At 41.5% G+C, this 144,179-nt stretch overlaps 1 protein-coding gene and 1 pseudogene across 2 annotated transcripts; both read left to right on the top strand.

The window, feature by feature from the left end:
- Positions 1-44,526: 44,526 nt before the first annotated feature.
- Positions 44,527-46,287, top strand: LOC100972047 (large ribosomal subunit protein eL6-like; annotated as a pseudogene).
- Positions 46,288-52,607: 6,320 nt separating this feature from the next.
- CDH17 (cadherin 17) lies at positions 52,608-120,285 on the top strand. 2 transcript variants are annotated; one of them, XM_034966347.2, is made up of 17 exons: positions 52,608-52,888; positions 58,239-58,337; positions 69,770-69,904; positions 70,812-70,950; positions 73,221-73,379; positions 73,485-73,684; positions 76,485-76,616; positions 76,920-77,070; positions 81,454-81,669; positions 85,235-85,311; positions 87,234-87,425; positions 95,371-95,615; positions 98,620-98,750; positions 101,311-101,550; positions 116,468-116,584; positions 116,721-116,834; positions 119,120-120,285. In XM_034966347.2, exons 1-17 carry the CDS (start codon positions 52,838-52,840, stop codon positions 119,218-119,220), a joined length of 2,499 nt encoding a protein of 832 aa, XP_034822238.1. In that variant the 5' UTR covers positions 52,608-52,837; the 3' UTR covers positions 119,221-120,285. The 2 variants fall into 2 exon arrangements, with proteins under 2 accessions (XP_034822238.1, XP_054972712.1); XM_055116737.2 differs by lacking the exons at positions 52,608-52,888; positions 58,239-58,337; positions 69,770-69,904; positions 70,812-70,950; positions 73,485-73,684 and having other exon boundaries at positions 73,323-73,379.
- The last annotated feature ends 23,894 nt before the right edge of the window (positions 120,286-144,179 follow it).

The following is a 144,179-nucleotide window of genomic DNA, read 5'->3' as shown; positions in this document are numbered from 1 at the left end:
TGAGCTAGGACTGAGGTCCACCTGTGACTCCTGGTCATTTGTATATTCTTATCTCCAAAACTTTCCTATAAACACAGCCTGTTTCATCCCCAGGTGTCATCCTATACACAGAATACACAGACACACACACACACACACACAAAATGCATATATATTCTTTACACTATTTTTTCTCACAATCTCAAGCTTCCTCATCACTTCTTTTAGACCTTCCCAACCAAATGGCCAATAGATCCCAAGGCTCCAGGTTTAAGGGTATGTTCAAGGTTGTCATGATCACATTCCCTTGGCTTGAAGCAGGGCAGGATAATGCCGGCTGCAATCCAATCCAAGAGGATTTTTGGTTAAGAGCTTTAGCTCCAGGGTTAGACAAACCTGGGTTTCCATCTGGTTTCATCACTTACTGGATGTGTGGCCAAGAGTCAAGTTCTTTACTATCTCATAGCCTCAGTTTTCCCATCTGTAACATGGGAAGAATGCCCACCTCATAGGGTTGTGGTAAGGATTATGTGAGACCTGCAAAAGTTATGTTATCATCTCAGGGACAGCACTGACTCTGCCTGCTCTAGTGCAGCATCCACACCTTCACACACTCATGCATTCTTCAAATATTATTGGACACCCAGGTGCTAACAGCTGCTGGGAATATAATGATGGCTAAGATATTATCCTCATCCTCAGAGATCTCAAGAGTAATAAATTTGTCCTGAAAAGCCAAAGGAGGTAGCACTGGTGATAGGAAGAAAATAAAGAAATTGTGAGAGGATTATACCAGGAAGGGACTCAATTTTTATCCATTAGATAAAATTCAAATGATGAAAACGTTTGTTAAGATGATTGGGTTAGATGTGGAAAAGAAAATTGGGCCATTTAAAAAATTCCAGTTGGGAAAAGTGGGAGTTTTTTCATTGGGGAAAGGTGAGTTTTTAAGCATCCTACATTTTTGCTTACAAATACATGAACTATTCAATGCAGAGAAAGATGCAGATGATTCTAAATTCACTTGGGCAAATTTGTGGAGCTCTGGCTTATGAAAAGTACTGTGGAGAACACATGGTGGGAGGAGGCAGTTTTGCCTTTAAGGTGCTTGTAATATAGTTAACAGTGGCAGGAAGCAGATGTAGTAGGGAATGGAGACAACTGCACAGAAACCTAGAACGTGAGGTTGAAGATAATATGGGCCATCGGAGACATGTGCAGTAAGGCAGTTTAGCTTTGGTGGAAGAAAAATCCTTTGCTTGGCATTGCAGTAATGAATGTCTTCTTTTTTCTTTTTTTTTTTTGAGACAGAATCATGCTCTGTTGCCCAGGCTGGAGTGCAGTGGCATGATCTCAGCTCACTGCAACCTCCACCTCATGGGTTCAAGCAATTCTCCTGCCTCAGCCTCTGAGTGGTTGGGATTACAGGTAGGTGCCAACACGCCCGGCTAATTTTTGTATTTTTTGGTAGAGACGGGGTTTCACTGTGTTGGCCAGGCTGATCTCGAACTCTTGGCCTCAAATGATCTGCCTGCCTTGGCCTCCCAAAGTGCAGGAATTACAGGCGTGAGCCACTGCACTGGCCCATGGATGTCTTCTTAGAGGAAGTGATGTTGAGCTTCATCTTGAAGACTACACAAGATTTCCACAGGTAGGATTGGTTGAAAGGAAGAAAAAGGGAAAAACTGGCCTATGTAAAGAAAATAGCATGAGCAATGACAGAGAGGCAGGAAAGGGAAAAATCTATATAGAAAAATGAGAGAAGTCCAATTTGGCCGGGAGCTTTCTGGGAGGCGTTAAGTGAAGGTGTTAATGTATGACGCTTGATAGCCTGAGAGATTTAGTTTCAAATTCTTACTTGTTGGGTGTAGTGGGTTAAACAGTCTTCCCCCAGAATTTGTGTCCACTTGAACCTCAGAATGTGACTTTATTGGGAAATAGGGTCTGTGCAGATGTACTAGTTAAGGATCTCAGAACAAAATCATCCTGGATTAAGGGTGAACCTTAATTCCAATATGTGGTGCCTTTATAAGAGAAAGAAGAGAGATTTTGACACAGAGGGGACACAGAAAGAAGAAGGCCGTGCAGAGATTGGGGTTGCAATGCCAAGGAATGTTTACAAGCACCAGAGCTGAAGAGACAAGGAAGGATCTTCCTCTAACTCCTTCAGAGGATGCATGGCCCCGCCAACATCAAGATTTTTGGATTTCTATACTCTAGAACTGGAAGAGGATACATTTCTGTTATTTTAAGTCATCGAGTTTATGGTAATATCAGCAGCCCCAAGAAACTAAATACATTGGGTTACTTAGGGCAAGTTAATCTTAATATGCCTCAATTTCTTCGTCTGAAAAACAAGCATAATAACACACATCTTATAGGAATATCATTAGGATGAAATGTAAAGCACTTGACTTATCAATTTATTGTTTGCCCAAGAGGTGGAGAGCGAGTGAACTGTAAGGGTAAGTTGGGAAGCAATTGTAGAATACATTGAGCTCCAAACTGAGAAATTTGGACTTGGCTCGGAAGGTAATGCAGCTACTTGAATATTTCTAAACAGGGGTGTGACAGATTAGAGTGGTGCTGCTTCAGGACATCGCCCAGAAGGGCTGAGCCTGGCAGGAACCGAGTCATGAGACCCACCCAGGGAGACCAATGAGGAAGCCACCGCAACGCTGGGACTCTCGTCCCAAGCAGGAGAATTGCTTGAACCCAGGAGGTGGAGGTTGCAGTGAGCTGAGATTGTGCCACTGCACTCCAGCGTGGGCAACAGAGCATGATTCTGTCTCAAAAAAAGAAAGAAAGAAAAAGAAAAAAGAAGACATTCATTACTGCAACAGCCAAGCAAAGGAGTAGTCAGTAAGGCATTTCAGGCAAAAGGAAGGAAGTCCTTCGTCAGGGGCAGCCTCAGCCCAGCATGTGCATTTGCTGTGCTTATTGGACTTAGCACACGTGTCCAGCAGCATTCAAGGTTTTCTGTGAGAAGTACACATAAAGTGGTGAGGCCTGATGCCCACAATAGCCAGAGAGCAACACAAAATGACAGCAGGAGAGAAAGGGAGCCGTTCTGGCCAGACACAAGCCCTGGCCAAGGCCCTGGTGACAAGATTGCGCTGGAGTAAGATATGGAGTCCAGTCGTGTGACCGGATAGGAGACAGCCACAAAACGACAAGAGACTCTACCTAAACCATCAGTAAATCATCCAGTCCAACCCTGGGGAAATGAGGAAGTAAATATTATCCACCTGTTTTTCTTGTCATGCAGCTAGGGAAAAAATAACATGCAAACCAAGGACATGAGGTTTTTAGCAAAGGAACATACAGATGATCCTGTGTATGCATGCACGTATGCGTGTGTGTGTGTGTGCATGCATGTATGCGTGTGTGTGTGTGCATGCACATATGCGTGTGTGTGTGTGTGTGCATGCGCGTGCGCGTGTTGGGGAATAGGGTAGAGGTGGGAGAGAGGGGGCTCACAGCTAAAGGAAAAGTAGAGTACTACAATTCGTAAAACAAATATCAACGAGACTCTTGTCTTGCTCCACTTTTCAATACATATATTCCAAAAATGGGTATGCTGTCAGTCTTATTTATTTATTCCAGCATCTAGCAAGGAAGGTGAGTATCCTAGAGCACGCCCTTTCTGGAACTCAGGACAAGTAATTGTTATTTCAGTTTTACTGGGATCATGCTCAAATAAAACAAAAATGTTCTTGTATCTTCTGTTGTATTAACGTTTTAAACCACTTCATTGGAAGTAGAGAAACTACCCCCTTACTGTCAGGCTTCTGGAAAAGTAAAAATGCAGGAGGACTGAGAAATACTCCTGCTAGTATCACTCAGAGGCCCCAAGGCAGTTGCTTGACTTGGAGAAATTACCGTGTGGATAATTTGAGATAGCTTTGGAGAACACTTTCTTGAAAGGTATTTGCAATTTTATTTGCATATACATACATACCTATTATGCATATACATGTGTGTATGCACTCAGATATATAGACACACACATTACATACACAATTTTTTTTTTTGAGACAGAGTCTCTGTCGCCTAGGCTGGAGGGCAGTGACGCCATCTTGGCTCACTGCAAGCTGCTCCTCCCGGGTTCATGCCATTCTCCTGCCTCAGCCTCCCGAGTAGCTGGGACTACAGGCGCCCACCACCACGCCCTGCTAATTTTCTTTTTTTTGTATTTTTAGTAGAGACGGGGTTTCACCGTGTTAGCCAGGATGGTCTCGATGTCCTGACCTTGTGATCCGCCTGCCTCGGCCTCCCAAAGTGCTGGGATTACAGGCATGAGCCACTGCACCCAGCCGACATACACATTTAAGCCAGTCTTGATTAAAGGTAGGGAATAATTGCAGTGCAGATGGCAGCTATTTTATTGATTAATTTTTATTTGTATAAGTTTATGAAGTACAAGTGTAATTTTGTGACATGAATATATTGCAGAGTGCTATGAAGTCAGGGTTTTTAGGGTATCCCTCACCCAAATCAAGTACATTGTATCCACTAAGTAATTTCTCATCCCTCACCCCCCTCCCACTTCCCCATCCTTCCAGGTCTCCATGGTCTATAATTCCACTCTCTACGTCCATGTGTACGCATTATTTAGCTCCCATTTATAAGTGAGACTGTGCAGTATTTGTCTCTGTTTCTGAGTTGCTTCACTTCAAACAATGGCTACTAGTTCTACCCATCTTGCTTCTAAATACACGATTTTGTTCTCTTTGATGGCTGAATAGTATTCCATTGTGGCAATACGCCACATTGTCTTCATCCCATCCAGATGGCAGATATTCTAAAATAAGTATCTAATGGGGGAACTCCTACTTCTCTGGCATACCCACAGACACAGAGGAAGGGCAAATGCGTGACATCAGGAAATGGGCAAGGAACAGTGTTGGAGGTGTGCAGCTCAAGCAGTTAGGATTTATTTGACTAAAAATCACATGTATTTGAAAGTAGCAACCTCTCTCTTTGTAAACATCAGGCCAGACAAGACAATGAGGTAGAAGTGGAAATCTTACTTAAAAATCCAAAGGAAATGGCCCTGTGACTCATCTATTTGCTAATAAAATGGAACTGGTGGCCTGCCATAATGTGTTTCAAAACTTGGAAACAGCAGTGTGAGGAGCTTGGATTATTTGAGGAGTGACTGGGCAAAAGTACCTCTGAGCTGGGTAGGAGAAAAATAGGTAGAGCCAGGCCCTCCAGATGTCTTTTCGACAAGGACTGCCATGCCATAAATCTGCAACCCAGGGAGGCAGGCAGGCAGCCTCGACTGTGACCACCGCCCCCACGCTCGGCTTCATGCAGCACAGTGCAAAGGGCACTGTTTACTCATCATGTGTGGATGATCTGAGTCACAGCCAAGATGATGATGTTGATGAGGCTGGAAGGAGCTGACGTTTATTTAGCTCTCATTGTCACATGGAAGCACACGCAGACCTACTGACCCCCAAAGATGACTCAAGCTTGTTAGAGCCCGAGAGGACCTTAGATGTCAGATCCCCCAAATCCTTTTCATACAGAGAGAAAATGATGCCCTGACAAGCGTGATGTGCTCTAGGCGACTCAGTAGCCCAGTTGACCTGAAACCTGGGGCTCCAGATCCCAGCTCAAGGTCTTTCCCACAAGCGTGTAGTGCGGTCTCTTGGCTCCACATCAGGATCAGGCAGCTGCCCCCCTTCCCAGCTCTGCAGAGACAGGCTCTTTGGTCTTCTTGCTTGGCCCTTCCTTCTTGTCCTTATGCCACACTCCAGATGTGGCTCTTCTTAGGGCACCAACCAAAATTTACTTGTCCCAGCTTCAGACTTCTGCCAGGTGAAAGAATTGTGTAAGAGATGAGTGCTAAATTCTACATCCAGAAAACATTGGGCTTGGGTGAAAGCCTTAGATGCTAGTCCTGTCTGTGCTAACTATGAGTGAGCTTTAACATCCTCCTATATAAAGTAAGAATAATGATACCTGCCTTGGAGGGTTTTTAAGACTGAGATAAGTAAAAATGATTCGTAATCTCTAAAGGGCATTCGAATCTCTGCAGGGTTATTAAAGTGCTATGCACATATGAGGTGGCATAAGGATTTGTTTGCACTTCAATTCATTCACCAGTGTTTGAGGGAGAATGACAGGCATGTATTTGGCTGGCACAGGAAAGAGATCTTCGGGAGCAGTGGGTACCTCAGTGCCCACCCCCATGTTAGGCCCTGTTTCCAGCATGCAGGTAGACACTCACCTAGTTTGCTGACCTATTGGACTGGGCTTGATTATTGTCCCTGGGAACATATAAAGCCAGTTTAGAAACATTAGCAGTTGGGAAAATGCCAACTCTATCTCTTCTGGCAGCAAGAGAAGGAAACTCTTCATTTGATTTCCTTTACTACGTCTTTGAGACTCTCTGCAGACTGGGCAATAAGAAATGCCATTTTACATGCTGAAGAGGAAGATGTTTGACTCATAAAAAACTCTGGTTGAAGATGACACGGTCCATTCCCCAGCTTAAAAGGAGAACATTGCCAACAGATAAATGGGCCTCTAGGGTTTCACAGGTGCTCCAAGTTAAAATTCTCAGTATAGGAAAAAAGACAGAAGTGGACAGGAAGAATCCACCTGCTTTGCTACTAAGAAGGAAGAAGCAGACTGTAGAGGTGTGTGGGAGGGTGGCTGAAAAGATGGGATAAAGTGGCAATGAACAGGGGGGGTTCTGGAATCCAGTTGCCAGGATTTGAATCCTGGCTCCACTGGCTCCAATCTGGGTAACTTGGGCAAGTAATTTTATCTTTCTAAAGCTCAGCTTTTTCATCTGAATGGAGAATTTGAATAAATGAATTAAAAAGTAATCCACTTCTTAGGTTTTTTTCAGGGGAATAAATGGAAAATGCGTACTAAGTGCTTGGCGCTTTCCCCGGCACATAATGAAAACTCAAAAACTTTTAGCTATATTTTATTATTTTCTTTATTCAGATGAAAACCAAGAGCCTTCAGAGATTTGTCCTGGGAGGAATTCTGGAAGTAGGGACCAGCTATCTAATCAGAGACTCTTCTACTATATTATCCTAAATTTTTGTCCTCCCATTGGGCAGCCTTAGTAATGTTCTCATGGGTAATCCAGCCGTAATGACCTGGCCAAAGGATGAACCAAACTCCCTGGCCAAAGGAGTTCCCCTTCGCAGCTGAGAACAGGCTAAAATTTTCAAAAAGCCTTTATTCAGTTCTGAGGTTGCTAAGCAACATGTATTCGGCATGTAAACAATACAGTCTACAGTATCAGAGGTACTTAGCCCCCTACCTCTTGGGCCATATGTTGAGAGGCATGTCATCTCAGGCCTCCTGCCTGGATTTGTTTGCAAGCTTCCAATTCTGCCTCCAATAGGGGATTCCCCTTAAGAACTCCCACTCAGAAGCTACCTCATAGATATCATAATGTCAAAACGCAGAGAAGAAGATGTCTTCCCCGCCCTCTGCAATTCTAGGCTCTCCCCCTGAATGCTAATTTACTGAATGAGATACAGGTATCTTCCTTCCCTAATGACCGGTCCAATGTGTTTCTCCTCCACCTGCAGTGAGTGCCTCACCCTGTGCCACCATGGGGTTTCTATCCTTGAAGTTCCCGTCACAATGCCACAGGCCAGCCTTTCCCAAGTGTGTTCTCTGGGACCCTTGCTCTCTGTTGTATTATATTAATGTGAATTCTGGTGAAAAGGGGGATTTCCATGGTCAAATAATTCAGGGAAAGTTAGGTTAAAGAAAGCAAAATGGTTTTCTTATTTTTATTGTGGTAAAATACACAGAACACAAAATTTACCATTGTAATCACTTAAAAAATTTTTTTGAGAGACAGGTTTTCACTCTGTCACCCAGGCTGGATTGCAGTGGCACAATCATAGCTCACTGCAGCTTTGAACTTGTGGGGTCCCACCTCAGCCTCCTCTGTAGCTGAGACTTCAGGTACACACTGCCGTGCCTGGCTAATTTTAAATTTTTTTGTAGAGACGGGGTCTCACTGTGTTGCACAGGCCGGTCTTCAACTCCTGACTTTAAACGATCCTCTGCCTTGGCCTCGCAAAGCATGGGGATTACCAGCATAAGCCACTGTGCCCAGCACATCTTAACAATTTTTAAGTGTACAGTTTTGTGCATTAAAGTATATTCACATTGTTGTGTAATCATCACCACCTTCCATACTCAGAAATTTTTCATCATCTCAAACTGAAACTCTCTACCCATTATAAAATAACACCCCATTTTGCCCTCTCCCCAGCCCCTGGCAACCATCATTCTGCTTTCTGTTTGTATGAATCTGACTACTCCACGTACCTAAACAATATTTGTCTTTTTGTGACCGGCTTCTTTCATTTAGCATAATGCATCCAACACAAGTTGGAGCGTGTGTCAGAATGTCCTTTATTTTAAAAGCTAAATATTATTCCAGCTGGGAGCAGTGGCACAAGCCTGTACTTTCAGCTACTGGGGAGGCTGAGGTGGGAGGATTGCTTGAGCTCTGGAGTTAGAGACCAGCCTGGACAACATAGCGAGACTCCTTCTCAATCTTAAAAAAACTTATTCCATTGTATTTGCCACATTTTGCTTATCCCATTGGTGACAGATAATTGGATTACTTCCGTCTTTTGGCTATTGTGAGTAATGTTGCTATGAACATTGTACAAATATCTGTTTGAGTTCCTGCTTTCAATTCTTTTGGGCCCAGAAGTGGAATTACCAGATCCTACGATAATTCCAATTTTATTTTTTTTTTAGGAACTGTCATACTGTTTTCCGCAGAGGCTGCAGCATTTTCTGTTCCTACCAGCGATGTACGCATGTTCCAATTATTTTCTGTGTTTTTGTTTAAAAATACATAATAATCACTCCCATTGGATGTGAAGTTGTATCTCATTGTAGTTTTGATTTGCATTTCCCTAATGATTAGCGATGTCGAACGCCTCTTCATGTGCATACTGGCCATTTGCAGCTCTCCTTTGGAGAAATGTCTATTCAAATCGTTTGCCTATTTTTAAATTGGGTCATTTGTTTTTTGTTGCTATTGTTGAGTTGTAGGAGTTCATTATATGTTCTGAATATTAATTATTTATTAGACATGATTTGCAAACATTTTCTCCCATTCTGTGGATTTCCTTTTCAATTTGTTGATAATGTCCTTTGAGCCACAAAAGTTTAATTTCAATGAAGTCCAATTGATCTATTTTTTCTTTTGTTGCTTGTGCCTCTGGTGTCATATTCAAGAAACCACTGCCAAAGGCTTTCTCTGTGTTTTCTTCTAAGATTTTATGGTGTTAGCTCTTATGTTTAGGTCTTTGATCCATTTTGAGTTAATTCTTGCATATAGAATAAGAAAGGGTCCAATTTCATTATCTTTTGCTTGTGAAAAATTGGTTTCTTTCATCAACTAGAGTTCATTGTTGCAAGCAACAGCAACTGAGAGAGACAAACTTAAGGAAAAAAAGAAAATGATTGGAATAATTTTAGATAGTTCATAGGAATTAAAGGAAAAGGTGAACGATCAAATCACTGGATGTACAGGATCTGGGAAAGATTTAGGAGTCTTAGTAACAGGAACTTACGGACAGCTTCTAAGAGTGCTATGATCTGAGAGATTCAGTTCCAGTAATCTTTTTTGAGCATGTAATTCTGCACTGGTTACCACATTTGGCTAGGGGCCTGCAGGTGGGAGTGTGTGTGTGTGTGTGTGTGTGTGTGTGTATGTGTATGTGTTGAGGATGAGGCAGCATTGTTGCTGAATGGTCTCAACAAATTGGACCACATGAAATGCAGGGTCATGGTGGGTGGGAGAGAGGGAGTTGTTCCCCAAAGGAAAACCTGAATGCTGTTACCAAAGGAGGGAGAAAGGACTGCTGGGCAGGCCAAGCAATAGACACCCACTACTTTTCTTCACTGAACGTTCTTAGAGCTATTGATATTGCTTTGTGAATTTCGGGCCGGGAGGAATAGTGTGCAGCATTTCTCATACCTGTTTGTCCATAAAACCCTCAGCTGCATCTCACAGGATTCATGTTCCATACACCATGTTTTGGGAAATGCTCCTCTATGCTAATAAAAAGAACAATGTTCTTGTACAGACTTCATGGGAGATTTTGACAGAGCAGGTCTTTAATGAGCACTGTCCTAAACCTTGGGACAAAGGCTGATAAGGCTCCTGGAGGTAGAAAGAACTCTGTTTTTCAAAATGCAAGCCACATACCGTGGCTCATGCCTGTAATCCCAACATTTGGGGAGGCTGATGCAGGAGGATCGCTTGAGCCCAGGAGTTCAAGACCAGTCTGGGCAACATAGTGAGACCTATCTCTACTGAAAATAAAAAGAATTAAAAAAACAAAAACAACAACAGCAACGACAAAAAACAAAACAAAACAAAACAAAACAAAAAAAACAAAATGCAATAGCTGGTCTTCCAAAAATGAATAATGAACTTCTTCTGAAGGAGCATACATACAACCAACACGGTTCAGTTTCCTCATCCTGATACACTAAATTTGCCATGACTACCCCCTTAGAGCTGTGCTTTGGAAGTCCCTGTAGACACCCAGGAGAGGGTCTGGCTATGTGGCCAGGCAGGTATCGGCATGACTTTGGCCAGGTGCTTTGCTAACTCTTGAGTATCTGACAGCTGCTGGCCTGAGGAGACTGGGGATGGAAAGATATGGGGGCTGGGCCTTTCGAGCTTTGAAGTGGCTTCCTAATCCTCTGATCTCAAAGGCTAGCCTTGCTTCGCGGAAGACCAGGTTTGGGGATTAATAATCTGAAAACTGAGTGCAAAAAAAGCTGGGACTGATGAGATGGGAAGTGGGAGGGCTCCTGGTACCGAGGGAAGTATTTTCTAGAATGTGAACCAGGAAGCCGGAAACTGGGGATCTGGGGTGCAGCCTCAGCTCTTCCATAAATATTTTGGTCTCCTCTATCCTTCAGAATTTAGTTTTCCTCTATAAAGTGAAAAGAGTTGGGCTAAATCAACTAATTCAAAAACGAACATTTACCAAGCTTTGATTATGCACGGGGCTCTGTGCTAGAGGGACGTGATATTATTATTATTATCATTATTGTTATTTTTTGAGACAGGGTCTTGCTCTGTTGGCCCAGGCTAGAGTGCAGTGACGTGATCTCGGCTCACGACAACCTCTGCCTCCGGGGTTCAAGGGATTCAGGGACGTGACATTAAATCAGGCATGCTACATGCTCTTGTGAAGATGTGTGCAAGGCCTCCTGCCGCTGTCACATTCTGAGTCTGTGAAACAATGCCTGACTTTGGCAGCCCTTGGACACCGTGTGCTTTCACAGGCATTGTCACAACTGTGCTGAGAGACGCGTTGTTCTTCCCATTGGTTGGAGGTCAAGGGACTTGTCTCACGACACACGGCTATTAAGTAGCAGAACTGGGCTTGAATTCAGATCTGCTTCTCAGTCCAGTGTTCTCTGCTCTGTAACTGGCTGTGACTTTTCTCGCTCCTCCCAGATGTCCCCACGCAATGAAATAACAGCTATCATTTGCCAATCACTTACTTTGGGTCCTGACACAGGTATCATCTCATGGAAATCTCACGGCGCCTATGATTGTCATTTTATAGGGGAGGAAACAGACTCAGAGAGGTTGAGTACTTTGCCCAGAATCCCACAGCTTGTCAGCAGCCTTTGATCCTGGGTCTGCCTGCCTCTGGAATCACCAGAGGGGATGGAGAGGACAATGGGCTCTGTTCCTGCCCAGAGAGCAGGAGCCTGTCCCTTTGGCAGATTCCCTCCTGGAGGAAGGGGGCAACCCAGAGGAGCCCAGGGAGCTGCTGCAAAGAGACCTTGGTGGATTCTCGGCTTGAAGGCCCGAGGCTGGGGCCTTGATTGGGAAACATCACAGACATTCAAGGCCCCAAAGCCATCCCAGGTCCCACGGACTCAGAAGCCCCTAATAAGTGCCAGCGGAGAGGCAGGAGCACCGGGCCACTTTCCAAAAGGGATCTGGAAACTGGTGGGAAAGGCACTGCTAAGGGTTGAGGCCCTCCCCTACCCCAGTGCCTGCCATCTGGGATCCTGCAACCTTCAGGCCCAAAAGGCCTTTCTTCTTCCTGAAGCCTGCCTTGGTCCCCTCTATCTAGCGCTTGGCGGGTACAGCGAGTACCATATTCACCTGGGCCACGCAGTGTCCTCACCTCAGGGCTGCTGCGTGACCTCCCGCCATTGTGGGAAGGCTGAAAAATCACGGGGTGCACCCCCAACCCACAGATGGGGAGTGGAGGCTTAAAGGGGATAGAAATAGCTCACCTCACTCTCCACCAACAGAAAGGGGTTGGGCTGAAGCCCTGACCTCAGTTTCTAGAGACATAGGTGGAGTTGACCTGCCACATGGGTGGATGGAGCTCACACCTACTCTCTGTGGCCCCTTTATCTCATCACAACCCCGCGAGGCAAGCAGTAGAGTCTCCCTTCTACCAAGAGGCTAGGAGAGGTTCAATAACTTAGCCCAGGACACTCAGTGAAAGGACAGGATTCTAACTCCAGCCCTTCTGGATTCCAAGCCAGGGATTCCCAACTACACCCTCTGGGCCCCTCTCCCTCCCCTCCTGTGATTTTCCAGACTCGGAGGGCTGGAAGTAGGGCTGGCAGTTCACTGGATGTAAGGGAACCCAGGCGGTCCCTTAAGGTAGGTGTGTGGCTGTAAGTGGGGTCCTCATTGCCTGCTGAAAGCTGGCCCCGCAGGCCCTGGTCTTTATCCTGCAAGCAGCCGTGCTAAGCTCAGCCTCAGCTATTAGCAATAGGAAGTGCGTGGGAAGCGCAGAAGCTCCGAGGGGACCTTTTAAGGTAGCCGGCAGCTCAGGCACAGGCCTGGGAGGAGTAAACAGAGCGCCCCGAGATGAAGCTGGAAGCGCCGCGTTGCGGGGGTGACCCCAGTCCTGAGCCCCAGGAGAGGTGGCTCTGACAACTGCGAGGTCACCCCCCAGTGACAGACAGCAGTGAATGAAGGTCACGGCCTCCACAGAGATGGTGCGAGATGGTGTGAGGCAGGGCAGCATCTCTGAGTCACCGCGGGAGACGCCCACAGTCATGCCCCGGAACCCACGGACTCGGCCCGCGCTGTCTCCACACTGCCCTGCCATAAAACACAGGATTCATTGTCATAAAAGCTCCTCACCCACGGGCGGCTGCACACTGGCTTTGCCCTCAGCGCGAGGAAAAGGCGCTTCACTTTCTACCAATTCTCATCTGACCTGCCCAAGTCCTCAGGGATGGGCTCCCCCGCGCTGGGAGGGGAAATTCTCTGCCAGGGATGCAGGGAGAGGGAGGCGCAGCTCGGGATTCCTCCAGACTCTGAAGCGCCAGAGGGCGGATGGGGGAGCTGTGCGAAATACTCAAGACAAAACCCGAGCAGATGGGGAAGAAATGGGCTTAACTGTCCGCTTTCCCACCTGCGGGCGACCTGGGGAGGTATAATGAAGCCTATTCTCTTGGAATTTGAAAGAGAAATCAAGCGGCAGTTGTTTTCGTCTTTTCTCCTCAAGAAACACAATTTTTTATTTTATTTTATTTTTATTTTTTTGGACACAGAGTCTTGCTCTGTCGCCCAGGCTGGAGTGCAATGGCGCGATCTCGGCTCACTATATCCTTCGCCTCCCGGGTTCAAGCAATTCTCCTGCCTCAGCCTCCCAAATAGCCATCCCAAATAGGGATGACAGACATGTGCCATCACGCCTGTCCAATTTTTTAAAAATTATTTATTTATTTATTTATTTATTTATTTATTTGTTTATTTTAGTAGAGACGGGGTTTCACCATGTTGGTCAGGCTGGTCTCGAACTCCTGACCTCAGGTGATCCACCTGCCTCAGCCTCCCAAAGTGTTGGGATTACAGGCGTGAGCCACCTTGCCCGGCCACAGTTTTTTTAGGGGGGAAATTCCCAGGATACACACATGACTTTGACTCTGTGTCCGCAGAGAGAGAGGGGTGGAAACAGGAGCTGTGGGGCGGGCTCTTCTCGGTTCAGATGCTCCCTGTGACCCCGAGCGTGTCGTGGTTTTCCCTACTGTACCACGTGAGGGGCAGCAAACACTTGTGTGTGTTTGTATGTGTGTATGAGTGTGTGTGTGTATGAGTGTATGAGTGTGTGTGTGTATGAGTGTGTGTGTGTATGAGTGTTTGTATGTATGTGTGTGTGTGAGTGTGTGGTGTGTGTGGAAGTGTGTGGTGAGTGTATGTGTGTGGTGTGTGTATGTTAGGGTTGTGTGTGTACGTGTGTGTGAGCGTGTGTGTATGTGTGTGTGTGTGGCTTCTCTGTGCTTTGGAGCAGAGCACAAACTCTGGGGAGGAGGAATTGGGTGACTGCAGTAAGTCATGGGACCCCAGGCTGCTTCTCAGCTCCCGATGGAGGACCAGTGCCGCCAGGTGGGGGAAGGACGTTGTGAGCACAGGAGCTGACACACTGGCTTCTGTTGAAAACAGTGGAGGGGAAATTAAGGAAGCCAATAGAAGTGCTCATTGGAGTGAAAAGTCTCAGGCAGCTGATTGGGATGGGAGAATCTGGATCTGAGGATTTGGGATCACTTTATTCACGCTTCAAATAAGAATTTGGAAGTCTCCACATTCATGTGCAACATTTATTTTTCTTTGTTGACAATTTCTTCCTTTATTTTTCCTGTTATTCCCTCCCCCGCCCCTCCGCGCTATTCACTAGTGCAGTGAGGGCCTGGGAGTTTGGAGTTCCGGGAAAAAAACATTGAGAACTCTGACCAGCTAATTAGATCTACTCAGAGAGCTTGAGTCAGGCACACCTGGTTCCACCACTTCCCGGGTAAGTTATCCTGGGGAGGTTACTTAACCTCTCCAATCCTTGGATTTCTCACTTATAAAATGGGGGTGATAAATCTCTCCCTGTCAGGGTGGGCATGAGGATTGGATGCAAGGGTCTGCTGCAGGTGTGTTTCTAGCCCTCCAGCCTGACAGTGTCACCCTTTTCTTCAATATCCCAACAGACTCACCCAAGGCCCATTCCACATGCTCTGGCTTGTCCAATCTCCCCTCCCTCACTGCTCTAGGAATTCTGTGGGGGATTTGCTTTCCTTCCTGATAACCTCCCACCCTGGTTTCCTGCCTCTTTGGAGCTGTGAAGCCCCCTCTGCATCTTTCCTGCCACGACTTCCCTTCTGTATTCCCTCTTCTTCCCCTCCCACTATGTACTAGGAAAGGCATCATTCACCAGGGTTGTGTGTTTATGGAAGATTTGGGCCTATTTGGGGTGGTTTAAGGGGGTTTACAGCCCAGATCAGATAACAACTTAAAACTGAGTGCTAGACATTACCCTCTTATGTCTCTCCACCTTCTCACTGGCCGTTTAGCTAATTCGACATAACCATCCTCAAATCATCCCCAAACTCAGTTATCACAATCCTGTGTATTAGCAATTTAGGATCAGCTGGGTGGCTCTTCCAGCTTCTGCTGGATTTTCATATGGGTCTTCAATGAACTGTGGGTCCATTTGCTAATCTTGCTGGGACCCTTTCACATGTCCGGAGGCTTGGCTGGGACACTTGGGCTCTGGTTCATGTGGTCTGTCAACTTGAAGCAGATGAGCCTTAGGCTTGTTTGTGGACATGGTGAGTGAGTGTGATGCAAGATTTCCGAGACCTGGGCTTGAACTGAGACTCCACTGCATTCTGCTGGTCAAAGCAAGTCACAGGGTCAGCCCATATTCAAGGAGAGGGGAAATAGACACCATGTTTGAATGGGAGAAGCTCCAAAGCCGTATTGCAAAGGACACGGCCACAGAAGGAGTGAAGTATTGTATCGACTTTTTGCAACCTTCCGTGCCGTCTTCCCCCTCAGGGTCTCACCTATTGTCCTGTTGTTGGATCTTCAGTGTCTCCACCTGGACTAGAGCTCTTTCCCAATATTATCTTCTCCCTATTCTATGGGCCCCGACTCTTCTTTCTTTTTGAAGAAGTCTCCAAATTATTGTATAATATTTATTTTTCTTTGTTGACAATTTTTTTTCTTTCCAATCATGTTCACAACTGAAAAATATCCTAAGTGTGTTTGAATGAAGTAAACCAGTGGTTCTCAACACGCTGGGCACAAGAGTGATCTGCAAAGTTTAAAAAATTTACTGATATCTGGGTTCCACACCCAGGTCTGGGGTAGGTTTTAGATATTGCTATTGCTTAGAAAGTCCCCAGGTTGTTCTAAAGTGTAGCTAGGGTTGAAAACTACTGGAATACATTAAAACACCATGCACCTCTGAGATGAATTTCTCACCTAAAATATGGACATCTACAAGCTGTTTTTATTTTTTGTTTTTCTTTACACGAACAGTTTCCTTTTTCCTATTCCATTGATAAAGCATCCAGTGCATTTCAGGTGCTCACTACATATAAGCTATCATCATTGTTACTCCTGCTATCATAGGCAGTATAATGTTGTGGTGAGGAAGGATTCTGAAGATGGGTCACCTCCCCTCTCTCTGCCTCAGTTCCCTCATCTGAAAATGAGGATAATTAAAATTCCTTCTTCATAAATAGCTACCTACATCATAGGATTGTTGTGAGGATGAAATGTCTACATGGTTACACTGAGATGCACTGTAAGTGTTCGGTAAGCAGTGGCTAGCGTGTCATTACTGTTTTATTCATTCAGCATCCCATGGTTTACTAAGCTTATCCTCAGTTTGCTTTACTCTTTGGTCCAGTTTCCAAGCAAATATGATGACAATGGGTAGAGAGGTGGTGCTGCCATTATTCTGGGCTGGGGCATGCTAGTGTTGGAAGAATGCAAAAGAGACACTTCCACTGCTTGGGGGAACACTTAGCTCTGCCAACTGTAGATTATTAAGAACATTAAGAAAATTCTGTGGCAAACTTGTGTCTCCCCTTTCTTTTCCAAGTTGAGTTTTCTTCAGCCCAACATTCGTTTTGTGTGCCTTACACTTGTGCAAGTGCTTGAGTAGTGTGTGACGGGCATACTTAGCTCAGTGCAGATGTCTTGGAAATAGTAGATGTGGGCAAAGATGTGAAAATCTGCTAACAGGAGCCTGGGCCAGGTCTGAGTGCCAGCCCGGGGGGGCAGTCAGCAGCACACTGGGTAGGGGCAGGGGGACAGAGGACATCTTGGAATTACAGGGAGTCTGAGTCAGCAGGACCCTTTGACATTTAAATACACATACAAGGAAACTGAATCTAGAAGAGTTAAGCACATTCAAAGTCAGGGAGCTGGTGATTGGTAGAGCTCTGACTAGGGAAATCGTGGAAATTGCAGCCGTTATTCTTTGCATCCTGTGTCAGGAGTTGTGTTAGGTCTTTTTTGTTTGTGATAAGGTCTCACTCTGGCACCCACGCTGGAGTGCAATGGCTTGATCATGGCTCACTGCAGCCTCAGCCTCCTGGGCTCAGGTGATCCTCCCACCTCAGCCTCCCAAGTAGCCAGGACTGCAGGTGCATGCCACCACGCCTGTCTTACATTTTTTTGTATTTTTTATAGAGATGGAGTTTGACCATGTTGCCCAGGCTGGTCTTGAACTCCTGGACTCAAGTGATCTACCTGACTTGGCCTCCCAGCGTGCTGGTATTACAGGCATGAGCCACCGTGCCTGGCCGTCTTTAGTATTTTAGTAACATCTTACTAAACTCAAGAAGTAGATATTACTGGCTCCATTTTGTAGTTGAGAAAACTGAGGCTTAAAGATGTTATGACAGGCCGGGCGCAGTGGCTCATGCCTGTAATCCGAGCACTTTGGGAGGCTGAGGCAGGTGGTTCACCTGAGGTCAGGAGTTCGAGACCAGCCTGGCCAACATGGTGAAATCCTGTCTCTACTAAAAATACAAAAATTATTCGGGTGTGGTGGCAGGTGCCTGTAATCCCAGCTACTCGGGAGGCTGAGGCAGGAGAATCTCCTGAACCCAGGAGGCGGAGGTTTCAGTGAGCCGAGATTGTGCCGTTGCACTCCAGCCTGGGGGACACGAGTGAGACTTCATCTCAAAAAAAAAAAAAGTTATGATGTCACAGCAACCATGTGAAGAGTCAGGTCACAGTATTGCCTATAACACTATGAGGACTGTTTAAGGCATTGGAATGACATCTTTTAAAACCCTGTACAATTTCTTTTCATCTTGAAACAGATTGCTCACCTACGTACAGACCCTGAATGAGATTACCTCCATGGTATGACTTCAGGAAGACCCCATGTTAAAAAAAAATCTCTCCCCAAAAGTGAAAACCAGAAAACCCAAATCTCACTTCAGTTTCCTTTCATCTCATTCACTGAGATGTGAAAATGAATTAGTACTTAATTTAAGGTCTTAATTTCTGATAAAATAGTAACAGTCTTGAAAGAAACTAAACCTTATGTGACCTAAAAGAAGCAACACGGTGTCAGGGAAGGAGTACCCACATCCCTTGTGAGTATGTGATCTCATATTTTCAGCAGCCTCCTTGGCCCAGTAAAAGCCATGTATGTGGAAAATTATGGAGAAATGGCACAGATAAGATCTTATTTAGTGGGAAAATATTTAAATTATAAAAATATTTGGAAAACATTCATTTTTTAAAAAATAAATGGGGTCTTTCTCTGTTGCCCAGGCTGGAGTACAGTGGCACAATCCTAGCTTACTGCAGCCTCAAACTCCTGGGCTCCAGCAATCTTCCCACCTCAGCCTCCCAAGTAGCTGGGACTACAGGCATGCACCACCGTGCCCAGCTTTTAAAAAAAATTTTTAGTAGAGATGGGGTCTTGCTTTGTTGCCCAGGCTGGACTACAGGTGCACACCACTGTGCCCAGCTATTTTTTTTTTTTTTTAATTTTTAGTAGAGACGGGTCTTGCCTTGTTGCCCAGGCTGGACTTGAACTCCTTGCTTCAAGCAATTCTCCTACCTTGGCCTCCCAAAGCGCTGAGATTACAGGCGTGAGCCACTATGCCTGGCCAGAAGACAAACAATTTTATTATAGTCTTTATTATAAACCAATGGATGTGATACTATTACGCAAAATAAGATGGAGGAATTAAAAAAATGATAACTCTCAACAGACAGCAGGCCTGACAATGCCTCATAAGCACAAAAACATACAATCAGAATGCAGTATAATAGAGTGGTTACGTTTTTAGACTTCGGAATCAGACTTCCTGGCTTCAAATCCTGGTGGTACCAATTCACTAGCTGAGTTACTTTGTGGAAGTTTACTTAAGCTCCCTAGGTCAGAGTTTCCTCACTAGAAAATAGTGATAATAATAGTAAGTACATCATAGCTAATGCTTTCAGATCGGAATGAGTTAATGTTATCTTTTTCCTGGTGCAGGACCCTCTGTACAGGAATCTTGTCATGATTATCACCTTATTGCTAGCAATGTGGTTTTTGAATTAAAGCAACCATTTTCCTGGTTTCTGATCATTATCTTTGTACTAAACAGCCTGGGATTACCCCTCTGCAACTATAATTTAGGACATGCACATAGCTGCCTTGACTTAGATGGACTGATCTTGCACTGGTTTTCAGCTTGGCTCTGACATTCAGAACTTTGGCAAATGTGCACTAGTCAAGTGTTTGCAGCGAGAGGCACTGCAGAGGGGAAGGCAGGCCCTCCTGTGTCGCTTTCACTAGGAGGTGGCCGTGGCAGAACTAGCTTCCTCTGAAGTCCCAGGTGGGTGACATGCCATGGACTGGGGTGTGATTCTCAATCATGTCTGCATCTAGAATGCCTGTGGTTCTACCACACACTCGGCCTCGCCCCCATTTCCCAGGCCTCTGGTCCTACTGAAGGTCAGATAATGAACTAAGGCAGGAATAGGATTCTTTTTGCCATTTGATATACAAAGTTGTGGGGTGGGTCGAAAGAGGGCACAGGAGGAAGAAAGAAGGTAGGCCACGTTCCCAGAACTAATCCCAACCCAAACTTTAAAAGCACACAGCTCAAGTGCTTCTATAACAACCACCTTTTCCATTTTTCCACCCTCTGAACATCCAGCCATGAACAAGGGCAGTTCTTTTTTATCCTTTTTTTTGAGATGGAGTTTTGCTCTGTCACCCAGGCTGGAGTGCAGTGGTGCAATCTCAGCTCACTGCAACCTCCGCCTCCCGGTTTCAAGCAATTCTCCTGCCTCAGCCTCCTGAGTAGCTGGAATTACGGTCACGCACCACCACGCACGGCTAGAACAAGGGCAGTGCTAAGCATGATCCAAGGACATGGTTTCCCAAGGGGAGCCCTGGAGTGGGTCGCTTAGGGTACTGTGCGGGGCCAGCTAGAGAGACAAAAGAGCAGCCCTGTCATCAGTTGCCTGCATCTCAGTAGTTCTTTGGAATAGCTCTGCCACCAACTACAAGCAACCGTTAGCCTAAGCTTGGCAGTTGGCCGACATCAGAGGCCTGGCAGATGGCCCATGTGGGAGCCCTTCCAGGACCTCAGTCGGAATCTCCAACAGATGACATTTGCCTAGAGAGTGTGGTAGGTTGGGCAATTCTTGCTCCCATAAGCATCTACAAATCTCTTTAGCAGGAGAGGTTCTGGTTTGCAGGCCATGGGCTTGGATGCATATCTGTCTGTGAATGCTCCTTCCCACACATCCCCTAACCAGAGATAGAATCCTGGAACAAAGTGTACTACTCCACGCTCAACATCGCAGGTTTCTTCTGTTAGAGACATTTGCTGACATTCTTGTTTTCCTTACCTGTGGGGCAGCATGGAGAGAAATCACAACAGATATTTGAGGACTTGTGTTGAAATTTAGATTCTTCCATCTTTTAGCAATGGATGCTGGGGCGAGTCACTTAATCGAAAAGAGTTTCTTTATCCGTGAGATGGGGATAGAACAATATTTACCTGAGACATTTTAAAAATGGCATCGTAGGTAGATAATGAACACTGTTTTTCAGAATCGATGAATTATTTTTCTCATGAAAGAAGAGATGAAGTCCTACTTGGAATGACGCAATAATGCTCAGTGCTCCTCTCCTCAGGTATGGACTTCTCCGAGGGTCTCAAGATAGCCTTGATGGTTGGCATCACACCTTGATGCTTCCTTCCTCACTTTGTTTGTTTTTTGAGATGGAATCTCACACTGTTGCCCAGGCTGGAGTGCAATGGCGCGATCTCAGCTCACTGCAACCTCCGCCTCCTGGGTTCAAGCGATTCTCCTGCCTCAGCTCCTGAGTAGCTGAGACTACAGGCATGTGCCACCATGCCTGGCTAATTTTTGTATTTTTAGTAGAGACGGGGTTTTGCCATGTTGGCCAGGTTGCTCTCGAATTCCTGACCTTAGGTGATCCGCCCACCTTGGCCTCCTACAGTGCTGGGATTACAGGCGTGAGCCACTGCACCCTGCATTTCTTCCTTACTTTGTGATAAACTTTGCTTGTGTGTGTGTGTGTGTGTGTCTGTGTGTGTGTGTGAGAGAGAGAGAGAAAGATGGAGACAGAGACAGAGGGAAAGAGGGAGAGATTGGAGATTATGATGGTTAATTTTCTGTATCAACTTGGCTGGGTCATGGTGTCCAGGTATGCAGTCAAACACAATTCTGGATATTTCTGTGAGGGTGTTTTGGATGAAATTACCATTTTAATCTGTGCACCGTGAGTAAAGCAGGTTGCCCTCCCTAGTACCGGTGGGCCTCATCTGATCTGTCAAAGGCCTGAAAAGAACAAAAGACTGACTTCCTCCAACAAGATGGAATTCTGCAGCAGACAGCTGGCCTTCAGACTCCAGCCAAAACGCTGGCTTTTCCTGGGTCTTCAGCCAACCGGTCCACCCTGCGGATTTTAGATTTGCCAGCCTGTAATTGCATGGGCCAATTTCTTAAAAGAACTCTTTCTGTATAGAGATACATATCCTATTGGCTCTGTTTCTCTGGAGAGCACTGACTCAGAGAGAGACGAGAGACAATGAGAACATTGGCATTCTCTCTCTCTCTTTTTTTCCCTGAGACAGGGTCTCACTCTGTCACCCAGGCTGGCATGCAGTGGCACGATCTTGACTCCGCTTCCCAGGCTCAAACGATTCTCCAATCTCGGCCTCCTGAGTAGCTAGGACTACAGGCACATGGTGGCCACACCCCGCTAATTTTTGTATTTTTTTTAGAGATGCAGTTTTGCCATGTTGCCCAAACTGGTCTCGAACTCCTGAGCTCAAAGCAATTTGCCTGCCTTGGCCTCCCAAGCTGGAATGACAGGCCTGAGCCACTGCACCCCGCCAATATTGGCATTCTCTGCTGCCTTCTCTGGACTGAGGAACTTCACTCAACAACTGGGCTCACAGCCCTTTTTCCACAGAGATTTTGTGGAATAGCCTTTTTGTCTCATGCCTGCTTTTCATTTATTTGCTTGTTTGAGATAAATTAAAAGCAGAAAATGAAGGAATCGTTTGGTGATTATTAGATTGCACTACGTTTAAGTGAATCTTAACTCAAAGTAAGACCAAAGACACACACCTATTCCTCTTTTGAAGATAAAAGACAACACAAGCCAGTTTCTACCAACCTAGTTCTATTATAAGTACCTATAAGATAAGCATCATGATTTAATCATTATAATATGATAATAATAACAATAGATGCCACTTTGGAGCCCTTCACAGTTTGGGCATACACAGGCCCTTTACATATGTTATTGCTTAAACATAATTGATGCCAGAGACCTCACTCAATACATTGAGGCATCACTGCAGGCTCGCAAATTATAGTGCTTACTTTCTTCTTAGAAATGATATATTAAGAAATATCTGTCTCCAGACATTTTTCTGTCATATACTTTCCTGTTCAGCTCTAAGTCTATCTTCTCCACAATCTTCAAGTGATGCAGTAAATATGTATGCTGCAGGGGGTCATGTTTGTCTAGATCCAATGGTAGAAAAGCCAGCATGATCTGAGAATGTGTTATTCTGGCTAATCGGGTATTCTGGTTCTATGGATTTCACGTGACCATTTGTGGCTGAACAGTGTCAGATAAACTTAACTCAATAAAATACATTTAATGCTTGGCCTCTTTGGAATATAATTGTGTTTTGATGATGAGTCATAAACTTCTTTAGGATATCTGGCTGTGTTTGAGTCATGTTTGTGGTCATCAGTTCTCATTGTATTGTATCCCTGCTTTCTAATCAATAGGATGCTAAATAAATTAGCTTTTATTGCATTACTTGCCACAGGGGAAAAGGGGCTGCATTTGTCTAAAATATCCTTCATGAGCTATTTAAAAGTGATATAAGGTAATGGGAAAAAGGAGCTGGGAAATACACATTCTTATTTTTTTGTTTTTCACCAGCACCTGCCAGGCTCTCTGAACACTTTTACATTTGCTGCCTAGATAAATGACCGTGGCATGATCTGTCTTCAGAACTCACTGGATTTCCTGAATATGCTATTGTCTTTCTTGCAAGGATTAGAATTTTGACCCAGGAAATGCTCTGTGTATGACCGCTGCAGCGACACCAACCACTGGTGTCCATAAAGTGCTGCTCCATGGCAAGTGAAACGCAGACAGTGGGGAAAGAGTTTTGCAGGCAGGCTGCCCTACGTTAGAGGACAAGCTACGTCACTCACCAGCTGTGTGACCTTGAATAAGTTACTCAATTTCCCTGGACCTTCTTCTTTTCTGTCAAAATGTGATGATAATATCTGTGTCATGGTGGTTGGGGCAAGAGAGTTATAAAGGTTCAACGAGGCAATTAATGTAAACTGCTTAGTACATCGTCTGGAATGATAATTTACAAATGGCACATAGTATAATTGTTTGTAACCTTGTCATCAGCTCAGATTTCCCTGACCAATGGAGATTCAGACAAAACTCTCTAGAACTTTAAATTATGCTGCAATGATCCCCACAATTAGTGCCAATTCTGGAGGCTTAGTCTCAAGTGGACAATCTTCCCATTTTCACTCCATCCCCCCTCACTCCCAGGCCACTGGCTTTGTGCCTGCATGTGCTATTTCTGTTTCACTTTGCACCCACCTGGACGTGAATCCCAGCTCAGGGGAGCGATTTTACACTATTCAGATGCTGACAAGGTAGAACAGTTCTCATGCTTCAATACTCATTTTAGTACTTCGACTTCCAAATTTTTCCTTCTAATTCAGAAATGTTCACTCAAATTTTCTGTAAGGCCAGATCAAGAATGTGAAATAAAGAAAATTCAGCACATGGTACTATGGTTGAGTAGTCTCTTCTTGGGCAGCTTTCCAGTGAGAACATGTTCATTTTTATCCTTAAGGAGGTAAATTACTTTGTTATTTTATAAAAATCACCATTCACCCAATTATTGACCCAGACCCTCTGTTCAAAAACAAGAGCAGAATGTGTGTTTGTGTGTGTGTGTGATTTTTCACACTTGGTATTTTTAATAGAAAATTTAAAGCATAAGCAAAAGTAGAGAGAATAATGTAATGAGTTAATGAACCCCCGTATGCCATCACCCAGCGTAGGGAAGAATCAGCTCATGCCCAGTCTTATTTTATCTCTGCTTCCCCACACCACACTAGCCACCCCGTTCAACCCAAATGGATTCTTTTGAGGCAGATCCAAGGCAGCAAACCATTTTGTCCATAACGATGTCCATATGTATTGGTAAATGATAAGAACTCTTTTTAAAAATTAAAACCACATAACCATTATCATACTTAAAAATAGATGACATTCAAGTTTCTCTAATTGTATTATTTTTTTCCTTTTTTATTTTTTGAGAGTTGGTTTGTTTCAACATTCTTTTGAATTTTTTTTTAATGTACAGGTTTCTTCTCTCCTTTGTTTTTCAGTTTATATATGGAAGAAGCAGAGGCATTGTCCTGCAGTTTCTCACATTTGGTATTTTGCTGATTGCAACCCTGAAGTGCATTTCATCTGCAACCGTTTTTTTCTGACCAGCGTTTCTTATAAATGCTAGACTCTAGAATTGGAAGTTTGATCTGATTCAAGTCCAACTTATTTGCCAAGAATCCTCCATTAGAAGTATCGCATACTTCTCTTAGGAGACGCATATGGACCAGTTGTCTCTGTGATGCAGCAGCTGCTGATGATCTTTGTTTACATCCATTATTTCAGTAGGGGTTGCAAAATGGCAATATTTTAATCCTATCATTCCTTCATTTATTATTTGAAAGACTTACATAAAGAGAAACTTTACCTTGAAAAATTACCCTGATATACTGTTTATACAGCAAGGACAGGCAAAACCCTTGATTCCTGCCCTGTATTTTCATGTTTATAATGTGGTTCCCTGGCATCCACTAAAGGTGGTCAGTGAGTATTTGCTGTCAAGTGTAATTATGATCTCATGGATTTTAACACATTTGATTTGTTTAAATTCATCAAAGTCATTGTTCTTACTTGTTCTCAAAATTTTCCATACTTTCCTAGTGATAGCCACTTCATTTTGGCTTCTAAATGCTTCGAAACAATCACAGTTTTTAGTAAATTCCTTGGTGTCTGGTATGTCAAATGTGCTAGGCACATGTACTTTTCCTGCCCCAGAATTATGGTCAGCAATTTCTCCAAGGAGGCTTGATTCCTTTAAATATCATTTTCCAATGATTTTTCAAAATTATAGGGCCAGGCCCAGCATTTTGGAAGGCTAAGGCAGGCGGATCACGAGGTCAGGAGTGTGAGACTAGCCTGACCAACATGGTGAAACCCCGTCTTTACTAAAAATACAAAAATTAGCTGGGTGTGGTGGCACATGCCTGTAATCCCAGCTACTTGGGAGGCTGAGGCAGGAGAATCACTTGAACCTGGGAGGCGGAGGTTGTGGTGAGCTGAGATTGTGTCACTGCACCCCAGCCTGGGCAACAAGAGTGAAACTCTGTCTCAAAAAAAAAAAAAAAAAATTATAAGCTGGCTTTAGGGCTGCCCATTGCTTAAGAATTGGTCATTGTTCCCAGCTTTTTTCAGTGGACAGAATTGAAAACACTACTTTAAAGAAAATGCATCGTGAGTTCATACTAATATTTTGAACCTGAATTTAGTATCACAGCGTTTTTTAAAATTTAGCTCCTTTGATTTTATATTTATCTATCTTCTCTCTTCTACCTAAAATCTTGGTTGCAGACAATATTAACATAATTACTTACTTGCCTTACTATATATATTTTAGAATAATTAATATTGATATCATTGCTAAAAGTATGATTTCTGAAAACAGTGTAAGATTTCTTTTTGTTTTTGTTTTTGTTTTTTGAGACAAAGTCTCGCTCTGTGGTCAGGCTGGAGTGCAGTGGCACAATCTTGGCTCACTGCAACCTCTGCCTCCCGGGTTCAAGCGATCCTCCTGCCTCAGCCTCCCAAGTAGCTGGGACTATAGGCGTGCACCACCACGCCCAGCTAATTTTTTATATTATTAGTAGAGACGAGGTTTCACCATGTTGGCCAGGATGGTCTCAATCTCTTGACTTCATCATCTGCCTGCCTCAGCCTCCCAAATTGCTGGCATTACAGGCATGAGCCACCATGCTTGGACAACAGTCTAAGATTTTTCTAGGTAAATTTTGGTATCTGACTGTGTACTCTTCTAGGTCTCTTATGCTATTCTGGAATCAAATTGATTACCGGAAAGCTAAATCCTGGATGGACCTCATTAACTAACACTGCTATGGAAAGTCTTTACTCAGTTGCCCTTTAATGTTCTGTCCTTTGCTTTCATCAAGGGCGGACATAGAAAAATGCCAGTACAGAGAATGTCTCCATATCTTCTACACAATCACTGCAAAGAGATTTCCTCTTATATTGTCAACCTGAATGACAGAGAAATGCTTTCTAAAATAAAATATTTATTTGGGTATAGATCATTGCAATGGGAATATGCCTGCCATAGTAAACTATGCATGGATTCAGGGAGGTAAAGAAAGACAAAGGTTTTTGAAGGAAAAAATGAGGAGGTTTACATAATTATTTTGAAATGATTATACTTGGCCATAAAGATTAATAACAAGGGTGATCCCAATGCAGTTGAACAGGCAGTTGCTGGGCAGATGTCCTTGTAGAAGTATTTTTTGTGTAAGGTTGCAGTGGCCATTGTGCAAGATTGTGGTTTTTGAGGCTTTTGTGATAGTTTTGTTATTAGGTATACAAGCATGAGAACCTGTCTTCATGGTCTTCCACAGGTCTATTTGTCAGGGTTTGGTTTGATTTTTAACATTGCCAACTCCATTTTGATTCTGGCAATTTCACAATTGTTAGGTGAATCTAGAATTGGTTTGATTTGATCCAGATACAATGCTTTCGGCAAGAATCCTTCCTAAGTAGCATTTCATATCTAGGAGGAGGCACACAATGACCAGCTGTCTCTCTTTCTGTGAGGTAGCAGCCATGGATGACCCTTGCCTAGACTTACTTGCATAGAGGTTTGTGAAATGATAATATTCTAATTTTATTGCCCTCTCTTCGTTTATTAGCTGGAGGATTTCTAGAAGAAAACTTTTCCTCATGATCCACAGCCCATGGCAAACATGATTGAAGCCTGGAAAAGCTAAGGAAAGTGATCACCAGTTGCCTTCCCCAATCTTAGGAGAAACTTAGTGACTCCAGGCAGCGTCTGAAATGGAGACCAATGTATTTAGACCATGCCGTCTGGGGGAATTTATGTAAATATACCGCAGAGGGATAAGAGCATGAGAGTTAATAGGGCTGATTTAACATTGCCTACTTGAATATTAGAGTTTGCCCCAAGCAATGATTTTAGTTTTGGCATAAATTCTTCCAATTCTTTTTTTAGACTGTTGTAAAACAGAGTCAGTTACCTACGAAGGCCTCTTCTGGTTGGTAGCAGTAAAGCCACCACAAGGGCAAGTGATGCGAGAAGGGCATGGCCACGGTGTCAGGGTAGAGGTGGTGACTAGGAAATCGCATAGATTAGGAACAGCCTTCACAGTGGCAACGGTTGTGAGTCAGCACGCCTGATTCAAATCCTGGCTTTGTCACCTGCCAGCTATGTGAACTTGAGCAAGATATTTGACTTCCCTGAGCCTCAGATTCCTCAACTGTAAATGGGGATTGGCGATTTGACTTGCCTTTCAGATTTGTGCACATTAGAGATAACATAAGCCAAGCACTTTGCCCAGTGCCTGGCACAGAACAGACGTTAGCTAACTAGAGGTCAGCAAAGTAACTGTTTAATTAAATAGTTAAGTGAAAATTGAGCCCACCCCTAGATCCAATACATGAACATTTCTGGTGGCAAAGTAACCTGTGAGTCTTTAAACTAACTTTAGATAGACTCTATGCAATTCGGCTATAAGTGTGCAAGTTTCCTGCTGCGAAGGGTTCTAGACTTCACAAAATATGAAGACATTGCTGCAGAATTATAAAGTCAGGGCAATGATTTAGTGGCTACCTACAGGAATCAGAGTTCCCACCGTGCTTCCCAAAGCCATTTGCTGAGAAATATTAATAGTACGACAAAATCGTGTTCACTGTGATGTCTAGTGACCCATCTTAAGGTCTCTCACTGAAGCTTGCTGTATTTTATTTTTTAAAATAGAAACTTGTAAGAGGATCTGAACTTGACTTTCTGTGGCTTTCTCTGTATTTGGTCTGGTATGTTAATGACACCAGGTTTTAATTTTAGCTTCCTAACGGCCTAGGTAATAGCACGAGATAGGGTGATCGGCCACCGGTTGCTTAGGCTTGTGACAGATAAGGCTAACTGCTATCAGTTTCTGGTCTGAGTGTGGGTGGAAGATGAATGAAAAATACTTTTAAGTCCGGGCAAGTAGAGCTGAAAGGCTCTTTAGAAAAGTAATTTATAGAAAATGTTGGGATCTCCTCTTTATACCTTCAACATGTACTGAAATAACTTGGTACCGTTTTTAGACAAACAGGGTTCAGATCTCCCTAACAAAGACCTGTAATCCACCTTAGTTTTTACTTCCTTGGTTGGGCCATTATATTTATGAGCCCAAACAGACAGAGGAGGGGTGTGATATCGAGGGTCCACATTAGAATTCCCAAACCCATATTGGTGAAGAATATCAAGGCCAAAGAATAGCCTTGGAATTGGGATTCAGTCCCAATTTGCCAGTCTCTAAATTTTTGGTCTTAAATAGTGTTGTGCCCAACCCCTATTAATCTTATAGGGATTCAGGGTTCGAAAACCTCTGGCACAAGATTCAAGAGGCTGAAGAAGAGCCACAGAGCCAGCAAATGAGACATGGGATTTTACTGGGGGTTCACATGCAGGGGGACAGGGTCCAGCAGCAGGGGGCTATACAGGAGAAGAGCAACTACTTGCAAAAAGCATCAGTTTATACAACATTTTCACTTAACACCCTCCCCCTAACAACCTCCATCTGGCAACCTTCATTAAACCCAAAACAAAGGACCTCCATCCCCAGTATGGCCCATGTTCCATGGGATGGGGGCGGAGGGTGGAAGGTGCGGTGGGAGATGCTCAGATGTTCCTCATAGACAAGGAACCCATCTCTGCGTTGACCACTCCCGGATTCCCGAGCTCAGAACACACATTCAGGTGCATCTGCCCTACAGGAGCATGCTCAGATTATGCTTAAGTTATTGCTGTCAGGTGTGTCTACCTTAAAACCAATATGCCTTAAAGAATACCAGCCTAATTATTAGGGAGCTGAATCAAGATTGGGAGAAATAAGTTCTCATTGCCCACGTCAAGCTCAGGAAATATGCCATTGACACTGAGTCCCATGGGACTGGGTCCCTGGTAATTCTTCTTTTTATTTTTTATTTTTTTACTTTTACTTTTGGTAATTCTTTCTATACTTCTTTGCTTTGTGACCAAAAAAGAAAAGGAACCTGTATTCCAGCGACATAAAAAAAAAATGATTTCAAAAAGTCCAAGGTCCTTACAGACCATGTTAAATTCCAGAACAAAGATCAGCAGGTCAGCATTGCTGTATTGGGAGCCACTTTCTACCCTGGTCCTGAAGAGGATTTTCAGTATTGAGGGAGGGTACATTTTAGAAAGTCCACTGAATCGAGATAATTCAGTTATTGCTGGGGGCAAGGTGCTCCTGGCATTATGCACAACTCTGAATAGTACCGGTTGGCTATGCCTGGCTTGTCTGAGTTGAGCCGAGCTACACCGAAGTTAACCACTTCCTCATTAGCTGTGGGAGAGGAGGCCTGCCTCCTGGACAGCTGAAAGACAGCAGCTGCATTCGAGGGGGTCAGGTGGTGCTATTGCTCTGTAACAAGGGAGATGGGGAGGAAATGTAAACGGATATCAGTTGGAGCGGAGCTGTGGAGGGAAACGCTCTAGGGGATAAAGTGGTGGGTATTACTGGTTCATGAAAATGCTACCTAAGCAGGCTTTTCAGGGAAGGCAGGATTCCCAACCATGTAAAGCTCAGAAAGATCGAGTGGGAGGGGCGACTGCTGAGCATGTAATCACGGCGGAAGTATGATATTTTGGCTGTGGATCTGAGTTGATCAATCTGCTTAGTGGACTTGAGTCCCCCCCACCCCCCCTTGTCTGACTGGGGCTCCTGGGAGGTAAGTAGAGCTGGGCAGGAGGCTCACTCAGCGGCTGCTACGGGAGCTTTGCCGAGGGTAGCCCCTCAGGCTTTATTCTTATTATTGTTTGAATCAGATCCGGATTCAAATCTGAGAGAATCGATTTGTATCTTCTTTGCTCCTGTATTTATTTATTTGTAAAGTAGTAAAAATACCTTCCCGTGTTGCTGTGAAGATTGAGATGCAGAGCAAAATTGCTTGGTAGAGGGTAGACACCAAGCCAGCAGTTCTCAACCTCGGCTGCACGTTGGAACCAAGGGAAACTTTAAGAATGACTGCTGCCAGGCTTCACCAAAGACCAGTCAAATCACAATCCCCGTGGCTCCATGCGGCCAGGGTTGAGAACCCCTGTACTAAAAACTTATTTGTACTGAGAAAAACCTCTCTTTAGAGATAAAGAAGAGGAGTGGAGTTTGGATAACTTCTAGTCAAGTATTGTGTAGTTAACTACCATTGATTTTCTTTTGTATAAAGTGGTAACTTAGAAAAAGTACAGCTACCTCTGTCCTGTAAATCCCTTTAGATATAGTCCTGGTTCTAGGCAATTCCCTTTGTTTCTCATACTTAGGAGAGCAGACTTGGGAAGATCTGAGAATTAAAAAAAAAAGCAAAACCCTCTGGAGCCCTCCCTTTTTGAGAAGCTGGTCTATCTAATCAGGTTTAAAGCAGGAGCATGTGGGCTAAGTGAGACTCCAGCAAGGAAGTGAGGGACCTCCGCCGGCCTCCTCCCAGGCCTCCTTAGAAGGGATCTGACGCTGGCTGAGGCTCATTGATAGAGCCAGATGGTCTCTCCCAAGCAGGGCTTCTGTTCTCCCCTCCTCCTCCACTGCACTGTGGGCTGCTCCTGTGGACCACCCGAGGCAAGGGAATTACACAGATTGCAGATGTGAGCTTTCATTTCCTGTGTTTCCTCCTGTAGCGATTGGAAAATTCTAGTTTGAAGATAACATGGCTTTTCCAGAAACTCCTGGATTGTTCCTGAGACCAGGCCCAATGTAATCCTGAGTGGGAAAACTAAAGGGAGGAGAATTTGGCCTCCTTGTCTCCTGAGTTACTAGGTTTAGTCATGTAGAAAGAAAATAGTCTTCGTTCAGGCAGGCAGTTGAGTCAAGTTTATCTAGGGCTAAACTGCCTGAGCTGAGACACTGTCAGAGGGGCTGAGGGGCCATTATGCCCACATTGTCATTTTCTACTTTATCCAGGGCAAAGATAATCTTTGTGTACTGAAATGTTCTTATTCACATTTTAAAAACACAAAAAACAAAAGAGGTCAAATAATAGGTAAAATTAGTTAAAAAAAAAAAAAACCTTGTATACTTAAAGGAAAATAAATGATTTTGGAAACCGTAAGACATTTCCGATAATAGAACAAAATGATCTGAAGGGCCTAGACCGAGGTAACTGAAAATGTTTAGCCTCTGTTTTGTATATTTATGTCAGTTCAATTTCATTATTTTGCAGTGAATATGCATTAGTTGCAGGGAATACTTTTTTTAAGAACAGCTTTATTGAGATATAATTGACATACCATACAGCTTACCAACTTAAAGTGCACAATTCAGTAGTTTTTAGTGTATTCTCAGAGTTGTGCAACCACCACCACAATAAAACTTAGAAAATGTTCATCACTCTCAAAAGCAGCCCCATGTCTTTTAGCTCTCAGCTCTAAATTCCCCCTCTGCCCCCCAACTGCAGGCAACTCCGAAATCTTTTTTCTGTGTCTATGGACTTGCCTATTCCAGACATTTCATGTGAGTGGATTATATAATATTAGGCTTTTTTTGTCTGACTTTTTTCACTAAGCATAATGTTTTCAAGGTTTAGTCTTGTAGTATCAGTATTTCATATCTTTTTATATGAATATTCTATCATATGGATAGACAAATATTCTATCATTTGGATACCACATTATATCCATCAGTTGATGAATATTTGGGTTGTTTCTATCTCTTGGCTATTATGAATAATGCTGCTATGAATATTTGTGTACAAGTTTTTGTGTGATGTTTTTATTTCTCTTGGCTATATACCTAGGAGTGAAATTGCTAAGTCAAATGGTAACTCTATATTTAAGTTTTTGTTAAAACTCCCAGACTGTTTACCAAAGTGGTTGTGTTATTTTACATTCCCACCAGAAGCATATGAGGATTCTAATTTCTCCACATCATCTTCAACACTGGGTATTATCTCTTTTTTATTATAGCTGTCCTGGTGGGTATGAGACACCCTGGTGGGTATGAAATGCCATCTTATTGTGGTTTTGATTTGCATTTTGCTTATGCCTAAGGATGAGCATCTTTTCATGTGCTTTTTAGCTATTTGTATATCTTTTTAAAAATTTCTATTCAGATCCTTTGTCTATTTTTTGATTGGGTTGCTGTAAGAGTTGTTTATATCTTCTAGATACAGTTCATTTGTCAGATACGTGACTTACAAATATTTTCTTTCCTTCTATGAATTGTCTTTCACTTTCTTAACAGTGTTTTTTGAATCACAAAAGTTCTTAATTTTGATTAAGTCCAGTCCAATTTGTTTTTTTTTCTATTGTTATTTGTGCTTTTGGTGTCATAGCTAAGACATCATTTCCTAATCCAAGGCCATAAAGATTTACCCCTGCTTTCTTCTTAGAATTTTATAGTTTCAGCCCTTATAATTTATGTCTTTGATATATTTTAATTTTTCTGAATGGTGTGAGGTCAGGGTCCAGTTTCATTGTTTTGCATGTGAAGATCAATTTCACAATTTACTAAAAAGGGTATTCTTTCCCAGGAAATACTTCTCTTAAGGGCAGAATTTCCAGAGGCAATCCTGTTTTGGTGTCTAATGAGAGACCCACAGGCACAGAAGGGGGACCATTTAATAAGCCTTAGTGTCCAAGTCTGAGTCCTTCCAAGCAAAGCTCACATGCACGCTGGTCTCCTACTTGACCCCATGACAGTACTTCCTAGGCAGTCACTGCACACTGTCTGGCTAAGTGGTGATGACCACCAGGGCTAACATGAAGGGGTAGTGTTCTAGGAGGCGTATGTTTTGGAGAATTAAAACAGTACAGTTCACTATGGCTGTGTGGAGTTTGTTGTGCACATGGGACACCTTGGGGAAGTTGTGGAATAGTCAGTTGGATATAGAAAACCAGAGCATTGACCAGAGGAGAGATCTCGTCTAGAGAGAGACTCGAGATGTTGGCAAGTAGATGGGAGCAGAGTTGACCTCCACAGAGTGAGTGACAGGACAGGATAACCTGGGATTGGGCCCAAGGAGTTGGATGAGTCACAAGTAGGACTGCAAGGGACTAGCTCAAGAGGTGGAAGGAAAATCAGAGTATTGGCAAGGAAGCCGGGGTAAAGGGAAATTTGAGGAGAGCTCGCCATGGTGTTGAAAGTTGTGAGAGGTCAGGTGAGGTGCAGACTGAAAAGCGTCCATCTGATTATCATGAGGAGGTTGTTGGCAACCTCGGTGAGGGTGGTTTCAGTGGAGCAGTGAAGATGGAAGCCAGACACTGTGATCTGAGCATGAGCTGGATGGGAGCAAAAGCTTGTTAGGTGAAATCTGATAAGAGACAGAGATAGGTCTCAGAAAACCAATAAGATGATGGTCATTTCTTGGAATTTAAAGAAAATCCAAGATCAAATAAAAAGCTTAGCTGTCTGAGAAAAAAATGTCTGAGGGAAGATGAGCATGCTCATGTCTACCAGATCCAGCTTGCGTGTTCAACATCAGACCGACTGCATCATTATCTCAGACATTCCTGCAGAAATGGGTTCTACATGGTGGGGTAATTAATCTCAATTCAGAATAGGCTTTGCTAAAGAATATTTACTGGAGGATAAAGCAATGATTCCTTAAGCTAGTGTTTCTCAGAAGGGCCTATGTAATCACCTGCATCAGAAATCCAGAGTGCCAGCCAGGCATGGTGGCTCACATCTGTAATACCAGCACTTTGGGAGACCGAGGCAGGAGAATCACTTGAGCTCAGGAGTTCAAGAGCAGCCTGAGCAACATAGAACCTATCTCTACAAAAAATTTTAAAATTAGCTGGTGTGGTGGCACTTGCCTGTAGTCCTAGCTACTTTGGAGGCTGAGGCAGGAGGATTACTTACGCCCAGGAAGTCGAGGCTGCAGTGAGCCATGATTGCATGCTGCAGTCTAGCTTGGGCAACAGAGCAAGGGACCCAGGGACATACCCTGAACCAGGATTTCATAGTGTAAGCCCCAGTTTTAGTGAACTCCAGTTTGGAAAGACCTGGAAGGCATTTGTCCAATGTACAACTGATGATGTGAATACTTACTAGCCATCCCATTCATGAGATTCTCCAGCAACTTCATGGCATGCGTAGCTGGAGCCAGATTGAGGGCCCCGCCTTCTGGGCAGTTGCTTGGAGCCAGCATCTATAGATGAAGTTAAAAATCTTCCTGGAATAAACAAAGTACAAAGTGGGTCCACTTCTGTCAGAGTAGATAGTGGGGAAGAAAATCTTTACTAACCTCAAACTATCTTCCTTAAATATTTTTCAGAATATCGCAAGGTGGCTGTCAGCTAAGATTTTTAAACAGCATTATGTATGATTCAGTGTTTCTTACTTAGAACTAGTGATTCATTTTGTTATCTAAGTTTTAAATCTTGTGATAATTCTCTCAAGTGTTCTGGTTTGGAAAACTGCCAAAAACAAAACTCAACAACAGAGAAGCCTCCAAACAAAAACCCCAAACCCAAACTCAGAAGTAAGTATAGGCCAGGCGCAGTGCCTTACACTTGTATTCCCAGCATTTTAAGAGGCTGAGGTGGGCAGATCTTAGACCCCAGGAGTTGGAGTCCAGCCTGGATGGATGAAACCCCATCTCTACAAAAAAAATGGGATATGGTGGTGTGTGCCTGTAGTCCCAGCTACTCGGGAGGCTTAGGTGGGAGGATGACTTGAGCCTGAGGGGCCAAGGCTGCGGTGAGCCGAGATCGCACCACTGCACTCCAGCCTGTCAGCCTGTGACAGAGCGAGACCCTGTCTCCAAAAAAGTAAGAGCTACATGGAAGTAAGACCTGTTTTGCTTAAATTTATCAGAAAATGGACTCTGTCCTGGCCAGCAAAAGTAGTTAAGAAAGATTCTGCTTCAGCCTAAAACAATGACTAGCAGAAAATTAGTTTCACTTCATTCCACTAAATAAATGTGGAACAAAAACTGTGAACTCTAGGTTTCAGGGGGTTCAAAATTATTTGCTTTTCTGGGTTCCTATTGGCCTTGGTTGAGCCTGCAGGTAATCATGACTATTTAGAATTATTGAATTAAATAACTGAATGGAGTTGAGTCCTAAGAAGTACTTATTGAGTACTAATTGAAGACAAAGTTTCTGCCATCATCAAGTTAACAGAGCAAGATAGATATTAAGTAATTAAAATATTATTTTACACTTCTGTTAGGTGAGGGTTGTGTGTTGATGGACTCATGATAAAATATTCTGAATGTGTAGTATGTAACACATAAAGAACATAAAATGCAAGTACTTGAAAAATTGAGAAATTTAGCACTCATAGATTTCATTTTGAGTTTTAAAGAATAAAAATAGGCCAGGAGCAGTGGCTCATGCCTGTAATCCCAGCACTTTGGGAGGCCAAGGCAGGCAGATCACCTGAGGTCAGGAGTTCAAGACCAGACTGGCCAACATGGTGAAACCCCGTCTCTACTAAAAATATAAAAAATTAGCCGGGTGTGGTGGTGGGCACCTGTAATCCCAGCTACATGGGAGGCTGAGGCAGGAGAATCACTTGAAACTGGGAGGCGGAGGTTGCAGTGAGCTGAGATTGTGCCATTGCACTCCAGCCTTGGGGACATCAAGACTCCATCTCAAAAAATAAATAAAATAAAATAAAAAAGAATATAAATATTAGAAATGTAACATGCTTTGACTTTTAGGAATAATTCCAAGTTTTCATAACTTTTTTGTCTGGGAGGCTATCTAGACTTTCTTACAAATGTCCATAAATTAATTACTTATATATTTTCTAGGGATAATATTGGAGGAATGCCTAAAACATTATAGACAAAAGTGTTGAAATGTTTTCACCACCATGAAGCTGTGAGTTGAAAGCATTAGCCCAAGTCCTTTCACTTGTTCAGTTTTTTTTTTTTTTTGAGATGCAGTCTTGCTCTGTCAGCTAGGCTGGAGTGCAGTGGTGCAATCTCGGCTCACTGCAACCTCCACCTCCCAGGTTCAAATGATTCTCCTGAGTCAGCCTCCTGAGCAGCTGGGATTACAGGCACCTGCCACCACACCTGGCTAATTTTTGCATTTTTAGTAGAGATGACATTTTTAGTAGAGATGACATGTTGGACAGGCTGATCTCAAACTCCTGACCTCAGGTAATCTGCCTGCCTCAGCCTCCCAAAGTGCTGGGATTACAGGTGTGAGCCACCGCACCTGGCCTTTAGTTGTTTTCATCCTATAAATCATACCTCCTTTGCTTTGGAAAATTAAATCAGTAATATTTATCAATTACATTTTCCTTATTCCTATTATTAGCAAGTCTATTGAACCAGCAATGTCTCACTTTTCATGAAAATGAGTTCCTAAAATGCAGTGGTGGCTACCTGAAACGTGCACATTCTTAACATTTGGATTTAATCTGGAAGGATGTCTAAACCATGTAAGGAATATATGAACAGCTCTCAGAATCTTGTTAACCTGGTATCCCACAGTACAGAAATAGCCTCTGTAATTCAGAAATGCAATAATCACCTGTTAATTTATCTGATGGGTGGCTTAGGCATTTTCAGTGTTTAATTAACCTAATTCTTTGAGCTGGAAGCTGGGGGCTAGAGATAGCAAGTGATGTACAGGGGAACCCCATTTTGGAACTTGGCCATCTTCCAACAGGAATGGGCTCATGCAGGGATTTCTGTCCTTGGACTTTTTTTTTTTTTTATTACTCGCATAAAGCTGGAAGGAAAAAAATCTGGCAGAGTCTATAGCTGTAGTGAATAGGATGGGATTTGAATCAGACCAGGGTTGCAGTCCCGATTCTGTAGTCAAAGGCTGTGTGACTTAGACAAGAAATAAAAGCTCTCTGTGTCCCCGTTTTCTGTCTATAAACTGGAATCTACTTCGCAGACATGCTAAATGAGAAAACAGAATTTTAACTGATATACCAACATGTCATGAACATTGTTATTGTTGCTGAAAAACAATGACTATAAATGATACATATGCACTTTATTTTTGAAAAAAAAACTCATAAATGTAAAAGCACTTTATTATTTTAAAATTTTCAAAGAAGACCCAAACTTCTTTATGAACAATACTGTGTGATGAGACGCTTGCCCTTGATTCCAGGAACTGAAACATGTGGCAAGTGGAAGCGATTTGATTTTGTAGAACAAGCACACTTTATTCAGCTAATGGGAGGGCAGAGGTGTGAAGAATGTGAGAAGTGCTTAGCCTCAATAACCTCATTCTTCTAAATGAGTGATGCTGGCTGTGGGACAAAGCAAGAAGGGCCCTTGCTGAACCCACCAGTCCACCACGGATGTTAACAGCTGGCATGCAACTAGATGGTTTCACTTGCAGGGTCCTGGGGATAAATGAGGTCTATTCCCACAGTGGCTTAGAGCACTCATGAAACCTTCTCATGAAATCTGGAAAAGAGGGAGCCCTTCTAGAGAGTGGGCTGGGCTCTCTTGCTTTCCCTCTGTCAGATGCACACCTGGAGAGGAATGGAAAACACAACCTCAGCTCAGGAGAAGCCAAGAAATGAACATGAGAAGATCCACAGAAACAGGGCCAAGTGTAACACACCGGACACAGACATGACATTGATGCTCACCTTCAGTGTGGATTCCCAGAGTGACCAAAGTGTGGAAATCAGGAATTGGTCTAAAAGAAGCCTTGACTTGAGAAATCTGGGGGCATTGGCTTTTATTGGTTAATCAAAAACCTCATTTTGATTGGGGAAAAATAAGTTGTTCCTAGGTAAATCCATTCCCTGAATTGTGGGGGGGGAAAAAGGACTTGGTTTGTGTTTGGGGGAAATTTGCTATCGGTTGTTTCTTGCAGACTTTGGAAGGGACCCTTGGATTTCAAAAGCAGGCACAGCCATATTGTGTCTTTCCTCATGTCTTCTGAGTCATTTATGATGTCTCATGTGGCTGGTTATCAATGAACTGTGTCATTGCTCAGACATGGCGCCCCTGCTCCGTCTTTTGTGTTTGAGATGGAATCTACATAAATATTTGCTGATCAAGTCTCCTGTGCTAAGTGTTGGGGGTACAAAATATGGAAAGTCTTTGATGTCATGAACCTCACACTCTAGAGATAGTTGGATACACAAAAACTTTTCCACTCTAACTTCTTGTCTTTTCATTGACTCATCTACATTGAAAAATGTAGCAACCTGTTTTGAGATGGATTAGATGTAAGTTAAACTTCTTTTGATACAAATTCATTTCTTTCCTGGAGTAAAAGTAATGACACTTTTTATGATACCCAGTGGCTCTCGAAGAGCAATAAAAAATGTTAATGGTTAATGTTTGACTGAAGCTGAAGGGAGAGGCTGGGAGGCAAAGCAGGGAAGAGGGAGTGTTCCCGGGGGAGATACTCCAGTCGTAGCAAGAGTCTCGACCACTGAATGGAAGAAAAGGACTTTTAACCACCATTTTGTGACTTACAGAAAGGTAAGGGCTGACATGTCTTAACTGTGTCAGTAACATATTTATTCCAGAAGGACAAAGTAGATGGAGGGGGAGGGCACTTAAAAAGTTGCTTGACAAATTTGTTCCTTGAGGTGGGCTATGTAGATGCGGAGAAGGGAAATTTGTTACTGGAATGACAAGTTTTGCTTATGGAGCACAATTTTTTTTGTAGTTTCTTTTCATTGGTCCATATTTTATAAATTCATTTGATGAAGTGGCTGCAGTGAAATCAAGCTTGGCAGTGGAATTAAAGGGGAAATTGAGTTCTCTGATGTTTAAACAAGTATCACATCCATTCTTTGTGATGAGTATATAAAAGTCCCTGGTCTTAAGATGCTCTAGGGCTCTTGTATTCTAGAAATTGGGGTTGGAATCACATTCTCAAAAAGCATGTCATTCTATCTACTTCTCAGAGAATGAGATTCAATTTGGGATTCTTAGAATTGTCTAGGACACAGCAAGGGAGGGAACATGCAGAGAAGAAGAAAAGCCTTTTTGTAAAAGTACTAGAATAAGAATTGAAGACAGACAGACCTGCCTTCACAAGTGAGAGAAGAGGCTGATGTGCGTGTTAATCAGCTTCCTGGGCTGCTTTTGGCCTTGGTGGTGGAGTTACCACCTGCTAATGTGTGGCTATTTTTATGTTAAGCCACACACAGCTTATTGGTATCTTCAATGGTCCGATATTTGCCTCTGTCTTGGTCTTTTATGACAGGTGACTTTATAGGGACAGATGCCCTCTGTGGTAGGGGATGCCAAGCAGCAGATTGGAAGGACAGTGCCTTCTCTAATATTTTCTTGTCTTTATTTTTCTTCAAAAGCTTAAATAGCAAATGAGGCATTATTTGAAAGAAGAAGAAAAAACACATGTTTAGATGAAAGGAAGTTGGATGCTATTCAGCTCTCACCAGGAAACAAAGCGAGTCCTTTACTGAGAGAGGGTTTCTAGTGAGTTACGGGGCCATATGAGTCTTCAGGGTTGGCCAAATGGGTTAGGCCAGTTTCAGCATTTTCCAACCTGTGGGCACAGAACAGAGAGCTGCCACTAGAGACTTGCCTAACCAGGTAGTTGTGAGAAGTAAATTAGATAAGTAGGTAAAGAGCTTACTATGTTGCTTGGTGCATGGTACACATCCAGTGAATGTTAGCACTCTGTTCCATGAGAAAGTTCAAGTAGGTGACTCAGGATGAATTGAGAAATTTTTGTTTCATTCTTTAGAAAAATAAGAAAAAAATCAGTGATGCCATAAAAATAGCATCTACCATTATGCAAGAGAGGAACTAATTCTATGTTCAGGAAGTAGGATTCAAAAATATGAGAATAATAAAACTATTGGTTTTGCTATATATATAGCATTTTAAAGCCCCTCTCATGGTTCCCATATAAGTCTTTGGGTGAGGTGCAGGTGGGGCATCCTTTGAAACTCACCCAGATGACCCCAGAAAAAAGTCATCACTGTTCAAGGTGAAGGTTACATTTCCGGTACCTCCTCCTTTCTCATACAAAAGGCAAAATATGGCTGGGTGTGGTGGGTCATTCCTGTAATTCCAGTACTTTGAGAAGCTGAGGAGGGAGAACCGCTTGTGCTGGAGTTCAAGACCAGCCTGGGAGGTCTGAACATAGGGAGACCCAGCCTGTACAAGAAAATTAAAAATTAGCCAGGCATGATGGCACTTACCTATAGTCCTAGCGACTTGGGAGGCTGAGGTGAGAGGATTCCTTAAGCCCAGGAGTTTGAGGCTGCAGTGAGTCATGATTGTGCCACTGCATTCCAGCCTGGGTGACAGAGTGAGAAACTGTCTCAAAAAAAAAAAAAAAAAAAAGCTGGATGATGTGCAAAATATATCCTGGCAGAAACTCTACTTCTTGTTCCATTGTCAAAAAAAATGTCTAGAAGGATGTGTCCCTCATTTTTCTTCCACATTAACAGCAACAGCTCTGAGGAGGAAAGCTGGGCATTGTCATGCTCCTCGCTCTGGAGGCCGACAAACAGTGCTTGAACAGAAGCTGGTTCACATGGGTAGAGATGTATAGATTTGACATAAAATTGCATTGATTCAGAAATCTCTGGTGTCAGATTTAGAATGGGGCTAGTTGTTCTGTAACTGCTCGTTGATTATCCAAAGAAAGACACTGAATTTTAAGGGAATATCTATCTACTTATTTGTTACTTGTAAGAACAGACAGGAAGAAGAAGGAATGTTTACTTAGGTACAAGAAATATTAACTTAATAAAAGCAGGTATTCCCCTAGTGGCTGAGGTATTAACTACACTAAAGTTGATTTTTTTTTTTTCACTTAAGCAATACGTAACAAGCTAAGCTATGCTTGATTGTTGTGTATGTGGTACAAAGAAAATTTCTCTTCAAATATTCTGTAAGACTGACATGGAATTCTCTCATTCATGATATTTCTGAGTTATTCATTTTTGACCATATACTTATTACTTAAAAATATTAGGACTTGTTCTTAAGTGACAAACAAGGAGAATGGAAATGGTAGATTTGTTCCCTTAACATCTAAGCTAAAGATGAGCTCTCTTCCTCACCAAGAGGCCATCTAGCGGAGTGGCTTGGTGCTTGGCCCCTGCATTCACACCACTTCCTCAAGCGCTCTAAGCTCAGCTTCCTGCTCTGTGGGATAACAACAGGACCCACATTATATGATTGTGTTGTTCAAGTAAGTTGTCCAAAGTGTTTAACTTAGCTTGCATTTGTTGAGCATTTGCTATTTTTTAAAACAATTCCAATGATTAAAAAAAAAACAATTCATGAATGAGATTTCATCGTGGTCTGGCACCTTTTATCAAGCAGAATTAAATTTATTTTCCCTTCCTCTCCTACCCATCCCAGTTGTCAGTTACGATTTAATTACTGAAATTGGAAAGTGAACCTGCCATACTTAAGCATGACTGCACATTCTTGGCATTAAAATTCCTGCCTTGGGTCACTTTGCAAATGAACTGGTATTAGAGTATTTTTCTTTCTCTTCTCTTCTCTTTTCTTTCTTTCTTTCGATCCTTCAGTGTCTAAATCCTATGGGATGGAACCTAATTTAGATTTACTTCCTACTGAATTTCCAAGGCCAGGATGTGTTGCTTTATTATCTTGACAAAATGCTCATCCGTAAACTTTATATTACATAAAGAAATGTTGTGTAATACATAAAGAAACACTTTGTCAAAAAAAAAAGTCAAGCCACCCTTTATGAGAAATAGTGATTCCAGTCCTCCTGTTTAGTCCAGGGAAGATGCTTGTGATATTGTTCTGCTAGATCTGGGGGAGAAAGGGTCTCCCCCTGCCACCTTCTAGGGTTTTTGCGGGTATATAGCTGCACACGTGAGGGAAGTCAATGCTGAAATTCTTCCTGGCTACCTGCTTAAAACCCATTTATGCCTAGTGTTCCATTATTGGAACACTAAGCATGTGGGAGTTATTTATATCCTTCTGCACAAGGTCATCGTCAAGGTCTGATTGCAAAAATTCAAAAAATTGCAACCTCAGGTATAAATGGGTTACAACATCAGGCAAGTGCCCTGGTGGGACAGTCACTGTTGTCCCTAGGTCAGTGGCTCCCTTTCCTGTGACTGCTCTGGCCCCCCTTCCATTCAATGCTGGGATGTTTTGGGAGACTTGGAGGAGAGGCCTCTTCTCCCCAGCTGATCCTTCCCTTGCTCTGTCTTGGGGAGCACTGGGGGAACAAAAGCCAACCAGGAACAACATGACACCTCTCTCAAATATTTCTTGGAACTTGTTATTCTTTTCTTTAATAAGAATAATTATGCTAGTAATCCCATTACTGGGTATATACCCAAAGGATTATAAATCATTCTACTATAAAGACACATGTACACGTGTGTTTATTGCAGCACTGTTTACAATAGCAAAGACTTGGAGCCAACCCAAATGCCCATCAATGATAGACTTGATTAAGAAAATGTGTCACATATACACCATGGAATACTATGCAGCCATAAAAAAGAATGATTTCATGTCCTTTTCAGGGACATGGATGAAGCTGGGAACCATCATTCTCAGCAAACTAACACAGGAACAGAAAACCAAACACTGTATGTTCTCACTCATAAGGGGGAGTTAACAATGAGAACACATGACACGGGAACATCACACATCGGGGCCTGTCCTGGGGTGGGAGGCAAGGGGAGGGAGAGTATTAGGACAAATCCCTAATGCATGTGGGGCTAAAACCTAAATGACGGGTTGATGGGTGCAGCAAACCACCATGGCACGTCTATACCTATATAACAAACCTGCATGTTCTGCACATGTATCCCAGAACTTAAAGTAAAATTTTTAAAAAAAGAAAAAGTGGGACAAACATTTTTTAAAAAAAGAATAATTATGCTAGTAATGTGTATTATAATTGATTATATCAATCTAAACCATTTTAAGTTCTCCAGGGGACCATTTAGCCTCCCGTGAGCCCATCTTCCCTATCATGAACCTATTGGTAGAACAAATCATCACCTCTAATTTTGCATGTGTGTAAATCCAGATTTTCATATACTGAAAGATTGGCATATCTATATTACAGAGTTTAGTGACAGAAAGCTGGGCTTATGTTTATGTATGTATGTTCATCCCTCCCTCCCTCCTTTCCTTCCTTCTTCCCTGTCTTCCTCTCTGCTCTAAAAACAAATCATCCAGCTGCCCATTCCCTCCCCATGTGGAGTAATCTGTTTGAAGTGTGAGGCAGAAGCCCAGATTTATACCTGTCTGCTTGTTTCTAGCTTATTAATGGCCACTTTAATTGGGTCCTTAATTTGTCAAAAGTGCAAATTGGTCAGATGCTTCTGCGGTTCTCTAAACCTTGAGTGATGCAATTGGTGCCAGAGATCTGTGAGCCAGACCAAAAAGATGGGCGTGGCAGATCTGAACATTAATCGATGAAAAATGGTTTGGGCGAGATTTTCATCTGATCTTTATATCTATCTGGCCTTGCCTTATAATTTATGCCACTCTTAGCAATATACAGTGAGGAGGAAAAATAAATGGCTCACAGGATATTTGGCACTGTTTGGTCCTGGTGGTGTTATGAATTCCAGTCACATCCCTTTCTGCCCACGCTACCTTAGGATATTTGAAAACAAATTCTGTAGCTGTCTCCTTCTGCAACTTCTTTGTTCTTTGAAGCTTCATGGCTCAGCCTTAGTGCTAGGTGAATTATTTTAATTCAAAGCCCTTCATGCTTTTTAAAAAATAAATAAGAGATGACTGACTCTAAGATTTGTCTATCACTTAGCTTTTCTCACGGGGGACAAAAATCAATGCTTATGTGTTGACTTGTAAATTTGGAGATCTGGGACGTAGAAACTCCTCGTCCTTACTCAAATAAATCGGTAAATGACAAGAGCGTCTAAACATCACCTTCCCATCTTGCAAGATGGTGGGAGAAAAAGTTGAGAAGCTGGATACTAAGGAGAAGAAACCTGAAGCTAACAAGGCTTTGCCAGTGGCAAGGTGGAAAGGGGAACCTCAGAGCTAAGAAGCCCAAGAAGGGGAAGCCTTGCTGCAGCCCAAATCCTGTCCTCATTGGAGGAACTGGCAGATATTCCTGATCTGCTATGTATTCCAGAAAGGCCACGTACGAGAGGAGGTACTTAGCTGCTAAACCCAAGATTGAAAAGAAGAATCTCGCAACCGTTACAAACCCAGTTGAGGTGACAAGAATGGTGATGCCTGGCTATTCAAACTTCACAAAATGCCTTGATATTATCCAACAGAGATGTGCCTCAAAAGCTGTCCAGCCATCGCAAGAAACTCTGCAGTCAGCATGTGAGAAAACTTGGAGCCAGCACGGCCCTCGAGACCGTTCTGCTCATCCTCCCTGGGTGCCACCAAGGCAGGAGGGTGGTTTTCCTGGAGCAGCTGGGCAGTAGCTTCTTACTTGTGGCTGGACCTCTGGTCTTCCATGGCGTTCCTCTGTGAAGGACACACCAGAAATTTGTCATCACCACCTCCCTAAAAATTGATATCAGGACTGGGTGCGGTGGCTCACACCTATAATCCCAGCACTTTGGGAGGCCAAGGTGGGTGGATCACTTGACTCCAGGAGTTCGAGACCAGCCTGGCCAACATGGCGAAACCCCCGTCTCCATTAAAAATACAAAAATTAGCTGGGTATGGTGGCACACACCTGTAGTCCCAGCTACTTGAGAGGCTGAGGCATGAGAATCACTTGAACCTGGGAGCTGGAGGTTGCAGTGAGCTGAGATGGCGTCATTGCACTCCAGCCTGGGCGTCAGAGCAAGATTGTCTCAAAAAAAAAAAAAAAAAAAAATCGATACCAGCAGTGTGAGAAACCCAAAACATCTTACCGATGCCTACTTTAAGAAGCAGTTGTGGAAGCCTAGTCAGTAGGAGGGTGAGATCTTTGACACAGAAAAAGAGAAATGTAAGACTACAAAGCAGCACAAGGCTGATCAGAAAACCATGGACTGGCAAATTTTACCAAAACTCAAAGCTATTCTCCAGCTCCAGGGCTACCTGCAATCTGTGTGTGCCCTGGTGAATGGAATTTATCCTCACAAATTGGTGTTCTAAATTTCTTAAGAAGAACCTAATTATGTCACTGAAAAAAAAATAAATGAATGCCGTTAATCCTCTTGGGAGCTTGGAGCCTGGTGGGAGAATCAAGGAAGCCTTGGGTGGGCTGCTGGGATGCGGGGGGTCCCTGGGTGTCTAATGACTGAGCAGAGCCCCCTGTGAGGCCACCTCTGTCCTGGGACAGCAGCACAGGCTAAACAAAAGTTCCATGGGGTCTTCATTTGCTAGGGCTGCCTTAACAAAATACCACAGAACGGGAGGCTTAAACCGCAGATATTTATCATCTCAGTTCTGGTGACCAGAAGTCCAAAATCAAGATGGCAGTAGGGTTGGTTCCTCCTGAGAGCTGTGAAGGAAGGATCTCCTGCTTACCTCTCTCCTTGGCTTGTAGATGGCTGTCTGTACATTCACACAGTGTTCTTTCTTTGTGGATGAGCCTGTCTCCAAATCTCTTCTTAGAAGGACATCAGTCATTGTGGATTAGAGCCCACTCTAACAACCTCATTTTAACTTCATTACCTCTGTAAAGACTCCAAATAAAGTCACATTCTGAGGTGCTTGGAAGTTAGGACTCCAACATATGCTTTTTGAGGGGGAGGGAGACACGATTCTACCCATAGCATTTGGATTGATTTAAAAAAGGGAAGATTCCTAAGGTGAAGCACAGAAATGAGGAGAAATAGTGAGACACAGAGATACATTTGCAGTAGAAACAAAACTTCCCAGACCAAGGCAGCCTTTTCCTCCAGGCAGGTCGGGGCAGGTCATGTCAGCATCCGAAAAAAAGAGCAGCTACAAAGTAGGGGGAAAAAACCTTTTCAACATTTTGGAAAGATCTGTAGTGGATTAAATGATACTTGGTGTCTCATCATCAGGATATTTGTGTTTCAGAGGGAGTGAGAATTAGCCTGGCATTGTGACCTTGGGCAAGTCTCTTAATTTCTGTGGTCTTCATCGTTTGATTTTTCATCTTTAAGAGGTAGATTATAATAGCATCTGCTCCACAGAGTTGTTCTGAGAAATCAGCAAGATAATTTTTCACCACCAAGTCTTATCGGTGCATGCAGCAAATTGTTTTCAGTCAATGTTTGCTGCCTTTGTCGTTATCCGGGCTGGATGCAGATTCAGGCTGCGGCAGGATTCCCATGTCTTCTGTTGTGTGGTAGATTCAAATGAGGCACTGTTCCTGCAGAGCAAGCCCAGCAGCCCCGGTTCCCGTCTGCAAGCAGGTGCCCTGGTCTACTGTTGAGCAAGTGGTGGTGGTGGTGGTGCCCATTGGGTGAGGGGCAGCCACAGTTTGGGAACCGAGGCCTTCTTTTCAAAACTCCTTTTTTTGTAAAAAAAAAAAAAAAAAAAAGATAATAATAATAACCCTCTGATCTATGTTGCAAAGGGTGTGCTTGGTCTCTCAAATAATTGCTGTAGTAACTGTCTGAATTTAGTCCTTGTATCTGAGGGAAATCCTGACAAATGGCAAAAATTCCACGCAGATGGTTGGCCAACTATTACAGGTAGTTCAGATAAAATGCCACAGAATCCTCTGGAAATCTATTTCAATTCTTTTCCAAGTAGTGTTTTTGAGGAAACCTAGGTGTCTGGCTTGGTGGTTTCGGGCAATTTCAGTGATGAAGGATGGCTTCCCTCAGCACCATTGCGACCCAGGGTACCCCACTCATGAATGGTATTGTGTCCATGGAAGGAGGAAGTGTAGGTGGGACCTGTTTGAGAGACCAAAGTCCTCTTTTGACATAATCCTAGCACTAGTGTAGTTTGCCTTGAATCATTCGGGTAAAGGCTTTGCCTTGCTGCCTCATTTGGCTGTGAGGATGTTCCTGTGTAGGCTGTTTTTAGAATATTTTCATTAGTGGGCCACCAAAAGTTGGGAATTGTGAAGAGAAATGTCCTGTTGGACAATGTTTACAGTTTTGACTAAGCAAACGTGGGTGGCAAAATGAATTTTTGGCCAACAGTATTCCAAATATTAACTCGCTGAATCTCTTAACTCTCGAAGGTAGGTATTATTATTATTATCCCTGCTTTATAGATGAGTAGATAGGGCCACGAGTCAGCCGGTGGAGGAGTTAAGACCCAAGCCAGCCAGTCTAACTCCTGGGTCTACGCTCCTAACAACCACATGGTGTGGTAGATTTGTCTTCAAATAAATCATGGCACCCTACGTGTGGCAATAGAAAGCAGTGACTTCTGCTTCCCACTGGAAACCCTCGGTGAGGGGCAGGCCTAAATGTAAATGACAAAGGATAAGTACATTTCTCCTTCTACTTCCTAGGTTCCATTGAAACATCCCAGACAGTGATCTCTCTGAGCATCTGACCAAAATAAGGCATTCCTTTTATTTTTATTTGCTTTTCTATCATTCAACTTGTGTTTTTCTGGAAGACTGAAAGTGTTAAAAAAAAAAAATTAGTTCAAGAAGAGATGATCTGGTTCGACCAGTTCTGGGTTATTTACTGAGCAGAAATTTGTTAGTGTATTCAAAGGAGAAACAACTCTTTTCATCAACAATAAAAATGTATTACACAATAAAGCTTTGAATGTTGAATGAGTTTCCTTTAATATATCATGTTTATTGAAAGCTCTTACAAGTGAGAACAAATTAATAAGATATCCATGTTAGGTAATCATAAATGTTTTAGAATTTACCCAACATCTGATGATGGCTTGATATATGCAAGGGATAGTATGAAGAGACCTGATAAGTTAAAAATAAGGCCTCTGCCCTTAAGGATTTTATTTAATAGTGGCAGTAATGCTAACAGATAAATGATAAAAAAAAATATATATATATATATATCAATCAGAACTGGCTCTGAGAGGAAGAGACTGGCTGGAAATCAAGGAAGATTTCATGAAGGAAGTAGGGTTTAGGTCCTAGCTCCATGAAGATAGACCCTGTACCCCTTTTTTTGGTACCCCAGTTCTTGGCACGGTATCTGGGACATACTAGAAGTGGTGTAGTTCATTGCTATTTAAATAATTAAGTTGAACGTAGATGGTAAGATGTGAGAAGCAGAAATGAGGAAACATCTCCATCCAACCTCATTAAGCAAATATCCATTGTCCATTTTCTCCGGGCCAGGCCTTGTGCCAGGCGGGGAGAGCAGCAGGGGTGAGAGCTTGGCTGCTAGAGAGCTCAGGGTGCAAAGTCCATCTGGGTGGAGGTATGACTGGGTGTGGGAAGGGAGTGGCAGATAAGGCTGGAAGAGTTGGGAGCAGCATTTGAAAGATCTTGAATGCTGAGGAGTTTAAGGAGAAAAATCTCCCAATGTGTCATTATTGCCTATATTTTTACTTGTTTTAAGCAAATACAGGTTGATAGCTGACCGTGTGCATTTTGCTAATATTACAGAAAACTAGTTTGTTAGACTTAATTTATTCATTTATAATTGATAATATCATCTTGCAATATGCTAGAATCTGAGGTTGTTACTTGTTTCTATGTGTTTCCAAACCAAATAAGTAGTCTAAAGCAGTAATGTCTTGTTTAACTATGAGTTAATTCTAAAATGATGTTTAGATATGTCAACCAAATTAATTATGTTGCAAAAGCTAATTTTTAAACGTGCAAGGAATTTATGAATCTTGGAGTCCTGAAGGGTTTTAATCCTAGCTTTTCCTTAAAATAGTTGTGGAATTTCAGGGCAAGTCGCTTAATTTATATAGCATGTCTAAATATATATACATATATGATATTTGTATATCTCTACAGCTCTATCTCTGTCCATGCTCTATGTCATACATCTACATCTAGGTAGCTATCAAACTATATAAAGCACAGTAGCAAGAGTTGAAATTCCAGAGTTTAAACTCTGGAATTGATAATCTGGTTGGAGGCAAGGTAATGTCACTTCCTAGCTGTATGTCTTTAGGCAAATTGCTTGACTTTTAACCTCAATTTTCTCACCTACAAAATGAGAAGAACAATTCCCAGCTCATTATATCTGAGAAAATCATAGGAGCACAAACTTTTTTTTTTTTAAGACAGAGTCTCGTTCCATCACCCAGGCTGGAGTACAATGGCCCAGTCTCAACTCACTGCAACCTCTGCCTTCCGGGTTCAAGCAATTCTCCTGCCTCAGCCTCCCAAGTAGCTGGGACTAGAGGCACCTACTGCCACTTCTGGCTAATTTTTGTATTTTTAGTAGAGACGGGGTTTCACTATGTTGACCAGGCTTGTCTCGAACTGCTGACCTTGTGATCTGCCTGCCTCAGCCTCCCAAAGTGCTGGGATTACAGGCCTGAGCCACCGTGCCTGGCCAAGAGGACAAACTTATTATTGAGCAATGGCTATGTGTTTTCCATGTGAGGAGACTAAGGCACCAAAAGATGAAGTAGTATATCCATAGCCACATAGCTATAGAGAGCAGTGCTGCGTTGCTAGGCCAGCTTTCTGACTCCAAGCCTACCTGCCATACCACTCTGTTACTGTTTTTATTTTTAATTTTTATTTATTATTTATTTTTATTTTTTGAGTCAGGGTCTCGCTCTGTCACCCAGGCTGCAGTGCAGTGGCGCAATCATGGCTGGCTGCAACCTCTGCCTCCTGGGCTCAAGTGATCCTCCCACCTCAGCCTCCCAAGTGAAGTGGCATCATTGTCTGGGATAAATACCCAAGGTCATCAACTCAGGGTAGAGAAATAGAAAACCTGGGCAAACAAGAAGTGAGTTTAAGAGCAGAGGTTTAATAGGCAAAAGAAAGAGAAAAGAGATTAGCTCTATCTCCTGCAGATAGAGGGGGGTGCCCGAGTGGGTCTTCCGGTTTTGTGGTGAAATGGCACGGGGTTTTATATATGAACTTGAGGAGGCGGTATCTGATTTACACAGGGCCGGAGAGATTGGTTGGACCAGGTGTGATGTTTGCATACTGCTTGAAGAAGCTGGCCTAATCTTTTATTATGCAGATGGATTCTCTACCTGGCTAGCACCATATAGTCTGTTGCTTACTGTACACGTGGTTACAAAGAAAAGGGAAGATGGAGCCGCCCTGTTGAACATGCCTGGCCCCCAGATAGCCTTTTCCTATTGGCCGAGCTGCTGGCATTCACCTGTGGAAACTTCCAGCTTCCTTATCTATGTCTGCAGCTGGATTCTACAGGCTGCTCTTTGTTAGAAATGATTTTGGGGCTGCTTTTTGTTAAAAGGAAACCTTACTGAGGACTCTCTTACCCTTACTATCTGCCTAAATAATTTCTTTCCAGCTCCTGTATCACAAGTAGCTGGGATTACAGGCAATGAGTCACCCACCTGGCTAATTTTTGTGTTTTTAGTAGAGATGGGGGTCTCGCCATGTTGGCCAGGGTGGTCTCAAACTCCTGAGCTCAAGCAACCCACCTGCCTCGGCCTCCCAAAGTGCTGGGCTTCTGGATGTGAACCATTGTTTCCCGCCTGTTACTGTTTTTAAAGACCTCTCTGCAAATCTACATCCTGGGTGATGCTTAATAAAGGATTGTTTCTTTATCTCCCAGAACATTGGTGAGGCTAAAATGAAATAGCATTTTTACCCTTTAAAGTTCAAATATAAGTTATGCAAATGTAGGGCATGTAAAATTTTCAGGATCTAAATTTTTAGAGTGGTTAAAATGTTAGTGAAAATTTTTCCATGCTGGTGATATTAGTGATATGTGTTCAATGTAGAAAAACTTTAAAGAATAAGATGATGAAGTAAACCAAGATTATTCCTAATCTCTAGAGATAATAAAGTGATTGGAATTTTAGTGAAATAAATACATTGAAAAAAATTTTCTTGACTCGGCCAGGCGTGGTGGCTCACACCTGTAATCCCAGCACTTTGGGAGGCCGAGGCAGGCAGATCACAAGGTCGGGAGATTGAGACCATCGTGGCTAACACGGCAAAACCCCATCTCTACTAAAAATACAAAAAATTAGCCGGGCGTGGTGGCGGGTGCCTGTAGTCCCAGCTACTTGGGAGGCTGAGGCAAGAGAATGGTGTAAACCTGGGAGGCAGAGCTTGCAATAAGCTGAGATCGTGCCACTGCACCCCAGCCTGGGCAACAGAGCAGGACTCTGTCTCCAAAAAAAAAAAAAAAAAAAAAAATTTCCTTGACCGTCTTTTGGGGAGGGGGCAGTCCAAACTTATGACAGGTAACAACACTGTTTTCCAGGCCATGTGGAAAATTTATCTCACATCTTAAAATCAATTAGTCATGACATGTCTCATAGTGAAAGTCACAATCTCTGTGAAATGGGAAGCCTTAAGGAGGAAGGGAAAAATAATATCGGACAGGAGACAATAAGGACAGAGTTCAGATTTTTGTTTGATCTCTTTTGGAATAGTAAGAAATAAATTTTTTCTTAGGTTTATTGTGTAGGTAATGACAATATCTAGAAGATCAAAGAGGCAGCTGGTGACATCTTTGAATGAAGAATTGTGAGCATTCTTTAGTTCTTTTCACTTGCGGAATCTCATATGTGTTTGTGGCTTTGAATCAAAATGTTTAGTTATCCTGGAATCTGCCAAAATACATCTTCTCCATCTGTATAATAGGAGTGAAAGGAATACTCATTGCTGGCTGGGCACCTGTAATCCCAGCACTTTGGGAGGCCGACGCAGGCAGATCACCTGAAGTCAGGAATTCGAAACTAGCCTGGTCACCATGGTGAAATCCTGTCTCTACTAAAAATACAAAAAATTAGCCAGGCATGGTGATGGGCATTTGTAATCCCAGCTACTTGGGAAGCTAAGGTGGGAGAACTGCTTGAACCCAGGAGGTGGAGGTTGCGGTGAGATGAGATTGCACCACTGTACTACAGCCTGGATGATGAAGTGAGACTGCGTTTCAAAAAACCCCAAAACAAACACTCATTGCCCATCATTTAAGACGCTGAAATGAAGATCATAACAAAGCAAAGCAGTTAGATAAATGGAATTATTGTGAGCATGTTTTGAGATGTTGGCTTGCATATTGCTATGGATGATGTGCATGAAGCTTCTGGAAGACTGGGCTGCTCCATATAGAGGAGAGGCTGGCCTTTCGGGATACCATTTTACTAGATTTGTAACTGGATATCATCCATTGATTCTTACTGATTGGAAAGACGTGATTTTAACAGATTGGTAACTAACCATTTTTTTATCTGGTTCCTTCACAGGAATTTGAATAAAGAAAACTATGATACTTCAGGCCCATCTTCACTCCCTGTGTCTTCTTATGCTTTATTTGGTAAGAGAAGAGGGTGTTCTTCTCTATTTGTTTACTAGAATATTTTCTGCTATCTTTCTACACCACACCAGGGAAAGAATGGCTATTATTACTTAAAAAAAGATGACCTATCAAAATTAAGTTGTTGTATAGAATGGAAACATAGCTTGTTCCACTGTGATATTTTCGATGAAATGGCTACAAATCACATGTCTGCCCTCAACTAGGGAATGTATTTTCTTTCCAGCTCTTAAAAGCCAACACCAGTTATGGGTAATGTTGAAAACAAATCTATCTATAGCTCAGGGAATCTGAAAAGACACTGCACTGATACATGAATTAGTCTGTGTCCCTTAATCTTGACTTTCTTTTTTAAACTTTGCGCATGGAAACTTACCACCAAAACATCAAGAAAAGCATTTTCTCTATTTTCAGCCTTGCTCTGCTCTATACTTTTCTTCTCATCAAGGGTTTGGAATTTTCTGGTTGTCTTTAACCATTTGTTGGGTTAACCCTATTGACTGACAGGCTTCTAGAGCTCGGAGCTGGATAGAAACTGGGGAGTCCTCACCCTTGACCTTGGGGTAAACAGTAGATGCCTTTTTTTTTAAATCTACATGACTGCTGAGGTTCATAAAGGTTGCCTCCAAAATTGCTGTATTATGAAACGAGATTATAAGATTTAGAGGAAGCATTTGCTCTTTTTTTTTTTTTTTTTAAAGAAGGAAGCTTCTAGATCCTCATACCTCAAATCTTACTTCCTTTCTTCTGGGATCCATAAATAATACATCAAATTTCAAGTCCCAAAAAATACCCTAGAGCTCACATAGTGACAGTGTGAAATTGAATGAAACTTGAAAACTATCAGAGCCTTCCTCCCGGGGGAAATCTGCAGTTCAAACTTTGTGAGAAGCCTGAGTCCTCACAGCCTGCAGGCTCAAAGCCTGTCTCCAGGATTGTGGAAGGGCTGGATCAAACATCCCCACTTGACCTCTCTCCTCATGCTACCCCCTCAAATGCCCTTTGTCACCTATGTTATCCCAGGGTAGTGACAAATTCAGACATGGATTCAAACTCGGTGCCTCCACTACCAGTGATAAGAATTTGGTGAGTTACCTAAGCTTTGAACCTCAGTTTTCTGCCCTGTGAAATGGATCTAATAATAGTACCTGTCTTATGGGATTTTGTGGCAATTCAATGAGACACTGCATTTACAAAGCTCTTGGATCAGCGACTGGCGGTTAAACACACAGTAAACATTAGCTACTATAATTACTACAGCATTTTAAGTGTTCAGTGTGTACGTCCACATGGACCCTGACCTCCATGAAAAATGGACTGTGCTTTTATCATCTTTGCAGATTCAGCACTGAGCACACTGCTAAATTATTTAATAATAATATCAAATTATTAGGCCTTATTTGCTTCTTGTCTGAGAAGGGAACATGTATTTTTATTCCTGGATGAAAGGCGAAAATAAGGTTTCCTTCTCTCTACTCTCACCCCAGTGGGATTTCTATCTAGAGTGAAAATACTGCCCAACCACTGCTGGCAGCAGTGCCTTGCCCAGGTGAAAGCCACAAGCACAGCTGTCTCTGGGTGAAGTCAGGGAGTGGGATTTCAGGGGTGTTGGGAGGGAGCCACTTCTCTCTCCTACCTCCTCCCAAGGCCTCTTCTATGAAGACTGGAAGTTTGCTTGAAGAATCTTGCCTTCTGCATAGGGCTTTATTCAACAGAAGCACTAATTTACTCCAGACTGCGAGTAGATCTTCTGTTCTTTTCCAAGAGATAGATTTATCAGAGGGTTAGAAACACAAATACGGCATTGATGTACTTCAAGGGCACCAAAGAGAGAGTAAATAAGTGATCCAGGGTTTGGGAAATGGTACTGAACAGGGAATCGGAGGAAACCAAGGCAGAGCCATCTGTTTTGGAGTTATGCCTGGGCCTTCCAGAAGGAAGATGAGTTTGGTACAAATACTACATAATCACTGCACTGAGCTCTTGATGGAGCTACCGAGTACGTGAACCTGGCAATTGCACATGTCCTTTGACCTGGAAGGCAGTAACAATGTGGTTAAGAGTTGGGGCTTGGTGGTCCAATGGCGCTGGGTCTGGTCTGGAGGTAGCTCTGTCTCTGAATGCTTTGCTTCTACTGTGGGACTTCTCTGGAGATACTTTCTTCATAGCATTGTTCAGAAGAAATGATGTCTTGTGGTGATCGAGTCCCATTACTGCCACATAAAAGATGCTAAAAATGACTTTAAGATGGCAGTTCCATTCTCTCTCTTTCACCTCTTTGTGCAAGATGGAAAATGCTATTCCCTCCAACTCCTGCATAAAGCCGCCCTCTTGTCCTTTCACAAATTTCCACCATACCATCTTTCCCACTTCTGGGGAATGCGGCTTGATGATTCACAGTGTGCACATGCACTTTGAAATCTTTATATCCGCAATAGTCATGTTTATTGGCAGGAAGAGAGATTTGTTGCTCCGATACGAGCACGCAACTTTGAACCCTGGAACCAAGACTTGATTCTCATTTTCTGATGGGTGAGCCAGCTTGTCCTTGTTGGAAAAGTGCAGCCTTGTTTGTGTGTGGCTAATGTAGTTTTCACTGGTGTGACTAACTGAAAGACTGCTTGCTGACATGAGTGCAAAGCTGATAAGCAGCAGCTCCACAGAAAGCACTGACCTCACTTAAGCAACCATGGTGGTACCTGGACATCTGTCCTGCACACCCAGTTCTTATGCCCTGCCTTCTAGAGGAGCTGATGGAACAGGAAAAGATGTGGAAAAGGAGTGAAAGGGATGAAGAGCTCCCAAAGGAAGATAAACTTAGATAGGAGGAGATGGGCTAGAAGTCTGGCAACATTACTTTGTGAGTTAAGGATGCATTTTCTTGGCCGGGCGTGGCAGCTCATGCCTGTAATCCCAGCACTTTGGGAGGCTGAGGCGGGTGGATCACTTGAGGTCAGGAGTTCGAGACCATCCTGGCCAACATGGTGAAACCCCATCTCTACTAAAAATATAAAAAATTAGCCGGTCGTGGTGGTGGGTGCCTGTAATGCCGGCTATTCAGGAGGCTGAGGCAGGAGAATCGCTTGAACCTGGGAGGCAGATGTTGCAGGGAGCCAAGATCGTGCCACTGCACTCCAGCCTGGGCAAGAAAAGTGAAACTCTGTCTCAAAAAAAAAAAAAAAACAAAAACATTTTCTTGCAAGTAACAGGAAATTTGACTTATTTGACTTTAGAGCATTTTAAATAAATAGGGGTTTATTTTCCTCAGATAACAAGAAGTCTGAAGTAGGCAATCCAGGGCAGGTTTAGCAATTCCATGATATTGCAGAGACTTGGGCTACTTTTCTTTGCTACACCATTTTTTGAGCTGGTTTGTCCTCTCAGGGTTCATCACAGCTGCCCCAACTGCAGACACAAGGTATATTGTCTCAGCAAGAGTCACAGGAAAGGGCAATGGCAGCCACAACTACCCTTTTATTAAAATCAGGAAAATGGAAGCTTGACCACTGCCAGTGGAATTCCCCTCTCATTTCATGAACCAGAACTGGGCCACTTGGCCACCTTCCTAGCTGCAAGTGAGCCTGGGAAAGGGAACTTGGTTTACCGGTCTCTGTGGTGGGAGGAAGAAAAGGAGAGGGTTTGGCAGTGGCCCAGGGGCAGCAAATCTAAGGCCCTACCACAAATCTGAGAACAGTAGACCAAACTTCAAAGCCCCTGTGTTCTCATTCATTATTGCTTTTTTGCCAGACATCCAGCATCCAACTTAGTCAAGGTTCCCCAGACTGAGGGATCTAGCATAAGACCTTTCTCTGATCACTGGCATATTGATGGCTTTTGGGTATTCCCAGCAGGGAGCAGTTTCCAGGGCAAGAGTGTGCTTGCTCTCCCTAAATAACTGGAAAATAAATGGTTTTCCCCCAACCTAGTGGCACCTGGACATCTGTCCTGCATACCCAGTTCAGGGAGTGAGAAGACTTTTTACTCTTTTATTTTTATTGTCTAGCTCCAAAAACCACTGGCTTGCCACATCATGCTTCTGATTTCAATCTCTTTCACCCCTGATTTCCACAAATGGGAGACCCAAAGTCGTGCCCAGGAAGGAGAGAAGGCCAGCGTGGGGATGAGGCACTAAATCCCTGGTCCTAGAGGGTGCCCCAACGTGGCTGCATGACTGGCTGTCCCTTCCCGTGGGTGCCCACTCCATCTGCCTTCAGAGGTGCTGTTGTGGTGAGGGCTACAGTGATGCTCCCCATGTTCTGAGACTGGGAATGGTGGGAGTCACACTCTCATGCACATCTTCAGTGCAGCCCGCCAGTTTTCCCTCCAGGTTGCCTTGGCTGTTTCACCCGCTCTGGTGGGTGCTGGTGCATAGAGGCTGAGAGGGCTGGTTCCAGAGTTTCAGGTTCAAATCTTGCTTCCAGCCACTACCTGGGCAAATAATTTAACCTCTTTGGGTCTTAGTGTCATCACCTGTTAAACAAGGTTAACAATAGTAACTTTCTGCCAGAGTTGTTGTCAGGATTAAATGTGCTTAGGACAGAGCTCCACATGTACTAATTTAGCAAGTGTGAGCCACTCTTCTTACCATCCCAGCCACATTCACTACTACTCCAGTCTTGACTTGGGTGTCTGCAGAGCCTGCTTAGCTTTCAAGTTTAGGGTCTTTGGATTTTGGAACCATTGTGGGGCTACTGCTTAAAGTAAACATTTTGAACTTTTATTGTTTTTTTCTAAATGAATGTAAAGAGCTAATCAAATGTTAAAATAGTAAGCTTTGCTTAAAGTTATAGTTCAAATTCAGATTCAAATTTGGCTAAAACTTACCGTGTAACTGTGCCAAGCAAACTTTGTACTAAATACGTCTATATTTTCTTTCTCCCCCTTATAAATTCAAAACGCTAGAGTGCTGGCAATCTGCTGTAAATGTCTTTATAAAATAAAAAGAGTGGAGGGAGGTGTTTTATGAAGCTGGAGTAAAAACATATATAATTTAGAAGACAGTGTGGGATTGTGGAAGACCATGGGCTTTAGTTCAGTAAGGCCTGAGCATGTGTGCTGTGTTAACCTTTTTAAGCTTCATTTGTAATATGGGGATGTTAACATTCTTCTCATAGAGTGATTCTTCTCATCTCACATTCTTCTCAGATGTTTCAGAAAAGCAATGAAAAGGTTTGTAACAAGCTACTTTGACGTGGTAGAGCTTCAACAGCTATTACACTCTTTCCTGTTTTGACCAGATTTCAGCCATGATAGAATCCTATGTTTCGTATATTGGTGCTGGAAGCCCTAATAAAATCAATGAGTGACACAGACACTTCATACAAGATGCTAATTTTCTCTTTTTTAACAGGCAACTGGATATGGCCAAGAGGGGAAGTTTAGTGGACCCCTGAAACCCATGACATTTTCTATTTATGAAGGCCAAGAACCGAGTCAAATTATATTCCAGGTAAAAGCTACCCTTGATCACTGTCCTCTTGATTTTGTATGTTCTCTTGGTGGACTTTTACTTCCTTATCTATTGTACAGCAGGAAATAAAATAAAGGCATGACATTCTCATTATCAAGAATGATTTCAGAAGCTAAGTTAAACAGAGAGATGAGTGGCCTCAGTATCATAAGAATTGTACCTGACATTCTATTTGGACTTCCTCAATCATCTCTGGGGCGAGTGCTCCCAGCCCTCTGCAGGGAGCTTGGTGGCTGCAGGCTCTGCCTCTCCCCTAGAGTAGAAAGGGAACCTGTCTCTGGAGAGGGGAATGACCATCCACCCTCGAGGCTGTCTGATCAATGAGCTTGCTGCTTCAAGTACTGGAAGATACGGCTTCTCTGGAGTCAGTGCTAGAATGAGCTTTCTGGCCAGAGGACTGCCTTTTCCTTACCACCTTCTCTGAGCCCCCACGTGGGCCATTGTCAAGGTGCACTGGGAGGTGAACGTTTTATTTAGTTAGATAACCATGAACAGTATCAGATGGAGGGGCAGTCTGCAGGTGGGAATAAGGGAAGGGACCTAAGTCCCATCTTAAGTGCTATTAAAGACACAGAAATAATCCTGGAAATGTAGTGGAGAAGGGGAAAACACTACTGTATTTACCAGACATCCCCTGAGAAAGTCACTTGGCCCTGAAGTGATTGGAGGATGCTGATGAGCCTTCTTGGGGGTGCCCGTGACCCCTCCCCGTCCCCTGAACCAGGGAAGTGGCAGAGGTTGCTGAGCTACCTTCTAAGGCAAGTGCCTTCCATTAACTGCCAAAAATTTACAAACGGCCCTCTGTATCTGTGGGTTCACGCATCAGCAAATTCAACCAACAAAGAATCAAATATATTTGGGAAAAACAATAAAAATGATAGAAATTTAAATATACAGTATAATAATCATTTACATAGCATTTACATTGTATTAGGTATTATAAATAATCTAGAGATGGTTTAATGTACATGGGAGAATGAGAGTAGGTTCCATGACCATAATACACCACTTTATATAAGGGCCTTCAGTATCTGTGGATTTTGGTATCTGCATGGGTCCAGGAATGAGCCCCCACCAATGCCAAGGGACAACTGTATTGTGCTGGACAGTTCCCCTCCACAGAGGAGAGGTTGAAAGCTATCTCTCTTCCCCTTTCTTTCATTGGTACCAGCTTAGGGCAAAGGGCCCCAGAGTAAGAGCTGGCAGGGGCATGCTTGCATGTCTATGCAGCCCGGTGAGGTAGGGTGTTATTAGGGGCCTCGACCTCTCCAGTCAGGGAAGTCAGGGCCTGAAGAAGCAGTGAATGTGTTGAGAGCTGGAGGTTGATGGGAATTAACTTGGTGAGGAAGGGAGGGAAGAAAGCTTAGAAGAGGCCCAGCAGGGATGGCTGCCCTCTGCCAGGAGAGGGCAGGAGACATACCGAGGACTAGCAGAAGGCCATGCAGGTAGGGAGGATGGAGCCAGGAGGAGCAGGTGGGAGAGGAGGCCACAGAGACAGGGAGGACCCTGACTCCTAAGGATCTTGAGTTTTTCTCAAAAGCAATGGATCTGAATCAAGACTCCATTGAGAAAATGTCACTCTGGCTACAAACTAGAGGAGGAAAGAGAGGATTCAGGGAACTGGCTAGGAGACTCTGGCAGGGGCTCACACAGAGTTGAATTACTTACTTTCTCTCACAGACTTTCTTTTATTAACCATGTATGGAGTGACTACTATATATACCAGGTGCTCTGCTGGGTACTGGGGATATGGGATGATCCCGACTCCATCCCTGCTCCGGTGAGCTTACCAGCTAGTAAGAGAAAACTAACAAGGAAACAGACACATGCACTGAAGGTTCTCATGGGAGGCTGGTGGGATGTGGAGGGGGCAGAGGGTAAGCTAAGAAAGAGTGACTGATTTTTATTTGTTTATGTTTATTTTTAATTGACAAAATTGCACATATTGTGTAAAATGTGTTTTGAAGTATAGAGAGAAATGACTAAATCAAGCTAATTAACATATGCATTATCTCACTTATCTCTTTTTTGTGGTGAGAACACTGAAAATCTAAGAATGATCAATTTCAAATAAAGATGGTAGTGAGTAAACAGAAGAGGTTTCATTGACTCCTAAACTGAGTACTCAAAAACGAGCAGGTGCTCACAGTCAGGAAGCAGGTACTGAGTACAGGATGGGAAAAAGCATGGGGGTGTGCACTTGTCAAGAAAATGACAGCTGGCATGTGGGCCAGAGTCTAGAGTGGGAGACAGGATGCAGTCAAAGGTCTGCATGCCTGCAGAGATCAGCACGGGCTGGACTGGCCCTTCATCCTATAGCAGGCTGCAGGGTGCTGCTGGAGGGTTTCAACAAGGAAAACCGTAACTAGATTTGTGCTGTAGAAGCTTACTGTGTGATCACTCAGAGCATGAGCTGCAAGGGAGTGAGCCTAGAGGTTAAAAGGATTTTAGAAAACTGTTTTCAATAGTTCAACGGGAAGTGAGGGAGGCCTGGTTTAGGTAACTGTAGAGGTCTGAATGTTGGTGTCCCCACAAAGTTCATATGTTGAAGCCTAATCTCCAATGTAATAATATCAAGAGTTAGGGTCTTTGGTGGGTGATTAGATCATGAAGGCTCTACCTCTATGAATAGGATTAGTGCCCTTATAAAAGACGCTTGGGGGTGCCTGTTTGCCTCTTCTGCCTTGTAAGGACACATGAAAGGTGCAGTCTGTGAGGAGTGGGCCCTCACCAGACACTGAATCTGCTGGTTGGATTTCTCAGCCTTCAGAACTATGAGCGATAAACTTCTGTTGTTTATAAGTTACTGAATGAGCACAGGGGATGAGGGAACAGAAAGAAGGACAACTCTTAGGTCTCTGGCTTGCTTGACTGGGTAGTTAATGGTGTCACTGAGTGAGAGAGAGAGAGTACAGCAAAAGATTTAGAGAAAAGTGAATGAGTTTTAGGCTTATTGATTTTAAGGTTATCTGTGGGGCAGCCAGGTGGAGAGGTCTCAGACAGTGTTAATATGGGTCAGGAGATACAGATTGGGGAGACTTCCTTATATAGGTGCCAATAGAGTGCTTGGGTATGACATAGATACCTGTCTGTGGTGAGTTATCTCAACTGCTCTTAGGGGCTAGCTGAGTGATAAATGAAGCCATCTGGAAAAAAGAAAAACAACAGCCAAACAACAACAACAAAAAACAGATATGAGAAAAAAACCCAACTGCACAAATATGAAATCAAACGCTTTCTCATACTTGTCTTTAGTATTTGGGACAAGAGGGAGTAGTGGGGACTGTGGCAAACTGAAAGTAAGTCAAAAGGGGATAGGCTTAATTTAGCTCCAGACAATTTTCACGAGTTAGAATTTGGGTACTACTGTACTAGATTTTATAATTTTCCTAGAAAAGGCATAAAATGTTATATTTATATAAAATTCACTAATGTAAAAAAATTGGCATAGTTTTTTTTAATTACAAGCTAAACAAAACATATTTGTGAAACAAAGTTTGTGGCTACTTCTGAGATTTCTGTATGAAAAGACTCAAGGTCAAAATAGAGTAGGTGTTCTGTGAGTACAGGTCCACACTCCATTGAAGAGAATCAGGATTGTACATAGATGCAATCTTCAACTTACAAGCTTTACAACGGACAAACATCCAGACCTAGAAACTGTTCAGTAGGATCATTCCAGAGTCTCTGGGGATACTAGCCAGTAAAAGTCATTCCTTGGGCTGCTCCACGTTTCTTTTTTTGTTTTGTTTTAGTTTTTCTGTTAGCCATGCTGCAAAGTTATCCCTTCTTGGCAGGAAATGATAGCCTGGTTATCATGGTTGAATGTTTCTTCTTTACAGGGGTGTGTGTGTGTGTGTGTGTGTGTGTGTGTGTGTGTGTGTGTATTGGGGTAGGGTGTAGGATTGGGATGACAGAGTAGTGAGAGGAAGATGAAGGGGATTTTCTTTTTAGAATCACAGAAGCTTCATGGTAGAAAACACACTGGGGAGTTTTGGTACAACCGCTTGTTTTAAAAATGGGGAAACTGAGGCTTAAGTTAGTTAATGGCAGAGCCAACAGTAGAACACAGGTCTCCTGACTTCTAGTCAAGCACATTCTGCTCTCTCCGTCTTTGTATGTGGAAAGAATGCAGCAAACCCAGCCTTGGTAAGATGTGCTCGGAGCTCTTTGCTTCAGTGGTGGGGAGGAGGTAGGTGTACAGATCCTCTCATCCAGCACCTGGACCTACGGAGGCATGAAGAACACTCATTGCCCCATGAGGTTGGTTCTTGGGTTTTTAATATGTCCTCAAAAATAAAATGAACTGAACCACCATACACTTCTTTCATTGTGGATTTTCAGCTAGTGCCAGCTCTGTACTCACCAGGGGCTTCCAGATCATCAGACAGTGTGATATAAATCTGAGAGAGGTCTTTTTTTCTCATTTTAAATAAGATGTAACCCTAAAAATTCATGCCTCTAAAATTCAGTAGTTTTTAGTATCTAAAAAGACGTGCAAATATCACTGCTATCTAATTACAGAACATTTCCATCAGCCTCCAGAGAAATCCTACACCTATTAATAGTCACTCTCCAGCCTCCACTCCCCTCAGCCTTGGGCAACCACTAATCTACTCCTGATCTCTGTAGATTTGCCTGTTCTAGACATTTCATGTAAATGGAATCATACAACATATGGCCTTTTATGTATGACTTCTTTTATGTACCATAGTGTTTTAAACATTCATCCATGTTGGTAACATGTACCAGAACTCCATTCCTTTTTATGACTGAGTGATATTCCATCATCTGGATATATCACATTTTGGATATCCATGTGTCAATTGATGGACTTTTTTTTTCATTTATGGCTATAATGAATAACGCTGCTATGGCTATTCATGTACAACTTTTTATGAGGACATGTTTTCGATTCTCTTGGACATACACACACACACACACTCAGTAGCAGGACTGCTGGGTCAAAGTTAATTCTGTTTAAACTTTTGAGAAACCACAAACTGTTCTCCAAAGCAGCTGAACCATTTTACATTTTCACCAGCAATGTATGAGTTCCAATTTCTCCATATCCTTAGCACTTGTTATTATCTGCCTTTTTTTTTTTTAATTATAGCTATCCTAGTGGTTGTGAAGTGGTATTTCTTTGTGGTTTTGTTTTATATTTCCCTAATGACTGATGTTGAGTATTTTTTCATGGGGCAATTGACTATTCATATATCTTCTTGGGAGAGATGTCTATTCAAATCCTTTGCCTACTTTTAATCAGGTTATTTGTCTTTCTATTGTTGTAAGAATTATTTACATATTCCGTATACAAGTTCTCTCCCTTATCAGATATGATTTGCAGCAAGTATTTTCTCACATTCTATAAGTTATCTTTTCACTTTCTTGGTAGTGTCCTTTGAAGCACAAATGCTTTGAATTTCGATGAAGTCCAATTTATATTGTTATTGTTATTTGTACTTTTGATGTCATATCTAAGAAACCATTTCCTCATTCGGGGTCATAAAGATTTACGTCTATGCTTTCTTCTCAGAGTTTTATAGTTTTAGTTTTTCTATTTAGGTCTTTGATCCATTTTGAGATAGTTTTGTGTATGGTATGGGGTAAGGGTCCAACTTCATTCTTTTGCATGTGGATATTCAGTTGTTCTAGCACCATTTATTGAAAACACGATTCTTTCCCCCACTGAATTTAGCATCCTCATCAGAAATCAATTGAATTGTTTCTGGCCTCCCACTATGATTCCATTGATCTATATATGTTTATGCCAGTACTGCATTATCTGGAACTACACCCTTGTAGTAAATTTTGAAATTAGAGAATGTTAAGTCTTCCTACTTTGTTGTTGGCTATTCTGAGTCCCCTGTAGTTCCATATGAATTTTAGGATCAGCCTGTAAATTCTACAAACAAGGCAGCTGTAATTTTGATAGGGATTGTATTGAATCAGTAGATAAACTTGGGAAGTATTGCCATCTTAATAGCATTAGATTTTTAAATCTGTAAACACTACGTGTCTTTCCATTTATTTAGAACTTGTTTAATTTCTTTCAACAGTGTTTTGTAGTTTCCATTTTATAAGCTTCATATTTCTTTGCTTAAGTTTATTCTGAGATATGTTATTCTTTTTGTTGTGGTTGTAAATGGAATTTTAAAAATATCATTTTTGGGTTGCTATTTGCTAATGGTTAGAAAGATTGATTTTTGTTTATTGATCTTTTATCCTGAAACCTTATAATACTTGTTTCTTAGCTGTAATAGTTTTTTTAGGTTCCTTAGAATTTTCCCTATATAAAATCATGGCATCCGTGAATAGTGATAGTTTTATTTTTTTATTTCCAATCTTTATGCCTTTTATTTCTTGTTCTTGCCTAATTCCCCTTGCTAGAATCTCTAGTACAATGTTAAATAGAAGTGGCAAGATTGAGTATCCTTGTCTTGTTTCTGATCTTATGGGGAAAGCTTTCAGTCTTTCACCATTAAGTACAATGTTAGCTGTGGGGCTTACTTCGGTGTCCTTATTAGGCTGAGAAGTCACCTTCTATTCCTGGTGTGTTGAGTGTTTTTATCATGAAAGGATGACGGATTTTGTCAAATGATTTGCTGCCTCTATTGAAATATGTGGTTTTTGTCCTTAATTCTATCAATATGGGGTACTACCTTAATTGACCTTCATAGATTGAACCAGCTTTGTATTCTGGTATAATTTCCGCTTGGTAATGGTATATAATACTTTTCATATGTTGCTGGATTCAGTTTGCTAGTATTTCATTGGAAAATTTTGTGCCTATATTCAAAAGAGACATTAGTCTGAAGTTTTCTTGCATTGACTTTTTTCTGGTTTGGGTATCAGGATATTGGCCTCATAGAATGAATTGAATTAAGTGTTCCTTACTCTTCTAGTTTTGGAAGAATTTCTGAAGGTTTGATGTTAATTCTTCTTTACATGTTAGGTACAATTCAGTAGTGAAGCCATCTGGTTCTGGGCTTTTTTGTGTGTGGAAATTTTTTGATTACTAATACAACCCCTGTTATAGTTCTATTCAGATTTTCTACGTGTTCTTGAATCAGTTTTAGTAGTTTTTGTCGGTCTAGAAATTTGTCCATTTGATCTAGGTTGTCTAATTTGTGGGAAAACAATTGTTGACAATATTCTTTTTAATACTTTTTGTTTCTATAAGGTTGGTAGTAGTCCTCTTATATTCCTGATTCTAGTTATTTGAATCTTACCTCATTTTTCTTGATCAGTCCAGCCAAAAGTTTGTCACTTTTGTGGATCTTTTCAAATAATCAACTCTGGTTTTGTTGACTTTTCTCCTGTGCTCTTATATTCTCCATTTCATTAATTTCCACTCTGATATTTGTTATTTTCTTCTGCTTGCTTTGCTATTCTTCTTTTTCTTGTTTTTCTTTTCTTTTTTTTTTTTCTAAGTAGAAGATTAGGTTCTTTGGGATATTTCATCTTTGTAAAGTATGAACATTTACAGTGATAGATTTTCCTCTAAGTACTGCTTTATCTGCATCCCATAAGATTTGGCATGCTGTGTTTCATTTTCATTTACATCAAAGTATTTTCTAATTTCCCTTTTGATTTCTTCTTTGACCTTTGGTTTTTAGAGTATATTGTTATTTTACATATTAGTGATTTTCCCAAATTTCCTTATATTGTTTTTAATTGTATTCAATTGTCAAATACTTTGTATAACTTCAATCCCTTTAAATTTATTGAGACTCGCTTATGGTCTAACATATAACCTCTCCTGGAGAATGTTCCATGTGACTGGCTTTTGTTGGATGGAGTGTTGGGTGTTAGTTTCTAATTGGTTTATAGTATTGTTCAAGTCTTCTGTTTCCTTATTGATTTTCTATTCTATTATTTAAAGTAAAGTCTTGAAATCTTCAATTATTACTGTTGAATTATTTAATTTCCTTTCCATTCTGTCAGCTTTTCTTTCATGTGTTTTGAGGTCCATTGTTAGGTGCATATATGTTTATAATTGCTATGGTTTCTTGATGGATTGACCCTTATATCATTGTAGAAGATCCCATTTTGTCTCTGAAAATTTTGTTTTAAAGTCTGTTTTGTCTGATAGTAGTATAGGTTAATTTTATCCTCATTTTGAAGGATAGTTTTGTTGGATTTACAGTTCTTACTTGGCCACTCTTTTTCTTTCAGCACTTTGTTTTGTTTTGGTTGGTTTGTTTGTTTGCTTGTTTTTGTTCGAGACAGTCTCACTCTGGGAGTCTCACTCTGTCCTCCAGGCTGGAGTGCAGTGGCACAATCTCGGCTCACTGCAAGCTCCGCCTTCTGGGTTCACGCTATTCTCCTGCCTCAGCCTCCCAAGTAGCTGGGACTACAGACGCCCACCACCATGCCCGGCTAATTTTTTGTATTTTTAGTAGAGATGGGGTTTCACCGTGTTAGCCAGGAAGGTCTCGATCTCCTAACCTCGTGGCTGCCCACCTCAGCCTCCCAAAGTGCTGGGATTATAGGCGTGAGCCACCCCACCCGGCCTCTTTTAGCACTTTGAATGTGTCATTCCACTGCCTTCTGATCTCTATGGAAAATTAGCTGTTAATTTTATTGAGGATCCTTTACATGTGATGAGCCTATGCACTTTTAAGATTCTCTATCTTTCAAATGTTTATGATGTGACTAAGTTTGGATTTCTTTGAGTTTATTCTATTTGGAGTTCATAGTGATTGTTGGATATATAGGTTCATGTTTTTCTTAAATTTGTGAAGTTTCGGGTCATTCTGTCTTCAAATAATCTTTTTTCCCCCTTTTTCCTTTCCTTCTGGAACTTTTATTATGTATGTGTTTTTCTGCTTGATGGTGTTTCACTGGTCTCTGGGAATCTATTCATTTTTGTTCATTTTTTTTCTTTCAGTAATCTCTATTAATCTATTTTCAAGTTCACAAATTCTTTCTTTTGCTAGCTCAAATCTGCTTTTGAACACCCTCTTATGAATCTTTCCTTTCAGTTATCATCCTTGTCAACTGTAGAATTTCTATTTTAAAAATTTCTATTTTTAATCAATATTCTATATCTGATGAGGCATTGTTTTCAAACTTTAATTCTTTAGAGATGATTTCCTTTAGTTTTTGAATCTATCTAAAATAGATTTTTAAAAATCTTTAGTAAATCCAACATCTGGGCTTCCTCAGGGACAGTTTCTATTGACTTTTTAATATTTTTGTACATTTCATAATTTGTTGAAAACCAAACATTTTAAATAATGTGATGTGGCAACTCTAGAAATCATGTATCTTTCTTTTCCTGGAGTTGGTTGTTGATGCTGTTTGTTTGCTTAGTGACTTTCCATAATGAATTCTGTAAAGTCTGTATTCTTTGTCATGTCTGGCCACTGAAGTCTCTGCTCAGTTAGCTTAGTGTTCAGCTAATGACTAGATAGAGATTTCCTTAAATGCCTTAAGCCAGTAAGTCTCCTGGTGTTTACCAAGGGGCACTGTGTGCATGTTGGGACACAACCTTCAACTATGTGGCAGGCAGTTTACAACTCTGCCTTCGCCTTCACTTTCTGCTTATGCAGAGCCTCCAAGTCAGCCAGAGGTGAGGGATTAGGGCCTTCTCAGGTCTTTCCCAGGCATGCACACAGCCCTGCTCATGATAGTGGCCTTGTAGATTGCCAGGAATATATTAGAGATTTTCAAAGCCCCTTATGGACATCTCATTTCCCAGCTTTCCCTTTTAAGCGTTTTGGTCAGCTGCTTCTTTGCTTCAACTGTTATCACAGCCTCAGGCAGCTGCAAAGTTGAACAATTGCTAATGGTTGTTTTCAACAAATGCCCCAGGGGAAAAATTGTGTGTGGTGTGTGAATTCTGAGTCAGGTCAAATGAAGATAAGCGTTGTAAGTAGATGTTCCCAGGGAAATGCCAACAGGATAGATAATGATAGTTCTCTGGTGATGGAGCTTTTGGGAAGCTACAAACGCTTCTCACCCTCTCCATGGTACTGTGGTGTGAGGCTGTTGCTTTCAAGGCTACTTCAGATCTTAGGAAAGGACCATGGGATTAGGGTGCATTAAAACACCACAAAGCTTAGTTTTTTTTTTTTTAAATAAACATTCCTTGGATTTTGCAAGCATCTGGTTAATTTCCCATATTCTGAAAAAGATGATATTTACAATTTTTGCCAGTGTTCTCATTGCTTTTATGGAGGAGCAGTTTTCTGAAGGCCCTTACTCCACCTTTCTCACTGATGTCCAGGTCTTTTTCTGAAAACACAAAATAGCAACATGTTCATTTCTTATATAAGCAATATAATATCAACAAGCAAACATGCACAAAAACTTTTTAACTTATAATCTTACCCATTTAACACATCAACTCTTCTTATATTTTAAATTCCATTTCTTACCTACTGACATGAATTCTTTTGGTACTGTAACAGTCTAGATTTACTCTCAAATTTACTTCTGTTACTTTACATCATTGTTTCTTATGTTTCTTCATAATTTGTAGAATGAACATTTTAATGATTAATATTCTGTCAAGTTCATGTGCCATAATAATTTCACTGTCCTTTTTTTTGACCATTTAGGAGTTTTCAATCTTACTGGTATTATAAATAAAGTTACTTTGACTACAAGCATGTACCTGTTTGAAAAAATATTTCCTTAGGGTAAATTATGTATAGTAATGTTTGCTATCAAAGGGTACAAACATTTTATGCCTCAAGTTATTTCCAAAGGGATTATAGGAATTTATATTTCCATCAACAATGTTTCTTTATATCCATACTAACTTTGATATTGCATTTAATTTAATAAAAATATATAAAAGTATACTAAAACTTAAGGTTGAACAGCTTTTATGTTTTCTTAGTTTTATGTGAATTTTCTGTTGCTGTGGTCTTAAAAGTGATATAGCCATATCTATGAATATGGTGGTCGGTATTTTCTCCACTTCTGAAAAAGTAATAGATTATCATATAGCATTTGCATTAAGTTAAAGCCACTTATAAATTGTTTTCCTTAACATTAACGTGTCTATTAATCTTTGTCACAATTTTTAGAAGTGCTAAATGACATATTTTATCCTAGAGAGAAAGCTACCCTTTTAATGCTTCTTAGAAGCTAGTAATGTCATAGATTTCAGATATTACCAAAAAGTCTCTTTTAACCCCAGCTATAATTTAAAGCATCAATGACTTTTGTCAATGTATTGAATAATAGTATACAGTCTCTTGAGGAAAACGTATGTTAAATGTTACACAGTTATTGTGCAAACAAACTTTTAGAAGGTACCACTTTAAAAGTTGAGGATTTCTTATTTAGTAATTGAACCAATGAAAATTTTACCTAAAATTGGTGGCTTTCTACAAATTCCACAACATTGTTTTTTCCCTTACAACTTAATCTGTTTTTTGCTTTTTCCCCAGTTTAAGGCCAATCCTCCTGCTGTGACTTTTGAACTAACTGGGGAGACAGACAACATATTTATGATAGAACGGGAGGGACTTCTGTATTGCACCAGAGCCTTGGACAGGGAAACAAGATCTACTCACAATCTCCAGGTAAATTGATACCAGGTGAAGGGATCTAACTCCAACCTCTCTGAGCACCCTTTGTTCTGGAAGTATGGCTGGCATCTTCCTTCCTTGCATAGAATCCAGTTACAGCTTTCCTTACATTAATGGGACGCTTTGCAATCCTCATATGTCCATTTCTTACCAACTACAGAGGGGTGTGGCAAACATACCCTTTTCCTTAGGCTTTTTAACCAGCGTAACCCCACTTACATTGCCAGGACCCTCTGATGGCATTACTTATCCAAGTAAGACCATGCTTAGGTACTTGGATCAAAAGTCAGCACATCTCTGATACTTCAATGGTATCTGCCTGTGGCTGTTGCATTGGCTTGGGACCCATGAAGAAGGCTGTATCGGTGCTGGGATGGAGCTCCTTTGGGTGTTGGAAGAAGCAGAGGGAACCAGTAGCCAGAAGCTGACTAAAAAGACCCTTCTCCCTCTCTTTCTCCTTTAGTTTTCACCGTTGGTATCTGAATACTTAGGAAAGTCAGAGAGCCTACTATGGAAAAAAGAGTGAGATAAAAGCTTTCTGTCTGGTACTTCTGCTGCAGGCCTTGCAGGCTGACTGCCATAATGGCTCTGGAAGAGAACACAACACTTTCATATTCTCAGGGGTCACAGTGCTCTTGTTTCATGGACTCCAGCCATCCAGAACAGACGCATGTTCAGTGTCCAGAACACCCTGCTGATAGAAAGTCACCATCATGATTAGCCAGGCTTAACTGATACAATCCCTATTTTAGCATTTCCCAATTTGGCCTTTTGTGAGTTCTTTCTCTCCTACAGTCACCAGGCCATTGGTTCTTTGAGTTCTAATTTCCTTCAAGTGATTTTTGGGCATGTGACATGAAGTTCAGTCTCACCAACATGGTTTCCTTTTCCTCAACATCAGGTTGCAGCCCTGGACGCTAATGGAATTATAGTGGAGGGTCCAGTCCCCATCACCATAGAAGTGAAGGACATCAACGACAATCGACCCATGTTTCTCCAGTCAAAGTACGAAGGCTCAGTAAGGCAGAACTCTCGCCCAGGTAACAGGCAGGGGCCAGAGATATTTATGGAAAGATGGAAGGGTGTCAGGTGGAAGGGGCAGACTTGTGTGGCTAATAGCTGCAGCTGTCACTCAATAAGCACTATCTTACCTACATTTCACACTGATTTGGGAGTTGTTTCACTATCTCTATTGCTCCAGAGCATGGTCTCTCAATGCAGCACTACGTATTGACATCTTGGGTCTGATAATTCTTTTTTTGGTCAGAGGCTATTCTGTGCCTTGTAGGATGATTGGCAGCATCCCCCTGACCTCTATCCATTATGTGCCCCCCCGCCAAGTTGTGGCAATAAAAATGTCTCCAGGCATTGCCAAATATCCTCTGGTGGGTGGAGGGCACAAAATCCCAGCACTTTGGGAGGCTGAGGTGGGAGGATCACTTCAACCAGGAGTTTGAGACCAGCCTGGGAGTTTGAGACCAGCCTGGACAACAAAGTGAGATCCTGTCTCTACAAAAAATAATAAAGTTTGCCAGGTGTGGTGCATGCCTGTAGTCCTAGCTACTTGGGAGGCTGAGGTGGCACAATCACTTGATCCCAGGAGATTGAGGCTGCAGTAAGTCATGATCACACTATTGCACTCGGTCTGGGCAACAGAGTGAGATTCTGTCTCAAAAATTACCCCCAGTTGAAAAACGCTTTTCTAGGGTGATCTTTAAGATACCTCAGAGCTCTAGAACACTCTAGAAAGGTAAGCTTACTCCCCTGTATCTTCTCAGGAACCTCCATTGATATTGTCACTGGTGGTTTCCAGCTCTTTTCTTCTCTTACATCCCATCTGTGGCTCAGCCCTTCTCTATGCTGCATTGACCTTCTACCTTTCACTTCCACAAAAGCCCTTCATTAAGGCCTTCATTAAGGCGTGAGTGTGTCCAGCAGGCACCTAGGAAGGAGCATCACCTCCTAACAGTTGCACACAACAGAAATGAATATTAGACTTCAGAGTTCTTAGAAATATGGTTTATCTATTAACATTTACTGTATTAGAAATTTTAAAGATATTCATTTAAAATAATACTAATCAAGACTTGGGGCCATTTGCATCATCCCACCATCAAGCTTCTTCCTTCTCTTTCTTCAATGCCTGCCTCTGAGAATTCCAGGAAAAAATTCACTTCAGTTTATTATGTGGAGTGATGTCCCTGTCCCTGAAGCTGCATACCAAAGACTCACACAGACTCTGCTAAATGTGTAGCCTCCAGGCCGTACCTTTTCTCTCTTCACTAATAGAATCTGCTAGAGAAATGGCTCTCAAACTTTTTGGTTTCAGGACTTGTATATTCTCTTAAAATTTACTAAGGACTCCAGAGAACTTTTAGACACATGGGTTATATCCAGTGGTGTCCTGGTAAAGGCTTAACAGCTATTTTTCTAGGGGGACAAAGCTCTGATTTGTAGAATTTTCCAGTTTCCATGTTGCAAATACTCCTACCATGGCCTATTTCAAGTGACCATTGGTATTAATAATTGACACACAAAATTTCTGAAAATTCAACAACTGAGTCTCATGAGCTGTCTCTAGTACATCACTGGTTATATCTATCAACATTTACTGTATTAGAAATTTTAAAAAATTATTAATTCATTTAAAATAACACTAATCAACATGTTTTAATGAAAAATAATTGATTTTAAAGACAAAAATAGTAAGAAAAATGGCATTGTGTTAATCTTTGCAAATCTCTTTAATGTCTGGATTAATAGAAAACGCTTGGATTCTCATGTCTGTTTCTACATTCATTCTCTTGCCATGTGCTAGTTTGGTTGAAATATATGAAGGAAAATTAGCCTCACACAGATATGCAGTTGGACAAGAGAGGAATATTTTAATAGTATTTTCAGATAACTGGACATTCTTTAGTACTATACCCAAACTCAATAAATTGTGGTTTCTTAAAGATTAGTTGCAAAGTGAAATCAATATTAATACCATATTTTCCATTCTTTTACACTAAAATTCATTAAATTATCTTGTACTTTAGATGGGTCTTTTACAGAAACATGACCTTTAGCTTTACAGAGCACTTGAACAGTTTCAGGGACCCTTAGAGGTTCTTGGACCAGACCTTGAGAAACCTTATTTTAGGGAAGGGGGGAGTGGGATAAATATTTATTTCCCCACTGGTGTGAATTGTCATACCTTTCCCTATTATATCTCCACTTTTTAGATGGAAAAAGTAGCTATGGTTGGTTTGGGTGTCAATTAATATCTTTTTTTTTTTTTTTTTTCTGGGTACGTTTTGTTAAACAGGAAAGCCCTTCTTGTACGTCAATGCCACAGACCTGGATGATCCGGCCACTCCCAATGGCCAGCTTTATTACCAGATTGTCATCCAGCTTCCCATGATCAACAATGTCATGTACTTTCAGATCAACAACAAAACGGGAGCCATCTCTCTTACCCGAGAGGGTAAGTTCAGGGGTGCCCTGGTAGGACTGTCTCGGTCAGAAAAAGGGAGTTTGGTCTGTCTCTTCCAGAGACACTTCCTATTCCCTTCTCCCCTACTTCTCACAGGATCTCAGGAACTGAATCCTGCTAAGAATCCTTCCTATAATCTGGTGATCTCAGTGAAGGACATGGGAGGCCAGAGTGAGAATTCCTTCAGTGATACCACATCTGTGGATATCATAGTGACAGAGAATATTTGGAAAGCACCAAAACCTGTGGAGATGGTGGAAAACTCAACTGATCCTCACCCCATCAAAATCACTCAGGTAGTACCCAAGCCCAAGTAACACTGAGAGCCAACTAGATAAATGGCTTCACTTTGTAGAGACCCACCCTCACAGTCTTCACTGATACACTTATTAGATACCTTTTTCATAGCATGATTATAAAGCAAATTATATAGCCTCTGGCCCCGAGTCACTGGACTTGACCATGCATCATGGGCAGGCAACTTGGATGCAGGTATTATGTTAGGCCGTTTTTGTATTGCTATAAAGAAATACCTGAGGTGGGGAATTCGTAAAGAAAAGTTTAATTGGTGCATCGTTTTGCAGGCTGTTCAAGCATGGCTCCAGCATCTGCTTCTGTTGAGGGCCTTGGGAAAATTACGATCATGGCAGAAGGCAAAGGGGGAGCAGGAGCATCATATGACGACAATGGGAGCAAGAGAGTTAGGTGGGAGGTGCCACACACATTTAAGCACCAGGTCTCATGTGAACTCAGAGTGAGAACTCACTTACCACCAAGGGCATGGCGCTCAGCCATTCACGAGGGATCTGCCCCCATGATCCCACCTCCCACTGGGCCTCACCTCCAATACTGAGGATTACATTTCAACATGAGATTTGGAGGGGACAAACATCCAAACTACATCAGATATATACTTTTGCTTTCAGAGAGAACTTCACTCACCCTCACCTTAAAAGTAGACAGCAGTGATGTTTGTTGTTCCCTGTTAGCAGTGTGGGATATGGCAGCCCTGCAGTGGGTCATTTATGGTGCACTATGTATGGACATGGTTTGATTTGGGGGTTGCAAATAGTTTTGAAAGGCTGCTGCTTCTTATTGTGGAAAAAATCTTGACCCAATAGACTTGCCCATCTTAGGCTGAGGGACAGAGATAGGACTGGCTAGGGGTAAAAGGATCATAGTAGGGAACCTTTCCCCTTGGAAACTCCCTCACCCCTGGCACTCTATCTCCTGTGTGTGCCTCTCCCCTCCGTTCAGATGCTCCTACTTCCCCACCTCCGTGGCATGTGCTCTTACCCTGGGCCCCCTCCTACCTTAGCTCCTAGAAATTCACTCTGGACTCCACCCAGATTTGATATTTTCTGGAAGCCCAGGAAATTCCTCCACATGAAAGCTGTGGGTTAGTGGGAGATCCCTGGATTTGGAAGCAGATGAACAAAATCATATTCCTGTTCCATCACTTGAATTACTGATCATAAACAAGTCATTTAACTATTCTGAGCCCCAATGTCTCATCAATAAAATAGGGATAATACTTCAGTGTTTTGTGAAGATTAACTGAGACAGTATCTGTAAAAGTAGATAAAAATATTAGATATTAAAAGATATTATTATGAAGAAGTACTAGTCTGTAGTTCCCCTAATTTTTTTTAATGCTACTATTGTTAAGGGGCCCTGGAATGGCCTATTCCATCATATTTATTGGGATGGGCCCAGGGACATTTATTTATTGAATGTTGAATTAATGAACTTCAACTTCAGGAGGGAAAAAAAAGGAAGAACAGCAGGAAGAATTCTGGTTTCCCAGTTAGAAAGAAAGCATGTCAGCACTCATTACCATGAGAATTTCTGATTGGGGGCCTAGACTAAAGTCTTCATAGCTATTATTCAGGTTACTCCCAAAGGGATTTGTAAATGCTGCAAAGAACTCATGCTTAGTTGCCTTGGGGCTGCCAAGGGAAAATTCTAGAGTGCCTACCCAATTTTCAGGTCTGGAAAAAATGCTCTGGGTGTTCTGAAACCCAAAAGGAGAGAGGGAGAAAGAGAGAGGGGGAGAGGGGGAAGGAGGAGCGGGAGAAGGGGAGGGAGGAGGGGGAGGGGGGAGGGGGGAGGGGGAGATGGGAAGAGGAACTCAGACTGAATTTTTAGAACACAAGAGGAGCCCACTTTAGAACCAAGAAGGTAGTCTGCAGGGACAATGGGTGATGCTTAAATAATTAGCAAGGGACAAAGTTGCTGCTGTGATATCTTCCCAGGCTGCTCTGAGAATAGTTTACTGTGGAAATTTCAACTAGCAGTAGGACCTTGGGCAAATCGCTTAAATTTTTTGTGCCCTAGTTTCTTCATTATAAAATAGAGATAACAGTAGTCTGTACGTCAGAGGACTGTTTGGAGATTAAATGAGATAACACATAAATATGTTTAGAATTGTGTCTGGCATGTGGCAAACTCAGTAAACATTATTAATATATCAGACCAGGCTCTGTCTATATAGCAAGTAGACTGGTCTTACTTGTGTTTATTTTTTATTTTTGCCAGGTTGTTTACAAACAACCCTAGGAGTTGGCAGTTATTCTCATCCCTGAAGTCTCTGAGGCTAAATATTTAGGAAAGGAATGTCCTTATTTTTGTATCATTTGTCTTACTTAATGGCATGGAGAAGACTTCAGAGTGGCCCCTATTGCCCCTGTTCATCTTCATTGGTGAGTATTAGATGCTCACCATACATTGTGGCTTAGTCTTCAGACACTGCCAGCCACAAAGTACATTTTGTTTCTTAAATGGATGGTTCGTGGATAGAAAGCTTTCACAGTCAGACTTCCAAAAGAAAGCAGCCCAGAAACCCTGTAGAGGGTTTGTGAAGAATTGCTTTAGAGAAGAAACATTTCCTGGTGTGCTTTTTTCGAGCAATATAACTTGGTGGGGGGAAACAGGCTTATTTTAGGTTAAAAGTGAAAAACGTAATTCAGTTGTTACAAGAAACCACAAACATACAAGGTTGTCAGAGATTTCAAATTGAGAACTAGAAAATTATTTCCTTTCCAGTTCTCTCAGTCCAAATATAGCTTTCCTCACAACTGACTTTGGGCCCTGTAGGTGCGGTGGAATGATCCCGGTGCACAATATTCCTTAGTTGACAAAGAGAAGCTGCCAAGATTCCCATTTTCAATTGACCAGGAAGGAGATATTTACATGACTCAGCCCTTGGACCGAGAAGAAAAGGATGCAGTGAGTAAAAGAGAAGAGTTTCACAGGCGACAAGACAAAGTCCTATGCCCATCTACAGTTGAGAGCAAAATGGATTTTACTTTAAAGAAAAAAAAACACATTTCAGACTCCAGCATATTATTTGTTTTCAAAGACATGATAATTTTCACATAATTCTGACCCATCTCATTTTTTTAAATTTTCCAATTCTAAGTGAATTAAAAATAAGGGAGTAAATGACATAGAAATGAAACAGCGATTTTCTCTGCTTTTGACAGAGGGTGGTGGGTGAGTCTTGTCTTAACTCTGACTTTCCTGTTGTAGTATGTTTTTTATGCAGTTGCAAAGGATGAGTACGGAAAACCACTTTCATATCCGCTGGAAATTCATGTAAAAGTTAAAGATATTAATGATAATCCACCTACATGTCCATCACCAGTAACCGTATTTGAGGTCCAGGAGAATGAACGATTGGGTAAGAAATGAGAGCTGCCTAATGCTGTGTAACTGCCCTCCATTTCTCTCCTCTGCTGGGTACAAGGTGAGCAGGAGACCTTACTGGGAGTCAGTAATCCATGTCTTCCACAGCATAGAAGTTGACTGTACCTTGGGAGTCACGTAAGGACCATATTTGGGATCAAACAGTATCTGGATAGTATTCTTAAATTGGGGCTTTTATAGCTACCATTACCGCTACTACCATTATCACTATTATTATCACCCTTACCACTATCATTAGTATCACAGCTACCTACACTAGTATCTTATATACATGTATATAGGGATATCTCGTTTGCAGGATTTCCCCACACGTTATTTGACCTCTAATAATCTCATTAAAGAGATAATCTCATCACATTTGCCAAAGAATTTAAACATTTACACCCAAAGTCAGACAGACACCCTGCAATAAGTAAGCAATACCAATGGAAGTTGACTTTTGACCCTTGGGCCCCCCTTTCTAAGAAGCTGATAATATAATTCAAGAGGCTGCTAGATGAAGTCAAATCCCATCTATTTTTATCATTTTTGCTTTGTCTTGCTATGTTTTCTTTTACTGTGTCCTGTGATAGCTTTTTAGTTTTTGTATAGGAACAACTACTATAAGAACATTATAATTTCTGGGAGTTTTATGGCTTCTCTGGGTTTGGGACAATGCTTGTCTGTTTCCCCCTTGGCAGTGAGCCCCTTGACTGAGCAGACTGGCATTTCTTGAACTGTTTTGTTCCGTTGTGCTGTGTACCTTTCAGAGGCTTCCAAGTGTAGCAGCCTCACGACTATCATTTCTAGAGCTTCACTGCCCTTGTGGAGAGATCCTCCTGTGCTTTGTGGATGGGCTCACATTTTCTTTTCGTCCCTCCATTCCTCACCAGACACACCTCTGACAGAGTGGGTGCCTTCCCGGAGGCTTGCTGCTGGAGCGGCTTGCTCACACTGCTCATTATTTTTCTTCTTGCTATCAGGTGTCGTGTGGGCTGCCTTTTGTCAGTGTGTTCTGTGTCACTGTGTTCTGTGCAGGTCCTCTCTGTTTCATTTTTCTCAACTCTTGCCACAACAGGAAGAGTTAATGCCAGCTTGAAGGACTTCAGTTCGTTATAAGGAAGAATCTTCTCACAGTCACAGTAGTGTAACAGTAGCCAACAAACACGTGTGCCATCACCTTCTTGGGAAATCTGGGATGGTCTGTGACACTGAATAAAGGTGGAAAATCTTTGACAACTTTCTTGACCTGGACATGACACTTCAAGCCTCTTTTACATTGGGCCAAACATATATCCATTTGTTACCTATTTCTGCAAAACAGATTGCTCTAAAGCTTGGCAGCTTGAAACAACAAGCATGTATTATGTCACAGTTTCTGTGAGTCTGGAATCTGGGTGAAGTTCAGCTGGATACCTCTAATTCAGAGAGTTCTGAGAGAGAGGGAAAGAGTACGGCAGAGCAGGAAAGGACAGGCATCAGTCTTTCTATGACCTAATCTTGGAAGCGATCCCATCACTTTTGCCATTAGAAACAAGTTGCTAGGCCCAGCCTGCACTCAACAGGATGGGGTTCTGAAAAAGCACAAATATCAGGAGATGGGGGTTGCTGGAAGCTCTTTTCGAGGCGCCTACCTCATCTGGGAAGAGGATAGTGCTGGTTTTCTGAGACTGAAGAAGTCATTGTTGGTAGAATAAATTTTGAAGGGGCTCAGCTTGCTATTTGCCTCTCTAAAGGTGAGAATTTATTTTGTAAAAATCTTTCAGAGTCTTTAGTGGACCAAGAATTCTTATAAATCAACTGAGCATATTCTATATATGTAAGCTTAAAAGGGTACAAGACAATGCTCCTGCCTTGTGGGGACTTACTGTCTAGCTTAGCTGATAGGACATGAGTAGGTGGAAATATTCACAAATAAAACCTTGATAAAATACTGAATTAGGCCAGGTGCAGTGGCTCATGCCTGTAATCCCACCCAGCACTTTGGGAGGCCAAGATGAGCAGATCACTTGAGGCCAGGAGTTCGAGACCAGCCTGGCCAACATGGCGAAACCCTGTCTCTACTAAAAAAAAAAAAAAAACTGCAAAAATTACCCAGGTGTGATGGTGCATGCCTGTAATCCCAACTACTTGAGAGGCTTGTAGAGATTGCAGTGAGCTGAGATCATGACACTGTGCTCCAGCCCAGACAACAGAGTGAGACTCCACCTCAAAAAAAAAAAAAAAAAAAAAAAAAATATATATATATATATATATATATATTCCCCAGTGTATTTACATTCTCCTGTTTGGTATCTTGTGGAACTCGTGTCCCCAAGTCTTAGCAACACTAACATTTATTCTTGAATCCCACTTGCCACCAAGTCTTATGTATTCATACAGAAAATTTAGACTCTCATAAAAGCCCCACCTCCCTAAATATTTCTGCATATTTCCAAGAGATGCTATGTATACTCCTGTATCAGTTTGAGCTCCACTTGTTCCAGGCCTCAGTCACTCAGAGACATGGTTTTCCTTTCACTTCCGACTGATCCACAAGGTCCTCTGCTCCCAGCGAGGGGTGTCCTCTGATGCCAGCAGTCCTCATGGTGCCTCTGGCAGCATGGAGGTTTCCTGTGAGTGAGAGGAGGACAGTGTCCTCAGTTTCTTGCTCACTTGCTGAGGGGATAGGGCTATAGCAGGGCTGCTGAGACACCAAAGGACCACAGAATTTAGTAAGACACTCTTTCATCCCAGCACACAGATACTTTTCTTGCATATGCATGCCATATGCACTAGAAACATATTCTCTTCTGTCCTATTCCTTCTGATGGTCCCTGCATGCAGCCCATGAGACACATCTGCATGTGTCCAGCTCTACTGTAGACATACATAGGTACTTTCTTTTTCCTCCCCCAACCCAAAACCAAAAAACCTCTAAATTTCCATATGCGTCAGTGGATGCAAACTATGTCAGCTGATGGGGGAGGGGGTGTAACTCCACAAATGGGATGAATTCAAGTTTGAGCTCCTACGTGGGATTCTTGCTACATATAAAGAGACCTACAATTCCCACCTCCCAGAGTAGGATGGTCTGGAACCTGTCAGAACTTGCCCAGAGCCGGGTGCAGAACCGAGTCATAGCCACTGGTTTGTAGAACTCCCTGGACTGAAACCCTCACAGGAATAAAATACTTAGGACCACAAACTACAGCAAGGTGGAGAGGATCCTGCCTGGTCCCTGCCCTGTGTTATCTTTGGAGTAGAGTCAGTTTCTGCAATTGTTCCATGAAGTTGCATAGATGCAATCTAGGGTTGGCTTCTCTTTGTTTAGTGATACCATTTGCCATGTGTATTAGCGTCCTAGGGCTACAGCAACAAATCACCACCAATTTGGTGACTTAAAACAACAGAAATCTGCTCTCTCCTAGTCCTGGAGGCTGGAAGTCTGAAATCAAGGTGCTTGCAGGGCAGCGTTCCCTCCAGAGTCTCAAGGGGAGAATCTTTCCTTGCCTCTTCCGGCTTCTGTTGGCATCTGGTGTTCCCTGGCTACTTGTGGCAGCCTATTTCCAACTTCTGGCTTCCTCCTCCAGATCATTTCCTCCTCTGTGTGCATCTCTGTGTTTCCCTTCTTATAGGTGCACCTGTCACTGAATTTAGGGCTGCCTCTAAATCCAGGATGATTTCCTCTCCAGAGCCTTAACTAGTGACATCTGTGAAGGTCTTATTTGCAAATGAGTCCCATGCTCAGGTTCTGGTAGACATGAAGTTTTAGGAGGGAGTACTAGGTGTTATGGGCTGAATGTGTCCCCCATGCCCCCCAAATTATATGTTGAGGTCGTAACCCTCTGTTCTAGGCTACATCTTCCCCCTCCCCCAGATTCATAGGGTGAAGTTCTAACCCCTGGTACCTCGGAATGTGACTATATTTGGAGATAAGGTTTTTAAAGAGGTAATGAAAGTAAAATGTCCTTACAGTGGGCCCTAATCCAGTATGACTGGTATCCTTATAAGAGGAAATGTGGACATAGGGAGGTTCAGAAGGAAGGTGCTGTGAAGGCACCGGAAGGAAAAGACAGCCACTCACAAGCCCAGGAGAAGCCTCGGAAGAAACCAACCCCGGCAACACCTTGATTGCAGACTTCTGGCCTCCAGAACTGTGAAAAAATAAGTCTCTGTTGTTTAATCCATGATACTTAATGACAGCCCTGGCTGACAAATACACTATTCAACCCATTACATGTTAGGATGAGAAGAACCAAAATAAATCTAAGAGCATTTGTCTGCTATTCAAAGTTATTCATGGTGTTTTCTAGGAATGTGCTTATTTTAGTGAAACTATTTTAATAGATTATGTGGAGCCTGTAATGGTGGGTTTTCCTTCTTTCCTTCCTCATAGGTAACAGTATTGGGACCCTTACTGCACATGACAGGGATGAAGAAAATACTGCCAACAGTTTTCTGAACTACAGGATTGTGGAGCAAACTCCCAAACTTCCCATGGATGGACTCTTCCTAATCCAAACCTATGCTGGAATGTTACAGTTAGCTAAACAGTCCTTGAAGAAGCAAGATACTCCTCAGTACAACTTAACGATAGAGGTGTCTGACAAAGGTTAGTATCATATCCACCATCTTGAGTGCAAATCATTGTTTTCCTTCTAGCTATGACTTATTTTCCTGCGCTAATGTCTGGTATGTTATAGAATGATGCCATTTAAACATTCTTTGCTTCCTTTGTGAAACACACGTAACACAGAGATAGCTGGTTGAACACTGTAAAGGCCGGAGCTGCAGCTCAGGCACCATTGCTGTGTTGGTCTGGGTCCTATGAGAAGCAGATGCCAAAAGGAGATTAAATGTACGAGGATTTTATTGGGGGCAGCCTGTGAGAAAAAAATGCGGAAGGGCACAAAGAAGGCTGGGAGAGTCATCAGACCTAAATACAAGCCTGATGCCTGACGCTGGGTGAAGGGGAGACGGAGAAGGAAGGCTGGTGGGAATGTCCTAGACTAGGACAGTCTGAGGAAAGCTCGGCACAGCTGTTGGGGAGTCTAAAGGGGGCTGTCAGAGGAATTCATTGTCTTTGAAAATGAGCTTTACAATTGCTGCTTTTCTCAGTCACTGGCTGTGTACAGTCCAGGGGAGTTGAGGTCTCAGTGTGAATGTGGTAATAGATTCCAGAGCACAGCAGTGGGGCTGTTGTCAATTAACATCCCTGTTGTTGGAGGTCTGCCGGGCACATTCGGCAGAACATAATCACAAACAGGAAAATGAATTGTATTTCCCAATTCTTGCTTTCAGACTGAAAGGACTCTACTGTAGGAAAGTGGAGGAGAAGAGCATCTTTCGGAAAGTTCTGTCTTACCCTAACAGCTTCTAGTTGGCCGTTTGACAGTATCAGGAGACATTCTTCCCTATACTCCTTATACAATTGCAGAGCAAGTGGTTCTTAATCTCTGTTGGGTCACAGGAACCTTTGAGAATCTGATAAAAACTATGCATTCTTAATCAACTGCACACATTGTTAAACAAATGTGCACAGACACACAAAATACCTGGATTCAAAGAGAGACTCATTTCAAGGGCACTCAGACTCCTAGAAGGTCCTTTGAGTTAATGCGTACTAATCTTCGATTACCATATAATTCAGTAATTGTTCTGCTGGCAGGCACGGATGACACAGGTATGGAGAACAAACAAGAAACGTTTCACACTGTGCTTCATGTTTCTGTCTTTTACAGGGATATTGAGATACTAGGCAGAAGCCAGGTTTAGTAGGGCCCTAATGCGGAATGTTTGAAACCCAGTAATTTGACAAATATTAAGGCCCTAATATTTGTCTAGCATTATTGTAAGAGATAGAACAGATGTAAGTATAATAAATCTTCCCTATTCATGACGAGCTAACAATTTCACACTATCAGCAGTCCATTCTTTCAGCAGTTATTCTGCATTTACCTATTTGAGGCACCATGCAAGGTGTTGGGGAGACATAGATGATTCTGTCCTCAAGGAGCACTCATTCTGGTAGAGGAGATGGACACGTGAGTCAGTAAATTGCAAGGAACTGCACAAGGTAGCCCATGAAGGAAATAAGTGACTCAGTGGAGGGAGAGAACAGGTACAGCTTTCTGGAAGAGGTATTTCTGAGCTGGGCTTTGAAGGATGAATATGACAAGTTACAAAATCATGTAGGGCTTATGGGAGGGTGGGAATCCATGTGGAAATACATGAGGACCTGGAGCAATTTGAAGATAGAGTTTAAAGTGGGAATCAGATTACAAATTGTTTATTTGCATGAGTACGTCTATAGAAAATATGGACCAGATTATAAAATATATTAAAATACGTGTGTGTTGATATAACTAAACATTCAACTGTGCACTACAGAAAACTAGAGACTAGGCTATAATTAACACAGTTTTACATAAAACCAGGGAAGGCCTTTTACCCAGAAAGGCCCACTGCTGGTCAAACGAGGTGTGTGCAGAGCGGCGAGCCAGTGGGTTCTGGGTCTGGGACCACTCCAGTCTTCAGCCATTCTTGTTGTCTACAAACGTTCTGAGGACCAGCCTTAATTTCAATCAATATCCACTTGGTTGTAATTGGATTGTTAATAGATTCCGTCCCTGGGATCATGTCCAGTGCATTGAGCACCAGCTCTAGAGTTAAACTACCTGGGAATATTTGTCAGGATCCCAGCAGGAAGCGGAGGCTCCCTTCAAAGAGTTTAAAGAAGGGATTGTTTGCAAAGGTTGTGGGCAGGGTTAAGGGAAACCAACAGGAGGTGTGAAGCACAGTAAGCAGTATTTTCTGCCCTAAAACCTGAAGGAGCCAGGGAGGGGAGCATCCCCCAAAGGAGCAAGGCCTGTGCCTGTCACTAGAAGAGGGCTGTTGGCAACGGGGGCGTGACACCCCCAGCTACACTCTTCCTGTCCTCCCTCCAGTCTCTTGCCACGCCTCTTAGTGGCAGAACCCAACTGTTACCCTCAGGGTGAGGATGTACATTGATGCAGTTCATAAGGTCAGCCCCTTGGGCTACAGAGCACAGACAGAGGAATGGATGGTGGCTGCAGAGGGCAAAGGGAACCTCTGGGTTTGAATCCTGGCTCCATCACTAGTTAGTTGTGTGACCCTGGTTAGGTTACCTGAACTTCTCTATTCCCTGGCTTCCTCATCTGTTAATTAAATGGGAATGACAGTAGCACCTACAACATGAAGTTATCATGAAGATGAATGAGTAACTCGGGTAAACAATACAGTTGCTGCTATATAGAGGCCGCTAACAACTGTATTATGATGAAATAACATCTGTTCTGTTATTCACAGTTTACAGATAAATTGAGTGAGGCACCCAAGCTCTCACATACATGCTAAGTGGCAGAGTCTTAACCATTATACAGTGCAGTGCACCATGGTTAGAACAACAGCAACCCAACAAAGAACCTGTCATTTTATTTCTTGTTCTCTCTCCCCCAGACATCCTGTCCCCACCTGCACTCCACACACATCTGGAATCTAGCTGAAGCTGCTGTGTGCCTAGGTCTTGGAATTGTGAAACCCATCCCTGAAAGCCTGGGTGATTTCTCCAGGATTCCAGGAGCTACCTCTGTCCCCACCTTGCTTCCTGCAGGCTGGGTAGCCAGACTCTTGTGAACAGGCCAATGGTGCCAGTTCCTCCCTTATTTAGATAGAAGAGAGCGGGCCCTTGAACCTCCCCATCATAGTAGTAAGAGCAGATGTAGGTTGGATGTGTTCAGAGAAGGAGAGACAGCCACTGGGATGCTCACAGAAGGCTTCCTGGAAGGACAGTTTTGCTCTGGACCTTGAAGATTACATAAGTTTCACTAGTCAGAAAAAGACTGCTTCACAAAAGGAAGCCATCCTGCTCAGGAACAAACCTTACCTAACTTTACTTAGGAGGACAGCAGGTGGACAGCAATGAAAAACCTAGAAAAATCTCTCTTAGATCTGTCTTTAGCCACCCTGCCCCACACTTGGTGACCACTTGGGTACAGGTGGGAAACAGAGAACCCACTCTCTGCACAAATTGCATGTCAATTGCAAAATTGTGGCTATGGGGGTCACTTCACTTGCCAAGTATTTTCTTGCAGATTTCTGATATTAATGCATGGTTTTCAGTGAAAATTTCTATGACACATGACTTTGGTTTTCAGATTTCAAGACCCTTTGTTTCGTGCAAATCAACGTTATTGATATCAATGATCAGATCCCCATCTTTGAAAAATCAGATGTGAGTAGTTGTCATTATTTGTTTTTTCTTTACTTTATTCATTTTACTTGACCCTTTCTTCTGGGATAAAGACACAGACAGTAGCTAGGAAAAGTGCCAGACTTAACAGGTAACCTTGGTCAGTGCACCAATAACCCAGATGCCATCTTCAGTGGAACTTTTTGGGGAACAGTAACATTTACCATTGTAGGTGTCTGGGAACATTCATTTATAAACTCCTGCCAATAGCTCATTTATTCCAAGGGCTGCTTAGAAACAACAACCACAATCTTTGTCAAATTGAAAAAAGTTGAATGGCGGCTTACAGTTTGTCATTATATATTTTTTTGTGTTAGGACAATAAATAGATTTACTGCTAGGTCTCAAGCATTTTTAGCCAAAAATTTAATATTTGGAATATTGGCAATTTAATTTGTAATAATTGGGTAAGAGAAAGGGAGAAGAAAAAATTAATCTCTGACTTAAGCCAAAGAAAAATGTGCCCAAGAAATTTGAGAGAATTAGAACTGGACAGAAAGAAAAAAGTCAATTTAGAACCTCAAGAAAAATGCAAATTACTGTTTTCTTGTCATCGATAGGGCGTTCAGACTTGGTGATGACTTTATCATTGTTTCCCTAAGGAGGGAAGTCTCTATTTTGAAGGAGCAAGAAGCCTATTTGACTAGACTGTTATGTTATTTTTGAAGTCAGTTATGAGGCAGCCCAGAGCCCTGTGATGATGTTCATAAATCAAAATAGGGACAAGCCTGCAACAAAGAAGGGAATTGATTTATGAGGGGGCTAGGGGTGGGAAGAGGTGTGAGTGGATATGTCTTGTATAACAAGCACTGAGGTTCAGCAGGCATCAAATAACCCATTTCTTCTCAGCCTCCATTCTCTTGGGCTTTTGATCCTTTCCTAACTTTGTGACCTCCTCGCCTTTTATCGAGACAGTGTTTTTTAGATTGAGGGTAAGAATCCTGCACTTGAGGTCTCAGAGCTTAAATACTTATCTGGCTACAGAGAGTGAACCTGCTTGTTTCAATGCTGTGGTCTTCTCTTCTGAGACCTACTTATAACCTTCTTTAGGATCATGATGCCAAGAGAGATAATCTGGGGGATTTTCAGTGGAGTGGGAGATGGTCTAGACCAGTGTTCAAGAGCATAGGCTTTGGAGTTGCACAAACATGGCTTTGAATCCCAATCCCTTTGACCCACTAGCTGTGTGACCCTTGGTGGGTTTTACTTCTCCAAGCCTTTGCTCCTCGTAAGTGGAGATGGTAACATAACTACTCCGTAAGGTGTTTTGTTGATTTTCTTTATTGAGCACTTACTATGTGCCAAGAATTTAGGAGCTTTACATGCATTGTCTCCCTTAACACCCACAGCAAACATGAAGTAGGTTCTATTACTATTGTCTCCATTGGACAGATGATGAAACTGACACTTAAAGAAGTGAAGTAACTTGCTTCAAGCCACTCAACTAATAAGAAGCAAGCCTACAATTCATATTCAGGCTGTTTAACTCCAAAGTTCAAGCTTTTAATCAACCTCTATTCATTGGTTGATTTAAGAATTAATTAAATAATGTATATAAAGTGCCTACCACCTGATAGATACTCAATACATGGTGGCTATTTATATCATTACTACTACAATAATTAAGTTATTAAACAAATTGGATATGGGAGGGGGAATTTGTTTTAGAATCCTACCAGTAGCTCTCTGAGATATTGCGTTCTTTGGTACAATGGATATCAGCTCATGAGTATGACTGATGTTAAAATCAACTGCAATATATTCATCAATAGGAAAAAACATGCCCCATGAAGATTGATGCAAACCATGACTTGTGTCTATTCTGAAACCAGAGAGATAAGTTTGTCCTTTGGCTTTGATGACAGCAGACCTTCTCATTGTTTCCTTCTCCATTTTCTCCTTAGTATGGAAACCTGACTCTTGCTGAAGACACAAACGTTGGGTCCACCATCTTAACCATCCAGGCCACTGATGCTGATGAGCCATTTACTGGGAGTTCTAAAATTCTGTATCATATCAAAAAGGGAGACAGTGAGGGACGCCTGGGGGTTGACACAGATCCCCATACCAACACCGGATATGTCATAATTAAAAAGGTAAATACCCCATTTATTTAGTATAATTTGTCTTTGTTTGTGGGTTAATTTACTAATGACAGTGTGAAGACCTATAAGCAGAGGTGATGTATTAGCAGCCATCTCTCAGGCATGGTGATGGGTTCCTGGATTCCTGGATTCCTCTTAGTCGTTCCTGTCTTCCTGACAGATGGAAAGTCAGGATTCTAGACCTGGCTCTGTTGCTAGCTAGCCAAGTAACTTTTGCAGGGAGGTAATGTCATATAAAATATATAAAATGCAGGATGAACAATTTTTTAGTATAAGTGTGTTCTATGCAATATTTGGGATGCACTTATACTAAAAACTTGTTTGTTATTTATCTGAACTTCAAATCGAACTTGGTGTTCTATGTTTTTATTTGCTATTTGCTAAATCTCGCAACACTGTTAAGGTCTGGGAGTGGCACTCAGGGTCTCGCTTTCACTTCCCTCTTTGCAAATGTGAGAAGTTGGGTTGGATGACCCCATGGGCCTTTTAGGCTGTAAACCCTTTATTCTAATGTGCCAGGCAGAGATACCTTTTGAATAATGCAACTGCTGGGTCTCCTTCCAAGGTTTAATAGACAAGTTTCTTTTTAATCCCCCTCCCCGCTGCTTTACTTTCACCTTTTACTGTATTGCTAAGCCCACGGGCTCTCATTCTGTCTCTCCCTCTGTAAGGACTGGATAATCTGGAGTCGAAGTCTTAATTACCTTGGTTCCTGTCTCTTTGTACAGGATTCTCCCAACCCTCCCTCAATCTACTCCTGTCCCCTGCCATGTATACCTGAATCTTGACTCTTTTCTCTGTGGCTGCCTCATCTGTGTTTAGAGCATGTCATGGGTTTACCAGATGACTCAATTGGAAGCAGCACTCAATGCCGTCCAATGTACTTACAGTTAAGATACTTTCCTAGGAAAGAGAGTGAAACCTCGCTGTTAAAAAGGGCCAGAGAGAATCTGCAAGGGTGGCTAATTGTTTAAGGTTTGCAGTGCAGTGTGCTGGAAGCTGCAAAAGAAAGCTCTGGAGTACAGTTTTGAGCCAGAATAAAAGAAAACTGAAAGAGGCTAAAAATGAAGACAAAATAGAATAATTTCACAGAAAATGGACAGAAGCACAGAGAAAAAAGCACTAGTGCTGAAGCAAGCCCTAGGACAGAGCCTTGGAATTGTGATCCTATTGTTACCAAACATTCCAGCTTGAACCAAGGGCCCCTGCTGCATTTCAGCAGAGAGGTTGCTGTGGACCAGCTCAAAGCCTTAGCCTTGTGTGTGAGTCTGACATTTGGAAAAGGTACCATGACAACCTCCCCTTGTGCTCACAGCAGTCTGCATGGAGAGAGAATACCACAGAAAGAAAGGATAAAGGAAAGGGCAGTTTTCAGAGCTTGCAGTGGGTTGGTGTGTTCCTTTGCAGGTGACGGGGGCAGCTTCCTTTTATCCTTTTGCAGGACCAGAGCTCTCTAGGAATCTAAGGGAAGATAGAGGCCCATCCATCCCAGTATGAACAAGGCCCATATGTCATCTTTTTTTGAACAGCAGTTTAACTTGGCCATTTGTGGTTAATGGGCCCTTTTAGGGAGATGTTGGCACCTATCTCAATGATTAGCTGTGGGTGAGAGCTGTAAGTATCCTCCCTCACAACCTGACACGAGAGGTATGCTACAGTAGAGTAGGCCTCTGACCAAACTCTTTGTCACATCCTTACTTTATATGTGGTTCTATTTCAAGTGTCTATTATGTCTCCTGGCATATATTAGAGGTTCAATAAATATTGCTTGACTTAATGAATAAATGAATTCTGTCCCATATACAATTATGAACAAGCAGACACATAGGTGATCATCGAACCTGTGCTTTAGGCCTGTGACATCCCAGCTCTCTGCCCCTTGGGCACTGTGATAACTGTCCTTGAGCAAGTGGATTTGTTCAACCATCCAGAGGCAGGTGATAACTGGCAGAACAGAACTGAGCCCTGGAACTCTGCAGGGTACAATCTGCTGGCCAGGCCAGATATCTATACTCCTGTTCACAATGACTAAGGGATACACTATACTCGTAACCAAACAGCACATCTTTTTTTGAGACAGATGCAGTGCCGCAGTCATAGCTCATTGCAGCCTCAACCTCCTGGGCTAGAGCAATCCTCCCACCTCAGCCTCCTAAGTAGCTGGGACGACAGGTGTGTGCCACCACACCCAGCTAATTTTTTATTTTTGTAGAGATGGGGGTCTCCTTATGTTGCCCAGGCTGGTCTTGAACTCCTGGGCTCAAGTGATCCCCCTGCCTCAGCCTCCCAAATTGCTGGGATCACAGGTGTTTGAGCCACTGTGCATGGCCCAAAGTGCATATCTTGGACACCACTCATATCACCAAGAAAATTTATTTGTAAGATCACTTTGCTAATTAACAAACCTTCTAGTTCTAATTGAGATAGTGTTGGCTGAAGGACTATCATAGCTACCTCTGGGATATAGATCTCGGATTAGGTTCTTTCAGATGCTAAGCAACAACCAACCCTGGGCTGTGGATTCTTGATTAGGACACACCAAATGTTAGCCAATTCCCCACTAGGATATAGAATAAAAATATAACAAATGTATGTAGCCATACTATTTGTTATTGAAGTATTTTATAGACTATATAATTTGGTTTTTTATGTATGGCTTTGTCTTCTAAGTCCTTGCCTATTAAGCCATCAAGGGACTACCACTGTTCTGAACCACTGTGTTAATAATTTTTAAAAGTTTAAGTTTGTTAATCACAATTATATCATTAACAGTTCATCTGAATTACAAATGTGCTAATCACAGGTAAAATTCACTGAGGGACTCATACGTGGCAACTATAGTTTGTTTGCATAAACTCTCTTGCTTCTCCCACTGATTCTGAGGGAGGCAGAAATTCAGGCCCACAGCAAGGTACAGTCAGGCCTTCTGGTGATGGCAGAGCCGGGAACTTGACTCCAGGCCTCCATCTCCTCTCAGGAAATAATTTCTGTGAGTCCTGGTGTTGCCACTTACTAGCTTGTGGCCTTGACCAAATGATGTAACCTCTCAGGCCCCAGTTTTCCAATCTGTAAAAATGGGTAAAATGGTAGCACCTTTCTAGTAAGGATGTTGAAGAATTAAATGCAAAAGTATGTATATAGTTCCTAACACAGAATCCAGCAGGTTGCAAACTTAAACACGTGGCATCACTTGATTCTAATTAATTAGAGCTAGGATTCTACCTGTGGACAGGTATGCTTTCCCCTGTTGCCTAAGGGGGCCAAACTTGCCTAATTCAAGAGTCAAATGGTGCATACTGAGGACTGCGGCCTCAGCCTCTCAAGGGGAAAGCCTGGAAATGAGTAATTTTGGCAAGTGCCCAAAGCAATCCTTCAGATTAAACAACTGTCAGAAATGCTCCCTGCTCTGTATTTACTTCTGCCCAAGCTCCAGCCTCTCGTGTGCTTGGTTATCATGCTCTTGGGGCCAAACGTGTGTCATGAGCAGGAAAGCTATTTCTTTGAGCCCTGCCTGGCTCAACAATAACTCTCCTGAGATCCTGTTTCTTGAAATTCAGGGTTCTGCCTTATTTTAACTTGCAAATTTTGTCACTTCTCTACTATGGCTGATCCTTTTGAATTCTCAGTTCACTAGCTATTTTTAACCAGACCAAATGTCATCTGGAAAACTAATGTGCACACTTTGATATCATCAGTGATCGCTAGTGAAAATTGTAAATATCCCAGTCTCAACCCCTCTCCTTCAGCATTTTCTTTGCCTCCAGGTTGAATCTAAATCACTAGATTTGACCTTTCAGGCAGCTGTGTGCACAAAAGGAATCGTGGTATGAGCAGGTTTTTTCAGTTAACTTGAATATGTCTTGCCAGATTGGACTGAGGCCATTCCAAGAGGCAGTGACGGGTCTCTTGACTTGGCCTCATAGTCATATCCCCAGGTCATGAAACACAATGCACATGGCCGGACAAGGCTTGTTCTTGGCTCAGCTCTGCTGATTACCATGTGCTAATTTAGCATCTTCCATTTATAATGATTTCTCCAGAAGATTTGGTTTGATGTTTTTCCAGGTGTGGAAGTTATGCGGATAGAATCCTCAATGGCAGGCTGCTGCTTTTCATTTGTTCTTCCATCCAGTGTTTAGGGAACACTGACACTGCCTTCTAGCTAGTCTTCCTGCCCCAGTGTGGATCACCTCGAATCCATCCCCCATGCAGCTGCTCCTGGAGTTATCTTTCTAAGACACACATCTGACCTTGTTAGTCAAGGATGAAGTTCCAACTCCTCAGCTCGCCGTACAGTCTTGTCTTTCCACTGTCAGCCTTGCACGTTCTCTTCTGGTAATACAGGCTGCTTCTCATTTGCACACACAGTGTCTCATTTCTTTAAACCATTGCCTCTGGGGCCACAGTGATGGGATGAGGAAAAGCCAGGGAGGGTGCTTAGGACCTGCTTGGTGGTGAGGATGGATGCATGTGCTCTGACTGAGCATATGGACAACTGTGCTGCCTGCCTGGGCCCGGACTTTGCTGGGCTGGATAGGAACAGAGAGCTGTGTGCTTTGTCCCCATCACAGGCTCATTCTGGGAGCTGCTGCCTTCCTGCTTGGTCTACTAGGCTTTTATCTCAACTGGACAGTTCTGTCATTCCCTGAGACTGGGTGTGGGTCCTGTGAGTGAGAAACTCCAGCTTGTTCTCCCCACCTCTACTTCAGGGGGAGAAGCCCTAATTGAACCGTGGACCACGTGACGTGTATTGGACCACGTCACGAGGTCGACGAGGGCCAGGCCCTGCAGACAGTGGGTGCTTATCACTATGAACAACCTCTTTTTTCACACTTAGCTGGCTTACATGATTTTATCTCTTATATATTTGAACAAATTTCAATTGATTCTTCTATCTCAACCCTGAGTCTTCACACACAGTTCCCACCCTTCTATGTGAAAAATTGTCCCACAGCACTTATGAACTAGAGAGTGAGTCATGATGGTGTGTGTTGGTGCATGCATGTGGGAAAGGGGATTCTGGAAGGTAGGGATGTTCTCCAGAATCTCCTCTCCATGGAGGCCCTCAAGGACCAGGCCTTCCTGGTCTTTGTAGTTCCTGACCAGCCCGCTGTGGGCACTATGTGTCAGGGAAGAGATGAGAAGCAAAGATGAATATGAAGCAGTTCTTCTTCTCATGGAGCTTAGGGTCAGTGAAGATCTAAAATACATCAACACTTAGATCTATTAGGTGCTATGAGACTGCAGAGGATGTGCAGCTTGTCAGTTTGAGGATGGAATGTAGGGATCAGGAAGCCGACACAGAGAAGACAGCAGTAAGCCCACTCCTGAAGAGGGGGAGTACTCTTGGGTAGCCCTGTTAAATTCTGCCTCATATGAAACCAAAATTGGTTTCTTGATGTTCATTCCTGGTTCCATCTGGCATGTCCTCAGCAGATCATCTGTCATCTCTGTTTCCCTCTCCCATCCTCCATGAGTTTAAAATCTTTGATTTGGGGGCTTGAGTTTTGAGGCCCTTGGAAAATCATTTCCCATAAAAAATGGAAATCTCTATGTAAGCATTTCTCAAGCTGTCACCTGAGAACGTCTTGGGAGAATCAATACATTTCTGTTGAATAAATGAAGTGTCCCACAGTTAAATAAATTTGAGGACTTCCATGTTCCAGTTCCTCTTCTAAGACATATTAGCGTAGTGCAAGCTCTGGTAAGACCTGCAGAAAAGACTCTTTCATGGCTCTGTAATCATTCTGAGAAGGTTTTTGCTGACACTCGATTGAGAACCACTGCTATGAAAGTTTGTCTTGTTTATAATTGACAAATAAAAATTGTATAGGAGGACAACATGTTTTGAAGTATACATACATTGTAGAATGACTAATTAGAGCTAACTAGCATCTGCATTACCTCACATACTTATCACTTTTTGTAATGAAAACACTTAAGATCTACTCTCTGGATTTTAAAGTACACACTACATTGTTGTTAACTATAGTACCACGTTGTAAAATAGATATTTTAAACTCATTCCTTCTAACTGAAATTTTGCATGCTTTTACCAGCACCTCCCCAATCTCCTCACGCCCCAGCTCATGGTAACCAACATTCTACTCTCCAAGTTCAACACCTTTAGATTCCACATACAAGTGAGAACATGTGGTATTTGTCTTTTCATGCCTGGCTTATTTCACTTACCATAATATCTTCTAGGTTCATCCGTGTTATCACAAATGATGGAACTTCCTTCCTTTTTAAAGCTGAACAGTATTTCATTGTGTGTGTGTGTATATATATATGTGTGCATGTGTATGTATGTATGTGTATATATATGTATGTGTATATATATGTATGTGTATGTATGTATGTGTGTATATATGTATGTGTGTGTATATATATATATATATATATGTGTATACCACATTTTGTTTATCCAGTTGTTTGTTGTTCGACACTTAGGCTGATTCCATGTCTTGGCTATTGTGAATGATGCTGCAGGGAACATAGGAGTGCAGATATCTCTTTGACATACTGACTTTATATACCTAGTAGTGGGATTTCTGGATCGTATGGTAGTTCTATTTTTAATTGTTTGAGTTTCCTCCATACTGTTTTCCACAATGGCTATTGTAATTTACATTCTTACCAACAGTGTACAGGGTTCCCTTTTCTCCACATCCTCACCAATGTTTGTTTTTTGTCTTTTTGATAAGTCATTCTAACAGGTGTGAGGTGATACCTCATTGGGGCTTTAATTTGCATTTCTCTGATGATTAGTAATGAGCATTTTTTTCCACATACCTGTTGGCTATTTGTATGTCTTCTTTTGAGAAATGACTATTCAGGTCCTTTGCCTATGTTTTAAATAGGTTGTTTTCTTGCTACTGAGTTGTTTGAGTTCCTTATAAATTTTTTATATTAATCCTTTTTCTAATGTGTATTTGCAAATATTTTCTCCTGATCTGTAAGTTGCTGCTTCACTGTTTCCTTTGCTATGTAGAAGCTTCTTAGTTTGTTGCAATCCCATTTGTCTATTTTTGCTTTTGTAGTGTGTGTTTTTGGGGTCACACCTAAAAGATCATTGCTAGGCTGGGCATAGTGGCTCACGCCTATAATCCCAGCATTTTGGGAGGCTGAGGTGGGTGGGTCACTTGAGGTCAGGAATTTGAGACCAGCCTGGCCAACATGGCAAAACCCCCGTCTCTACTAAAAATAAAAGGGTGAGTTTCCTCTATCTCGTGAGATGGTTTGCCCTTCTGTCATAGGATAACACAGCACAAAGTCCTCAACAGATGCTGGTGCCATGTTCTTAGGCTTTCCAGCCTCTAGAACTGAGAGTCAGATAAACTTCTATTCCAGCCAGGCATGGTGGCTCATACCTGTAATCCCAGCCCTTTGGGAGGCCAAGGTGGGCAGATCACTTGAGGTAGGGAATTTGAGACCAGCCTGGCCAACATGGTGAAACCCTGTCTCTATTAAAAATACAAAAATTAGCTGGGCGTGGTGGTGGGTGTCTGTAATCCCAGCCACTTGGGAGACTGAGGCAGGAGAATCACTTGAACAAACCTGGGAGGCGGAGCTTGCAGTGAGCCAAGATCACGCCACTGCACTCAAGGCTCAAGGCTGGGTGACAGAGCATGAGGCTCCATCTCAAAAATAAAAAATAATAAAAAAAGATCATTGCCAAGACCAATGTCAGAGTTTTCTTCTATGTTTTATTCTAGTGGTGTTATAGTTTCAGGTCTTATATTTTGTCTGTAATCTATTTTTAACTGATTTTCATATATGGTATGAAATAGTCTAATTTCATTCTCCCACATGTAGATATCCAGTTTTTCCAATATCATATATCGAATATATGAGAGTTTAAGAAGGATAGGGAATGAATCTTTTAAGGGAGCTAATCACCCCAAAATTAATTTTCTCTCTTTCTCCTACACAGCCTCTTGATTTTGAAACAGCAGCTGTTTCCAACATTGTGTTCAAAGCAGAAAATCCTGAGCCTCTAGTGTTTGGTGTGACGTACAATGCAAGTTCTTTTGCCAAGTTCACGCTTATTGTGACAGATGTGAATGAAGCACCTCAATTTTCCCAACACGTATTCCAAGCGAAAGTCAGTGAGGATGTAGCTATAGGCACTAAAGTGGGCAATGTGACTGCCAAGGATCCAGAAGGTCTGGACATAAGGTAAAGGGCAACAGTGCTGGGCAGGCCTGGCTGCGTGGTCACCAAAGCCAATGGGGAGGAGGAGGAGGAGCTGGCCTGCACTGACTCCAGGGCTGACCCTCACAGCATACCCAGCAATGATGAAATTGGCTTTGGTTTAGGAAGCTGTCAACACCCTGGGGGCATTCCAAGGGATGGTGGTTCATCAATAACCATCTAGGCTCAGACAAGTGGGAAGCAGCATGAGGTTCCATTCTAGCCCATGAGCTTCAGGTCCCAGCTGAGAGCTGGATGGTTCAGGAAGTGAGGTTCACCTCTGAGAGACTAGAATAACCAGGCCCCGTGTCTAAGCCAGTTATCTAGGCTGGGGTTTAGGAAAGGGTTCCAGCCCTAAAGGTGTATTGGAGTTCTAGACAGAGACCAAAGCCCAATTGGACAGACCATGCCAACTTACAGGGCTGAGGGAATCTTCTGGATGTAGGATACATAGGTTCCTTGGCTCCAAAGAGCTGATCTAGGGCACCCCTGGAGAAGCTGGTGCTCTGGCTGAGGTGGCTAAACAAAATGTGTAAATATTTCCATCTTAGCAATTCCTTTTTTTCAGTTCAGTAAGACCCACACAGATTTGCCTTAAAAAGTACAATGATGATTAATTTGCTTAAGAAATATATGTTTGTATATATCTGTATAATATCTATAAAATCTTTAAGATCATGTAGTTAATAAGACTTGAACTCAGATCTTTCGCTGCTGTTGTACATTACACCTCCTGTCTATGGCATAGGAAATATTTCAGCATGACTTAAATCATGCGTGTGGCTATGAATGGCAGACAATTCCTTAAGTTTCTCTGAACATCTGGAGGGAGTCTTGCCTCCCATTGAGCTGTCCTTCAGGCACTTGGATTCATTTCTAAGACCTTTATCTGATCATTGAGAAGCAAAGTCACCACCTGCAGTTTTACTCTAACTACTTCTGTAGTTTTATAGAGAAGAAAGAACAGTAGGGGATATACTCTATGGTTTAGTGTAGATACTACTGGGTCAAAAATTATGAGAAGACACAAAATGTTTTTAATCTTTATACCATTTATTTAACAAAAGTTCCTATCTTCTTCATGAAAATGCTATAAAAACCATTGGTCAAAGACGTGAATAAAAAGTTTATCAGTGGGAAAAATAAAGGCATGTAAGAAAATTACTGTGATGAAACAAGGAAAGGATACATATACCATTAAGTTGAGGTCAGGAAGAGGAGGTTAGCAAGGGAGACTGAGAAGAGGTGTTCTGTAAGGTACAATTCCAGAAGACAAGTGAAGAAAGTGTTTCAGGAGTAAGGAATAATCAATAGTTCAGACATGAGTAATAAGTCTGTTAAGAATTAAGGATGACTCCAGTGTTGGTCTGAGTAATTTAATTCTCCAGCTCCACAAACTTAAAATCTATTAGCACCCAATGGATTTGAATCCAATCCTTCAGCAAATATTATAGATTCTTTTATTGAAATATATTCAGAATCCACCTGCTTCTCCCTGCTTCCAGCCTGCTCCAAGGCACCACCATGTCTGTTCTGGATTCGTCCTTGCCCCTGCCATCCCCCACCCCACCCTGAATCTACTCACTGAATTGCAGTCAGTGACCTTTTAAAAAAGTCAATCAGATCATCTGACTCCTCTTTCAAAACCCTCCAAAGCATTCCATCTCTTTCAGGATGAAATCCCAAGTATAAAGGGTTTCATACTCATTACCCATATATATAACCTAACACAGTGTTTGGCATATGGAATATACTAAAAAAATACATTGTGGGAAATTAACACATCATAATTTTTTAATGATTCTCTTATCCTTTGATATGTAGGTTGCTTCCAGTATTTTTTATTATAGAAAATGTTTTAAATAGATGTATGCATGTAATTCTTTTTAAACTTTGATTAAATTGGGTTTTTTTAGGTAGCATTTCCAGGAGTGAAATTATTTGGTCTAAAGATATGGACATCCTCATGACTATGATGTGTTGCTTTTTAAAGGACTACCATTGGTTTTCCTGTGGTTCTAGTCTTGTCTGTCTCAACTTCATCTTCCAAACACCTACCAATGAGCTCTGTTGAAAGCACAAATATGGCCAGGTCACCTTCTTGCTTAAATCATTGGCTGGCTGCCCATTGCTTCTTGTGATCTGGCTCTTCAAATCTCTGTGGCTTCACCTTTTGCCACCTTCTGCTTCCCATGTATACCCCAGCACTGCTGAAATGCCTGACCCCACACTCACCATGCTGTTCCTTGGCCCTTGGTGCTTTATCTCACACTCTTCCTTCTGCTTGAAGCGTCTTCTTCTTGCCTTTAACATCTACTACTTCAGAGAGACTTTGCTGATTCCTGTAAACTTCTCTTGGATTCCATAGGGCCCCCTCTGTTGTGTTTACCACATTTTATTGGAATCAACTGTTTATCTGTCTATCTCACTTGCCTAAGAACACCTTTTTGTGACCTCTTCCCTTGGCCCACTGCCTGATCTTCCTCAGCACTCAATAGATGTTTGTTGGATGAGGAATTCACTGTGTTACCAGGGTCTATGAGTATCCACCCATCTCGCCCAACGTTTCCACCACTGGGTGTTCAAATTTTCTAGATGGGTGGTTTGCTAAGAGGTTTTAAAAGATACTTCCAGGTTACTTTAATTGGAATTCTTTGATTGCCAGAAAAGTTTAACTACTTTCCCCAGAAGTTGTGAACTATACCCTTCCTAATACAAGCACAAACACCACATTGTAAGGATGAACAAATCCTTTTGAAGACAGATGAAATGCAAATAAAGCATTAATAATATGAGATAATAGATCCTTTAAATATGTTTTAAATAATATACAAGTAATGCTGATAATGATAATCTCAGCATTATCATTTGTATATTATTTACAACATATTTAAAGGATGCACAAACATATTTAGTTGATGCACAAACTAGCTTCACATTTTCATGCAAAGTAATGCAGGCTTTCTTTTGCTCTTTTCATTTGATGAAGCTATTCACTGAGGGGAGACACAAGAGGTTGGCTTAAAATTGACCACGTGACTGGTGAGATCTTTAGTGTGGCTCCATTGGACAGAGAAGCCGGAAGTCCATATCGGGTACAAGTGGTGGCCACAGAAGTAGGTAAGCAAAAAAAAAAAAAAAAAAAAGGAACACAGATTATCAGAAGATACATGGGTTGAAATGGGAGGGAGGATGAGAAAACTGACAGGGCCAAAGCACCAGAATATCACAACCTTAAAGCAGAAGGATGAGAAGGGTACAAAATATAAGGGAGTGCTCATATCTTCCTTTTTTTTTTTTTTTTTGAGATGGAGTCTTGCTCTGTTGCCCAGGCTGGAGTGCAGTGGTGCGATCTCCACTCACTGCAACCTCCATCTCCTGGGTTCAAGCAATTCTCCTACCTCAGCCTTCCGAGTAGCTGGGATTACAGGCACCCACCACCATGCCTGGCTAATTTTTATATTTTTAGTAGAGACAGGGTTTCACCATGTTGGCCAGCCTGGTCTCAAACTTCCGACCTCAGGTGATCTGCCTGCCTCCACCTCCCAAAGTGCTGGGATTACAGGTGTGAGCCACCACGCCCAGCCCCTTTGTGGTTTTGTTAAAGGTGAAAAACACCTGTGCCCCCAGCAGGGCTGCTGCTCACTCTGTGGTTTCCTGTAGGGGCTATGGCCTCTTCTAGAGAGTTCTGTGTCCCTGGCTGAACTACCTCCCTTCTTCCAATGTGGTTGTGGGTTTCCCCCAGGAGCTCTGAGTGGAATCAAACCACTGACCTGTTCACGTAGACCACCATTTTCTCCTTCAGCCTTAAATTGTAACTCTCATCCTTTTTGAAGCAGAAAATGTTTTATGAAATGTTCTCTACTTTGATGTGTGTGAGAATCCCCGGGGAGCTTGTTGAATATAGACACTAGGAGTCCACCCCTGGAGTTTCTGATTCCATAGGTTTGGGTGAACAAGGGTTATCTGTGTTTTGTCGAAATCAGGTGAACTTTTGAAAGGAAAGACAGAAAAGCCCAGGATGTTTGAGCCATTCCTGTGTAATCTTTGTATCTTATTTATTTTAGTTGTGGTGATATATATTGCCTGCTGGCTCCAACTGTGGAGTTCCAGAGAACTTTTTTAAAATAAAAATAAACACATAGGAATAGTATGTTTACCCAATAATAAGCCTGGCAACTAAAAAAGAGTTTCTTTGCATTTTCATGGAATTTTCAGACATACAAGTAGGAAATCTGTTGATCCAATGTTGACCAGTCTCTAATTAGCTAGTAAATGTATCTGGCAGGTTTACCAAAAAAGAGACTTAAACAAATTACTCAATAAATATGTTTTTAGACTCCCCCCACCACAGCCCCCCCAAAAAAACTTTCAAAATGTGAGGGCCAGGGTTGAGAGCTGAATTGGAGAAGAGAGACAGGAATCATAAAAACGGCCTCTGCATGTGGAAAGATTAAGAAAAACAAAATTACTTCAGTCAAGTCAAACCAAAAAGGGTAGAATGCAGAACCGTGTGCCAGCTTGGGAAGGGTGTGTGTGAATGGACAGGCCCTCTGCTTCTGTCTCTTGCTTGAGTGCAGCACATTCCACTATCACATTGTATACATTTAACTCTTGATTTAAAACCTCCCAGTGAAGCAGCAGGCAGGTTCTGGCTGAGCCTTTATGCTGTGCACACCCCTTTCTCATACCATGGGGATCAGAACTTCACTCTGGATGTGTCCCAAGAGTTTCTCACATTCTAGAAGTTTCAGAAATCAAAACCAGGGTCCAAAACCCTGTTCTGTTTTTAGTTTTTGGCACTGACATGATATAAATAGATACAATAACTTCGAGAACACAGTGGCCTTTTCTTCTTTGGTTAAGTATAGCCATGGACATAGACGATGTTGAGAAGAAAAGCAAGAAAACAGGGTTTACTGGAAATGAGCAAGAAAACATTACTGGAATCAAATAAGGTCAGAGTCAGAAGTTGTAGAAACAATGTCTGTGATTGGTGTTGAGGAGGACATGATAACAGTCAGTGTTTACGTTGCACTGACAGCCCCATACTGAGCACTTAGTGTAATAACTTACTCCTCATACAACACTATGAGGTAGGTGCTATTATTGACCACATACTGTGAACGAGGAAACCAAAGCACTGAGAAATTAAGTAACTTGCCCAAGATTACATAGCTACCAACCGGTTATGCTGCAGATCCAAGTTTTTTACTCCTATCATATAGTAAATAATGTCTGTGGAGCCTTTTACTATTTTCCAGAACATTCACTCATATGTGGGATTCTTGCAAAGCCACACAGCTGAAGAAAATAAGCTTAGAAAACTCTACTAACATGCCTAAGGCCTGCTAAAGAGCAAGTGAAGGTGTGAGTGCTAGAGTTAGACCTCTTGGATTGAAAACCTCTCTGCCTTGGGCAAGTTACACAACTTCTGAGCTCAGTTTTCACAATTATTTTGAAGTAATATATGTAAAATATTAGCACATATCTCTTAGTTATTATTATGATGGTAAGACTTTTTCACCAGTAATGAAACTAGGTCTTTGATTCTAAAAGCTTGTCGTCTTTCTAGCATCTCAGTGTACCTAACTCCTTGAATTTTAAAGAAAGGGAAATCTTTCTTATTAAGAGGAAAATGAGTGAACTGATCCCATGTTTCAATCATTCAATTCCTTAGGGGGGTCTTCCTTGAGCTCTGTGTCAGAGTTCCACCTGATCCTTATGGATGTGAATGACAACCCTCCCAGGCTAGCCAAGGACTACACGGGCTTGTTCTTCTGCCATCCCCTCAGTGCACCTGGAAGTCTCATTTTCGAGGCTACTGATGATGATCAGCACTTATTTCGGGGTCCCCATTTTACATTTTCCCTCGGCAGTGGAAGCTTACAAAACGACTGGGAAGTTTCCAAAATCAATGGTGAGTTGTCAGAAATACATGGAAAAAAACACAGATGGATGATGAAAGTAGGTTTTATTTAACTTGGTGGGTTTGCTGTACTCAGCAAAGAGCTTTCTTTCATGCTTCAGGAAGGAAGTTCATGCTTTGGAATCTTGTACAGGGAAGGACTCCAGAGGGGAAAAAGCCCCAGGATTTCAAGGGAGGAAAGATTATGACCACACAGCATTCCCTTGGTGTAGATGAACAGTTGGATGTCCTAAGCATCATTTGCAAAATTTTCAATGACAGATGGAAAGCAGATTTTATAGAAATTTTTAAAAACTTTGAGATATATATATTCAAAGTATACAATTTTATGAGAATTGATTACATGTAAATACCACTGAAGCCATCAGCACAATCAAGACAATGAACATTTCCACCACCTCCAGAAGATATTTCATGCCCTATTATAATCTCTGCTTCCCACCCATCCCCTCTCCCCAGGCAACCATTGATGTGCTTTCCATTACTATAGTTTTCATTTTCAATAATTTCATCTAAATAGAATAGTATAGTATGTATACTTTTTTTGGTCTGGCTTCTTTCATCTCAGTATTTTGAGATGTATCGGTGTTGTTACATGCATCAGTACCTCATTCCTGATTATTGAGGGGTAGTATTCCATTGAGTGACTATACCTGTTCACCTGTTGATTGTAACTCCAACTTTTGCTATTACAAAGCTGCTGTGAGGATTTGTGAACAAATATTTTGTAGGGACATACATTTGCAGTTTTCTTGGTTAAATACTGAGGAGTGGAATGGCTGGGTCATATGGGAGGTATATGATTCAGTTGTTAAGGAAAGGTTGAACTGCTTTCCAAATTGTTCTTAACATTTTACATTCCCACCAGTGTGTGAGAGGTCCAGTTGCTCAGCATTCTCCCAGCACTTGCTGTGCTCAGCCTCTTTAATTTTAGCCATTCCAGTGGGCGTGGAGTAGTATCTCATAATGGTTTTATTTGTATTTATCTAATGACTAGCGGTGTTGAGCATCTTTTCATATGCAATTTGCCATCCATCTTCACTGGTGAAGTGTCTTGTTAGATATTCATTTTTTTAAAATTAGGCTGTTTGGATTCTATTGCTGAGTTGCAAGCATTTTTAATATACATAGATGATGTGCTTTGTTAGATATATATCTTTTGTAAATATTTTCTCCCAGGCCATGGCTTGTCTTTTCATTTTGCAAGTCTTTTAAAGAGCAAATTTAAAAATTTTGGTATCTATTTTTTTCATGTTTTATTCATGATTTGTATGTTGTGATGCTTAAATTTTTGCCAAACTTAGGGTCCCTAAAGTTTTCTGTTTTTTTCATTTCCCAAATTTTATAGTTTTAGCTTTTGCATTTAGCTCTATGCCTTTTTAAGGTAATGTTTGTATAGGCATACCTCATCTTATTGCACTTTGCTTTATCGTGCCCAATGGATCTTCCATTTTTTTATAAAATGAAGGTTTGTGGCAACAAAGTCTCTTGGTGCCATTTTTCCAACAGCATGTGCTCACTTTGTATCTCTGTCACATTTAGGTAATTCTTAAACTTTTTCATTATTATATCTGTTATGCTGATCAGTGATCTTTGATGTTATTATTATAATTATTTTGGGACACCCGGAGCCATACTCACATAAGACGACAAACTTAATCTGTCAATGCGACGTTGACGTACGTTCTGATGCTCCACAGACTGGCTGTTTCCCCATGTCTCTCTCTCTCCTTGGGCCTCCCTATTGCCTGAGACACAATATTGAAATTAGGCCAATTAATAACCTTAAAATGGCATGTAAGTGTTCAGGTGAAAGGAAGAGTACACATCTCTCACTTTAAATCAAAAGTTAGACGTGATTTAGCTTAGTGAGGAAGTTATGGTGATAGCCAAGATTGGCCAAAAACTAGGCCTCTTGCATGAAATGCTTAGCCAAGTTGTGAAGGCAAAAGTTATTGAGGGAAATTAAAAGTGAACCTACAGTGAACACAAATAATAAAAAAGCAAAATAGCCTTATTGCCATTAAGGGAGAAAGTTTGAGTGGTCTGGATAGAAGATTAAAACAGCAACAATAGTCCTTTAAACCAAAATCTAACCTAGAACAAGGCCTTAACTCTTCAATTCTGTAAAGGCTGACAGAGGTGAGGAAACTGCAGAATAAGTTTGAAGCTAGCAGAGGTTGATTTATGATGTTTAAGGAAAGAAGCTATTTCCATAACAAAGTGCAAAGTGATGCAGCAAATTGATGCAGAAGCAAGTAATCCAGAAGATCTGAGATCCTTAATGAAAGTGGCTACACTAAACAAGCTTTTCAATGTAGATGAAACAGCCTTCTTTTGGGAGACAATGCCATCTTAGACATCCATAGCTAATGAAGTAAATGCCTGGCTTCAAAGCCTCAAAGGACAGGCTGGCTCTTGTTAGGGCTAATGCAGCTGGTGACTTTAAGTTAAAGCCAACCCTAATTTAGCATTCCTAAAATACTAGGGTCCTTAAGAATTATGCTAAATCTACTTTGTCTGTGCTCTGTCAATGGAACAACAAAGCCCAGATGACAGCACATCTGTTTACAGCATAGTTTACTGAATATTTTAAGGCCACTGTTGAGACCTACTGTCCCCCAAAAAAGATTCCTCTCAACATATTACTGCTCATTGACAATGCACCTGGTTACTCAAGAGCTCTGGTGGAAATGTACAAGGAAATGAATGTTGTTTTCATGCCTGCTAACACAGCATCCATTCTGCAGGCCCCAGATCAAGGAGTAATTCTGACTTTCAAATTATTTAAGATATACATTTCATCAGGTTATAGCTGCTATTAGATAGTAATTCCTCTGATGGATCTGGGCAAAGTAAATTGAAAACCTTCTGGAAAAGATTCACCAGTTTAGATGTCATCAAGAACATTTGTGATTCATGGGGGGAGGTTGAAATATACACATTAGTAGGAGTTTGGAAGAAATTGATTCCAACCCTCATGGATGACTTTGAGGGGTTCAAGACTTCAGTGGAGGAATCACTGAAAACGTGGTGAAAATAACAATAGAGCTCGAATTAGAAGTGGAGCCTTGATGATGTAACTGAATTGCTGCAATCTCATGATCAAACTGGAATGAATGAGAGTTGCTTCTTACAACTGAACAATGTGTTTTGTTTGTTTGTTTGTTTTTGAACAATGGAATCTGCTTCTGGTGAAGATGCCATGAACATTGTTGAAATAACAAGCAAGGATTTAGAATATTCCATAAACATAGTTGATAAAACAGTGGCAGTGTTTGAGAAGATTTACTCCAATTTTTGAGAGATGTTGTCTTGTGGGTAAAATGCCATCAACCAGCATCACATGGTATACAGAGGACTCTCTCATGAAAGGAAGAGTCAATAAGTGCAACAAACTTCATTGTTGTCTTATTTTTAGAAATTGCCACAGCCATCCCAGCCTTCAGCAACCACCAACATTGAGACAGGAAATGATTCGCAGCAAAAAGATTATGACTCATTGAAGGGTCAGATAATCATTAGCATTTTTTGGCAACAAAGTACTTTTAAATTAAGGTATGGACATTTAGGGTTTTTTTTTTTTTAAGGTATAATGCTATTAACAGTCTAGAGTATAGTATAAGCTGTTATTTCAGTAGAAAAACAAAAAATCTGTGTGACTTGCTTCACTGAGCTATTTGCTTTATTGCAGTGGTCTGGAACCAAACCCATATCGCTGAGATATGCTTGCATAGGGGGTGTGGTAAAGACCAAAGTTTATTGTTTTTAATATAGCTATCTAACTGTTCTAACACCATTTGTTTAAAACATCCTTTTTTACATTGAATTATCTTAACAACTTTGGCAAAAATCAAGTGACCACCTATACATAAATCTATTTCTGAATTTTTCTGTTTCATGAATCTGTTTCTATTTTTATACCAATAACACATTGTCTTGATTGCTGTAGCTGTATAAGGCTTGAAATCAGGTAGATTGATTTTTCCAACTTTGTTCTTTTTCAAAATTCCTTCATTCTAAGTCTTTTTCATTTCTGTATAAATTTTAGAATGTAGCCTGTTCCTTTCTACCAAAAAAATCCTGTTGAGATTGTGTTGAATCTACTGGGGAATCTGGAGGAGAATTGATATATTAAGTCTTCCAATTCATGAACATGGTATATGTCTCCATTTATTTAGCTCTTTAATTTCGTTCAGCAATGTGTTTTAGTTTTCAGTGTATAGTTCTTACAAAATTTTCCCTAAGCATTTCATATTTTTGATATTTTAAATATTTCAATTTCTAAATATTTCTAGATATAGGAATATAATGATTTCTGTATACTGATCTGTATTCTAGAGGCTTGCTGACCTTATTTAGATTTCATAGATTTTCTACATAGACAATCATGTTGTCTGTGAATAATGGCTTCTTCCTTTTCAGTCTGTATGCCTTTTGTTTATTACTGGCTGAAACCTTCAGTGAAATGTCAAATAGAGGTAGTAAGAGCGGAAATACTTGACTTGTTCATGATCTTAGGAAGAAAGCATTTAGCCTTTCACCATTAAGTATGATGTTAGCTGTAGGTTTTTTATTGTAGGTAATCTTTATTAGATTTAGGACTTTGCCTTTCATTCCTATTTGTGAGGGTTTTTTTTTTTCTAAATTGGAAATGGATATTAAATTTTTCAAGTGCTTTTTCTCCATGTATTGACTATGTGGCTGATTTGATTTTTTGGGCCTATTAATTGATGCATTATTATCAACTTTTGAATCTAAAAATCACCTTATTCCTGGGATAAAGCCTATTTAGTGATGAAATATTACTATGTTTATGTATTGTTGGATTTGCTAAAACTTAATTTTTGCATCTATATTCATGAGGGATGTTGGTCTCTCTCTATATTTTGCCTTGTATAATGAGGAAGCATTCCACCTCTTTATCTTCAATTATCTGGACAAGTTTGCATAAAATTGGTATTATTTCTTCTTAAAGTTTGAAAGAATTTGCCAGTAAAGCTATCTGAGCCTGGTGTATTTTCTTTTTAAGAAGTTTTAACTACAAATTCAATTTTATAGATATAGAAAAATTCAATTTATATATTTCTTTTTGGTTGAGCTTGTACCTTTCAAATGATTCATCTATTTCACTAATATAATGTATTGATATAGTTCATATTTTTATTAATATCTGTAGAATATGTAGTGATATCACCTCATTCTGATATTGGCAAATTATCTTTTTTCCGGATAATCTGGCTATAAGTTTTATTGATATTTTCAAAGAGCCAGCTTTTGGTTTCATTGATTTTTTTTCTGTTTTTGTTTTATATTTCACTGGCCAGATCTTTATTATTTCCTTTATTCTTCCTACATTGTGTTTTTGTTCATGTTCTGTTTTCATTAAGGTGGAAGCTGATGCCATTAATTTGAGATCTTTTTGTTAAACAGGCATTTAGTTCTATAAATTTATCTTAGGTGTCACATTAGCTGCATTTTTTTTTTTAATAGACAGGGCCTCAGTCACCCAGGCTGCAGTGCAGTGGTGTGATCATGGCTCACTGCAGCCTTGAATTTCTGGGCTCAGACGATCCTCCTGCTTCAGCCTCCCAAGTAGCTGGGACTACAAGTATGAGCTACCACACTTGGCTAATTTTTTATTTTTAAATTTTTTGTAGAGATGGGGGTCACTCTATGTTGCTCTGGCTTGTCTCAAACTCCTGGGTTCAAGTGAGCCTCCCACCTCAGCCTCCCAAAATGCTGGGATTACAGGTGTGAACCACCATGCCAGGCCCACAAAATTTGATACATTGTGTTTTCCCTTTAGATTTCTTTTGTGATTATGTGTTATTTAGAAGTGTGTTATTTAGTTTCCAAATATTCTGGGAATATTTCCTATACCTTATACCTTTCTAACTTCTAATTTAATTACATCATAACCAGAAAACATGACTAGAATACTTTTAAATTTATTTAGACATTTTTTCTTTCAGTACTTCAAAGGTATTTCACCAGCCCCCCCTTTTTTTTTTTGAGACAGTCTTTCTTACTCTGTTGCCCAGGCTGGAGTGCAGTGGCACAATCTCAGCCTCCCAGGTTCAAATGATTCTTGTGCCTCAGTCTCCCTAGTAGCTGGGATTACAGGTGCACACCATGATGCCCAGCTACTTTTTGTATTTTTAGTAGAGACAGGGTTTCCATGTTGGCCAGACTGGTCTCAAACTCCTGGCTTCAAGTAATCTGCCTGCCCCAGCCTCCCAAAGTGCTGGGATTATAGGCATGAGCCACCGGGGCTGCCCTGCCCACTATGGTTCTTCCTTGTTCCATTGAATGTTTGTTTGTATTCTTTTTTCTCTGGGTGCTTTTAAGATATTCTCTTATTACTTTTAAGTAATTTGATGTTCATATTGCCTTGATGGTGTTTTATTCATTTTTCTTGTTCCTGAAGTTTGATGATCATCTTGGATCTGAGGATTTGGAGTTTTCATCTAACATGGAAAAAATATTAGCCATTGTCTTATCAAAAATGTTTTTCTCTCCACTATCTTTCTTGGCTTTCAGGAATTCGATTACACATGTATTAGGCCACTTGAAGTTGTCTCAAAGCTTTTTTTTTTTTTTCTATTTCTTTTTGGATAGCTTTATTTCTATATCTTCAAGTTTACTGTTTTTATCTGCTATATTCAATGGCTATATTATAGCCATTAATCCAACCTAGTCTATTTTTATATCAAACTTTGTAGTTTTCTTCTATAAATTAACTTGGGTTTTTAAAATGTTCTGTATCTATCTACACTTCTCAGTCTTGTAGCTTCTTGAACATATAGAATATAATTATAACTGTTTTCATGTCTTTTCCCACTATTTATGTAATATGTATAATTTCTGGGTAGGCTTCAATTGATCTTTTCTCTCATAGGTCATATTTTTCTCTTTTACTGAATGTCTGGCAATTTTTTATTAAATGCCAGACATTTAGATGCTGAATATTTTGTATTCCCATAAATATTCTTGAACTTTATTGTGAAATACAGTTAGATTATTTGGAAAAAGTTTGATGCTTTCACGTGTTGCTTTTAAGTTTTCTTAGATAGGGCCAGGGCAGCATTTATTCTAGGGCTAATGTTTTCAAACTTGTGAGGTGAAGCCTTCTATGTATTCTACCTGGTAGCACATGAATTATGAGATTTTTAGCTCTAGGGACCAGGAATGATTCCTGGCTCTTTGTGAGCGCTGTGTTCTCTAATCTTTTTAGGTGGTTCTTTCCCCAGCCTTGAGTAGTTCCTTCATATATATATACACTGATCAGTACTCAGCTAAAGCCTTAAGAGACCCCTCTATAAATCTCTTTAGTGCGCATTCTCTTTGCAGCTCTCTCTGGGACTCTGCTCTGTAAACTCTAGTTTCTTAACTTCGCCTTACTCCTGTGCTCCATCACCTCAACTCAGGGACATCACTGGGCTCTGTCTGAGCTCCTGCTCCCTGCAACTGATACCTGGAGATTTGCTTTGGGTGGTAAGCTGAGGCAATTATAAAATTTACCTCATTTGCTTTCCTTCTTTCAGAAATCACTGTCCATTGCCTAATATATAAATCTTTAAACCCATGGTTTCACATATTTTTTGTTCTTTTAGTTGCTTTTGGTGGAACGGTAAATCTGGTCCCTGTTACTATATCTTATCTAGGTGGGCCATAATAATTTTTAAATATGCATATTTAAATCTTCCCAAATTTGGGAAAATTTCTTGGCAGATATGAATAGGGAGGGCATAAGTGTGAATTGTAGCAAAATCAAATTTTTGTTTAGAAATTTGAAGTTTAGTGTTTTTGTACTCTCAATTTTCTATTTTAAAAAAGGTGGTAAATGCCCTGAAAACCAAGTATAATATCATGCATACCCTTATTTCTGGACTCAGAGGGATTTTGAGGCCTATAAATGTTATGACTTACCCAATTACATAGCTAACAAGCAGCAGATTTGAAACCCAGAATCAGGTCTACAGAAGCTCAGTCCCAGGTACTCTCCAATCTTCTGACACATACAGTCGATCCCCATTATTTGCAGATTCTGTTTATAAAATAATCTACGTGATAAAATTTTTAACCCAAAAGTCAGTACTTACAGGAGCTTTCGCTTTTGCTTTCATGGACACTGGCAGAGTGGTGAAAAATTTGAGTTACTGGACACACATATTCCCAGCTCTCACATTGTTAAGTTAGTTAGGTTTTTTTTTTTTCTTTTTGCAGTTTATGTAGTGCCCTGTTTTTCACGTTTCTGTGCTTTTCATTGGTGATTTCATGGTTTAAAATGGCTCTGAACTGGGTGGGGTGTTGCCTCACCCAGGAAGCACAAGGGTGAGGCGATTTCCCTTTCCTAGTCAAGGGAAGCCATGACAGACTGTACCTGGAAAAACAGGACACTCCCACCCAAATACTGCACTTTTTCCAAGGTCTTAGCAACTGGCAGAGAAGGAGATTCTCTCCCGTGCCTGGCTTGGCAGGTCCCATGCCCACAGAGCCTTGTTCACTGTTAGCACAGCAGTCTGAGATCAAATTGCAAGGTGGCAGCCTGGCTAGGAGAGGGGCATCCACCATTGCTGAGGCTTCAGTAGGTAAAGCAGCTGGGAAGCTCAAATGGGGTGGAGGCTACCGTAGCTCAACAAGGCCTACTGCCTCTATAGACTCCATTTCTATGGACAGGGCATAGCTGAACAAAAGGTAGCAGATAACTTCTGCAGACTTAAACATCCCTGTCTGACAGCTCTGAAGAGAGCAGCGGTTCTCCCAGCATGGCATTTCACCTCTGAGAACAGACAGACTGCCTCCTCAAGTGGGTCCCAAACCCCCATGTAGCCTAATTGGGAGACACCTCCCAGTAGGGGCTGACTGATACTTCATATAGGTGGGTAGCACTCTGGGACAAAGCTCCCAGAGGAAGGATCAGGCAGCAATATTTGCTGTTCTGCAGCCTCCACTGGTGATACCCAGGAAACAGGGTCTGGAGTGGACCTCCAGCAAACTCCAACAGACCTGCAGCTGAGGGACCTGTTAGAAGGAAAACTAACAAACAGAAAGGAATAGGATCAACATCAGCAAAAAGGACATCTGCACCAAAACCCCAACTGTAGGTCATCAACATCAAAGACCAAAGGTGGAGAGAAACCAGAGCAGAAAAGCTGAAAATTCTAAAAACCAGAATGCCTCTTCTCCTCCAAAGGATTGCAGCTCCTTGCCAGCAACGGAACAAAGCTGGATGGAGAATGACTTTGACGAGTTGACAGAAGCAGGCTTCAGAAGGTTGGTAATAACAAACTTCTCCGAGCTAAAGGAGCGCATTTGAACCCAACGCAAGGAAGCTAAAAACCTTGAAAAAGGGTTAGATGAATGTCTAACTAGAATAAACAGTGTAGAGAAGACCTTAAATGACCTGATGGAGCTGAAAACCATGGCAGGAGAACTTCGTGATGCATGCACAAGCTTCAGTAGCTGATTCAATCAAGTGGAAGAAAGTGTATCAGTGATTGAAGATCAAATTAATGAAATAAAGCAAGGAGAAAAAAAGAGTAAAAAGAAACAAAGCCTCCAAGAAATATGGGACTATGTGAAAAGACCAAATCTATGTCTAATTGGTGTACCTGAAAGTGACGGGGAGAATGAAACCAAGTTGGAAAACACTCTTCAGGATATTATCCAGGAGAACTTCCCCAATCTAGCAAGGCAGGCCAACATTCAAATTCAGGAAATACAGAGACCACCACAAAGATACTCCTCGAGAAGAACAACCCCAAGACACATAATTGTCAGATTCACCAAGGTTGAAATGAAGGAAAAAATGTTAAGGGCAGCCAGAGAGAAAGGTCGGGTTACCCACAAAGGGAAGCCCATCAGACTAACAGTGGATCTCTCTACAGAAACCCTACAAGCCAGAAGAGAGTGGGGGCCAATATTCAACGTTCTTAAAGAAAAGAATTTACAACCCAGAATTTCATATCCAGCCAAACTAAGCTTCATAAGTGAAGGAGAAATAAAATCCTTTACAGACAAGCAAATGCTGAGAGATTTTGTCACCACCAGGCCTGCCTTACAAGAGCTCTTGAAGGAAGCACTAAACATGGAAAGGAACAACCAGTACCAGCCACTGCAAAAACATGCCAAATTGTAAAGACCATCGATGCTAGGAAGAAACTATATCAATTAACAGGCAAAATAACCAGCTAACATCATAATGACAGGATCAAATTCACACATAACAATATTAACCTTAAATGTAAATGGGCTAAATGCCCCAATTAAAAGACACAGACTGGCAAATTGGATAAAGAGTCAAGACCCATCAGTGTGCTGTTGGGAGACCCATCTCACGTGCAGAGAAACACATAGGCTCAGAATAAAAGGATGGAGGAAGATCTACCAAGCAAATGGAAAGCAAAAAAAGCAGGGATCGCAATCCTAGTCTCTGATAAAACAGACTTTAAACCAACAAAGATGAAAAGAGACAAAGAAGGCCATTACATAATGGTAAAGGGATCAATTCAACAAGAAGAGCTAACTATCCTAAATATATATGCACCTAATACAGGAGCACCCAGGTTCATAAAGCAAGTCCTTAGAGACCTACAAAGACTTAGACTCCCACACAATAATAATGGGAGACTTTAACACCCCACTGTCAATATTAGAAATATCAATGAGACAGAAGGTTAACAAGGATATCCAGGACTTGAACTCAGCTCTGCACCAATCAGACCTAATAGACATCTACAGAACTCTCCACCCCAAATCAACAGAATATACATTCTTCTCAGCACCACATAGCACTTATGCCAAAATTGACCACATAATTGGAAGTTAAGCACTCCTCAGCAAATGTAAAAGAACAGAAATCACAACAAACTGTCTCTCAGACCACAGTGCAATCAAATTAGAACTCAGGACAAAAACTCACTCAAAACCGCACAACTACATGGAAACTGAACAACCTGCTCCTGAATGACTACTGGATAAATAACGAAATGAAGGCAGAAATAAAGATGTTCTTTGAAACCAATGAGAACAAACACACAACGTACCAGAATCTCTGGGAGACATTTTTATAGCATTAAATGCCCACATGAGAAAGCAGGAAAGATCTAAAATTGACACCCTAACATCACAATGAAAAGAACTAGAGAAGAAAGAGCAAACACATTCAAAAGCTAGCAGAAGGCAAGAAATAACTAAGATTAGAACAGAACTGAAGGAGATAGAGACACAAAAAACCCCTCAAAAAAACAATGAATCCAGGAGCTGGTTTTTTGAGAAGATCAACAAAATTGATAGACTGCTAGCAAGACTAATAAAGAAGAAAAGAGAGAAGAATCAAATAGACGCAATAAAAAAATGATAAAGGGAATATCACCACTGGTCCCACAGAAATACAAACTACAATTAGAGTATACTATAAACACCTCTACACAAATAAACTAGAAAATCTAGAAGAAATGGATAAATTCCTGGACACATACACCCTTCCCAAGACTGAACCAGGAAGAAATTGAATCTCTGAATAGACCAATAACAGGCTCTGAAATTGAGGCAATAATTAATAGCCTACCAACCAAAAAAAGTCCAGGATCAGATGGATTCACAGCTGAATTCTACCAGAGGTACAAGAAGAGCTGGTATCATTACTTCTGAAACTATTTCAATCAATAGAAAAAGAGGGAATCCTCCCTAACTCATTTTATGAGGCCAGCTTCATCCTGATGCCAAAGTCTGGCAGAGACACAACAAAAACAGAGAATTTTAGACCAATATCCTTGATGAACATCGATGTGAAAATCCTCAGTAAAATACTGGCAAACTGAATCCAGCAGCACATCAAAAAGCTTATCCAACGCAATCAAGTTGGCTTCATCCCTGGGATGCAAGGCTGGTTCAACATACACAAATCAATAAACATAATCCATCACATAAACAAAACCAATGACAAAAATCACATGATTATCTCAACAGATGCAGAAAAGGCCTTTGACAAAATTCAGCCCTTCATGCTAAAAACTCTCAATAAAGTAGGTACTGATGGAACATATCTCAAAATAATAAGAGCTATTTATGATAAACCCACAGCCAATATCATATTGAATGGGTAAAAACTGGAAGTCTTCTCTTTGAAAACCGGCAGAAGACAAGGATGCCCTCTCTCACCACTTCTATTCAACATAGTGTTGGAAGTTCTGGCCAGGGCAATCAGGCAAGAGAAAGAAATAAAGGGTATTCAATTAGGAAAAGAGGAAGTCAAATTGTCCCTGTTTGCACATGACATGATTGTATATTTAGAAAACCCTATTGTCTCAGCCCAAAATCTCCTTAAGCTGATAAGCAACTTCAGCAAAATCTCAGGGTACAAAATCAATGTGCAAAAATTACAAGCGTTCCTATACACCAAAACAAAGAGAGCCAAAACATGAGTGAAGTCCCATTCACAATTGCTGCAAAGAGAATAAAATACCTAGGAATCCAACTTACAAGGGATGTGAAGGACCTCTTCAAGGAGAACTACAAACCACTGCTCAACGAAATAACGGAGGACACAAACAAATGGAAGAACTTTCCATGTTCGTGGACAGGAAGAATCAATGTCGTGAAAATGGCCATACTGCCCAAGGTAATTCATAGATTCAATGCCATCCCCTTCAAGCTACCAATGACTTTCTTCACAGAATTAGAAAAAACTGTAAAGTTCATATGGAACCAAAAAAGAGCCTGCATTGCCAAGACAATCCTAAGCGAAAAGAACAATGCTGGAGGTGTCACACTACCTGACTTCAAACTATACTACAAGGCTACAGTAACCAAAACAGCATGGTACTGGTACCAAAACAGATATATAGACCAATGGAACAGAACAGAGGCCTCAGAAATAACACCACACGCGTACAATCATGTGATCTTTGACAAACCTGACAAAAACAAGCAATGGGGAAAGGATTCCCTATTTAATAAATGGTGCTGGGAAAACTGGCTAGGCATATGTAGAAAGCTGAAACTGGATCCATTCCTTACACCTTACACAAAAATTAATTCAAGATGGATTAAAGACTTAAATGTTAGACCTAAAACCATAAAATCCCTAGAAGAAAACCTAGGCAATACCATTCAGAAGACAGGCGTGGGCAAGGACTTCATGACTAAAACACCAAAAGCAATGGCAACAAAAGACAAACTTGACAAATGGGATCTAATTAAACTAAAGAGCTTCTGCACAGCAAAAGAAACTACCATCAGAGTGAACAGGCAACATACAGAATGGAAGAACATTTCTTCAGTCTACCCATCTGACAAAGGGCTAATATCCAGAATCCACAAAGAACTCAAACAAATTTACAAGAAAAAAATGACCCCATCAAAAAGTGGGCAAAAGATATGAACAGACACTTCTCAAAAGACATTTATGCAGCTAACAGACACATCAACATGATCATCACTGGTCATCAGAGAAATGCAAGATGGTCATCAGAGAAATGCAAATCAAAACCACAATGAGATACCATCTCACACCAGTTAGAAGGGTGATCATTAAAAAGTCAGGAAACAACAGTTGCAGGAGAGGATGTGGAGAAATAGGAACACTTTTACACTGTTGGTGGGAGTGTAAATTAGTTCAACCATTGTGGAAGACAGTGTGGTGATTCCTCAAGGATACAGAACCTGAAAGACCATTTGACCCAGCAATTCCATTACTGGGTATATACCCAAAGGATTATAAACCATGCTACTATAAAGACACATGCACATGTATGTTTATTGTGGCACTATTCACAAGAGCAAAGACTTGGAACCAACCAAAATGTCCAACAATGATAGACTGGATTAAGAAAATGTGGCACACATACACCATGGAATATTATGCAGCCATAAAAAAGGATGAGTCCATGTCCTTTGCAGGGACATGGATGAAGCTGGAAACCATCATTCTCAGCAAACTATCACAAGGACATAAAACTAAACACTGCATGTTCTCACTCATAGGTGGGAATTGAACAATGAGAACACTTGGTCACAGGGCGGGGAACATCACACACCAAAGCCTGTCAGGGGGTGGGGGTCTGGGGGAGGATAGCATTAGGAGAAATACCTAATGTAAATGACGAGTTGATGAGTACAGCAAATCAACATGACACATGTATACCTACGTATCAAACCTGCACATTAAGTTCTAGGGTACATGTGCACAAAGTATTTAAAAAAAACCACACAGGGTCAAACCTAAAAGATGACCCATGATAAAAAAGAAAAAATGGCTTTGAACTACAGTGCTGAAGCGCTATCTAGAATTCCTAAGCACAGGAAGGCTGTGATGTGTGCCTTACAGAGAAAAATTGTGGTTTGGGACACAAATTAAAAGTAATGTCCAAAACTGCAATTATTTTCCACCAACCTAAATATGTGTGTTTGATAAGCTTTGTTCAGGAAGTTCTAGTGCTGTTAGAAGTGAGTTAAATGTTAGAATGAACAATATATGTTAAATAAGATATCTTTAAACAGCAACACACAAAAAGCAAGGTTATGTATTGATCAGTTAGGGAAAATATGACTAGAAGCTCACAGAAACCTAACCCTGTCTTTCCTCTAGGAGCAATGGTTCAGCATTCATTAATTCAGTGTTTGGGGCAACTTTATAGAGCATAAGTGCTACAAATGATAATTGACTATATTTAGTATAAATTTCTACAGAGAAATCATGAATTAAGAACTTAAAGGATGCTTTAGCCCTTTCTTACCTTATGGGAAGATACATGTGGAATGATGTGGATGATACTTTGGGCAGTTTAACTCATATCCAGCCATGTTCCAGTCAACCTTAGTATGTGATACAAAATGAGCTTTATTCCTGCTAATCCAGGGTCTGAAGTTGTATTTTCATTTTTTTTTCCTGTCCTGGCAGGTACTCATGCCCGACTGTCTACCAGGCACACAGACTTTGAGGAGAGGGAGTATGTCGTCTTGATCCGCATCAATGATGGGGGTCGGCCACCCTTGGAAGGCATTGTTTCTTTACCAGGTAGATATTCTCCTATAGGCAACTCAGGCTAGTATCTGTTACCATGGGCCGTTTGAGGAGATTCTTGTCTTTGATATGGGATTCTGCAACTATTCACTTGAGAATTTATCCTGCCAAATACTGTCCTGCTTTTCAGTTACGTTCTGCAGTTGTGTGGAAGGAAGTTGTTTCCGGCCAGCAGGTCGCCAGACTGGGATACCCACTGTGGGCATGGCGGTTGGTATACTGCTGACCACCCTTCTGGTGATTGGTGAGTGTAATTTCTTAATTCAAAGAGTCTTATCCTGGGCCTCAGAAATGTGAGCTCATCTCAGGGCCTGTCTTCCTGGACTGGTCTGGTGGCTGCTCAAATGGCAACCCAGGCAATAGCCCAGAAGGTAGATCACCAGCAAATTACATCAGACTTTCTTGATTGGAGTTACAGCTTTAGTACCACTCTCTGTCTCTATTGCCTTATTAGTTTAGAAATATAAGGGGCTTTATGGTCATCAATTGTCATATATTATGCCTAGTTACAAAGCTTTTGTGATAAAGAGGGAAGAAATGCAGTAGCTGTGCCATGTGTCAGGCACTGTGCTTGATGTGGGGGAAAGAGTGACGTACACAGATCCTACACCAGAGTTTATGGTCTCACCTGCCATTGTTGTTACAGGCAGAAGTTAGCCTTCCAGTGGCGATGCTGAGATACCTGAAATGTATAGTGCAGAACTTCCCTATGCATAGAACCCTGATTCTTTACTACCCAGAATAACCCATTGCATCATGACCACAGCCTCTGCCATAGCCCCTAGCTTGGCTAGACAGTACAGTCCCCTGATCTAGCTGTCTTTTTCTTTTTTGCAAACAACTCAGTGCCTATTCCAAGTGTTTCCTTACCCAAAATGCTTGAGAGCAGAAGTGTTTCAGATTTTGGGTTTTTTCCAGATTTTTGAACATTTGCAAATACACGATGAGATATCTTGGGGATGAGACCCAAGTCTCAACACAAAATTCACGTGATTCATAAACATTTTATACACATAGTCTGAAGGTATTTCATACAATATTTTAAATAATATTGTGTATGAAACAAAGTTTTGCCTGCAACCTGTCACATGAGGTCAGGTGTAGAATTTTATGCTTGTGACATCAAGTTGGTACCCCAAAAGTTTCAGATTTGAGATTTTCAGATTAAGGATACTCAACCTATATAGTAATTGCCCTCTTTCAACTGTTGTCCCCACCACAAGTTAAACATTAGGAATAGATACTTCATTATTTCATGTGTACCTGAGTGAAGGGGTTTATGGTTTCATATCCTTTTTCTTTTAAAAGAAGGACTAGGATTATTCTAAGTATTATTGATTGTTCTCTCAGCATCTGATCTTTTCTCCCATGATCCAGTGTGTCACATTGGACTCTGATTCATGCATCTAAAGGGGGTCTCACTTCTTTATACCCTTCAGTCTGGACTCCCTATGGCATGGGAGGGCCTTCATATCATGGCCACTTCCCATCCTAATGTGTGCATGGTGATCATCATTCCTCCCTGAGAACCACTATCTACTGCACACTTTTCATGGTAATTGAGCTGTCTTTTTGAGGTCCCACTCACATAGGTCCCTTCTGCCTCTGTGCCTTTACTTATTCTATTTGCCCTCCCACCTTGAAAGGATTTTTGAATTTACAAATCAGATAGCAATTTTCTTAACATATCAATTTAATTCCATAATCTTACCACAAGTTAAAGACTGCTTGAGTTTGGGGACATCCAGAAATAGAAGTAATAGGATTTTACAGTTTCATGACCTTATTTTCAAGATAGGGTTGGAATTATAAGTTTCTGAGCATCCAGACTTTTCTGCCATGATTCCTCCTATAAACTTACTAGCAGGTTAATTTCCTTAAAACAACTCCTCCTTCATAGTGGACTCTGACAGTACACAATCGGTGCTGAGCTGCACAGTGTAATTTTGATGTATCAGGTGGGAGAAACCAAGAAGGTTAAGTAGTCTACCCAGGGTCCCACAACAACATAGGCAGGATCCAGGAGGAAGGCGCCCAAGGAAATGCGATAGTTGGTATGGACACGATGAAAATCAGCTTCAGGGAGGTGAACAGGTCAGAGAACAGCTTTCTAGTTGTGCTAATTGGATTGTTTTCTCTAGGAAAGGGGAAGAATAGAATCAATATTAAGTATATATAAAGTTCAGGAACTTTGTCAGGTGCTTATACACTCTATAGTGTGGGACATATACACTCCATAGTGTGGAACATTAGGTCCTATATTCTTACAGCGAGATCCAGTGAGAGCCACCAAGTCGGCTATGATTTGGGACTTGATACATACATACAACAGGATAAATGATAAGCTCATTTCTCCAAGAAGGCCAACGACTAGAGTCCCTTATTCACTAGGACAGTGAAATTTTGTTGAACCACATACAAAAATGAAGTTGAGTCATTTTTTTCCTACCACAATACTACTTTATAACTGAATGTGACAGTACATTTTAAAAGGTCCCATTTATTTGACCCTGGGTTTTTTCTTTTTAGGTATAATTTTAGCAGTTGTGTTTATCCGCATAAAGAAGGATAAAGGCAAAGATAATGTTGAAAGTGCTCAAGCGTCTGAAGTCAAACCTCTGAGAAGCTGAATTTGAAAAGGAATGTTTGAATTTATATAGCAAGTGCTATTTCAGCAACAACCATCTCATCCTATTACTTTTCATCTAACGTGCATTATAATTTTTTAAACAGATATTCCCTCTTGTCCTTTAATATTTGCTAAATATTTCTTTTTTGAGGTGGAGTCTTGCTCTGTCGCCCAGGCTGGAGTACAGTGGTGCGATCCCAGCTCACTGCAACCTCCGCCTCCTGGGTTCACGTGATTCTCCTGCCTCAGCTTCCTAAGTAGCTGGGCTTACAGGCACCCACCACCATGCCCAGCTAATTTTTGTATTTTTAATAGAGACGGGGTTTCGCCATTTGGCCAGGCTGGTCTTGAACTCCTGACCTCAAGTGATCTGCCTGCCTTGGTCTCCCAATACAGGCATGAACCACTGCACCCACCTACTTAGATATTTCATGTGCTATAGACATTAGAGATATTTTTCATTTTCCCATGACATTTTTCCTCTCTGCAAATGGCTTAGCTACTTGTGTTTTTCCCTTTTGGGGCAAGACAGACTCATTAAATATTCTGTACATTTTTTCTTTATCAAGGAGATATATCAGTGTTGTCTCATAGAACTGCCTGGATTCCATTTATGTTTTTTCTGATTCCATCCTGTGTCCCCTTCATCCTTGACTCCTTTGGTATTTCACTGAATTTCAAACATTTGTCAGAGAAGAAAAAAGTGAGGACTCAGGAAAAATAAATAAATAAAAGAACAGCCTTTGCCCTTAGTATTAACAGAAATGTTTCTGTGTCATTAACCATCTTTAACCACTGTGACATGTTGCTCTATGGCTGAAATTCTTCAACTTGGAAATGACACAGACCCACAGAAGGTGTTCAAACACAACCTACTCTGCAAACCTTGGTAAAGGAACCAGTCAGCTGGCCAGATTTCCTCACTACCTGCCATGCATACATGCTGCGCATGTTTTCTTTATTTGTATGTTAGTAAAGTTTTGGTTATTATATATTTAACATGTGGAAGAAAACAAGACATGAAAAGAGTGGTGACAAATCAAGAATAAACATTGGTTGTAGTCAGTTTTGTTTGTTGATCCACTCTGCCTCTGTTTTTATTTGTGGAGGGGAAGGACAGAATAACAATTGTTATTTTTCGTGTATAAAAATTGCCTCCCCAGCAGCCCCAGTCAGGGGCTTATAGATAAAACTCCCATCTCCCTGGACAGAGCACTTGGGGGAAGGGGTGGCTGTGGGCGCAGCTTCAGTAGACTTAAATGTTCCTGCTTGCTGGCTCCAAAGACAGCAGCTAATCCTGACAAGGAGGATTCTCCCAGCACAGCACTCAAACTCTGCTAAGGGACAGACTGCCTACTCAAGTAGGTCCCTGACCCCAGTGCCTCCAGCCTGGGAGATGCCTCATGCAGGAGAGCTCCGGCTGGCAGCAGGCCAGTGCCCCTCTGGGACAAAGCTTCCAGAGAAAGGAGCTGCAGCAATCTCTGCTGTTCTGCAGTCTCTGCTGGTGGTACCCAGGCAAACAGGGTCTGGAGTGGATCTCCAGCAAAGTCCAGCAGACCTGCAAAAGACAGGCCTCACTGTTAGAAGAAAAACTAAAAGAAAGAAAGCAATAACATCAACAAAAGGGACCCCCACATAAAAACCCCATCCAAAGGTCATCAGCCTCAAAGACCAAAGGTAGATAAATCTATGAAGATGAGGAAAAACCAGTGCAAAAATGCTGAAAATTCCAAAAACAAGAATGCCTCTTCTCCTCCAAATGATCACAACTCGTCTTCAGCAAAGGAACAAAACTGGATGGAGAATGAGTTTGACAAATTGACAGAAGTCAACTTCAGAAGGTGGGTAATAACAAACTCCTGTGACCTAAAGGAACATGTTCTAGCCCAATGCAGGGAAGCTAAGAACCTTAATAAAAGGTTACAGAAACTGCTAACTAGAATAACCAGTTTAGAGAAGAACATAAACGACCTGATGCAGCTGAAAAACACAGCATGAAAACTCCGTGAAGCATACGCAAGTATCAATAGCCGAATCAATCAAGTGGAAGAAAGGGTATCAGAGACTGAAGATCAAGTGAGAAGATAAGATTACAGAAAAATGAATGAAAAGGAACAAAGCCTCCAAGATATATGGGACGATGTGAAAGGACTAAACCTATGATTGATTGGTGTACCTGAAAGTGACAGGGAGAATGGAACCAAGTTAGAAAACACACTTCAGGATATTAGCACAGAGAACTTCCCCACCCTAGCAAGACCTATCCGAAAGATAACATTCCAATTCAGGAAACACAGAGAACACTACTAAGATATTACTCAAGAAGAGCAATCTCAAGACACATAATCATCAGATTTTCCAAGGCTGAAATGAAGGAAAAAATGTTAAGGGCAGCCAGAGAGAAAGGTCAGGTTACCTACAAAGGGAAGCCCATCAGACTAAAAGTGGATCTCTCTGCAGAAACCCTACAAGCTAGAAGAAAGTGGGGCCGATATTCAACGTTCTTAAAGAATTTTCAATCCAGAATTTCATATCCAGCCAAACTAAGCTTCATAAGCGAAGGACAAATAAAATCCTTTACAGACAAGCAAATGCTTAGGGATTTTGTTACCACCAGGCTTGCCTTACAAGAGCTCCTGAAAGAAGCACCAAATATGGGAAGGAAAAACTGACACCAGCCACTGCAAAAACACACCAAAATATAAAGACCAATGACACTATGAAGAACCTGCATCAACTAATGTGCAAAATAACCAGCTAGCATCATGGTGACAGGATCAAATTCACACATAACAATATTAAGCTTAAATGTAAATGGGCTAAATGCTCCATTAAAAGACACAGCCTGGCAAAGTGGATAAAGAGTCAAGACCCATCAGTGTACTGTATTCAGGAGACCCATCTCACATGCAAAGACACGAATAGGCTCAAAAAAAAAAAAAAAAAAGGGATAGAGGAATATTTACCAAGCAAATGGAAAGAAAAAAAAAGCAGGGGTTGCAATCCTAGTCTCTGATAAAACAGACTTTAACAAAGATCAAAAAAGACAAAGAAGGGCATTACCTAATGGTAAAGGGATTAATGCAATGAGAAGAGCTAACTATCCTAAATATATATACACCCAATACAGGAGCACCGGATTCATAAAACAAGTTCTTAGAGACCTATAAAGAGACAGTGGGAGACTTTAACACCTCACTGTCAATATTAGATCAATGAGACAGAAAATTAACAAGGATATTCAAGACTTGAACTCAGCTCTGGACCAAGAGGACCTAATAGACATCTATAGAACTCTCCACCTCAAATCAATTTTAACTTAACCCCACATCAATATTAGACAGATCAACGAGACAGAAAATTAACAAGGATATTCAAGACTTGAACTCAGCTCTGGAACAAGCAGACATAAGAGACAACTACAGAACTCTCCACAACTACAGAACTCTCCACCCCAAATCAACAGAATACACATCCTTCTCAGCAACACATAGCACTTATTCTAAAATTGACCACAAAATTGGAAGTAAAACACTCCTCAGCAAATGCAAAAGAATGGAAATCACAACAAACTGTCTCCGAGACCACAGTGCAATCAAATTAGAACTCAGGATTAAGAAACTCACTCAAAACCTCACAACTACATGGAAACTGAACAACTTGCTCCTGAATGACTGACTGCTGGGTAAATAATGAAATGAAGGCAGAAATAAAGATGTTCTTTGAAACCAATGAGAACAAAGACACGATGTACCAGAATCTCTGGGACACATTTAAAGCAGTGTGTAGAGGGAAATTTATAGCACTAAATGCCCGCATGAGAAAGCAGGAAAGATCTAAAATTGATACCCTAATATCACGATTAAAAGAACTACAGAAGTAAGAGCAAACAAATTCAAAAGCTAAGAGAAGACAAGAAATAACTAAGATCAGAGCAGAACTGAAGGAGACAGAGACATGAAAAACCCTTCAAAAAAAAAATCAATGAATCCACGAGCTGGTTTTTTGAAAAGATTAACAAAATAGACCGCTAGCAGACTAATAAAGAAGAAAAGAGAGAAGAATCAAATAGACACAATAAAAAATGATAAAGGGGATATCACCGCTGATCCTACAGAAGTACAGACTACCATCAGAGAATACTATAAACACCTCTACACAGATAAACTAGAAAATCTAGAAGAAATGGATAAATTCCTGGACACATAACACCCTCCCATGACTAAACCAGGAAGAAGTTGAATCCCTGAATAGACCAATAAGAAGTTCTGAAATTGAGGCGGTAATTAATAGCCTACCAACCAAAAAAGCCCAGGATCAGACTGTTTCACAGCCAAATTCTACCAGAGGTACAAAGAGGAGCTGGTACCATTCCTTCTGAAACTATTCCAAACAACAGAAAAAGATGGAATCCTCCCTAACTCATTTTATGAGGCAAGCATCATCCTGCTACCAAAACCTGGCAAAGACACAACAAAAGAAAGTTTCAGGCCAATATCCCTGATGAACTTTGATGTGAAAATCCTCAATAAAATACTGGCAAACCAAATCCAGCAGCACATCAAAAAGCTTATCCATCACAATCAAGTCGGCTTCATCCGTGGAGTGCAAGTCTGGCTCAACATATATAAATCAATAAACATAATCCATCACATAAGCAAAACCAATGACAAAAACCACATGATTATCTCAATAGATGCAGAAAAGGCCTTCGATAAAATTCAACATCCCTTCATGCTAAAAACTCTCAATAAACTAGGGATTGGTGAAACATCTCAAAATAATAAGAGCTATTTATTGATAAACCCATAGCCAATATTATACTGAATGGGCAAAAACTGAAAGCATTCCCTTGAAAACTGGCACAAGACAAGGCTGCCCTCTCTCACCACTCCAATTCAACATAGTATTGGAAGTTCTCTGGCCAGGGCAATCAGGCAAGAGAAAGAAATAAAGGGTATTCAAATAGGAAGAGAGGAAGTCAAATTGTCTCTGTTTACATATGACATGATTGTGTATTTAGAAAACCCATCGACTAAGCCCAAAAACTCCTTAAGCTGATAAGCAACTTCAGCAAAGTCTCAGGATACAAAATCAGTTGGCAAAAATCACAAGCATTCCTATACACCAATTATAGACAAGCAGAGAGCCAAAACATGAGTGAAGTCCCATTCACAATTGCTACAAAGAATAAAATACCTACGAATACAACTTACAAGGGACATGAAGGACCTCTTCAAAGAGAACTACAAACCACTGCTCAAGGAAATAAGAGGACACAAACAAATGGAAAAATATTCCATGCTCATGGATAGGAAGAATCAATATTGTGAAAATGGCCATACTGCCCAAAGTAATGTACAGATTCAATGCTATTCCCATCAAGCTACCATTGACTTTCTTCACAGAATTAGAAAAAACTACTTTAAATTTCATATGGAACCAAAAAAGAGCCCGTATAGCCAAGACAATCCTAACCAAAAAGAACAAAGCTGGAGGCCTCATGCTATCTGACTTCAAACTATGCTACAAGGCTACAGTAACCAAAACAGCATGGTACTGGTACTAAAACAGATATATAGACCAATGGAACAGAACAGAGGCCTCAGAAATACCACCACACATCTACAACCATCTGATCTTTGACAAACCTGACAAAAACAAGCCATGGGGAAAGGATTCCCTATTTAATAAATGGTGCTGGGAAAACTAGCCATATGCAGAAAACAGAAACTGGATCCCTTCCTTACACCTTATACAAAAATTAACTCAAGGTGGATTAAAGACTTAAATGTGTAACCTTAAACCATAAAATCTCTAGAAGAAAACTTACGCAATACCATTTAGGACATAGGCATGGGCAAAGACTTCATGACTAAAACACCAAAAGCAATTGCAACAAAAGCCAAAATTGACAAATGGGATCTAATTAAACCAAAGAGCTTCTGCATAGAAAAAACAAAAACAAAAAAACCCAACAAAAACAACAACAAAAACTGTCAGAGTAAGCAGGCAATCTACAGAATGGGAGAAAATTTTTGCAAGCTACCCATCTGACAAAGGTCTAATATCCAGAATCTACAAGGAACTTATATTTACAAGAAAAAACCAACTCCATCAAAAAGTGGGCAAAGGATATGAAGAGACACTTCTCAGAAGAAGACATTTATGCAGCCAACAAACATATGAAAAAAAAGCTTATATTACTGGTCATTAGAGAAATGCAAATCAAAACCACAATGAGATAACATCTAATGGCAGTTAGAATGGCAATCATTAAAAACTCAGGAAACAACAGTTGCTGGAGAGGATGTGGAGAAATAGGAACACTTTTACACGGTTAGTGGGAGTGTAAATTAGTTCAAAACCATTATGTAAGACAGTGTGGCGATTCCTCAAGGATCTAGAACCAGAAATACCATTTCACCCAGCAATCCCATTACTGGGTATATACCCAAAGGATTATAAATCATTCTACTACAAAGACACATGCACACGTATATTTATTGCAGCACTATTTACAATAGTGAAGACTTGGAAGCAACCCAAATGCCCATCAATGATAGATTGGATAAAGCAAATGTGGCACATATACACCATGGAATACTATGCAGCCATAAAAAAGGATGAGTTCATGTCCTTTGCAGGGACATGGATGAAGCTGGAAGATATCATTCTCAGCAAACTAGCACAGGAACAGGAAACCAAACACTGCATGTTCTCACTCATAAGTGGGAGTTGAACAATGAGAACACATGGACAAGCAGGGGGAACATCACACAGCCGGGGCCTGTTGGGGTGGGAGGCAAGGGGAGGAAAGCATTAGGACCAATAGCTAATGCATGTGGGGTTTAAAACCTAGATAACGGGTTGATGGGTGCAGCCAACCATGACGGCCCATGTATGCCTATGTAACAAACCTACACTTTCTGCATGTGTATCCCAGATCTTAAGTAAAATAAAAAAATTAATTTAAAAATTGCCTCCCACGGAGAATTAGCCCAAGAGAAGGAGTCTGTAAAAAAATAAATTCACCCCTCACATGATCATGGATTGAACTGTTTCAGGTAGGTATATCAGGAATTTTTAAATTTTAAATAAGAAGCTTGGTGATTTGAAAGCATTTCTAGGCATGGAACTGTTGTCTGGCTCCTGATTTGAGCCTTGGGAGCATTCAACATTACATGACCTCTCAAATTTTAACCAGGAATAACTCAACTGTGGAAGGTTGCTCATAGAATGGCTGTTGAAGCAGGCCATGGGGTTGGGTTTTTCATACATAATCTTTGTGGTCATCTATCATATTTTTTAAAAGCAAAAAGACAAAATACCCAAACTGTTTTTAAGACCTCCGTATTGCTTTCTTGTATAAGATCACAGGATCCTTAGGGTGTCGCTTCCCCAGCTGGAAACCTCTGTGGCTGGCAGCACCTCTGCTTGGATTTTGCTTGCACCTTTGGGCTTGTTCCACCCACTCGGCCCAGCAGGCTGCGCTTGGCTTGTGCTATGGGCCCAGATCCCACACCTGCCAAGAACGTGCCAGGCAGAGAGAGGCGAGGGGTGTATGAGTGAGCAATCGTGGGGTCTGGCCACTGTGCACCGCCAGGCACACCGGCACAGACACCGGCTCTATGCAAGGCTGCAGCTGGACCAGATGTACCACAATTCTGCTGTGGACATCAGCGTCTGGACAAGGAATGCGATGGTGCCTGAAAGCTTGGAGATGCCAGGGACTGCAGAACCCCAAAGAGGGTATTACAGCGTGCCACAGCCCTGGCTCAGCCCCGAAGTCTGGCCTCCCAGAAGGGCCACAGCTCTTCTTGTCGTCACCCACAAAGTGGCCAACAGGGGGAGTGTTTCAGCCCTGTTTGTGTTACAGCTTTTTCAGTCCTGCCATTTGGTGGGTCCTGCATCCAGGAGGAATGAGGTCTTGTCCTGCATCCAGGAGGAATGAGGTATGCAGACAACTAGAGGCTGAGCAAGGCAAGAGAGGAGCTTCACTGAGTGACAGAACAGCTCTCAGGAGACCTGAAGTGCATAGCTTTCTCCAGCAGGTCTTCCCGGTGAGGGTGTGAGTCTGACTGAGTGTGAGGGTTTTCATGTACGCAGAATGGAGGAAGTGCATGCTGATTGGTCCATGGGTAGCCATGGGCGGGCCTGGAAAAAGCACCATCCGATTGGCTGAACCGTCATCAATGAAGCTCTCACTCCAGGCGGCGGACTTCACTTGGAACTGACAGCCCGCGCCCCAGGCTTCAGGCTGTCCCCTACCTGAAGGTGGGGGTTTCACAGAGGACCTGCCCTACCTTGCCTAGGAACTCCTCTGCCTTTAACATGTCCACTCGCCTAGGCTGTCTGCACTGAGAGGTGCCTGCTGGCCTGTGCCAAGCCGCCCTCAGCACCCTCCCCATTCGGCAGCCTCCCTCTGGCGCTTGTTGGTGCCCCAAGTCCGGAGGGGGCCGAGGCAGCAGGGGGCTGGTATGTCAGCACTCCCCTGAGCTCATGAACACCCGGCTGGGTTGCAACAGTGCCCGGGTTGGCCACAACTTTGCTCCACCCTGGGGCAGGCATTGGGAGTGGGGAGAGGTCAGGGAGCAGGAGCAGGCACTTTCAAGCTTGTGGAGGCAGAGGGCTTTTTGGGCCTCCAGGAACGTGCAGGGACCACAGCAGCTGTGCCCAGGAGCTAAGGGTTCCCACCCAGCCAGCTCGGTGGGGGGCGGGACTCCCGCCTGTGCAGCCCCGGCTGTGCCTCCCCAACTGCAGCTGGCCTCCCTGCAGCGGCCGCTCCAGAAGGGCCGCCAACACCGTCAATATTATACTGTGTTTCAAACGATTTGACCTCTTTCCACCTGGAAATGGGTAAGGTTCTCTCCTGTCTGACCTCAAAAGACAAAACCAAACCAAACCAAACCAAACAAAAGCACAAGAGCACCAAAAGCAAATTCAATTCACAAATTATACTCCAAGCACTGAGGAATAGTACAACTTTTTAAGCAGCTCTGTAGGTTTTTTACTTGTAAGTTTTTAGGTGATGAGTGATGTGATGTTCAGGTCACTTAAAATTGCATTATTGCTTGCCCTGCTTATTTTCAGGAAATCATATCATTAGTAAAAGATACCATTACTCTCCCACTTCAACACCATATTATTCTCTGGACCAACTTGTGTCATGCAATAATAGACTGATCACACAGAACTTTTTCATCAAATCATTGATTCATATTCATATTGCTTGTGCTATTTCTTTACTGGGTGGGTCCTTTCCCTCAACCCTCTCATCTTTCCATGACCAGCTCCAACCCATTCTTAAAGACCAGTTTAAATACTGGTCCCTCTGGGAAGCCTTCTGACTTCTTACAGGACACCAGGCCACATCTAAACTTCCACATTGTAGTGAGGCCAGTGGTTTCCCTGGCCAGGCTCTATTCCCTCTTGTAGTAAGAATAGTTGGATCTCACAATGGGAAATGGCTCCCCCAGTTCCCATCCAGTCTATATCATTTGAATAGAGCCAACTCCCCATTTTTCTCCATCCCCTCAGCTCTAGAGTTGGGCACTTTATCTCAGCAAGATTCACTTGGAGAATTTTAGTTGGAACTCTTAGAAGATTAAAGTATTCCAGTTACCATAAGAGGTGAGTCTTCCCCAGAATGAGGACTACAGAAAATCAAGAAAGGAGAAAATCTTGAAGCTGTTGAATACTTGGATCCAGCTGTTCTGATGCACAGCCTTGCCCTAGACTTTTCCATCCTATGAGCAAAACATTCTTTTTTTTTTTTTTTTAATTTAAAACATGATTTTTTGCCCCTTGCAACCAAAAAGATGGAGATTGACACTTTGCATATGGCCCTTCTCCTAGTCTACCATTAGTACCTGTTTGATTTCCCCACATAGGCTGAAACTTCTTAGAATCTCTCTCAATGCCACTGTGTGAGCCCAAGTCCTGACTCATAGTGCTTCCTCCATAATTTTTTGAAGAAGGAATAAATGAAATAGCTGATTCACTTTGGCCACTTAAATGACAACAGCTAAAGTGCCACCCATTTGACAAAGTCTGAACTAAAGAAAACAACTGTCATCCTTTGTGTTCACCTACAGTATACTCAAAGACCCCTTCATCCCCCACCTCACCACACTCCTTTTCTCTACTTGCAAACCCTGATGCTCCATTCAAATATCCTCAGAGCAGGTCGTAGCGGTGAATGAGGCCTGTGAATGGCAAAGCTCTTGATAATTTCTAGATGATTAAGCAATGATTGTGAGACCGAGAGGTCTCAGGGGTAGGTGGGGATAGAGTTGGAGGGTCTTGTGAGCAGTTATGTAGAAAGTCTTGGGGGCTTCTATGGAGCAGTAAATTTAAGAGTGGAGATATCAAGGTATTGATCCATGGTATAGCTAATTCACAAGCAGAAAGCAGAGATTACCTCAAGTATCTCATGCACACAGGGATTGATTCACTTCCAGGATTCTCTGCAATGCCATATTCATCATGAGAGCTTGGTAAACATGGAAAAAATACAATAGCTTTCAGTATCAACTTTAAAAACCATTGTAATCATTTCAAGTGTACAGTTGAGTGGCATTAAGTATATTCACAGTGCTATGCAACCATCACCACTATCGGCTCCAGAACTTCATCCTTCCAAATGAAACTCTGTACCCATTAAACAATAACTCCACCCAGTAACACTATTGTAACTTTGTCTCTATAAATTTGACTATTCTAAGTATCTCATATAAATGGAATCATATTTGTCCACAATGGCAACATTTGAAAACAAGTTTTAAAATAGTAATCAAGAGAGAAAGAGAAAGTAGCATTCAAACCTAGAAAAAGTTGCCTCATGAGACTGTCTCAAGATTAATGCTATTTTTTATTTTTTTATGCATTCATATGTGTCAGACATATTGTATACACATAAATGCACATTTTGTACCTGTGAAGATATATCCACATAATATAGACACAATACACTTGTCCTCCCCAAACACCACACACACACTCAGTGCTCCCAGGTTTCTCCTTACAGAAGTCTGTCTTGTTCTGGCTGAGCCCCAAGGAGCAGTCAGCTGTTGGATGACCAGTTGTCTAGTACAGGGGTTCTTGATGAATGTATGTTAGAATCACCTGGAAGAGCTTTTAAAAAATATGCATTCCAGGGCTCCACCCTCAAATCAACATCTCCAGGCATGGGGCCTTAGCCTTAGTATTTTTTTAAAACTCCCCTGGTAGTTGCACTATGCAACCATGGCTGAGAACCCTTGTTCCAGACAATTCTTGGAAGACCAAGTTAGTACCAGGCTGGTGTGGAATATGATTCTTTTTAGTGTCTAAGGACTGAATTATGTCCCCTGCAAAATTCATATGTTGAAGCCCTAGCCCCCAGCGTGACTATATTTGGAAATAGGGCTTTAGGAGGTAAGGTTAAATGAGGTCTTCAGGGTGGGGCCCTAATCTGAGAGGACTTGTGTCCTTAGAAGTAAAGACAGGCCAGGTACAGTGGTTCACACCTCTAATCCTAGCATTTTGGGTGGCTAAGGTAGGCAGATTGGTTAGTTTGAGACCAGGCTGGGTGACATGGCAAAACCCCATCTCTACAAAAAAAATTACAAAAATTAGCTGGGATGGTGGTGCATGCCTGTGGTCTCAGCTACTTGGGAGGCTGAGGTGGGAGGATCACCTGAGCCTGGGAAGTTGAGGCTGCAGTGAGCTGTGATCTCGCCACTGCACTCCAGCCTGGGCAACAGAGTTAGACCCTGCCTCAAAAAAAAAGTAGATTGACATGAGAGCTTACTCACTCTCTTTCCACACATGCAGAGGAGCAGCCACACAGGTACACAGTGAAGAAACCATCTGCAAGCCAGGAAGAGAGGCCTTCCAGAAAGGCCTTTTCAGATCAAGGCCTGACGGACCTTGATCTAGGACTTCTAGCCTTAGAATTAAGATAATTAAACATCTTGCTTAAGCCGCCCAGTCTATGGTATTTTGTTATGGTGGCCTGAGCTAACTGATACAGAATCTGAATCAGGATCCTCCTTCAGAATAACATCAGCTTCCCAATGCCCTCAACCTCTTGGGCACTTTTAACCCTAACCGGTCCTGCCCAGGCCTTTCTGATGCCCACTCGGACTGTGATCTGGAACTCAGGGAAGATTCCTCAGCCCACAGAGATCCTTCAACTAAGAGCGGCCTGGGTCACTCTGTCACCACGGCAGAACCTTGTGAACCCCAACCCTGAAGCATGAAGAAGCTGGTTCTTGCCTGCAGGAGAGCAGCCTTCCTTTGCAGACCAGAGCTGAGCAATGAGCAGCAGTGCTTCACTTTCACCATAGATACAGCTCTCAAAAATACACGTTAGTGTCAAGTGATTCTTTTGAGTATGTGCTTGGAAAGATGACTTAGATAACATTGACAATGAAAAAACAATATTTTTATAATACAATTAACTCTAATTTTATTGACTTTTTTCTTGTTTTTTTTGGTCTGCCTTGAATGTCAACCATTTTACTGACTTTCCATGTTTGTATGTTTACTTACCAGCATGATGCAAGCTCCATTCAACATCTCAAAACGATTTCCTGTATCTGCTATGTATGAGTCATTTACAAGCCATCTGGGCCCATAAAACAAGGAGGATGGGCTACTGAGATGGTGGGCTACTGAGATAGTAGGCAATTCTAAAGGGCAAGGGGCTGCCCTGGAATCCGAGGATAATTATGTTGACGGCAAAAGCAAAGTCATGCTTGCGGCTTCCATGTGTGGTGTCCAAATCATCCTTGGTTTCTTTGGACAGAAATCAAAGCATCTTTTTTCACATGTTCCTCATCCTGGGCAGGGAGGCAGGAAGGTTGAAGAAAGGAGGAGTGGGCTACAGAAGCAAAAGTTCATCTGACTGAGGGAAAACACATCCATTTTTTCCATTGCAACATTTGGGCAGATGTGCAAGTCTGGGATTTGAAGGCTACATTAGGAAGAGGAGGAGGGTGTGCAAGTGGGAGGTGGGAATAAAAATAGCACGTGTTTATCCAGCAATTCTAGTTCCTCTTTTTAATTAAACACAGGACTGAAAGGAAATGGGATATATTTTTGGTAGCAGAAGACAAATTGGACCTCTCTCTGGCTCCCGGCCAAGGAAAAATCCCAAAGGCAGAATTTCCCAGGGCTCTGTTCAGTCACAACCAAAGTCAGTCATGGCTTGGGTCATGGAGAACACAAAACTAGGGAAAGGGTCTTGACACGGACAGGTCAGTTGTGGGGCATGGGGGGAAAGGCCCCAGCTGAGGGTTTCCCACTGAGGCCTCTCCCAGTGGTAACTCAGGCAGCCTTCCTGGGGCCTACGAGGAGGGGGGCAAGGATTTATTGATAATATTATCTATTATCAATAATAATAGATAATATGCAGCATTAACAATGTGCCAGACACTATTCTAATGCTTTACAATGTATTTTGTCACCGAATCCTTGCAACAACTATGAGACAATTGTTATGTCTATTGTTCACATGAGAAGCTGCCACAGAGAAAGGTTATGTAACTTGCTCAAGGCCACATGCCAAATAAGTGACCCCAGAAATCTGACTCCAAAGCCCATGCCCAAAGTTAATGGCATTTCACCTAACCTAAGGTGTCATCTATTGTAAGATGTATCTTTACTTTATGTGATACTGGGACAAAAAAGAACACTGTCAATTAATTTCAACATGCCATTATTGGTAAGAACATCTTCAATTTCAGAGAGATTAAAATGTAAAAAAAAAACAAAAAACAAAAAACGTGGATTGATAGTTTTTACAAAAAGGTACCATGCCTGTTCTCAAAGACTTGGCAGTTGAGTAGGAGAGACAGGCTTATGGCATTGCCATGTTATGTGGTAAGCATCAAGTGTCTCCCAAGAGAAGTGTACAAATTACTGCAGGGGCAGAGAGAGGAGCAAATCACTGCTGCCTGAGGTTACCTGGGAACCCTCACGGAGGAAGTGGCATCCAGCTAAGCCTTATAGTTCCTCCAAAGAGAGAAGGGAGGGGTGGAATTGGGACATTTTGAGTATCTTAGGCGCCTTGGTTGATTATGCTAATGTTAATAATATAACAGTAGCTAACAACTTATTGAGTGTTAACCACATGCTGGGCACTGTGTTAAGGGGCTTTTTGTGCATCGCCCCATTTAATCCTCATATAAACCTTGAGAAGACCCCCCCATGAGATCCATTTTACAGGAGAGAGGCTTGAGGCTCAGGAGATTAGCTGATTTACCCCAGCACACAGCTGGCGGATAATGGAGCCAGGACGAGAATCTCCAGTAGCATGGCTCTCCAGTCTCAGCTGTCAACCATGTGGCTGGGCCACCTCTCAGAAGGGAGGTTCGGGACAAGTCATGCTCTCCAAAGTCATTCTTGTCCACTGAGCACTTCGTTTTCTGGGAGAAGGCTGAGAGAGGGTATATATGGCCAAACACAAGGATTGAGAGAGACCTTTGGGAGTCCCAACTCATGCTGAAGTCAGGTTGGGGAGGACTGACGGTCAGGGAGGTTCTGGAAGTGTTGGTGCAAGACTGGGGCCTCTGAGTCATTTCACCTGCCAAGTATTTGCTGAAAATTCACTCTGAGCGAAGGTCTGTGCTGGGCACCAAGGGGGTTATTGATGGAAGTTGTACACTAGGCACCAAGTGCTGAATGAAGTATAACACTGGCAGGCCTGATGGATCTGGCCCCCTCTCTTCCTGCTGGGCCTCATCTCCTGCCTCCTCCCCTGATAAGCTCTTGGCCTGGCCATCTGCTGCTTCCTTGTGAAGGTCAACCTCCTTCCACTTCTGTTCCTTTACCTGTGCCTCTGCTTGGAATGTTCTCCTACCCTCAGCTCCTTTTTCATGGCTGGCTTCTTCTCTTGCTTTGGGTCTCAGTGTAACTGTTGCCTCCTCTGAGAAGTTCTGCCTCCTCTGAGAAGTTCTGAGAATTTTCCATCATAGCACCACGTTCATTTCCTCCCTAGAACTTTTCATAATGTGTAGTTATGTGTTTTATTGGTTTGCATCTTCAGGGCAGGGACTTTGAAGATGTACCCTGACAGTGGGATTGCTACATCCAGCAGTGAGCATGCTGCCTGCCATGTCGTAGGTGCTTCATATTTGAATGAACAAACAGCTTTGCTTAGAATTAATGAGTCAAGATGCACATAAGACACAGAAAATAATCAGCTACTGAACTGCTCAAAGAATGGAGAGGTCGATGTGCGCTGAAACTGTCAAACAGATGTAAGAGTTGAACAGGGCAGGTGGAAATCACAGTTAGGGGTGGCTAGAGAGTGAAAAAAACAGCTGGGGGAGAAAAAGTAGTCTGTGTGGGGACAAAAAGTTTTCTATTGGCTGCAGGTTTGAAGCACCTTCATGTTCAGTGTCCGGAATGACCTCAGCTTTCTTCCCTCCTGGGTCCCTCCTCCTACTTATCGAAACATGGGGCTGAGACCACCAGGAACATTTGTCCAGTTTCTCCTCAGTGTGTTTTTGTGGGCTCCCTTGGGAGACACAACATGACTTTGAGACTGAACTCTCATAAGGCTCCTCAGTCTAGGAATGAGGCTATTTGGGGAAAAATCACGATGAATGCTGTCTTCATTTTTAGATCATGGACAGAATGACCCCCAGTAACCAGAAAGGCTCTCAGATGGCTGTATTTGAGAATCCCTTCAAGGTTTTTAGAAGTGGAGCGAGATGGGTACAATGTGTGTTATTTAGGTGATGGATAACCTAAAAGCCCCAACTTCACCACTACACGATATATCCATGTAACAAGATTACACTTGTACCTCATAAATTTATGCAAATTGTAAGAAGTACAGCTAGACCTCACCAATTACAGTGTGTTCTATCAGCTATTCCTGTTTTGTTTTGTTTCTCACATAGGGAGATAATAGAACACAACATCTAAATCACTGAATTATGTACTTGTATTGCTCTCAACTCATGGATTTCCATACATTTTGAAAGTAACCAAAGGTCAAGACTTGTTACCATTTTATACATGTCCTGATTGATGTTCAATAGGCATTTAAAAAAATCTTGTCTAGAGACACATCTGTTTACAGAGTATCAAGTCTTATTTTTGTTCTGTATTCATGAATTTTCCTCCCCCTACCCCACCTCCTGCAAGAACACACTCTGAGCTCATTGAGGCAGGAGATCATGCTTAATATTGAACTCCAATATCTGCAAAGAATCTTCAATAAAACAGCTGCTTGGTAAATATTGAATTAAACTGAAGTATTCCAAGACCTTCTAGAAGTTCAGTTCTCTGCTCATGTTAGTAGAGCAAGTTGTCTCAATTCATCTGAGCCCAAAGTTGTTGCCTGTTAACCATATAGATCACAGTCTGTATCCTACTTGTCAGAAACTATTAAAGAGCAGGAATCTCATTTTAGCTTTAACTGATCTATGACTTAATTTGGAAAGTCTCTCCTTACCCCAAATTATACATGATTGAATAAGAGTAAGAACAAACTAAAAATAACTTTTTGCTATATAGTGAAACAACAATTTAAAAATTTAAACAAAATCCTTTGCTGCAAACCCAAATCTTTTAGGAAACTTCTAGCTATTTCAGAGTTTGAAGAGAATATTGATGGCCACATTTCAGCCAAGGACAACACCATGTGATGGAGGAAGAAATGAAGTCATCTGGGTACGTGTTTTCTGGAACCCTGCCCTAAATGGCTTTCTCCTTGACATATGTCCAGCTCTTTCTACAGCTTAACATTAGTAATGCTTATAACTTTATTTATAAAACCACGTTTAAAATATAAAGGAAGCATGGAAAAATGCTCAGGGTGAAGGAAAGGAGAGAGAAAAGAAAGGAAGAAAGCATTCACTGAGGGCAAGTGAGCATTCACCATGGTAGTGAATGTGAAGCTTGCTCTGTCAATCAGAGCCTTGTCCAAAGAGTCATCTCAATGGTTGGCATGATACTTGCTCCCTGAATTAGGGTTCTCTGAATTTAGCTAAGGATCATCATCTTCAGATTCAGGCACTATTCACTTATTACAACTTTCTACTTATTACTTTTTTAATTCCTAAAAGGCAGACAGAAAGTAATAGCAGCAGTCCCTACAGCCTTTGTTCTTGTAGTTTCCTACCCATTAATCTTCTTGCTCAACAGAACCCTATCAAGTCTTGGCTAGGTGTGGTGGCTCACGCCTGTATTCCTAGCATTTTGGGAGGCTGAGGTGGGTGGATCACTTGAGGTCAGGAGTTTGAGATCAGCCTGGCCAACATGATGAAACTCCCATCTCTACTAAAAATACAAAAATTAGCTGGATGTGGTGGCAGGTGCCTGTAGTTCCAACTACTGGGGAGGCTGAGGCAGAAGAATCGCTTAAACCCGGGAGGTGGAGGTTGCAGCTGAGATTGCACCACTGCCCTCTAGCATGGGTGACAAAGTGAGACTCTGTCTCAAAAGACAAACAAAAAAAAACCAGAACCCTATAACCCTATCAGGTCTTCAGAAGGAATTTTCGATGTTCCTAGACTCCAGGCTCAAGGACTCTTCCACCAAATGATTAGTAAAGAAATGCTTACAGTAATGTTTGCTACCTTCAACCATTTTTGTCTCTGGTATTTTCCCACAATCAGAGCCTGATCCTAATATCAATGGGAAAATATTTAAAGGAAACAAAATGCATGAAAATCTCTCTGTGAGGCCAGATCTGTGGAGTTACAGAAGTACTCAGCAAAGACTCCCAAGCAGCTGGGAACAGTCAGAGTGCTGCAGAATTCCTAAACCATGCTAAGAGTTTTGGTGTCCTGGAAAAAGCTCCAAAATGTTCCAATCATTAAATTGCTCAACTTAAATCACTTTCAGATGAGCAAATTCGGACAAACATTACCGACTTTTTAAACTACATCATATGTTCCAAAAGCAAAATGGGAAACAAAGCTGAATGGTGTGTTCTTTCCCCACTTGCCTTTGCAGGTGATTTCAAATTTAGTAGATGCAAAGTAGAGTCGAAAGAAGTTTTCAGTGTGTCTGTCCTAAGAACGAATAATGTGAATATATATAAACCTTGGACCACTGATTCAAAGGAATTTAATCTTTAAATAGTTCTGCCAATAAGAGTGCTTAATGTCAGGGCAACTAATTCATATTAGATGCTCAGTAAATGTTCATTTAATTCATACTAAATACATGAATAAACAACATCTAATAAGCAGAATAAAGGTGAAGAATAAAGTACTTTGAAAGTTCTACTCAAAGTTTGTCAGAGTATGATGGCCCTGTGAAACAGAATAAAAACAGTGGTCAAAAAAACTAAGATGAAAACTTGCAGACTGAAGTGCTGACAAAAAATCAGAGAAGAAAATTATAAGAAGGAACAAGTGGTTGACAAAGTGCAATGCAGTAAGAGACCTCAAAATCAGGACCAATGGGCATCAAGTGGATTTCACAACAAAGTGGTAATCTGGGCGGCGATTTACATACATGATTAATTCAGTAGGCAGCCTCTAAGATTGCCCCCAACTCCTGGCATTCATGCAGTTCTGCAATCTCGTACCCTGAGTATGGACTGCATTTAGTGACATAATCCTAGTGAATAGAATCTGGCAGAAGTAATGGGATGTCGCTTTTGATATTAGGAAACAAAGGTTGTCTCTCACTTGCTTGTTCTCGGGGAGGCCAGCTGCTACGTTGTGAGCTACCCTAAGAGAAGCTCATATTTAAAAAAAACAAAAAAAAACAAAAAAAAACACTGATGTTTTTGGTTAATACCCAGTGAGGACCGGAGACCTGCCAACAGCCACGTGTATCCAAGTACATTCCTGCAATCATTTACTATGTTAGGAATCTGTATTAATAGACATGGATTCCTTTATCTCAACAAGTATTGCTATGTTATTGCTAAAAAGCACATCGTAGCCATTATCTCACCTAATAGCAATGAGCTGTGGCTCTGTGGACTTAAGAAGGAACACAGAAGACATCTTTGCCTAAATGACTAAGCTGAGAAGACAGATGTCTTCTCAGACTCAGTTTACTCTTTGGTCTGCTCATTCAGGGCTTTAACGTCTGCTTAGAAAATTCCAACCCAATTTGACTGAAGAGACAAAGTAGGCGACTAATGGTCACCAAAACAAAATATTCCCCAAATTGCCATCTTTTAAAATGGGATGTGTTACTTTCTTTTTTAAAAAAGGAGAGATCTGAAGAAAAACATTTTAAGAGGATTGACTTAACACAAATGTCTGGATGTAGCTATTTTGATTTAGGGGATATTTTGATCTAACTGCTTTAACCTCAGTGTTTTGATGCTTCATCAAAATGAAAAATTACTGCTTTTTAAAAATTGCCAAGTGACATAGCCAACAGATTTCTGGATCTCTCTATTCCTGATCCTCCCCCAGCCTAGAACACCCTGACCTTAACTTCCAGGTAGAAGTTGTCATGGGGTGAAATTTAGAAATGGGGTAAAGATGTTAACTTTGTAGGATTATAGAGTGATTTTTAAAATGTAAAATTCCAGTGGGGTAAATTTTTTTGCACATTGAGATAATCTGATTATCAACAGGGCCATTTCAAAATGTCAAGTACTTAGAGGCACATGTGCTAATATCTTTTGGCTTTTGGGATTTTTACTCAACATGAGCCATCTCTACTAACTTAACTCCATACAAATGTGGTTTTCCAGCTTTGAATGTTGGTGGACTGCAGTTGTGTAATCTATGTGCCATTCAATAGGCTCCCTAGAATGTGTTATTGAAGTTAAAAGCACAAGATCTGGTGTTAGCCAGCCATCTACTAGCAGAATGACACAGGGAAAAACTATTTAATGTCTTTGAACCTTGGGTTTTCCTTTTATAAAATGGATCTAATAATAGTATTTGTGTCGATTAAATGAAATGCTATAAATGAAGTCCTTAGTAGACCGCCTGTACCATATATTATAAACTATTAGTACTGTTTAGTACAGAAATGTTTATTTAGCCAGGCACGGTGGCTCACACCTGTAATCCCAGCACTTTGGGAGGCTGAGGCGGGCAGATCACTTCAGGTCAGGAGTTTGGGACCAGCCTGACCAACATGGTGAAAGCCCTTCTCTACTAAAAATACACAAATTAGCTGGGCGTGGTGGTACGTGCCTGTAATCCCAGCTACTTGGGAGGCTGAGGCAGGAGAATCACTTGAACCCAGGAGGCAGAGGCTGCAGTGAGCTGAGATCACACCGCTGCACTCTAGCCTGGGTGACAGAGTGAGATTCAGTCTGAAAAAAAAAAAAGGAAATGTTTATTTAAATTGGAAATGTTTATTTAAATTGGACCTGGGAGGGTGATTTCATTAATAACATCATGCTGTTGATAACATATAGACCAAACTAGTGTCAATGTTGTTAATATCAGTGGTCCTCAAACATGATTGCATATCGAAAATTACGTGGAAAAACTTCACCTTTCTCCCATGGAGCAAGGAGGTTTAGACTTAATTTTCTACCATAAACCACTAGAAAACTATACAAAATATGAGCAATTGTTTTCAGACATTGGGGTATACACACCACATGACTGATTCTTGAAGGAAGATAAACAGACAAGGTGAGCCTTGTGAATGCTCCAGCTTGCTGCCCAGAGGAAATTTATGGAGCACTGGCACAGGGAGAAGGAACCCAAACAGAGTATGGCAGACTTGTATTAGTCTGTTCTCAAGCAGCTGATAAAAGACATACCTGAAACTGGGCAATTTTCAAAAGAGAGAGATTTAATTGGACTTACAGTTCCATGTGGGTGGGGAAGCCTCACAGTCATGGCAGAAGGCAAGGAGGAGGAAGTCATGTCTTACATGGATGGGCAGCAGGCTAAGAGAGAGCTTGTTCAGGGAGATTCCCGTTTTTCAAAACCATCAGATCTTGGGAGACTTACTCACTATCATGAGAACAGCATGGGAAAGACCTGCCCCCATGATTCAATTATCTCCCACCTGGTCCCTCCCACAACACATGGGAATTCAAGATGAGATTTGGGTGGGGACATGGCCAAACCATATCACTTGTTGAGTTGAAGAGATGGACAGAAATATTGAGGAGACTGAAGTGGCAGAAACTGTGAGACAGAGCTCCAGAAAGAGGGAGAAACACAGGAAAAAGAACTACAAAAATTTGGATAGGTTTTCCCTTGAGTCTTTGCTGAGTACAGTGCTGCATGTGCATAAAATGGGAAATTCCAAAAATCTGGGTACAGAATGACTGGAGAGTTGTAAATTGAACAATTCCCAGAGCTCACACAGGGAGGAGAGAAGTTTCAGCTCTGATCAGTCATACTGATGAGTCCATTTTGATCACCCACAACATTCAGTGGAGAACCTAGAGGTATCACATCATAGAAGATGTGAATGACCTTCTATGATGATCAGAGAAGATTATCTGATGAATGGCTGCACCATTCTTGGGGTAAAGAATACTCTAGACCCACTGGCTTCAAAGGGATAAAACAGATAAGCAAATAATTGGTTGCAAAATAAAATGCAACACTCCTTAAAGGAATACAATAAAATCCAGCCACTCAACAAGGTAACATTCACAATTTCCAACATCCAATCAAAAATCACTATGCATGGCAAGGTAGAGAAAAATGTGACACATAAGTAGAAGTTGATAGAAACCATCCTGGAAATGACAGATATAAAGAAACTTGTGGAAAAAGATATTAAAACAGATATTATTATATTTAAGTAAAGAAAAAATATAGTAAGGAGAGCAAAAGAAGATGTAAATAAGAACTCAAACAGGAATTACAAAATGTAAAAAACAATATCTGAAATAAAACTCACTAGAAGTATTAATAGATAATTAGCCACCACAGAAGATTAATGAACTTAAAGACAGCAATAGATATATCTAAACTGAAGCACCGAGAAAAAAAAAAATTTAAATTAAGCAGTTCAAGTGAATGAGATGACAAGCCACAGTCTGGGAGAAAATATTTGCAAAAGACACTTCTGACAAAGCACTGTAATCCAAAATATATGAAGAATTGTTAATAAGAAAACAAGTTGATTTTAAAAATGTACAAAAGACCTGAACAGATACCTTACCAAAGAAGATGGCAAATAAACATATGAAAAGATGCTCAGCATGGTATGCCATTAGGTTATTGCAAATTAAATTGAGATATCACTACACACACACCTATCAGAATGGCCAAAATCCAACCACTGACAACACCAAATGCTGGTGAGGATGTGGAGCAACAGGAACTTTCATTCATTGCTGGTGAGAATGAAAACTGGTACGGCCATTTTGGAAGATGGTTTGGCAATTTCTTATAGAATAAACATGCTTGTACCATACAATTGAGCAATCACATTCTTTGGTATTTACACAAATGGGTTGAAAACTTATGTCCATACAAAACCCTGCAAACAGATGTTTATAACATCTTTATTCATAATTGCCGAAACTTCAAAGCAACCAAGATGTCCCTCAATAGGTGAATGAACATACAAACCGCAGTACATTGAGAGAATGAAATAGTGTTCAGTGCTAAAAAGAAATGAGCTCTAAAGCCATGAGAAGACATGGAGGAATCTTAAATGCATATTAATAAGTGAAAGATGCCAATCTGAAAAGGTTACATACTGTGTGATCCCAACCATATGGCATCTTAGAAAAGGCAAAACTATGGAGATAGTAAAAACATCAGTGGTTGCTGGGGTTGAGGGGGAGGGAGGGATGAATAGGCAGAGCACCAAGGATTTTTAAGGCAGTGAAACTATTCTGGATGATACTATAATGGTAGATACATGTCATTATACATTTGTCAAAATTCTTAGAATGTACAATACCCAGAGTGAACTCTAATGTAAACTATGGATTTGGCAGTGGAGAAAGGGAGATGACTCAAAGTAGGTTCACCAGTTGTAACAACTGTATCATTATGGAGCATTATGTTGATAGCTGGGGAGGCTATGCTTGTGTCAGGCAGGACGTACATGGTAACAGTACTTTTCTGCTCAGTTTTGCTGTGAACTTAAAACTGCTCTGAAAAGTCCTTTTAAAAAATAACAGAGCCTCAATGACCCATGGTACAATACCAAGCACTCTAATATTTGTGTAATTGGAGTCCTAGAAAAAGGGGTGAGGGAGAAAAAATATTTGAATAATGGCTGTGAATTTTCTGAAATTAATAAATACTATAAACTCCCCCAACCCTTCCCTCTGCCCAAAATACACCAAGGTACATTATAATCAGATTCCTGAAAACCAGTAATGAACCTAAATCTTATGAGCAGACAGAGAAAAAAGGCACACCAAGTACAGAGAAACAAAGATAAAAACCACTGCAGACTTGACAGTAGAAACCATACTGGCTGGAAAACAATGACATGACTTTTTAAGAATGCTGAAATAAAACCTATGAATCTAGAATTCTATATCCAGTAAAAATATAGATAAAATACACAAAATGTTTTGAAAATATTTTCAAAAATACAGATAAAATAAAACTTCTGCACACAAACAAAAGCCAAGGAAATTTGTCATCAGCAAATATGATCTACAAGAAATGTTAAAAGAAAATTCTTTGGGCAAGAAAAAAATGATACAAGATGGAAATTTGAATGTATGTAAATGAATGGTTAATTTTATGTGTTAAGTTGACTGGGCTAAGGGATGTTCAGAAATTCAGTAAAACATTGTTTCTGGGTATGTCTCTGACAGTATTCTGGAAGAAATTAGCATTTCAATCAGACTGAGTAAATTGCCCTCACCAATGTGTGGGGACATCATCCAACCCACTGAGGGCCTGAATGAAACAGGCAGAAAAAAGGCAAATTTGCTCATTCTGCTTGACCTGAAACAATCTATCTTCTCTTGCCCCCAGATATCAGTGTTCCTGGTTCTTGGGCCTTTGGACTTGGACTGGGACTAACACCATTGGCTCCCTTGGTTCCCTGGACTTTTTTGAACTAGAACTACACCACCAGCTTTCCGGGGCCTCCAGCTTGCAGATGGCACATCACAGGACTTCTCAGCCTCCATAACTGTGTAAGCCAAAGTCTTAAAGTCAATCTCTTTCTACAAATCTATATATATGTAAATATATATACGTGTGTGTGTGTGTGTGTGTGTGTATGTCTGTGTATATCTTATTGGTTCTGACTCTCTGGAGAACCCTAACATAACAAAAGAATAAAGATATTGGAAATGGTAAATATATGAGTAAATATTAGAGACTTTTACATTTTTATTTGAAACATAGTTGACTGTTTAAAGTGAAAATAATGTATTTTGAAGTTTATAACATGTAGCAATAAAATGTGTGACAAAATAGTACAAAGGAAGATATACAGGAAATGGAAATATACTGTTAGAGGATTTTATATTCTGCACAAAATGGCATATTATTTGAAGACAGGCTATCAGTTGAAAATACATATTGTAAACCTTAAACTTTTAAATGCAACAAAGAGATCTATAGAATATATAGTAGAGATAGAATAGAATGCAAAAAATAATCCCAGAAAACCAAAAAAAGAGGAAAAGGGTAATAAAGTATAGATGAAACAAATAGAAAACATTTAGTAAAATGGTATATTTAAATTCAACTACATTGATAAAATAAGATATCTTATTAAAGCACAATTAAAATATTATCAGGCTGGATTAAAAAGGTAAGACCCAAATATATGCTGTCTACAAAAAATTTTTTTAAATGGTAGAAAGTAAAAGAATTAAAAACCATATATCGTGCAAACACTAAATGTAAGAAACCTGAAGTAGATATATTAATATCAAACAAAGTAGAATTCAGAACAAGAAACATTACTAGAGAAAGAGGGACATTTAATTATAATGAGTCAATTTATCATATAGAAATAACAATCTTAAGTGTGTATACACCTAAAAGCTTCAAAATATGTAAAATAAGAACAGAAAAATAGAAAAAATGTTAATTATATTTGGAGATAAACATTCCTCTCTCAGTAATT

The sequence above is a fragment of the Pan paniscus genome, chromosome 7 (assembly GCF_029289425.2).
Source record: "Pan paniscus chromosome 7, NHGRI_mPanPan1-v2.0_pri, whole genome shotgun sequence".
Taxonomy (NCBI): Eukaryota; Metazoa; Chordata; class Mammalia; order Primates; family Hominidae; genus Pan; species Pan paniscus.
Note: the sequence above shows the minus strand (reverse complement) of the source record. Positions and strands in the feature narration are given on the sequence as shown.

What these genes read in the sequence shown, in the direction of transcription:
- CDH17 (XM_034966347.2), top strand. Translation starts at nt 52,838, where the DNA reads ATGATACTTCAGGCCCATCTTCACTCCCTGTGTCTTCTTATGCTTTAT. An exon ending in GATCTACTCACAATCTCCAG is followed by an intron (nt 69,905 to 70,811) that starts GTAAATTGATAC and finishes CCTCAACATCAG; the next exon opens with GTTGCAGCCCTGGACGCTAA. An exon ending in GATATGTCATAATTAAAAAG is followed by an intron (nt 87,426 to 95,370) that starts GTAAATACCCCA and finishes TCTCCTACACAG; the next exon opens with CCTCTTGATTTTGAAACAGC.